The 113,345-nt window shown below is 42.4% G+C and overlaps 1 long non-coding RNA gene across 2 annotated transcripts; it reads left to right on the forward strand.

Moving 5' to 3' along the window:
• Window positions 1-12,658: 12,658 nt before the first annotated feature.
• Window positions 12,659-80,825, forward strand: LOC126354299 (uncharacterized). Of its 2 annotated transcripts, none has more exons than XR_007565291.1 (4): window positions 12,659-12,842; window positions 65,134-65,204; window positions 66,681-66,727; window positions 80,640-80,825. It is a non-coding gene; the product is annotated as an uncharacterized LOC126354299 (long non-coding RNA). The 2 variants fall into 2 exon arrangements; XR_007565290.1 differs by lacking the exon at window positions 12,659-12,842 and adding an exon at window positions 26,960-27,143.
• The last annotated feature ends 32,520 nt before the right edge of the window (window positions 80,826-113,345 follow it).

Consider the following 113,345-nt stretch of genomic DNA (forward strand, 5'->3'; position numbering starts at 1 on the left):
TGCACATGCCTACTGCAGTGGACAGTTGTTAACTGTCAATTTTTGGGGTTTCTCAATCAGTCCTGTGGTTGCGGATGCACGCACGGTAAATTGCTGTTACTAAGTGTCCACTGTGTGCATTTGGAGCCGCAGACTGACTGAAACCAAAGAGGCGACTATTAATAGCTGTCCGCCGCTGTTGACACGTGCACCATGGGGTCACAAGAACATCAGCCACGTTTCTACCAGACCACAATAAGTGCAACGAAGCTCCTCGATGTCCTAGAGGAAACAGCGAAAATTTGTGCACAATTTCCAATGAGGTCAACGAATAGATCGCTCTGTAGACGTAATGCCATTCTACTACTTAGTTTAAGCCTCGGCAAGAGCCTTCTACTTGCTGTATTGGTGTTGACATAACCAACACAGCAGCGAAGCGTCACCCGCACCATTTATCCATGTGCGATTTGTTAGACATCGGGTCACCGTTGTCATGACAACGGCTACCACTATCAGTCAGACAAGGAGGAAAAGAGCTACGCAGTGGGCAATTACAGTTTACTAGTCTCGTAGTAAACAGTGCCAATTTTACTGTGTTGCGAAACACGAGTACGGAAGATAGGAAGCCACGTATGACCTCTCCCAGACGATTACAAGGAAAAGTTCTGGTATTAAGCTGTCCTGACAGCTAATTATTCACTAAGCAGGAAATGTATCCTTCGTTCTGTGCCATGACGAGCAAACAAAATGTCGTCCATTGACGTTGTCTCAAACACGTCACAAGGAAAAGCAACGCTGGTGTTTATCATGACAGGCCTGCATAGAAGATATTGGGCGATTGTAATTAAAATGAAGCTACTCGCAGAGCTCCATTGTGGGCTGTAATTCTCGTATGGTATTGAAACTTGGAGGACGTTCTAATGCGTTAATGCAGAACCGATTTACACTGAAAAAAACTATAGTTCAAATTTGGTCACCAGGTGCAAATCTGGCGCTGTGAATGCAAGAAAGACGTTTAGAAATATTTCCGTATGTAATGGATTCGGAACATGACGTCTGGAGAAAGGCTCAGCCAAGTGAGAACGGCATTATGCTGATTTTATTTTTAACCGCCGCTTATAAAATTTCTTCAATATGAGCACCGAAGAGTCGACAAGATGTAGCATCTCGTAAACAACGTGATCAACAGTTAATCGTAGGAGTTCTGGTGGAGCTGTGTGTTCCTGTGTACGGGCGTTCATATCAGGCAGAGTTCGAACGTGTTCTTTTCGATATCCTCAGAGCCAAAAAACTCATTGATTCAGTTCAGGTGATCTTGCAGACCACGTATTTGGAAAGCCTGTGGAGATAACATGTTCGTGGAAAGCTGCATTAAGCACATCTTTCACTAAGCGAGAGACGTGAGATGTTGCACCATCCTACACGAAAAAACCAGTTTCCGCACGCATGAGATCTTCCAAAGAAGGAATCACATGCTGTATAATGAGGTTTCTACAGGGTACAGACGTCACGGCACACTTGACAGGCCCTCTGGAAGGATTGTCTTCAAACAAGAACGGAGCAGGATAAAGGCGCTTGTGAGTACACACCACAGTCACATACTGCTAGGCCAATGGCTCCTCGAGCACAATAGTATACAAAATTCGGCAGCACTGTGCATCCATTTCATCCTGTAGTGTAAAATGTGGCTCGTTACTGCATAATATATTGCTCCGCTGCATGTCGTCAACTTCGATCAGTGCCAGAAACCGAAGAGCAAATTCAAAACATTGCTAGGGATCAGCTGCTGGACTATCTGGATCTTGTACGAGTACCGGTATAAAACAGACCATAAAACTTTCTGTAATATTGACCATGGGATGGACACCTCACGTGGGACGGCACGAACACTAACAGCACCCGGAGCATGGCCAGTTACAGCAATAGCAACCTCGTTAATAGCTTCTACTGGGCTAGGATGCCTTCTTCTTTCAGGTGTCACGCAAAGTAACTCGTGGTTTAGAAATTCATTACCATTTTCTTTAAAGAATTTAATGTCGTCGTGCCTCACCTTAGACCTTTCAGGCTGGGGATACTGTCTCAATACAGCACTGTTCTTTCTGTCGTTTGCGTAAAAACAGTTTTACTAAAGTCGCACGGTCTCTCTTCTCGATGGTCATACTGCTTACTCACGTTATGGCTTAGCGAATGACAGCGTGGATACCATACCGTCGCACGGTGTAAGGCGCCGGGCTCACACCTGGAAGTATTTTTTTTCCAGCTTTATACACTGAAGAGAAAGAAACTGGTACACCTGTCTAACATCGCATAGAGCCCCCGCGAGCACTCTGAAGTGCCGCAACACGACATGGCATGGCCTCGACTAATGTCTGAGGTAGTGCTGGAGGTTATCTACACCATGAATCCTGCAAGGCTGCACATAAATCCGTAAGAATACGAGACGGTGTAGATCTCTTTTGAACAACACGTTGCAAATCATCCCAGATATGGCCAACAATGTTCATACCTGGGGAGTTTGATTGTCAGCGGAACTGTTCAAATTTAGAAGAGTACTGCTGGAGCCACTCTGTAGTAATTCTGGACTTGTTGGGTGCCGCACTGTCCTGCTGGAATTGCCCGAATCCGACGGAATACAACATGGGCATGAATAAACGCAGGTGATCAGACAGGATGCTTACGTACGTGTCACCTGTCAGAGTCGCATCTGTACGTATCAGGGGTCCCATATCACTCCAACTGCACACGCCCCACATGATTACAGAGCCTCCACCAGCTTGAACATTCCCCTGCTGACATGCAGTGTCCATGGATTCTTGAGGTATTCTCTGCACGCTTATACGTCCATCCGCTCGATACACTTTTGAAACGAGACTCGTCCGTACAGGCAATATGTTTCCAATCATCAATAGTCCAATGTCAGTGCTGACGGGCCCAGGCGAGGCATAAAGCTTTTTGTACTGTGCAGTCATCAAGAGAACATGAATAAGCCTTCAGCTCCTAAAGTCCATGTTGATGATGTTCAGTTCAGTGGTTCGCACATTGATAGCCTAACATTGAAATCTGCAGCAATTTGCGGAAGGGTTGCACTTGTGCCACGTTGAATGATTCTCGTCAGTCTTCGTTGGTCTCGTTCTTGCAGCATCTTTTCCCGGTTTCAGCAATGTCGAAGATTCAATGCTTTGCCGGATTTCTGATATTCATGGTAAACTCGTGAAATGATCGTATGGGAAAATGCCCACTTCATCGCTACCTCGGAGATGCTGTGTCCCATGGCTTGTGAGTCGACTGTAACACCACGTTCCAACTCACTTAAATCTTGACAACCTGCCACTGGAGCAGCAGTAACCGATCTACCAACTCCGCCAGACACTTGTTCTCTTATGCAGGGTGTTACAAAAAGGTATGGCCAACTTTCAGGAAACATTCCTCACACACAAATAAAGAAAAGATGTTATGTGGACATGTGTCCGGAAATGCTTAATTTCCATGTTAGAGCTCATTTTAGTTTCGTCAGTTTGTGATCAAATTGTAAATTTCGACAATCAGCATGTGTGGGCTGACGAGAATCTGCACTCAATTGTGCAATCACGCCATCAACACAGATTTACTGTGAACGTTTGGGCAGGCATTGTTGCATGTCTTGATTAGGCCCCATGTTCTTCCACCTACGCTCAATGGAGCACGTTATCATGATTTCATACGAGATACTCTACCTGTGCTGCTAGAATATGTGCCTTTACAAGTACGACACAACATGTGGCTCATGCACGATGGAGTTCCTGCACATTTCCGTCGAAGTGTTCGTACGCTTCTCAACAACAAATTCGGTGACCGATGGATTGGTAGAGGCGGACCAATTCCATTCTCCTGACCTCAACCCTCTTGACTTTCATTTATGGGGGCATTTGATAGCTCTTGTCTAAGCAAACCCGGTACCAAATGGAGACTCTTCGTGCTCGTATTGTGGACGGCTGTGATACAATACGCCATTCTCCAGGGCTGCGTCAGCACATCAGGGATTCCATGCGACGGCGGGTGGATGCATGTATCCTCGCTAACAGAGGACATTTTGAACATTTCCTGTAACAAAGTGTTTGAAGTCACGCTGGTACGTTCTGTTGCTGTGTGTTTCCATTCCATGATTAATGTGATTTGAAGAGAAGTAATAAAATGAGCTCTAACATGGAAAGTAAGCGTTTCCGGACACATGTCCACATAACATATTTTCTTTCTTTGTGTGTGAAGAATGTTTCCTGAAAGTTTGGCCATACCTTATTGTAACACCCTGTATAGGCGGCGCCAACCGCAGCGCATGCCTATGCCAGTTTGTTCACTGTATATCAGGCCTCTCTGCCACACGGTAAGTAAAGCACTGTGTCAGTATCTGCACACTGATTATAACCACTCCGTAATTCACTTTAGATTGCCATAAACGTGACTATAATTACTTACACAGAGCGCTGGTCTGGCGTGCGACAACACATACATTAGGTACGCAGAACCAAGCAGGCGATGAACCAAGTAAGAGTTTCACGCCTTAACACTGAAGTCGCTATAAATGTGGATATGCTGGAGTGAAGGCTATTGTGGAGAGGGGGGGGGGGTGGCAGGGGCCCGCGGTAGCTCAGCTCACGGAAACATTTTATTTTCCTCTGCCTGCGGCGTTACAGGTGTCCGACGTATGGGCCGCTGCTGGCTGGTTCTGAGGCCGTAGAGAACTCAGGGGGTGAAACAGTGACCCCGCGAACTGCCTGTCGGCTGCAGTAGAATCGTTCTGCAATGAGCTTCAAATTCTAGTTCCATAACTTTTCTCGACAGTGTTCCTCAAAGTAACTTCACCTTCCCTCCAGATATTCCCAGTTGAGTTTCCGAAGCATCTCCATAATACTTTCGTGTTGTTCGAATCTACCGGCAAATAAATCAAGCAGCCCGCCTCTCAATTGCTTTGACGTCTTCCTACAATTCGAACTTGTGCAAATCACAAACGCTCGAGCAGTACTCAGAAATAGGCCGAATTATCGTTTTATATGTGGTCTTCTTTAAAGATGAAACACACTTTTCCGAAATTCTCCAAATAAACTGAAGTCTGTCATTCGCCTTCCCTACCACAAACCTGACATGTTCGTTCCATTTATTCCCACAACGCAGTGTTACGCCAAGATATTAAACCGAATTGACTGTGTCAAGCAGGACACTACTAACGCTAAATCCGAACATTACGGATGCGTTTTCCTACTCGCCCGCATTAACTTCCATTTTTCACATTTAGAAGGAGCTGTCATTCATTACACCTACTACAAATTTCGTCTAAGTCGTCTTGTATTCTCCTAGAGTTACTAAACTTCGACATCTCCCCAAAGAGCACAGCATAATCAGTGAAGACCCGCAGATTACTGCTTACCCTTTCCACTAGATTGTTTGTTTCCATTCAGAAAGCAATAGACGTCCTATCACACTTCTGGACGAAGTTTTTGTTCCAAAAATGAACAGCATAGAGACAGAAATGATGACACTTTCTGCAGGACCTGACCATCATTTTGCAGGACAATGCTCAAGCATGTTCAGTGCAAGATGTTACTGATTTGTTTGACTGATGGGGTTGCTAGGTGCTAAACCACCTACTGCACTCTCCTGACTTACGCCCTCGTAAGTTCAACTCGATTTCTAAACTAAGGAAACAGTTCACGGCATTCACTTCAGAACTGCTATAAATTCGTCGGTCAATAGACTGGCGGTACACCTGGTCTTTCAAGTGTTCCCACAGAAAGAAGTCACAGGGGTTCATGTCTGGCGAATAGGGAGGCCAATCCACGCCGCCTCCTGTACGTTTCGGATAGCCCAAAGCAATCACACGATCAACGAAATATTCATTTAGTAAATTAAAGACGTCGGCCGTGCGAAGTGGCCGGGCACCATCTTGCATAAACCACGAGGTGTTCGCAGTGTCGTCTAAGGCAGTTTCTACCGCCACAAATTCACGAAGAATGTCCAGATAGCGTGATGCAGTAATCGTTTCGGATCTGAAAAATGGGCCAATGATTCCTTCGGAAGAAATGACGGCCCAGACCAGTACTTTTTGAGGATGCAGGGCCGATGGGACTGCAACATGGGGCTTTTTGGGTTCCCCATATGCGCCAGTTTTGTTTATTGACGACGCCGTCCAGGTAAAAATAAGCTTCGTCAGTAAACCAAATGCTGCCCACATGCATATCGCCGTCATCAATCCTGTACACTATATCGTTAGCGAATGTCTCTCGTGCAGCAATGGTAGCGCCGCTAAGGGGTTGCCGCGTTTGAATTTTGTATGGATAGAGGTGTAAACTATGGCGCATGAGACGATACGTGGACGTTGGCGTCATTTGGACCGCAGCTGCAACACGGCGAACGGAAACCCGAGGCCGCTGTTGGATCACCTGCTGCACTAGCTGCGCGTTACCCTCTGTGGTTGCCGTACGCGGTCGCCCTACCTTTCCAGCACGTTCATCCGTCACGTTCCCAGTCCGTTGAAATTTTTCAAACAGATGCTCTATTGTATCGCTTAACGGTCCTTTGGTTACATTAAACCTCCGTTGAAAACTTCGTCTTGTTGCAACAACACTGTGTTCTAGGCGGTGGAATTCCAACACCAGAAAAATTCTCTGTTCTAAGGAATAAACCATGTTGTCCACAGCACACTTGCACGTTGTGAACAGCACACGCTTGCAGCAGAAGGACGACGTACAGAATGGCGCACCCACAGACTGCGTTGTCTTCTATATCTTTCACATCACTTGCAGCGCCATCTGTTGTTGAAAACTGTAACTACTGTAATTTCGAAAGTTTGTCCCCCTGAAAATGTACTATTGTCCCAAGCATATTGCAACAAACGGTATATTTCTATCGCGGCATGTTTAGTTTTTATTGCCGTTTCAAATAAAGCGGTCATTTTTGAAATACCCTGTATATCTACTTTGTACGAGCTGTAAATAAATAGTTGCTACTATTAAAGTTCAAACCCTGTATTACTAATAAACATAGATTTAAATTTCTTCCAATCCTTTATGTAAATATTTACTATCAAAAGCAGTCTTGATCACAATTGTGTGGTACGAAAAACGCATCAATCGTGGCAGTAAAAGATGCTCTGTTTTTAGAGCCATGTTTAACAGAATTTAAGACTGCCGCTATTAGAAAACAGATCACTCAGTTTTGAATGAGCTCACTACCTACGATAACGACCATTAGAAATTTTTCGGAAAGAAGTGAGAGTAGGTTTTTATAGAAAATCTTCAATGATAGTCATGTACAATCCGTGTCGCTAGCATAAATAAAAACGAAAACAAGACGAGATGCGCTTCAGTGGCATGTAACAAACACGTTTCTCAAAAACAGCTCAATGACCTCGCTAACACAAGATATACGAAGGTTTTCCGGGGCTAACATGGTTGGAGATAAGTGGAAGCATATTATAATACCTGACGTAAAGGACAAATATTCAAGGACAGAAGCGTATGTACTAAATTCGGTAGTTGTGACAAAGCATACATTAGTCATTTGTCGCTATCACGTAAGCGACGAATATAGCAACAAGCAGTGTAGTAAGACTGCATACGGTTGAGCCCATCGCCTCCACTGTCCATATCAGCCGTGAGGACTCCCTTAACGAACATCCAAAATTTTTTCATAGTGCCTATTTCGGACATTTCTAAATATTTTCAGTAACAGAATACACTGAGATGGTATCTGTTCGAAGTGTGGTTGGTGTCATGAGACTCTGTCATTCTATCAGCAGCTTGTTGGCTACTATGGTATCCGAACTCTATACCAATAACAACGCGGGCCAATGTCTGCCAGTACGACGTACGACGGCAAACAGTGACGTACCGCCTGCACCACTGACCCCTCTACAGCTACTGCGTGCTGACGTACCACCCTTGCAGTGTGACAGCTGCTGACATCACCTTGGGGAGCCACCTCATCCTCATACCAATGTTCCTTTTGTATGCATCGCCATTCTTATCCCATGTTCTTTCAGACATGACATATCACTTCGGTTTTATATTTAATTAATTCATGCTTTCCTATGGACAGAAGTTTCCCATTGCACTGTATTTTTCTTATGTCATTTAAATAACGTAGGAAACGTATGAACCTCACTTTCGACACAGCATTTTACATTTAATTGCTTTATGGTGACTCCCTGCTAATGAGAAATTTTTCATTGCCTTCCCACCGCTGCCAAATTTGCAGTTTTCACCCATTACTTACCTGTCACGTATATTTTTTATCACCTCACTTCATATATGTTGTCTATGTCAGTGATTTATGAGGTTACAAAACAATTTTTTCCCGTTTCAATGTATTGCTCTGACGTTAATGTGTCTCATATTCTAAAATATTTTTGTATTTTCCTCTTATACATTTGGTGATCACTGTAAATCTGATGCCTGTTATTTTCTCAAATATAATACCAAGGCTGTGAGTTCCACGATTTTGCTAGATATCAAGGTCATTATTTTCTCTAGAGATCAAAGTGACTCATTTCATATAATTACCTATCAGGGCTAGTAAATCTAGCGCGGCTAGTTGTGCCTTTCACTATGACGGTAGCTATATCTTTCTTTCATCGGTGTATGCCCTCATGCTGCGATATCATTGGGCAAATACGTGGAGTGGGAATATTTATGATGTGAGCGTACTGTTCACATGATGCCAGTATGATGTTACTGTTTACGTTATTCACTAAGATCGGAAGTGCAAAATTACCCTTATTTTCGCTGTTGTCACACGTTTATTTATTAGTGATAACGATGGTGATCGATTGTTACTGCTGTTGAAGGCAAAGGGTAAGATAACAAACGTTAATTACAACCATCATCTTGTAGAGGACATTTACCGTGCCAATTAATATTTAAAAGATATATAATGAAGGCACAAATCCTATCGATAAATTTATGGCCATATTCCCCCCTCCCCTCCCCCCCCCCCCCTACACCATCAATCATTTACCTTGGCGTTGGTTGGTTTGCTTGTGTGCCTAAACGATACAGACTGCCATACCGTAGGTGCAACCACAACGGAGGGGTATCTGTTGAGAGGCCAGACAAACGTATGGTTCCTGAAGAGGGGCGGCAGTCTGTTCAGCAGTTGCTGGGGCAACAGTCTGGATGACTGACTGATTTGGCCTTGTAACATCAACCAAAACGGCCTTGCTGTGCTGGTACTGAGAACAACTCAAAGCATTGGGAAATTTTAGCCGTAAGTTTTCCCAAGGCCATGTAGGTCTACCTAATGGTTAAATGATGATAGCAACCTCTTTGTCAGGGAGAGGAGTACTCAGGAGGATGTTTTTGCCAGCAGAAAGAAAACAGGCGTTCTTCGGATCGGAGCGTGGAATGCCAGATACCTTAATTGGGAAGGCGGGCTAGAAATTTTGAAAATGGAAATGGACAAATTGAAGTTAAAAGCAATGGGACTTTTAAGTTCGGTGACAGAAGCAACAAGGCTTCCGGTCAAGTGAACACAAACTCAGGTTTAATAATGAACAAGAAAATAGGAATGAATGCTGTGACAGCGTAGTGAACACGTTATCGCAGCCAAGATAGACATAAACCACGCCCACCACAATAGTACCAGTTTATATGACAACTATCTCCGCAGATAATGAAGAGATTGAAGAAATAGATGACGTGATAAAGGAAATAATTCGGATTGTTAAGGGAAGTGAAAATTTGTTTGTGATGGGAGGCTGGAATCCGATAGTAGGAAAAGGAAGGGTTCAAATGGCTTTGAGCACTATGGGACTTAACATCTTAGGTCATCAGTCCCCTAGACCTTAGAACTATTTAAACCTCACTAACCTAAGGACATCACACACACCCATGCTCGAGGCAGGATGAATCCGATAGTAGGAAAAGGAAGGGTTCAAATGGCTTTGAGCACTATGGGACTTAACATCTTAGGTCATCAGTCCCCTAGACCTTAGAACTATTTAAACCTCACTAACCTAAGGACATCACACACACCCATGCTCGAGGCAGGATGAAAAGGAAGGGAAGGAAAAATAGTAGGTCAACATGGGCTGGCAGAAAGAAATGATAGTGGAAGCCGCATGATAGAATTTTGCTCAGAGCATTATTTAATCGTCTCTAACATTCGTTTCAAGAATTATCAACCACGGCTACATACTCGGAGGACATGTGTAGACACCGGAAGGTTTCAGACTGGTTACACAAACAATAACAAAATTTTCTATCACCCCAGTTCCCAAAACTGTTGACTGTTGATATTGTATCACAGACACAGTCTCTTTAACTGTTCAGAGATTTCAATATACCCGCCCAAAGATGTAACCAAACATGCAATGCAGCGCCTATTAGACGGAGGGGGTCCGACAGCCGATCCGTTCCAGTCATTCAACCAGGAAGGAGGTACACGGCTCGTGTTGTCTGTAGTTCAACCATGCCTAGACGGTCAATACAGAGGTTCGATCGCGTCCGCATTGTTACTTTGTACCAGAAAGGGCTCTCAACAAGGGAAGTGTCCAGGCGTCTCGGAGTGAACCAAAGCGATGTTGCTCTGACATCGAGAAGATAGAGAGATGCAGGAACTGTCGATGACATGCCTCCCTCAGGCCGCCCAATGGCTACTAATAGTGGATGACCGCTACCTACGGATTATGGCACGGAGGAACTTTGACAGCAACTCCACGATGATGAATAATGCTTTTCGTGCAGCCGCAGCACGTCGAGGTACTACTCAAACTGTGCGCAATAGGCTGCATGATGCGAACTTCAATCTCGACGTACATGGTGAGGTTCATCTTTGCAACCACGACACCATGCAGCGTGGTACAGATGGGCCCAACAACATGCCGAATGGACCACTCGGTATTGGCATCACTTTCTCTACAAAGATGAGTGTTGCATATGCCTTCAATCAGACAATCGTCGGACACGTGTTTGGAGGCAACTCGGTAAGGCTGAAGGCCACTGTCCATCGAGTGCAGCAAGGTGGAGGTTCCCTGCTGTTTTGGGGTGGCATTATGTATGGCCGACGTACCCCGCTGGTGGTCATGTAAGGCGCCGTAATGGCTGTACCATACGTGAATGCCATCCTCATAGTGCAACCATATTTGTAGCATATCGACGAGGCATTCTTCATAGTCAACAATTCGGGCCCCCATCGTGCACATCTTGTTAATGACTTCCTTCTTCAGGAGAACGACATCGCTCGACTAGAGTGGCCAGCATGTTCTCCAGACATGAACCGTATCGAACGTCCCAGAGATAGATTGGAAAGGGCTATTTATGGATGATGTGACCCAGCAACCACTCTGAGGGATCTACGCCGAATCGCCGTTGAGGAGTGGGACAATCTGGACCAACAGTGCCTTGATGAACATGTGGATGGTATGCCATCACGAATACAAGCATACATCAATGTAAGAGAAAGTGCTACTGGATATTAGAGGTACCGGTGTGTACAGCTGTCTGGACCACCACCTCTGAGGCTCTCGCTGTATGGTGGTACAACATGCAATGTATGGTTTTCGTGAACATTAAAAGGGACGGAAATTATGTTTAAGTTGAACTTTATCCTATGTTTCTGTACAGGTTCCGAAACTCGCGGAACCGAGGTGATGGAAAACTTTTTATTGATGTGTGTATAATAATTAGACAGAGATTTCGGAACAATATTTTAAATTGTAAGACATTTCCAGGAGCAGATGTGGCTATAACCACAATTTATTGGTTATGACCTGCAGATAAAAATTTAAAAAAATGCAGAAAGGTAGGCAATTAATTAGATAGGTCCTGGATCGATTGACTAGAACAGGGGAAAGGAATGCAGTATAGGAAGAATGAGTAGCTTTGAGAAATAAAACAGTGGAGCCTGTGGAAGGCCGCATCACAATCAATCCTGTATGGAACACAAAAGTACTTTATCATACAAGTAGCTTATTCGCCAGAAATGATTATTCGTATTGTATAATCTCTTTTGCAGCACTCAAGAAACTTTTGAACGTAAATATTTATAGTTGGAACACAAAGGTTTACAATTACATGGTGAAAGAAATTTAGAGTCAGATACCCTAGGTTCTTAATTGCAAAAGAGATCAAACTTGATATTCTTTTATCACAGTTCCATGTACTACGAGTAGAAGACAATGGTTTCAGTAAACCATACGTATTTTTTGGCATAGAATCCAAATATCCAATACCATTTGAGGTTCCCATTAGTACATACCAAGTTAACCGCAACCAAGCAGGGGGTTTCGTTAGTTGGTGGCCAGTTTTGTAGAGACAGGTATGTCCTTTACTAAAACTAACTTTTCACCTAGAACAATATTTTCTAATCTTTCTGCAGGACGCGTTGTTTTCGAGTTATTTTGTTGTCTTAACTTGAAACAAAAGCCCTGTGTATTTGCTACAGAAATTCTGTTCTGCGCTACTGACTGTTCGGTCACCGTATATTCCACGCCTATGGGAAAACTCCACACACGGTAATTCACTCGCTTTCGAGAAAGAGGAAAATGTCAGCTGCTGAATGAGTAGAATTTTTACCGTCAGTTCAGTACGATAACTAAACATTTCATTTCAGTTTTCCTTGTAGACTCGCAGAGGTCATGAGTGCCCTTAAATTTTTCGTACTCTGTTATCTTCCACAATATAAAGAGCGCTGTTGACGAAGAGGTTGATTGACAGCAATGACTCGCGGCGTAGCTGTACTATTGCTCCTCTGCCTGCTGGGTGCTTCCCTTGACAGAGGTTATCAGGGGGTGTCGGCTTACGAAGAAATTCAAACCCTAAACATGGTGGTGATGTTGGACCGCTGCAGAGACGGATATATCGAGGTCCATGATGGTGAATGCAGAAGAGTGGGTATGTTTCCTGATGTGATCAGTCGTTAAACTCTTTGGGTATTGTACAAATACTTCAATTGTGCCCTTAAATATGTCCATCAACTTCTTTGCTTCTGACATATTCTGAAAAATTGGCTAAGATGCTTTTTCGCGGTGGTTTGAATTATTTGTGACAGTGAGCTTGTGTTATATATTCTTGCAACAACTGTGTTACCTGACAGAAACTTCTTCAAAACACACAAATATACAAGTATTAGCCACGGTTGATGGAAATATGGCACACTAACTGGCTCGAAACGTATTCAGGAGCAGAAAAGGAGGTGACAAAAAAAAACTGTAAGCTCCCTATCACACTACGATAAATACAATATTGCAATGCCTGTTTTGCTCATAACTACGATGCAACTGAGACTCATCATCTATGTAATGAAATGACAACAGAGAAAATTTTTACCGGACCGGGACTCGAACCAAGATTTTCTGCTTATGGCGAGTGGTCGCCTTACATTTAGGCTGTCCGAGGACTCTTCACGGCCAGATCGTAACTTCCATTTGTCGTCATCCAGGTGTGTGTAACCTGCACTCGTACGTCCATTAGGTATATTTCGAAGTAGAGGAGACATCTTAACTGAAATTCACTTGCCCGGTGTCGGCTTGTAACTACAATGTAGCAGTACCTATGATGTTTATAAGTACGATGTTCCTTCGGACATGCATACATCTTCGGGTGGTTAGTACTGTTACACAGATTAGCACTAGTGTACATCTCTAGATGTAGCTTGAACGCAGCAAAACCGGTCGTGAATAAATTGGCAAGTGTTTGCGATTTTATTCAAGTTCAGTTTAGCATGAATTTCAACAGCTGCAGGTCCGCATATTATAAAGTTGTATGTGAGAATCCTAAAGAATCTGAGACTGGTCTCTGTATGACCTGACAGATCCCAAGACTTCCCCTGTCAGTTCTGTTCACTTTCGCTCACTTTGTACTCCAGACTGATAAATTTCACGCCATATCGCCTTTGCCGTTTGGTGGTCTCATTTTTCAATGTCACCCAAATAATTGATTGCCAGGGTAGGCATACGTGCCAGTCAACGAATAGTATACTAGACTTTCCAGACTTTTGAAAAAGTCGCTAGGTGGCAGCTGGTGCATGAGAGGAAACTTTGACGTTGTTCTCGTACTAGTATCTCGCTGTGGCTAATGGTACCGTTTTGCCGCAGGGACTCCTGCGGCTTACATGCTGGACTTCCTTCTTCCAACTGCTGACAGTTCCTTTGGGTGTTTCTCAGTGTTCCCGAGCTATTGAGAAGGCCACAGCTTGGTAACAAGTCCATTTCTTTGCAACGTTAATGCTATGGCCTCGATCAAGTTTCTTAGTCGTTCGAGACCCGAAGGCGACCCTCAACTCTCACTGCTGTAACTCGACTCCAGGGTTAAGAAAACAGCTGAGTAGAACCCAACTGTCTACTGCGTCTTCTGCCAGAGTGTCACAGGGTCCGAGCATCTCCTAAGTGGAAAGCTTTTGTTCCGACTGTGGGATTGCGACATTACATATATCACAATATCATTAGTAGTTGTTGTTGTTGTCTTCAGTCCAGAGACAGGTTTGATGCAGCTCTCCATGCTACTCTATCCTGTGCAAGATTCTTCATCTCCTAGTACCTACTGCAACCTACATCCTTCTGAATATGTTTAGTGTATTCATTTCTTGATCACGCTCTACAATTTTTACCCTCCACGCTGCCTCCAAACACTAAATTGGTGATGCCTTGATGCCCCGGAATATGCCTTACCAACCGATCCCTTCTTCTAGTCAAGTTATGCCACAAATTTCTCTTCTCTCCAATTCTATTCAATACCTCATCATTAGTTATGTGATCTACCCATCTAATCTTCAGCATTCTTCTGTAGCACCACATTTCGAAATCTTCTATTCTCTTCTTGTCCATGTTTCACTTCCACACATGGCTACTCTCCATACAAATACTTTCAGAAACGACTTCCTGACACTTAAATCTATACGCCATGTTAACAAATTTCTCTTCTTCAGAAATACTTTCTTTGCCATTGCCAGTCAACAGTTTATATCCTCTCTACTTCGACCATCATCAGTTATTTTGCTCCCTAAATATCAAAACTCATTTACTACTTTAAGTGTCCCATTTATTAATCTAATTCCCTCAGCATCACCCCATTAATTTTGACTACATTCTATTTTTCTCGTTTTGATTTTGTTTATGCTCATCATATCCTCCTTTAAAGACACTGTCCATTCCGTTCTTTGCTGTCTTTGACAGAATTACAATGTCATCGGCGAGCCTCAAAGTTTTTACTTCTTCTCTGTGGATTTTAATTCCTACTCCAATTTTTTCTTTTGTTCCCTTTACAGCTTGCTCAATATACAGATTGAATAACATCGGGGAGAGGCTACAACCCTGTCTCACTCCCTTCCCATCCACTGCTTCTCTTTCATGACCCTAGACTCTTATAACTGCTGTCTGGTTTCTCTACAAATTGTAAATATCCTGTCGCACTCTGTATTTTAACCATTCCCCCTTAGAATTTGAAAGAGAGTATTCCAGCCAACATTGTCAAAAGCTTTCTCTAAGTCTACAAATGCTAGAAACATAGGTTTGCCTTTACTTAATCTTTCTTCTAAGATAAGTCGTAAGGTCAGTATTGACTCACGTGTTCCAACATTTCTATGGAATCCAAACTGATCTTCCCCGAGGTGAGCTTCTACCAGTTTTTCCATTCGTCTGTAAAGAATTCGCGTTAGTATTTTGCAGCTGTGAGTTATTAAACTGATAGTTCGGTAATTTTCGCATCTGTCAACAGTTGCTTTCTTTGGTATTGGAATTATTATATTCTTCTTGAAGTCTGACTATATTTCGCCTGTCTCATACATGTTGCTCACCAGATGGTAGAGTTTTGTCAGAACTGGCTCTCCCAAGGCCGTCTGCATTTCCAATGGAATGTTGTCAACTCCCTGGGCCTTGTTTCGACGTAAGTCTTTCAGTACTCTGTCAAAGTCTTCACGCAGTATCGTATCTCCCATTTCATCTTCATCTAAATCCTCTTCCATTTCCATAATATTGTCCTCAAGTACACCACCCTTGTATAGACCCTCTATATACTTCTTCCACCTTTCTGCTTCCTCTTCTTTGCTTAGAACTGGGTTTCCATCTGAGCTCTTGATATTCATACAAGTGGTTCTCTTTTCTCCAAAGGTCTCTATAATTTTCCTGTAGGCAGTATCTATCTTACCCCTAGTGAGATAAACGTTTACATCCTTACATTTGTCCTGTAGCCATCCCTGCTTACCCATCTTGCACTTCCTGTCGATCTCATTTTTGAGACGGTTGACTCCCTTTTTGCCTGCTGCATTTACTGCATTTTTATATTTTCTCATTTCATCAATTAAGTTCCATATTTATTTTGTTACCGAATGATTTCTACTAGCCCTCGTCTTTCTACCGACTTCATCCTCTGCTGCCTTCACTACTTCATCCCTCAGAGCTACCCCTTCTTCTTCTACTGTATTTCTTTCCCACATTCCTGTCAATTGTTCCCTTATGCTCTCCCTGAAACTCTGTACAACCTGTGGTTTTATCAGTTTATCCAAGTCCCATCTCCTTAAATTCCCACCTGTTTGCAGTTTTTTAGTTTTAACCAATAGATTGTGGTCAGAATCCACATCTGCCCCTGGAAATGTCTTACAATTTAAAACCTGGTTCCTAAATCTCCGTTTTACCATTATATAAACTATCTGATACCTTCTAGTATCTCCAGGATTCTTCCATGTATACAACCTTCTTTTATGATTCTTGAACCAAGTGTTGATTTTCTATTTATAACCCTGTATTCACCTGACCAAAAGTCTTGTTCCTCCTGCCACCGATCTTCACTAATTCCCACTATATCTAACTTTAACCTATTCATTTCCCTTTTTAAATTTTTTAACCTACCTGCCCGATTAAGGGATCTGACATTGCACACTCCGATCCGTAGAACGCCAGTATTCTTTCTCCTGATAACAACGTCCTCTTGAGTAGTCCCTGCCCGGAGACCCGAATGGGGGACTATTTTACCTCCGGAATATTTTACCCAAGAGGACGCCATCATCATTTACTCATGCAGTAAAGCTGCAAGCCCTCGCGAAAAATTACGGCTGTAGTTTCCCCTTGCTTTAAGCCGTTGGCAGTACCAGCACAGCAAGGCCGTTTTGGTTATTGTTACAAGGCCAGATCAGTTAATCATCCAGACTGTTGCCCCTGCAACTACTGACAAGGCTGTTGACCGTCTTCAGGAACCACACGTTTGTCTGGCCTCTCTACAGATACCCCTAAGTTGTGGTTGCACCTACGGTATGGCCATCTGTGTAGCTGAGGCACACGAGGCTCCCCACCAACGGAAAGGTCCATGGTTCATCATTAGTTACACAGGTTAAAACGGTGCTAGCTGTCAATCTCACACAGATCATGTTCTGACGTCTCACTAACGGCCGTTGTTAAGTTTGTTCAATTTAGACCCCTGTGGATCAAAATAGAGTTTATCATCAAACATGGGAATCACATAAGAAGTTATTTACCTAAATGCTACACAAATAGTGTCTCTTAGCTCTTATAAACACAGTAAAACCAGTTACATTGGTGGTGTTATTAATTTTTTGAATTTCCAGGCTCTGACGTGCAGTGTACATTATTCTAACGGAATATCCTTATCTGTTGCAATCAGTGCTGCAACTGCTTATGAGTGGTTACCCTAAGTGTTCAGCATTATTTTCGTCACGCATAGTGTGACCTATTACTCCAGTCTCTGCCCTTATTCTAGCCACCTTTATTTACCAGTACGTACACCCCATGACAAAAGTGTGGCACCTGTAAGATACGGTCAGTTGCCAATGTACCTCATTACACAAACACACCACCGGCGGCTGGTCAAATTATTAGAGGTGCAATTCTCCGTGACCAGAGTGGATTACTGTTGTTCGCGTTTACTATTGTTAACAGGCCTAGTAAGAGATATAAGGGGCGCGGCTAACGTCAGCTGGAATACAAACACCGTGAAGGGTTTGGGGGTACTACTTACTCAGGTGAGACAGCGTAGTCGTACCCTGACATGGGTTTCAAAGGTATTCTGAACAGCCAAATTTAATACACTCAAGATAAATTTCGAACATAAATATGAACCGTTAGCAGACAAAGATATATCATTTACGTCGTGACTGAAATTTAAAATCAAATGCGTCGGTTCTTAATTGCTAAAACAAGAAGACTTGATATTTATCTCTGTTACAGCGCTATCTGCCAAGAAATGGGAAACAATGGCTTGACTAAACCGTGAGTATTTTTTGGCGCAAAATCAGAATATGCAATAAATATGAGGATTCCCTTAGGATAATACCAAGAGGGCGCACACACGCAAGAGGGATGGTTAAGAGGTGATCAGGAGTATCACAGATAAATGCCCCCTGTAATAACTTGAACTAAATTAACAAACATTAACCTTTCACCTTTTTGCACGATGTGTAATTTTCGAGATATTTAGTTGCCTCGAGTCAAAACAAAGATCCTGCATATTGGCTACAGAGGTTCTATTCTGCGCTGCTGACTGATCACTACATGTACATTCCACCACTAAGGGAAAACACCATACGTGGTACTTTACTCGCTCTTGAGAAAGAGGGAGAAAGTCTGTTGCTAACTTAGTGAAACTGTCCCCCTCAGCACGGTGCGATAACCAAGCATTTCATTTCAGTTTTCCTTGTAGACCCTCGCAGGTCATGAGTTTCCTTCTATTCTGTTATCTTTCAGAACATAATAGCTGCTGTCGAGAACGATGGTGCCATATAGTGATGACACACGACGTAGCCATTTTGGTTCTCATCTGCCTGCTAGGGGCTTTCCACGGCAGCATTTATTTGGGGTTGGCTGCTTCCGGACAAGTCAAATTCCACGCGTTAGTGGTGTTGCCGAACCGCTGCCGATGCGGTTGCGCCGAAGTCCATGACAGTGAACGCAGAAGAAGCGCTAATGTTGCGAGGTATTACACAAATATTTCAGCTTTTCCCTTAAAGATGTGGAGCAACTTCTTTGCTCCTTATTTGTTCTAAAAATTGAGTAACGTGCTTTTTGGCAGTGGTTTTACATCTGTTCTGACATTGAGTCTGTGTTAGGCCGTTCAAATGCATTCTTGGAGCAGTTGTACTATGTGCGACATACTAATTCAAAATACAAAAATATACATGTATTCACATGGAAATATGGTACATCATGATTGGCTCGAAACATAGTCACACACACACACACACACACACACACACACACACACACACACAAAGATATGTATATATGCACTAACACACATCGAACATTAATTTTCGTAAGCGTGGTCATAGAAAACATGCGAAAAGTTCGCAAATAATTATGTAGGGAAAGGTACCGACGGTATGGAATGAAGTAAACACTGATAAGAACATGGAGATACCGTGTAATCGTGTCGAACAGCGTTGTCAGCACGTAACAAGGCTCTGAAAGTGGTCTTATTGTGAGCGTTCAATTAACTGTCTAGTCTATTAGTGCAATATAGAGACTTGTGGTTCACGCGGATGTGACGGTTGCCAAATGTTGGCCTATATCAGAACGTAAGGACATGGAAACTCGACGTCAAGATCCCGCGGTTGATTCTGAATTGATGGTTGCTGTATTGTGCAGCAAGCACACTAACCATTTCACATCTGCGCCTGCCGTCCGAACCAAGTCCGAGCTATGGAATGCACAGATTTACGTTAACCCCACCACACGAACGTCGGTGTGCTGGGGTGCTCCCATGGCCGTGAAGCACGAAGTTATACAGTTATCGATCCCCTATTAAAATATCAGTCTAGCAAAAGAAACAGAAAAAAGAACGGCACTGGACGCCATCCTAAGAGCAAAATAAATCTCATGAGTAATTTCAAACTGTAGATTTTCCCTCACTCTGCACGATATCAGAGTTAAGCAACCAATGCTGCACTACTGGCCATCACAAATGCTACACCAAGAAGAAATGTAAATGATAAACGGTATTCATTGGACAAATATATTACACTAGAACTGACGTGTGATTACAGTTTCACGCAGTTTCGGTGCATAGATCCTGAGAAATCAGTATCCACAACAACCACCTCTGGCCATAATAACGGCGTTGATACGCCTGGGCATTGAGTCAAACAGGGCTTGGATGGCGTGTATAGGTACAGCTGCCCATGCAGCTTCAATACGATACCGCAGTTCATCAAGAGTAGTGACTGGCGTATTGTGACGAGCCAGTTGCTCGGCCACCATTGACCAGACGTTTTCAATTGGTAAGAGATGTGGACAATATGCTGGCCAGGGCAGCAGTCGAACATTTTCTGTATCCAGATACGCCTATACAGGACCTGCAACATGCGGTCGTGAATTATCCTTCTGAAATTTAGGGATCGAATGAAGGGTAGAGCCACGGGTCGTAACACATCTGAAATGTAGGGTCCACTGTTCAAAGTGCAGTCAATACGAACATGAGGTGACCGAGACGTGTAACCAGTGGCACCCCATACCATCACGCCGGGTGATACGCCAGTACGGCAATGACGAATACACGCTCCCAATGTGCGTTCACCGCAATGACGCCAAACACGGATGCGACCATCATGATTCTCTAAGCAGAACCTGGATTCATCCGATAAAATGACATTTTGTCATTCGTGCACCTAGGTGCGTCGTTGAGTACACCATCGCAGGCGCTCCTGTCTGTGATGCAGCCTCAAAGGTAACCGCATCCATGGTCTCCGAGCTGACAGTCCATGCTGCTGCAAACGTCGTTGAACTGTTCGTGCAGATGGTTGCAAACGTTGCCATCTGTTGACTCAGGGATCGAGAGGCGGCTGCACGATCCGTTACAGCCATGCGGATAAGATGCCTGTCATTTAGACTGCTAGTGACTCGAGGCCGTTGAGATCCATCACGGCGTCCCGTTTTACGCTCCTGAACCCACCGATTCCATATTCTGCTAATAGTCATTGGATTTCGACCAACGCGAGCAACAATGTCGCGATACGATAAACCACAATCGCGATAGGCTACAATCCAACCTTTATCAAAGTCTGAAACGTGGTAGTACGCATTTCTCGTCCTTACACGAGGCATCACAGCAACGTTCCACCAGGCAACACCGGTCAACTGCTGTTTGTGTATGCGAAATCGGTTGGAAAGTTTCGTGATGTCAGCACGTTGCCGGTGTCGCCACCGGCGCATACCTTGCGTGAATGCTCTGAAAAGCTAATCATTTGCATATCAAAACATCTTCTCCCTGTCGGTTAAATTTCGCTCTGTAGCACGTCATCTTCGTGGTGTAGCAATTTTAATGGCCAGTAGTGTAAATCCGGCCTGTATGATAAAGAGAAAAATTTCTAAACCTGCTTTTAAGATCGAATTCTTTATAGACGAAGCTAAGGATGTTGAACGAGGTGTTTTAAGGAACCAACTTACATGAAGAACCAAAGGACGAAGAAAGCAGCTTGCGCTGCAATTGTCGAACAACAGGCTGCAGACTTTTTAGACCGCTTATGAATGGCGTTGCGTTTCTTGCTAGGTGTGAACTGATTATTTTAACTGACTGCCTATGTGGACTGCAGAAGCTCTCAGTGTCGGAGCTTAGGCTGTGAAATGCTTTGCTTTTGTGAGATTTCATGCGAAACAGTTTAACGAAAAAGTCAATTTCCCTCTGGTTTGGCGCAAAGAAAGGAAATAGTCATTTGCTATCACCTCTGCCACCATTAAAATTTTTTAAGCCAATTTTTTTGTACTACGCAATGGGGACCTGTAAACCGATTTTCTAACTGTTGAGCAACTATACTTTCCCAAAACGTTTGGGGTCTTCACCTTCGATACATTCATTATCTCATCTCTGTTATCGAAGTTTCAGAGAGCAATTGCAGCTATAAGACTTGAAATTATGCAAATCGGATATATTCCTGACATCTGTGAATTATACGAAGTGAATCCAGCGATCGACAGTAGCTACGGTCTCGAATTTCTGCTACGGACGTTCGATGGGTCACTAAGCTGTCAACTAAGATATCTTTAGAGAATGATGAGACAAAACCCTTAAGCTTTTTTCTTTATCGGTATTAACATTAAATGAAGTCTTCATAACATACGAAGTTGGTTCTAAAGGTGGTCGAAAAATAGTACGAACTAGATTCTATCGGAGACATCCTCCTCCGGCACTGTACGACATAATGGCACGTCAAAACATGCGACCTATCAGCGTGGATCCGTAGGCACGGTCGTCGATTTTCCAAGTATCACAAGACATGTCTTCCTCTGAAAAAATTCCACCGGGCATTGGGTAAGGGGGTGTTCAATGCGGTAAGGCCATGGGAATTTGGAATGTTAGTGTAAAGGGAGGTGGCAACAATAGTGACGAGCAGGGCACCATGTGGTAAATGGACAGGAAGTGTGGAGAGTCAGTGGAGGAAGTGATTGGTATCATTTATGTAAGAGGGTGGGTTCTGGGTAATTGGTTGAAGGTGTTGGTCTACGAGAGCAGAGATTGTTTCAGTGGGCGCACAGTAATCAGTCACAATGGGGCGCCCTGGGCAGTCAGGTTTATGGACTTTGGGAAGCATGTAGAAGGTATGAGTGCTGCGTGTGGTAGTGGTGAGTAGAGATATGGACTCTGAGGAGAGGTTCTGGGATGGACCAAGGGATTTGAGTAGTATCTGGATTTCTGATGGGGTCGCTGTGGCAGGACTTGTAGGTGGAAGAATCTGACAGCTGGCGTAGTCCTTTGGCCAGGTAACCCTTGCAGTTCAAAACAACAGTGGTGGAGCCTTTGCCTGCAGGTAGAATTATAAGATTGGGATCAGTTTTTAGATGGTGGACTGTAGTTCTTTCTGTGGATGTAAGATTTGTTTGGATTTGGGGAATAATGGTGAGGCAAGGTTCGAGGTTAAGAAATAATTTTCCAGGGGGTGATCTGGGGGCAGTGGGGATGGATCACGACTGGATGGAGGAGTGAACTGAGTTAGGCAGGGTTCAATATTGGTCTTTGGTTGAGTCTGATTGGTAGGGTTGGTGGCGCAAAAGTGTTTCCACTATAAGGAAAAGGAGAGAAGGTCTCTAACAAGTCATGCGTGATTGAATTTTGGAGTAGGGCAAAAGGTGAGGCATTTGGGAAGGACGTTCCCTGTTTAAGTCAGCCCTGGACGGCGATTTATAACCAAGTGGGCCGGAGCTGCTCTTCTATTTTCGGAGTAGACTTCTGTCAATTGTCGTCTGGTAATTGGCGGATTCTACTTTGCCAGCAGTTGACCGAGGAGATCTCGCTGAAGTGCCGAGTCTCTATGGCACTGGTACCAGCTTGCATCTTTGCACCTGCGCTGCTTTTGCCCTGGCCGTGGCTTGTTCGGTTGACACAGCAGTAGGGAAACTCCTTTCAGAATTTAAATAGCCTACATAAAAATACACATTTCACTCATGAAGACGAAACCAATGATGCAGTACATGTTTTGGACGTGGAGGTAATTAGAGCTGCCTATGTTACACTGGGACACGATGTGTATCGCAGCCAATCCACACACACATCGATACCTGCACGCAGAGAGTCGCCATTACCAAGCTCACAATTCTGTTCTACACACGCTGGCTGCCCGTGGCTACTGGATATCTGATACTAATAACATCAAAGAAGAAATGAAAGAGCAACTCCACAACCCATTCCGTGCGGTTACATCACAACATTACAAGAAGGGCGGCCAAGACCGACCGGGACAAAACCAGAGAAGGAGGCAAGGAAGATAGCTAGTGCACTTTCTGTATGTGAAGGGTGTCTGTGAATGGCAAGGTAACGTCCTCCGCTGGTGACGTCCCAAAAATATTTCCCGCAGCAGCCCAAAAGGATCCACGACATGATAGGCTCCTTCAAGAACCTTAATAGTGCAAGAGTGTATGACCTACTTTCAGAGCGCGGAGCTGCCTACATACGGGGAACAGGGAGGCCAGTCAGCACACCATCAGCGGACATGAACGCTATGTGCGATTAGCACAACACGATTGATCGGCGACAGTTTGACCGTGACTGTGAACAAATTGTAATGTTCTAGGAAACCCGTGTGCTGGCGAAAGAGTCCTGGACGCGCCAGTGCAAAATACCAGAGGTGCCTGGTATTATTAAGCAGCCAGAAAACATTAATAGACAGATTGGCTACAAACTCGCAGCATCCTGGCTGCCGACTAGCTGACTATTCCAGTCTGACAGGCCGCCACTCCAAACAAACTGTTATAGAGGAAACTGGCAGGGAGACCTTCCGGATGATTATCCTGACTCAGACATCCATCCATGATAGAGCAGTATGAACATTTCGTCCTCTTCTCCAAAATCTCAACTCCTTCATTGAGGACAATGGGTGCGTAATAGGATTCGAAGGAGCACGGTACGTCTCCTAGTTCAAACATTCAAGCAGCAAAGATATGTGAGACTCCCCGTCCTAAAAGTCTCTCGGCCTCATGCATTTGGTTTGGAATGTGACGTACTAAACCACGAGTCCAACAAACCTCTATCAGCCCAGAGGGTCAGATCGATCTTTCAGTACTTCCGATCGCGTTTCCCATTTGAATCCATCAACGTGCCCCTCATCGCTCAAAATATTCACTGACGGTTCCAAAACAAGAGAGGACACTGGCTTTGCATAATTCTACGGAGATCCACTATCTTTGCCTATGTTCTACCAAAGTCGAAGTCCCTGCAATCAAGAAAGCTCTTCAATATGCGGTAAACCATTTCAACAACATCCTGATTGTCACGGAAGCGAAAGATGCACTGGAAAACCTGGGAAAGGAGCAATTTGGCTCCAACACTAACCGTCATGAACTCGATGTAATTAAGTTACTCTACCGGTGTGAAAGTCATCATAAAGGTGTCCAGTTATTATGGTCAAGGGACAGAGGTATCTCATGTAACGAGACAGCGGACCACTTGGGAAAACAAAGTGTGACTGATGGCCAACCCTACGACATACAGATTTTGTTGCTAGCGTGAAGTGTTGAGTGCGTGAATGTACGGGCCGAACAATGACATTTACCTGGAATTATCTTAATTTCTAATATGTATGCTGTATATGTGATATAAAAGATCTGTAGTTATTCACTTCTCTGCCTAAGCGGTTAATGACAAAGGCAAAAAAATAATATAAGAAAACTATGCTCTCCAGAAACTAAGCACTGATTTATAGACGTACACTACAAATTTCTGAGAAGCATGTGAAACACAGTGCTTTTAAACAGTATTGCCTGTACCAGCAAAGTAATGAATTTCACAACAGCTGCGCTGCACCTTTCCTCAATTCCATCCGCAAAATCAATCTTCCCTGATGAAGGCAGTTGTGATACAGTCGAAATATTTATGTTTAAAGTATTTTATACAACAACGTGGTACAACACGTAGAATAATGTTAATCGTCATGGCGTAAGTCACGGAAGACTATGTAGTTAAAATACCGGTATGACACATGTCGCAAATAAACGAAAAGCCCCTGTATTTAACCTGTCACAGCCCCAAGCGAAGGTCTACGAACAAATCCGACGCTGCACCATTACTTAACTTCTGCAGTAAATTGGAATATTATTTGTTTTTACTGAAGACAACTAAATATCTCGAAAACGACCCAATGTGCGAAAAATTATGTAGGTGAAAAGTTCATACTAGTAAAGGGAACATCTGTCTGTACTGTAACTGACCACCTCCTAACCACCCCTCCTGCGTCGGCGGGGTCAGTTTTGCACTTTCAAATAGGAACCCCAGTTATTGTTGCATATCCGGATTTTACGCCAAAAAATTGGTAATTGTTACTGAAATCATTCATGGCCGATGGCACTGTAATCGACAAATATCAAGGACGCCTGTTTTTGCAATTGAGAACCGACACATTTTTTTCTACGTTTAATTTAAGAAGTAAATGTAAATCTTCGTGTGCTAACGATTGATACAGATGTTCAAAGGTTAATATAGTGTTTCCAATGTGATTTTGAAGTTCAAATAATATGGCTAGACACTAACATTTCTGACAAATAAGCTACTTATACGGTAACGTAATTTTTTATTTCCTGCGGGATTGATACCGGTGAATCCGTAAACCATTGGAATTTTGATGGCCACCCTCGAACAGCCACACCAGGGTAAAAGGTTTCGGTGTGTGTTCCCACCCAGCCGCCGTAACCCTTGTGCTGGTCGCTACGCGGCTATCGGCAGGATACGAACCACAACCATTGTAACAAGGAAAAGTGTCCGCAGTATGATGGTGAAAGGCGCACCTGGCATGGATACTCACCAAAATCGAGTAACCCTATGGTGAGCAATCACATATCCCGATATAACAGGAAACTATTACATCCACGTTGTTGTTCCTGGATCACGATAAACCAAGTTTCTAACTATACATCGAATCAGCTAATCAAATTGTACTGTACAATCAAATTTGTAACACTCAAGTAAATTTCGAACATACATATCAACTGTTAGAACACCAATGTTTACATTTACATCGCAAATGAAATGTAGAATCAAATACGTCGAGACTCAATTACAAAACAGGCTCACTTGATATTAGCCGATTACAGCACGATCTACCAGTTTGAGTAAACCGAGAGTATTTTTTGGCGTAGAATCCGAACAGGCAATGAAAATGTGTGATCCCCGTTTAGAAATACAAAATTGACCCTGTCCACACAGGAGGGGTAGTTAGGAGGGGGCCAGATGAATCTCAGACAAAGTCTCCTTTATTAACATTATCTTTCCATCTACAACTTTTTTTTTGTCTATATGTCGTTTCCGATACATTTAGTTGACTCAAGTTAAATCAAACACTCTGTATGCTGGCTTCAGAAATTCACCTCTGTGGGAAGTTATCATTCACGGTAATTTAATGGCTTTCGAGAAAGAGGCAAAAGTATGTTACTAACTCAGTGGACTTATTCCCGTCAGCACAGTTCGATAACAAAACATTACATTTCAGTTTTCCTTGTAGACTCTCTGAGGTCATGAGTGGCCTCATATTTTTCATTATCTGTTATCTTCCAGTATATAAAGGCTGCAGTTAAGAACGAGGATAGCAGCAAGTGATGACGCGCTGTGTAGCTGTTTTAGTGCTCCTCTGCCTGCTAGGGGCTTTCCATGACAGTGGTTACCGGGGGATGTCCGCTTCCGGACAGATGAATATACAAACGATAGTGACGTTGCCGAACCGCTGCATGTACGGTTACGTCGAAGTCCATGATGGTGAATGCAGAAGAAGCGGTACGTTTCTTGAAGTAATCAGTTGTTACTATCGTTTGGCATTCTACAAATATTTCAGCTGTTCCCGTAAGGATGTTGAGCAACTTCTTTGACCCTGACAGTTCTAAAATTTCGCTAAGACGTTTTCAGCGAGTGAGTTTTTGTTAGGGCGTTCAAATACGTTCTTGCAACAGTTATTTGAAAACAACTTATTTAATATACTCTAAAAATATACGTGTATTCGCCAAAGTCTGATGGAGATATTGTACACACTACCTGGCTGGCGAAGAACGTATGCGCCGGAAACCGAATGAGAAGAAAAAAATAAAACTGTAAGCTATTTACCACACACGTATTCACACACACACACACACACACACACACTCACACACACACACACACACACACACACACACACACACACACACACACATACCCACGTTACCGAAATGTCGGTCCATGCTCAACGAGTCTTCTTTCATTATATCTTACAATATCGTGTAAAGGTCATTTTGCAGAACATTATCTTAATTGGTATTAAAATATGGTTGTATGGTATTTACTCTCGATGTCACATTACAAATATACAACCGCTCGCTCACCGATAGATCTGTACCTACAGATTGGAAAATTGCGCAGGTCGCACCAGTGTTCAAGAAGGGTAGTAGGAGTAATCCATTTAACTACAGACCTATATCATTGACGTCGGTTTGCAGTAGGGTTTTGGAGCATATACTGTATTCAAACATTATGAATCACCTAGAAGGGAACGATCTATTGACACGTAATCAGCATGGCTTCAGAAAACATCGCTCTTGTGCAACGCAGCTAGCTCTTTATTCGCACGAAGTAATGGCCGCTATCGACAGGGGATCTCAAGTTGATTCCGTATTTCTAGATTTCCGGAAAGCTTTTGACACCGTTCCTCACAAGCGACATCTAATCAAGCTGCGGAGCTATGGGGTATCGTCTCAGTTGTGCGACTGGATTCGTGATTTCCTGTCAGGAAGGTCGCAGTTCGTAGTAATAGACGGCAAATCATCGAGTAAAACTGAAGTGATATCAGGTGTTCCCCAGGGAAGCGTCCTGGGACCTCTACTGTTCCTGATCTATATAAATGACCTGGGTGACAATCTAAGCAGTTCTCTTAGACTGTTCGCAGATGATGCTGTAATTTACCGTCTAGTAAGGTCCTCCGAAGACCAGTATCAGCTGCAAAGCGATTTAGAAAAGATTGCTGTATGGTGTGTCAGGTGGCAGTTGACGCTAAATAACGAAAAGTGTGAGATGATCCACATGAGTTCCAAAAGAAATCCGTTGGAATTCGATTACTCGATAAATAGTACAATTCTCAAGGCTGTCAATTCAACTAAGTACCTGGGTGTTAAAATTACGAACAACTTCAGTTGGAAGGACCACATAGATAATATTGTCGGGAAGGCGAGCCAAAGGTTGCGTTTCATTGGCAGGACACTTAGAAGATGCAACAAGTCCACTAAAGAGACAGCTTACACTACACTCGTTCGTCCTCTGTTAGAATATTGCTGCGCGGTGTGGGATCCTTACCAGGTGGGATTGACGGAGGACATCGAAAGGGTGCAAAAAAGGGCAGCTCGTTTTGTATTATCGCGTTATAGGGGAGAGAGTGTGGCAGATATGATACACGAGTTGGGATGGAAGTCATTACAGCATAGACGTTTTTCGTCGCGGCGAGACCTTTTTACGAAATTTCAGTCACCAACTTTCTCTTCCGAATGCGAAAATATTTTGTTGAGCCCAACCTACATAGGTAGGAATGATCATCAAAATAAAATAAGAGAAATCAGAGCTCGAACAGAAAGGTTTAGGTGTTCGTTTTTCCCGCTCGCTGTTCGGGAGTGGAATGGTAGAGAGATAGTATGATTGTGGTTCGATGAACCCTCTGCCAAGCACTTAAATGTGAATTGCGGAGTAGTCATGTAGATGAAACATTTACTTTAATAACACAAATATTAATTTAACACTTCCCCACATAAGAATTTTCAATCTTCATCAATAAAAATTATTTCTTGAAACATTAGTTGTCCAGGCGGAAAATTTTTCAGGTTAATGTAAGTTTCCTCTCTGGCAGACATTTAATATCACTAGATAACTGATCAAATATTTTTGAAGTGCCATTAATCACACTTTTTATCAACTAAAGCCAATTTAGATTATGGACATTTTTTCTTATAGTATTGTACTTGTGGATGTAATTACTCTTTTTTAGCTGTAATGGATTATTTTTAAAAAAAATGGAAGATGAAAAATGTGTGGTGTGATTACACAATTAAAATATCTAAATCCTCGAACAGCTGCCTACAGAATGATCGAAGCTGATCACCAGTTATCACACTTGTGATACACTTTGGTGTAATGAATACTTTCATTCCCATAAATTAGGAATTCAGTTCCACATCACGTCACTGCGAGATAATAATCAAAGGATGTTAGCTTACTGATTTGTCACTTTGATCGGTTTTGATTATGAAAAATGTAAAAGTGAATGAAGTGGTTTTCTTTGTTCTAAATGAAGTGTTTTATCTAAGAATTATATAATGTTTTTCTTCATATTTAAATTCTCACCAAAACTTCAAAAACTGTGCTTTACTCGCTGATTAATGTTCATGCTTTAAAGTTATAAGTAGTGGTGTACCTGCTGACGTGCAGACGCAAACGCTGAGTTTTCTGAAAGCTGAGTGAGAAATCATTAGCAGAAAACCAGTCATTGATGCTTCTAAACACATAATCTGCACCCATAATGTGCACTTTCTTATCTTTGTACATGTGTGTTTGAACTGACTGTTAGACTTCTGTCATCTGCCAAAAGAGCTAATACTGCTCGATGTGCTATAAACAGAAGGCCATTAGCACATGTAAGATACAACAGAAAAGACTCCGCTATATACTGTTGATGACTGACGAAGTGGTACGTTCTTTGGCGTCTCTTTGTGATACATGAAGTGAGCCATATGTTACCTATGTTATTAATGTCCCAAAACATTTTCTGTGAAACAAATTGTGATTTACAGAGGTAAACTCCTTGGATAAGTCACAGAAGATGCTGACTCATGCTGTTTTGTTAATAATTGTATAATTTTACCAGTGAATGTATAGATAACCTTACTAGTTGAGCAATCCTCTTTTTCTAAGTTGAATTGCTAGGTATATCACTGTTATAGATATGAGACACAATTCGAGAGCATTTCACTTCATGAAACATTTTAGAAATTGGCAGCAGCAGTGAAACAAGTCAGTAATTATTAACATAGTTATTATCACTGTTCTCATAGAGAAGCTTAACTACTGCATTTTTAACATTTCTGGTTTGATGCCTGGATTAACTGAAACATTATATATTTCTGGGAAGATGATTCTTATTTTGTGTCAGCAACATTGGACACACCATGAGCTCCGTGTGAAGTTGTACTTTTGAGAGCGTTTGAATGGTTCAAATGGCTCTTAGCACTATGGGACTTAACTTCTGAGGTCATCAGTCCACTAGAACTTAGAACTACTTAAACCTAACTAACCTAATGACATAACACACATCCATGCCACAGGCACGATTAGAACCTGCGACCGTAGCGGTCGCGCGGTTCCAGACTGTAGCGCCTAGAACCTCTCGGCCACTCCGGCCAGGTGAGAGAGTTTACTTCATTATTTGTTATAGATGAAAAATTGGTTGAGTGTTCTAGGTTACAAAATTTTAAAGAAGTAGGTTTTTAACATTCTCTTTGCTTTTCTGATGAACTCAAGCAATCTATTGTTTATACTAAATTTAAGAAATTAAAGGCACTTGCAATATGTAACTTTTAATTTCTAATCATAATGTTTAAATCGTTAGAAACAATACTGTCTACTCCAGCTGTTGACCCGTCACCTTTCTCACTATATTCCATACATATTTAATTATAAATTATAGAGTGCAGCAATGAGTCGTCATTTTTAGATTTTTTATGCAAATCCAGATGTCGGCTACTAGCTAGCCATTCTCAATGCGCTATTTCTTATTCTCAATGACAGGAAGTTCCTGTTGTTCGGGAGTCAGTCACAGTTCTTTGAATAATATTCAAAGAACTAAAGTAGTCAAAGAACTGTGACTGACGCCCGAACATAAGGAACTTCCATTCAGTGAGAATAAAAAATAGCGCATTGAGAATGGCTAGCTACTAGGCGAAATCTAGATTTACATAACAAAATCTAAAAATGACGACTGATTGCTGCACTCCACAATTTATAAGTCACACATAGAGTCGCTGAATGCATCCACTTTCCGAGTGGAAGGTAACCTGATGAAGATTTAATTATGCTGTCATAATTAATAAATTCAGAATAACAGTTTTAGTTATTGACTTTTTAATAACTTTTCGTAATAATGTGAAGTAATTTTTGTAGTTTAAAAATACAGCACACTCATTACCAGTTAATTTTAAGACATACATTCCCATTACTTTTAAAAATCAGCCAAATCCCATTATTAATTCATAGATATTTATATGGCTCTTAAATGTGCTCCATAATTATTTTAAGATGAAAATGTCAAACATAGATAAAAACTTATCATGGAATACAATAAATCTGACATTAGAATTTTTTCACTATGAACTTCATTCCAAACCACTTTTCTCAAGCGAGTATCTAATGTCAGGGAGTCTATTAAGTATTGAGTATAAATTTATTTGCTTTCTTCGAACGTGTGTAAAGATAGTATCAGTGCTATGTTGATCAAAACGCATTGGATAATTCCTTATTACAATCAGATCACTTGATATGAAATATGTTTATAGGTTATTTTTTTCTCTCACAGTGCTCAATAAAACCTACACCGAAATAACTACACAACATTATTCCTTGTTCTTGTCTCACAGGTAATTTACAATGAATGCAGAAGAGTCTTAGGTAGTTCAAAAATTCGCAGTGGGGATCTGTATACAGCTATTTTTATATTACAGTTTTCTTTAGTGGCCGGTCATCAGTATACACCTCTGTATCCTGATCTCTGTAATGTTTCTAAAATTGTGTGCCACCTGCTTTTGTATATGTGTCAACTCCCTGCTTTTCCTCATTTATGCTACAAGAGAGATGCTAATCCATAACCATTTATCTTTGACTTACCGACCCTTGTGTTCATGCTGAGATCGGACTGGCGCATTTCATCTACCGTTTCATGACTTTCTAAAACTTTCAAATAAACAAGAAGCTTGCCTACTTTATTTCTACTTTATTTTTTAATCCCCTGGTAAAGTGAGCAAATGAATTATGGCTTCTTTTTGACGTTTTGTTACACAATATGTAGTAATCTTTCACCATAAAACTTATTTCAAAATTTCCTGCTTGTATCAAGAGTATATCTTATGAAACCCACTTTATGTGACACAAATTTCGCTACACCCCCTTTCCATTATTATCTTTACCAGGAGCTCAGTTAAATTATCCTTCACTCTGTTATGCAGATGGATATTATGCTTGGTTACCGTTCTTGTGAGTGATCATTATGTTTAATTTATCTGGCCATTCATTGACACAGACGCACTTGAATTTCGTCCTCGGTGTTTTTGAAATGCGAATCAATATTTGGTGCACTGTGTCATAGTTTATTCCTTCCTGGTACGGTTGCATTCTCTGCAAGGTCCCCTGGTCTTCAGGCTTTCCTGCTACCTGACAGAAAGGACACCTCTTCATATGTATTTGTGGAAGGGTCTAGTTTGATCATTGGATGTGTCATTCAGGTGCAACAGTACCACATAGGCTAATTAATATGTGAGATTACTTGTTGCTCATAGTTCGACTTTATGTACAGAAGCTATACGTGAAGCTTTTGGCACCACGTTGTATGACTGTTTACACTTAATGACAAGATGTGTTGTTCGAGAATAGGTATGTCAAGCATAAATCGGTAACCACTGCAGCAAAAATTGTGTATTCATGCAACTGAGATGGACAAAATAAAAATTATCATATTTCCTCAGCGCTGAAAAGTAGTCTCAAATGAGCAACCGTTTGGTTTGTTCTGCATCGTCTACTTTAGGTTTGTTTCGCGTAAGAATGGGAATGGATTAAATAATATGAAGAACCTTCTCTACTGAGTATTTCTGCCTGATAAACACTTTGGGAATAAGAGAACACGGTAATAATGTGACGTATATTAAGCCTCATCTACTACACTTTAGTCGGGTCTGCGTACAGTTCAAGGTAGAATGAAAATTCCCCGGGAAGGTTGTTCGCGAGCACAATGTCAGTACACGGACACCACTTCGAATCGTTGGTTGAAGTGAAAATTACATGGACGATAAAAAAAATTAAATAATATGGATCTAAATCCTCTTACTCTGGGACTTATTCATCATAGCTTAAGCAGTCTTCCGCTTATTGCATATGTTTCTAAAGTCTAGAAAGTAAACTTGCTCATTGAGCAGCTCAGTTGCAATCTACAGAAGTATTAAAGTATAAGGTACTCCAGTACTGAAACAGTATTTGGAGAGAACTTCCTGTTTTGCCCTGTTTCACACAGTTTTAGTGCACTAGATTTTAAGCGGTACATCTGGTTTATTTCTTTCACTCCTTCCAGTTTTCTTCGGTACCTAAAGTACCAATAGTTTCACTGTTTGTACCTGTTGCATTGCTTCTGCTTCCGTTGCTGCTTTCAAGTGTTGCTCCGTTTGTACTTGTTACACTTGTTATAATTGTAACACTGTTTAAGCCTGTTAACATGAGTCTTCTCGCTACACCCCTCCTACTCGTTTCAGTGCACCTAGTCGTGACGCTGCTTGTAGTTGTTGGATTGCTTTCTTTTTTTTCACTACTTCGACATCTTTAACTATTGACTGACGGCTACACGAGAGTGACTATATAAGGAAAATAAATTTTATGACAATATTACAGAAAGAGTGGAGGTCGCAGATGAAGATTAGATAAAAGACACGACACTGTGAGAGTAACTCCAGTGAACACTGAAAGACCTGAATGGAACCAAGGCCCCAGGAGTAGAATACATTCCTTCAGAATGACTGAGATTGTTGTAGTGCCAACTATGACAAGATTGTGTCCGTCCCTCCATCCCCCCCCCCCCCTCGTGTATTTTAGATATATGACACCATCAGACCACAATTTTTCTTTTTTGTCGTCAGTCGTTTGATGCGACCCGCCACGAATTCCTCTCCCGTGCTAACCTCTTCATCTGAGGGGGTGTGGGGTGGGGGGGGGGGGGGGGGGTAGCACTTGCAATCTACGACCTCTATTATTTGTTCGATATATTCCAATCTCTATCTTCCTCTACAATTTATCCTCTCTACAGCACCCTCTAGTACTATGGAAGTCATTCCCTCATGTCTTAACAAATGTCCTATCATCCTGTCCCTTCACTTATCAGTGCCTTCCACATTTTCCTTCCCTCTTCGAATCTTCGTAGAACCACCTCCTTCCTTACTTTATCAGTCCACCTAATTTTCAACATTCGTCTGTGACACCACATCTAAAATGCTTCGACTGTCTTCTGTTCCGGTTTTCCCACAGTCCATGTTTCACTACCATACAATGGTGTACTCCAGATGTACATTCTCAGAAATTTCTACCCGAAATTAAGGCCGATATTTCATATTAGTAGACCTCTTTTGGCCAGGAATGCCTTTTCTGCCTTAGCTAGTCCGCTAGACTACAATATAGCACTGCAAGACACAAGTGGCCCATCGGGACCATTCGACCGCCGTGTCATCCTCAGTTGAGGAGGCGGATAGGAAAGATGTGTGGTCAGTAAACAACACTTCCGGTCGTTATGATGGTTGTCTTTGTACGGAGCCACTACTGTTCGGTCGAGTAGCTCCTCAATTGGCATCACAACGTTGAGTGCATGCCGAAAAATGGCAACAGCGCATGGCGGCCTGGATGGTCACCCATGCAAGTGCTGGGCACGCCCAACATCGCTTAACTTCGGTGATCTCACGGGAACCGGTGTATCCACTGTTGCAAGGCCGTTGCCAGACTACAATATAAGTATAATATTTCCAATTTCAGAGATGGACAGTTCAAATGGTTCAAATGGCTATGAGCACTGTGGGACTTAAATTCTGAGGTCATCAGTCCCCTAGAAGTTAGAACTACTTAAACCTAAGCAACCTAAGGACATCACACACATCCATGCCCGAGGCAGGATTCGAACCTGCGACCGTAGCGGTCGCGCTGTTCCAGACTGAAGCGCCTAGAACCGCTTGGCCACACCGGCCGGCAGATGTAAAGTGCTGACAGATGTAAATACTACTGAACCGCCAGTTGAATAACTCATGGATGTAAAATATTGCCACGAAGATCTTTTTGTGGGTAAAGAAATATAAGAACACGCTAGGCCAGTGCCTCTCTCACAAGGAAAATACGCGCGTGCGAAGCAAGGTGCAGGGTGTTTGCACGGTGCATCGGTCCAACTCGGCGTAATACACCTCAACTCGTCTCGCACGTTGAAACCGCCGTGACACACTGCCGAGTGCGTTAATAGACGGATTATTCGATACTGAAACAGATACGCTTAAGACAGTTAAATAACCGATCAACCTGCTCCGAGGAAAGCGATTTCCTTAAGTCCATTTAAACAGGAGTGGGTACGTTCTTGTTTGTTTGCCAGTTGTGACGATAAAGCCAAACGTTTAATCTGAAAGGAATTATTACGCGCCTGAGAAAATCGTCTATCGGAAGACACTAAAGCAAACAGTATTCAGAAAAGTATAGGGAAGTGATGGGGGTACCCAAGAGAGGACGAGTTGGAGAAGTTGCAAACACTTGCAGAAGATAATTCTGTATCCACAAATGAGGTTTGTACCAGTACACGTTTATTTTAGTTAAAGAACCTGCGAAAGGAAATGAAATTTTCTTACTTTTCTCTAAAATGTGTATTCGTTTCCGTTTTCGCTTGTAGCAATTCGTAACGTTAGCCATGCTTTAGACCGCATGGCTTTCCGGATTTGGAAGGAGCACCTAGTTGCCGGCACGAATCCGCCAGGCGGACATGCGTCAAGGTCCGTTGAAGCGGCCAGTCTGTGGCAGGTTTTTAGGGAGTTTTCCATCTACCTTGGTGAATGCGGGCTGATTCCCCTTATCATCCGAAGTTACACTATGTCGGCAATTGCTGCGCAAACAAGTTCTCCACGTACTTGAGATGTTCTTTGGGGGGCGGGGGGGGGGGGGGGGTGGTCTCCAACCGCACAATAAACCAGAGAGAGTGGTTCGGTTTGGGGCGGCGGAGGGGCGGACTGCGGTAGTCGTGGGACCACTGCGGCAGCAGCGTGGGCGGAGCCTCTCCGTCGTTAGTAGCGCCCCCCCCCCCCCCCCCCCCCCGGTAACGCACAATACAATACAAATTCTTAACATAATCTTTTTCTCTAATTTAGGATGAAGAAGATCAAGAGTGCTGCGAAAGGACTCATATAACTAGTTATAAAGTTGCTCTCCGTTTGGCAAGATCTACGAAACCTTTATGGAATATTTTGTTGGGTGTAGTAGAGAAAATGAACCGCGCGTTAGCTTCCGTTTACAGAACAATACTACTTGCCAGTACGACAATATTTCAGCGAATCAGTGACATTATCAGTAGCTTTCTCTAAATCTACAAATGCTGCAGTTGTAGGTTTGCCTTCCTTCTTAGATACGTCGGAGAGTCACTGTTGTCTAGCCCAGGGCGTATCACAGTGTGTACGGCAGCTCATCGCTCGGCGCAGAACGCAGAAGACGGTTTTGTTATGCTGACGACGGTACAGACCCCCACTCCTCGACTTGGAGCAGTTGCGCTGTCTTCCTGTTTCCTTAAGATTACACCGGTCGCTCCGCATGTCTCGACCTACCCTCAAACATCCTCTTTTCCTTTATCATTGTCAAATGTTCATGGCCAGCTGGCGCAGAGCTTAGTTTGGTGGGACGGGATTACCGGTGCAAAAGAGATTTAAATATAAAAATAAGTTTAAATTCCGTTTCAACAGATAACTATCTATTCTATTTCCTTCTTTTCTGTTTCCAATTATGTCACCGAGATCTGGAACATCAAATCGGCTGACAGCAATTCTAACAGCACTCTTTTAAACTACAGTACCTGTAATCTAGTCTTCGTACAAGCCGAAACATAAGAAAACGTTTCAGGTATGCAACTGAAACCAAATGTAGAAATAATATTCTCTACTTCTCTACGCAGCTTACGAAAGTCTTTCTTCGGCCATTCTGGTAGAATTCGAGCGAATCTATAGGTACTGCAAAATAAATCCTTTCGGTCATCATCGGTTTGCAACTCTATTAGTTAGAAATGTTGATGTGAAGGCGCACTTTCAGATCGAAAAGGGTTTTACAAACATATCAGTTATTGCCTGCAAATTAGTAATTTACTGTTACAAAAACAAAAACAAATGTTAATATACGAAAGTAATGCATAAAGTTGCTTTGAAGCAGTAAAGAGCGATGCACTGTGGACTATTGTGTTAATGTAATGTTATGCTTGTACTTTCTACAAAATCGACTTCATTTTGCTATGACAAGCCAGTACATTATCTACCATCTGTCGCTAAACTGATTTTCAAGGTGTTATAGCACCTCGACTTATTTTTCAAACTGTACCTCTTCCCACACAGACTGTATCAGACAAAACCATAGTAACGTTTTAGATAAAGGACTTTTAACAAACCGGATGCCTTATTAAGATGAAATTTGTACGTCGCTTAAACAGTTCAGGAAAATGATGCGTACTTTTCTCTGAAACATTTTTGAGGAGCTGAGGTTTACATTGGAAAGCTTTTATGTTGCCTGCCATAGGTTGTCTTAATTTCTAAAGTTTCTGACTTGAATCATTTACGAGAGCTGTATTATCTACTGAAATTCTGAATCAACTACTCATTCAGTCATGCAAAAGTAGCTCGGGACGTCTTTTGTTCAGTAAAAACTGAGCCACGGCGTGGCGTAGTAGAAAAACTAAGGAAATTATTTTTCCTTTACTCAGCCAACGTAACTTACCATGGTAGGAGATATCTGGATGCTCTTCTTCAGAAGAAATCAAAAATCCTTTGACCTGATGATGAATGAGTGCATGAGAACAAATATAGTTAACCACTACGTACTTCACTCCTTGAACACCGATAACTTTTGCACAAAGAGCCTCTTGGTGTGCACTACAATGAATGGAAGTTAAATTCGTCTTTTTAGGCTTTTCCCGCAGTAGGCTGATAAACCCTTTTACTTTACGTCACATTGCTGGTGCTCCGCGGACAACTTTTCCCAAGTGAGTCCTATTTCTTCAGATGCAAATTCCACCGCTTCCAAAACATCCGTACCTGCAGCGGTGTCCTTCATCGAAATCATATCCGCTATGTCGTCGTCCACACCAGGCAAAAAGAAGAAGAAGACGAAGGTAAAATGATCCTTGACGCTAGTAAATGTGGCCGTGGATGCATCAAGTCGGATGGTAAGGAAGACTTAAAATGTAGAGAGGCAATACAACGAAAAGCGTTTCTGAAAAGGAGAAATACACTGAAGTGCCAAAGAAACTATTATAGGCAAGCGTATTCAAATACAGAGATATGTGAACAGGCAGAATAAGGCGCTGTGGTCAGCGCAGTTGTTAGATCGGCTACTGTTGCTACAATGGCAGGTTATCAATATTTTAGCGAGATGAACGTTGTGTTATAGAAGCCGCAAGAGCGATGGGACACAGCATCTCCGAGGCAGCGATGAAGTGGGGATTTTCCCGTACGACCATTTCACGAGAGTATCGTTGATATTAGGAATCCGGTAAATCATCAAATCTATGACAACGCTGCGGCCGGAAAAAGTTTCTGTAAGAACGGGACCCAAAACGACTGGGTCTGGGCCCATCAACACCTGTATTGGACTGTTGACGACTCGGAACATGTCGCTTGGTAGGACCAGACTCCTTTCAAATTGTATCGAGCGGATGGACTTGCAGCGTACGGAGACAATCTCATGTATCCATGACACTTCATGTCAGCAGGGGACTGTTCAAGCTGGTGGAGACTCTGTAATGGTGTGGGGCGTGTGCAGCTGGATTCATATACGACCCCTGATACGTCTAGATAAGACTCTGACAGGTGACGTAAGCATCATGTCTGATCGCATCCATTCATTCATGTCCATTGTGCATTCCGACTGATTTGAGCAATTCCAGCAGGACACGTCCAAAATTGCTACAGAGTGTCTCCAGGAACGCTCTTATGACTTTAAACACTTGAGCTGACCACCAAGCTCATCAGACATGAACATTATTGAGCATATCTGGCATGCCTTGCAACGTGCTATTCAGAAGAGGTCCCGCACTCTTACGGATATATGGACAGCCATGTAGGATTCATGGTGTTAGTTCCCTCCAGCAGTGTTTCATACATTAGCCGAGTCCATGACACGTCCTGTCGTTGCCATCGGTGCTCGCGAAAGCTCTACTCGGTATTAGGCAGGTGTGCCACTTTCTTTGGCTCTTCAATTTATATTAACGTCTAATATAAAATTAAAAATTCTATTGGCAGAAGAAATTGTCTGGTGTGTAGCCTTGTGTGGAAGTGAAATGCAGACGGTAGGCAATTTAGACATGGCTGCAAAAAAATGCTAAGATTAGATGTATAAATCGAATAACGAATGATGAGGTATTGATTCAATTTGGAAAACAGTTAAATTTATGGTACAACTTGACTAAAAGAAGGCATTTATAGGATACAGCCTGAGGCATCAAAGAATTGCGACTGCGCTAATGGAAGGAAACATTACGAAGGGGGGAGGCAAAAATGTAATGGACTTAGGTTTGAATATAGCAAGCAGAACCAAACTGTTGAAGTAGCTATGCAGAAATAAGGAGATCAGCAAGTGCTGAGCTAGCGCGGAGAGCTGAGAGCTGCAGTCATCGGACTGAAGACCAAAACAACAGTTACCGTACACTTTGTTGAGAAAGTAGTTATCATTTCTGCTGCAAACATCTTCGATACAAAGACATGGTGGCAAATAACTCTAGTTTTGTACGCTCTAAATTGACCGAGTGTGCAGCGAGCACTATCAAGATCACATTATCAGTTGTTACTGATGTTTCTTAACTTCATATTTTCATTGGACTAAAGTTTCTCTGTACTTCGTTGGTGCATTATGCCTTGTTGATTCTTGTTTTATTACGATGTCTATGCCAAAAGAATCAAGTGTAGAAGCACACTCTGTACACGTTCACCACCATAATTACTCTCTGATACAACGTGTATCAGTGAAATTCGTAAATTTCATTCTCTGCACGGTGACATATTTCAGAAAGTAATTTGCACGGAATTCAAATTAATGATGGTATGACTTCATTCTGGGAACCAAAATTTAGTAAAATGAGGAACCGGTAATGACACTAGCTCGTGTTGGGTGGAAAATGAGAGAAATTCGAAATGAAAGAGCAAAATAAATTTACATTAATTACCACACTTCACAAACCTCATAGAGAAATAAAATCAAGACCGATGTAGGTGGCCGTAGACGTGACTCAGTAATTGGACAGGTAGGGAGTGGAATAACCATTTTATCTAACCACATGACGGTGGCAGTGGATATTTGGTGTGAGTTAGGGGCGACTTTTTCATGTCCTGCTGAGTCTCCTCTGCAGTCACGTGCCTGTTGCTTGACAGCCGGCACCTTTCATCTTGCGTATCGCAGCTTTTGAAGCAGCGCTTAATGCAGTTTAGCCTTTTCCTTATCACACACTTCCGCCTAAGCGTTCTCAAGGTAACACAACTGCCCAGTGGCTGACGCGGTGCTCTAGTCCTCGCTGGGTGAGAAACACACTAGGTACCAACATGATCATGCTGTCTGTTGTCCGCAGTAATCAGCTTACAGAAGCTGTGTCAATATTATGTTTAGATATTGAGCTCAGACGAGGGAACACAGTCGAACGTTTAAATATTTAGGCATTGGATCGACACTGAATGGAACATGAGGATGAGACAAAGTGACAGCAGACACTAGAACAAATGCAAGAATCAGACTCCAAGTCTGAAAACTTAATCAAAATAGACTGACATGTCTCTGAAAAGCAAAGGGAGAATTCGTTATCCAAAATAGCATGCAAATCACATATCACGGTGCACGAGAATACACATAAACGATCTCTTGTCCGATGCTAGAGTTAGGTCAGAAGGGACTTCCAGTCATGTCTCATTCAAAGTTCGAGTGGTAGCTGACTGGATTCACCAAATCATTGAATCACAAAAGGTCCAGATTGATCTTGAATGATCTGATCCATCCCAAGGTTTCTCTACTCCAGGGCGTTAAATTTCCCGCCGTATCTTCTTTATCAGTGTTGTTCCCAGTTTTCAGAGCCATGCAATTAAATATGGTGCTGGGTAACCTCCCCCGCCTGTCTGCAAATAGTGTACTAAACGTGCTTGAATAGTCTCTACGTGGCTGCTAATGCATGACATTGGAAATTTGACGTCGTTTCCGTATCGTACTCCGTTGTGGCACATGATACCGTTCGCTGCTGATACCCTAGGTGCTAACATGCTGAATTTCTTGTGCAACCCGCTGAGAATTCCTTCAGGTATTTTTATGTGTCCCTAGCCACCGAGAAAAAAATGGCTCTGAGCACTATGGGACTTAACATCTATGATCATCAGTCCTCTAGAACTTAGAACTACTTAAACCTGAGTAACCTAAGGACATCACACAACACCCAGTAATCAGCCACCGAGAAGGCTGCAGCTTAACAACATTCCTTGTTGTTAGAAACTATAATGCCATTAAGCTGTTGCTCAAGTGCCTTAGAGGCATGGAGCTCGAGGACGTCCCTGAGCTGTCAGAAATAGCAAAAACATCAGCTGAACACTACCCGCCTGTCTTCTGTGGCTTTTGCTACAGTATCGCAGTGTCCAAGTGGAAACCTTTTGATTTGAGTGTGTAGGGCTGCGAAGTATTATGATATTTATTTACAGGGTGAACATTAATTAAATCGACAAACTGCAGGGATGGATTGATGACTGAAAATGGAGGAAAATAGATCCTATGAACTTGAGGCCGGAAATGTACGTTGTTGCGTGCAACGACAGCATGTGGCACAGAGCTGCATCGCATTTTCGTCGCAACAAATGTTCTAAGTAGCCTCCATGGGATTGCCGATGATAGAGATAGTAGCGGTTGTACGCATAATCGTACTTTGGTTTACATCATGATGGCGGGCAACTTTCCTAGAATCTGAACTACGGTTCGTCTCAATATCCTCGAGGATCCGGTCCTCTAAATCTCGAGTACGCACAGTAGGCCGCCTGACTGCACGTTCGTCTATCTGGAACGATCCGTTACCACACAAACGTCCAAAAAGTGCTTGAAATGTTGTGTGAAGTGGTTGGTGTCTGAGAGAGCCCTTTCTTTGGGATAGTCGCGCTGCCTCTCGACTGTTTCCATCTGCTTGGCCGTACAGGAACGCCGTCGGCTTGCTCCGGATCATTCGTCAGGGCCATCCACCGTTGCAAACGATGCATTGTACGACATGTTCATAGGACCTTTCTTCCTCAGTTTTTCCAGTGAGCAATTCGTACCTACAGTTTGTCGGTTTTATTAATGAACACCCTGTAAGCGATGTCTTTCGGACTTATGATTATGGTGAGGACCAGTGAAGTCGTCAGTGCAGATGCATACCAAACTCGAACTCTTGAGGGGAATTGAAAAAATGCCCCAAGTAATGAGTATAATTGGCAAGGGACTGTACATTATTAGTGTATGGAAAGATGAGAATTTGAGTCTGACGGGAGGCACGATAGGGTAGCCCGTGGAGCTGAAATGACCATTATGTCCGCATGGCTCAGTGGTGCGTCGCCTTTCGGCACGCTAGCGGCACGGACGTCTTGTTTACGTCCTCGCCGCGCAGCTCGCTCGCGGAGTTGTTTACGTGATTCTGCCGTCTTAGCGCGCTATATTTCATTCGACAGAGAATGGCTTATGCCCACCGAAAATCGACACTGAAGATTAGCTTTGCACCTGAATATGCCCGACCAAAAGCACTGGAAATCGAACAGTTTATCAGAGATGAAGTCAAGATTGACTGCAACGATCTTGTTGGCATCCACCTTTCTATAGTGAGCAGTGTGGTATACGTGAAATTGGTCAACGAAGACATATGTGAAAAAATTCTAGATGCAACTCGAAGTGGTCTTAAGTTCCGTCACTCTGATGGACACATCGGTGACGTAACTGTGGAACATGCGGGACTTGGACTGCGCACGATACGTGTTTTTGAACTCCCTTTCGAGGTGCCTTCAGAGGTAGTGGTATCTGCATTCCATCCATATGGAAAAGTGATTAGCCACACAGCTGAGAAGTGGGTCCAGTTCACTACATACCCGGTTCTCAATGGAGTACGGCAGATCCGCATAGAACTAACCAAACATGTGCCGTCCTACTTATATATTGGTGGCTGCCGTGCAATTATTATTTATGATGGACAGCCGAAGACATGCTCGGGATGTGGCAAAGAAGGACACCTCCGTTCTAGCTGTCTGCAGCGCAGAATCACACAGTTACCGCCTGGGGACCTGCCGGCCACGACCGCTCCGACGTCGCTACCGCTGACGTTTGTCGAAGCTCTCCATAGCGACCCCCGACCGCGAACACCACTGGCTCCTACTACTGGTACATCGTCGTCTCCGGTACTGCCTCAGGCTGTTGCGGACGGACCGACGCCCTTGCCTCCTCCTCCCGACGTGTGCAGTGGTGAGCAATCTCAAGGACAGGGGATGGCCCTTGACTCCATGATTGTGCCTACCGATGCTTTTGTGCCTGAACTTCCGGATCCCCAGGCGTCTTCGGACACTGAAGATCACGTGCGCAAGCAACGGTCGCCGAAGAGACGTCGGAAACGGCGGATCGCCCCGTCTGACACCTGCAGGACGCAGTCTCAAGACGATGAAGATCAAAATTATCAAGTTGTTCCCCCGAAGGACGAATCCGTGGTGGAAGCACCAACTTGCACTCCGTCGGACGTACAACCATCCTTGCATGCACCAGGCGCTGTACCTATGGACGTTGAACAACAGCTGAGCCAGGACAACTCTTCCACCACCGACGTGACACTGCCTTCGGACTCTGATGGTACTCCACTGGACGCACACCATCCACGCACCCTTGCGTGGTCTGACGATGTAGCCGACGAAACACCAACTAGTGAGACAGCCGCGAATGCCGCTGCTCCAGCCCACGACTCCTAATCGACAGGGTTACAGGATGGGGATGTGCAGCCTACTGGGACAACATTCTTGTTCGCTGCTGCTCTTCGTGCCTCCATGAGCGTCCCTGTAGTCCCAATTCTACGACAAGCTTACAGGATTGGCTCCATCAATGTCAACACCATTGGCACCCCTGTCAAACTACAATTGCTCCGTGATATGTTGAGGGCGTCGGACCTAGATGTTGCCCTTTTGCAGGAAGTTCGCCTGGCGACGTTTCGTAATGTCTATGGCTATGTTTCCTACCTCACGCCGTGTGCCGACGGTGGCAGTGGGACAGCTATTCTTTTAAAGGAAGGCATTGATGTAGATGACGTGATTTACCTACCATCGGCTAGGGGTCTTGCTGTGACTTTCCACGGTGTTCGAGTCATCAATGTTTACGCTCCCTCGGGCACGGCCAAGCGACGGGAGCGGTCGCGATTCTATTCAGAACAGATCGCTCCTTTGTTTGTCGGACGCTACGACCATATTGTTCTTGGCGGCGACTTCAATTGTGTGTTATCCCAAAAGGACCAACATCCCCATTTCACCACATGCCAGGAACTCAAGCTGCTTGTGCATGAACTGAAACTCACCGATACTTGGGACCGCGTGCATGGCGATCGGCCTGGGTATACGTACGTCACCAGCCATTCAGCAAGTCGTCTTGACCGTGTCTACGTGTCCCCAGGACTCGTAACTGCCACGCTTGACGCTGAGTTATGGCCTACCGCCTTTTCCGACCATATCGCCTACATTTGCATGTTTCGCTCCAGAGGCAGAAGGTGTGGCGCGGTCGAGGCCTGTGGAAGCTGAATGTGGCCCATCTCAAGGATCCGGAATGTAGGCAGGTCGTAGAGACGACGTGGAACAACTGTGTGAGACGCCTTCCAGCGTATCCTTCAACACTTCGGTGGTGGATCGACTGCGCCAAGCCTGCTTTACGTCGTTCTATGATGAATTACGGTCGCGATAAAATGTTATGGCACCGACATACCATGGAATACTATTTCACAATTCTCCGGGAACTCTCAAACCTTGCCCCCTCAGTTCAACGACAGGTTGAAATTCAACGTATTAAGGCGAAGATACTTTCTCTTATGCGTCACCGCCTTGAAGGCACAGTAGTACGCGCAAGATGTCACGAATGTGTACCAGGAGAGCTCCCGTCCATGCATCATGTTATCCGAGAGAAGCAGCGGTGTCGTAGAAAGTTGATCAACGCCCTCGACATGCCAGATGGTCGTCGATTGACGTCCCAGAATGACATCGTAAGAGCCTTTGTGGATCACTACAACGAGTTCTATGCAGCAGAGGACCGGAACGTGGCGGTAATGTCTGATGTCCTCCGTTCCTTGACAGATACCCTGGACGAGTCTGCTGCGGAGATTCTCACGGCGACAATTACGGCTGATGACGTTGCCGATGCTCTTCATAAGGGTGCGGCAAACAAAGCCCCAGGTCCAGATGGGTTCCCGCTGGAGTTTTACCACACATTTCATGACATCATGGGCTCACGCTGGACTGCGATGTATGAAGAACTGATGAACCCTGACTTTCCTCTCCCACCCGAATTCGTAGAAGGCTTGCTTATCCCGGTCCCCAAGCCATCGGGAGGTCGAGGAGTGGAACATTATCGGCCGCTGACCATGTTAAATTGTGACTTCAAGATTTTTACCCGGATTCTTGGCGCTCGCATTAGGCGCGTCGTCCCTCAAGTTATCTCTCTGGATCAAACGTGCTTTGGAGGTGATAGTAACATTCAGACGGCACTCAGCGATTACCGTGACGTTATAGCCCTGACCATGACCTGTCGCAGTCGTGGTGCCTTAGTGACAGTGGACTTCGACCACGCCTTTGATAGAGTGAGTCATGACTTTCTCGAAAACGTACTCCGACGCATGGCCTTTCCCCACAGGTTTATACACCTCGTCTTGCGGCTTCTCCGAGGTGCCACGTCGCGGGTGCTGGTCAATGGCCGTGTGGCGGGCCCTATTGACGTCATGCGGTCGGTCCGTCAAGGATGTCCGCTGTCGATGCTGCTTTTCGCCATTGCCCTTGAGCCACTATTACACGGTTTGAGGAGCCGGTTGACAGGCATAACAATGAGGGGGACTTCTTTCATCTGCCGCGCCTATGCAGATGACTTGGTGTTCTTGGTTCTATCGGAGGATGAAGTGCGAGAGGCACTGGCGTGGATCAACCAGTACGGGGCTGCTGCGGGCAGCCGTGTGAACCTGACGAAATCTAGTGCTATGTCCGTCGGTAGAGGCCTTCCAGCTGAGAGTGTGGCACCATTGCCATTAGTGGACAAGCTCAAATGTTTGGGGATCACCTTCACGCGTGATATACAGCGCACGATCTCATTTAACTACAAACGCCTGCTTCAAGCTATCCGCACGAACGTTCGTGGCAACCTCCTGAGAGCATTGGACATGTTACAAAGGGTGGATTTTGTTAACACTCATCTAGTCTCGCGACTACCCCATTTAGCACAGATTTTACCGATGCCAAAGGCAATGGCACACAGACTTCAGGCGGCGTTCGGCTACTTTGTTAGCGCGGGTCTTATCTTCAAAGTCCGCTACGACACGCTGACACTTCCTCCTCGAGATGGCGGCCTCGGCCTTGTCAACGTCCGAGCGAGAGCAGCTGCCCTTTATGTAAGTACGATGGTTAAATCGTGGATCCGCCGCCGAAACGGATTATCGGGAAGCCTGATTGATGAAGTGGCCCCTCCCTCTCGAGTGGCACCCGTTGCAGTAGCCCATATTTCTTCACCTCTCTCACATATCCGGACCTTTTTCATCGAATACAGTTATGTCCATGCCGACTTGCCTAGTACCAGACCCCCTATGGCACGTGATGTTTACCGAATCATGATGAGAAATCACACTCGGAATGTTGTGGAAAGGCGATATCCTACGATCGCATGGCCCGTGGTATGGCGTTCTGTACACCATGTATACCTAGACACGAGCGCACGTGCGACCTGGTATTTGGTCGTTAATGGAAAATACATGACACAACTTCGTCTACATGCCATAAAAATGACAGATTCGCCGCTGTGTCCTCGCTGTCAAACGCTTGATACGGACGAACATCGACTGATGTGTGGATCTTCTGCAGAGGTGTGGCAGCTGATTCAGAAGATGCTTGCCTTTCTTCTACGTACGGCTCCCCATGCCATTACACCGAAATCTCTTCTGTTCCCAGATGAGACATACTTCCCAAGTACGAAGACCAACGCTGTGATCTGGATAAAAGGTCTCTCGACCTATTATTTGTTCCATGAAGGTGATAAGAGTGTTCTGGATTTTTGGACATTCCTGCAAGATCGCTTTACTTTTCTCATGCACCATCCGCGATACCGTCAGTACTATGCCAATTTTTTGGGTAGTGCCTTCTTCGATCCCCCCTGCAGCTGGGGTGTCCCAGGTATGAGAAGATGACTTCAATGAGAGTGTGTAATACCAGGACTCAGTCCCATGTACCGGAAAATGCAATATTCTTCGTGAAGACGTGCCTGGAACATGCCTGACTGCCTTGGGATTCGGTGTGCGTCTACCCACAAGTTGGCGGGACGCGGATGCTGCTTTGTCTGTTCTGCCAGGAGGGCGTTTTCTTTAATTCCTATAATTCCCTTTCTATTTTATATGTTACTGATGGTAATTCCACATATTTTTTTTTTCGCCTGGAGGGCGTCCTATGTGATATGAACAAATATATGTAAAATAAAAAAAAGAAAAGATGGATAGAGCGTCTGCCATGTAAGCAGGAGATCCAGGGTTCGAGTCCCGGTCGGGGCTCACATTTTCATCTGTCCCCGTTGACGTATGTCAACACTGTAATACGTGAGGGTAGTTTTGGTACAGTACATAAGCGATGTAGTAAATGATAGGATTACCGGTAATATTGGTAGCATTGGTAGGGAAATAAACAAAAATGAATGTGTGAGAGAGGAACTGGGAACCGACGACTTCTCTTAGATTTTTGTTTCTTTGTTTTGGACGTAATTACAACCGCACATCGTTCATCGTTTATCAGTTGTGTATTTTAAATGCTTACAAAACATAAATTGCATTTTATAAGTAAAAATCTAGCTGCTAGAGTAACGCTGAGTTTTTTGTGTCCAAAGCAATTGCTTTTGATACAAGCACAGTTTAAAAAAAAAAAAAAAAGTGAAGTGGTGAGAGTATCTGCTAAATAAGCCGGGGACCCAGCTTCAAATCCAGGTCAGGCACAAATTTTAAACTTGCCCCGCTGATTTCAATCAACTTCCGCTCCTAGCCAATGTCTGTAATTTCCTTATGTCTTAGTATAATATTATTAGTAATAGAGTTTAAACTACGTCTTATCTATATCTGGCACAATCAGACAAATACCTTTATTAAGTTTTGTTCAGTTTAGACTCCTGTCAATCAAAGCCGTCATTTCTTTGACACATATGAATCATATAAGAAATAATGTATTAACCTGGTATATAAATAATGCGATCCATAGTTGCTATAAACACATCATGATCCATTATATTGACGGTATTATTCATTTTATGAATCTCCACAGCCTGACTTCCAATGACGACAAACTTAACATGTAGCAACTAGTTCTGTTAGTATTTTACTTTGTCTGGTGCCTTCTTCTACTTATTTTTCCTTATCGTAATGAAACAGTTCTAGTGTGTTACTTGGAGGTCTGAAACGTTACCCTCATGACTCGGTGATCAAGAAAATTTTCCTAATGCATAAATTTACGCCTTAATGCACTCTCCGTCCCTGTTGTAATTCCTGTATCATGCACACTACCTGGCAAAGAAAGTGAAGCTCTCATAAGACATAGTACGATGCCAATGTAATTTCGTACACGTACACACCGTGGGTGGCTGTGAAAATTATTAGAGTTGCAGTTCTGTGTGACCAGAGTGTATTAGTACTGATCGTGTTTAGTATCGTTAACAGACCTCTTAGGGTACGTAAGGGGCGTAAATAGCTTCATATGTGGAGTAAAACTGTGATACGATGTAGTCTTGTGAGACACGGTTGGGTTTCCATTTAACCGGCTGTTACATTCGCGCCATATTCAGATTTTTGGGCCATGCAGAGGTGACAGCGGCCGATGTGGGACTGTATGGTAAACTGACAGGGATAATCGTTATTAAGATTCCGGCCAACCACTCTGACCACCAGACGTAAGGGTCGCTGTCTTGAGGACCGAGCACATTTCAAAAATTTCATTTCTGCGCGTGCTGTGGATTCTCTGCAACATTGCGTCTCATATTCGCAACGAGCAGCAGCCGGACTACATTCCCTTGCATTTTTTTTCAACGTTCTAAATGATCTGACAAAGCCTGCCACGAATTACGAACGCTCCTGTGCCAACCTTTTCATCTCAGAGTAGCCGTTACATCCTACATCCTCATTTATTTGCTGGATGTATACCAGTCTCTGTGTTCCTCTACTGTTTTCCCTTTATGGCTCCCTCTAGCCCTATGCGAGTTATTCCTCTATATCTCAACATATGTCCTACTATACTGGCCTTTCTTTTTGTCAGTGTTTCTCGTACATACCTTTCTTCGTCGATTCTGTGGAGATCCTCCTGCTTCGTTACGTTTTCAGTCCCCCAGTTGGTAACATTCTTCTGTAGCGCCAAATCTCAAATGCTTCGATACTCTTCTGTTCCGATTTTCCCACAGTCCCTGTTCCACTACCATACTGTGCTCCAAACGTACATTCTCAGAAATTTCTTCCTCAAATTAAGACCTGTTTTTAATACTAGTAGACTTCTCTTGGCCAGGAATCCCCTTTTTGCCAGTGTTAGTCTGCTTTTTAGGTCCTCCTTGCTATGTCCGACATAGGTTATTTTTAGGTCTAGCTAGCAGACTTCCTTATCTTCATCTACTTCCTGATAGCAAATTCTGATGTTAAGATTCTCGTTGTTCTCATTTATGTTACTTCTCATTGCTTTCGTCTTTCTTCGACTTACTTTGAATCCCTATTTTATACTCATTATACTGTTTAGTCCATTCAACAGACCGTGTAAATCTTCTTCTCTTTCACTGAGGATAGCAATGTCCTAAACGAAACGTATCATTGATATCCTTTCACCTTCAATTTCAATCCCACTCTGGAACTTTTCGGCCGATGTTGCGTCAATCACGTGACAATCGATTGCCTGCAATCGAGAGAACAGACGATAGCCAGAGATAGCTACATATCGACGCCACGTGACGTGCGGTAGCGCCCTCTACGATCTCCATATAAGCGGCGACCCAAGCTCCTAGCAGCCAGTCGTCGACTCACCTCGGAAGATGTTCTCCGTCGTTGAGAACGAAACGTCAGGGAGAAGGAGCTCTACAGATCGACCACGGCAATTTAGCCCAGAAGTGTTTACTGATGATTACCTTGATTTTTTCTTTATCTTGTTGCGATTATCAACAGCAACATGATAATTGTCTCACTGGTGCCTTTTCCTTCCCTAAAGCCAAACTGATAGTTATCTAACATACCTTTAATTTTCTTTACCATTCTCTGTATATTATTCTTGTCAGCAACAGGAATGCATAAGTTGTTAAGGTGATTGTGCTATAGTTCACGTACTTGTCAGCTCTTGATATATTCGGAATTCTGTGGGTCGTTTATTTCCAGATGTAAGTTGGTTTGTCGCCTGGCTCATACACGAATTTGAATAGTCATTTTGTTTCCACTTCCCCCAGTGATTTTAGAAATTCCGATGAGTATGTTGCTTGTAACGCCATCACAACGACTGCTTGCTGGGATGCTGCCATCGGCGAGGAGCATGGAGTGCTGGTGAACACTGCTGCCTTACGTTGAGCGATGAGCCACGCTTCTTCGTTAGACCGGATGACCATTGCCGGCGACGTGGCGAGAGGTTCCAGTCTTGAATTGTTTTGCAGAGGGGCAGCGGTGTTACTCCTGGTATCACGGGAGACATCCGATATGATGTCTGGCCATGGCCGGTACTGATTGTGCTAGCTCTGACGCCACAACAGTACCGCTCATGAGACAATATACCATTTTTCCAACCGAACCGTGTTTGTCCACACAGAGCACGAATCTCTATGATCTATCTGCAGACTTTTGAGGTAGTTCCGTGGCCATCAAGATCCCCATAACTGTCACAAATGGAACGCAGCCGGCCGCGGTTGTCTATCGGTTCTAGGCGCTCAGTCCGGAACCGCGCGACTGCTACGGTCGCAGGTTTGAATCCTGCCTCGGGCATGGATGTTTGTGATGTCCTTAGGTTAGTTGGGTTTAAATAGTTCTAAGTTCTAGGGGACTGATGACCACAGATGTTAAGTCCCATAGTGCTCAGAGCCATTTGACCCATTTGGAACGCATCGAGGCCAGTGGGGAGTGCAACAGAAATGAGTTCATACAGTCGAGTTATTTGTACATTTGACTCGATTTTCTAGTAACATCACATACTCTTTCAGTCCGTAACTTTTTTTCATTCTCCCCCTTCTGTTAGCTCGAATATTTTTGTCAAGATGCGCGATTTTAAAGCTGGAATGTCTCTCTAGTGTCACAGAAAAATTAAGAAATGTATGCACACCATTCACCAAGTCTTACTTCAAATATTCTGCACTACGACCCCTGAGATTGGTAGGGCACTAAAGCAACGGATTGCCACGTTGGACGTTTATTAACACCACATTTATGTCGCATTCAGAATTTATAATGGCTTCCAAATATGATCGTATTCTTTATGGCATTAAATAATCAACAGTTTTGTCTTGAAACAAACCACTCATGCCTACAATTACTTCTGGTTCAACCAACTTCCTTTTTCTATACCACGCTCAGTATTAGCGTATATGTAAGAGATTAACTATCGGACCCTTTATCATATACTGTTCTCAATGTACCTGCTATCTCTGTCTATTTCTTCTGCTCGATTGAAAGTTTAATGGGGAATATGCGACTATGAACGTCACAGAATCTGATGCGCCCCTGCCTTAAGTCGTCCATGGGCTCTTGTGGAGCATGATCGGTGTAGGAACAATGCTGCATATATCTAATTAACTTCTCATTCCACGTGCGAGGCTCGTACTCCTCTCATGATCAGTCAAGGATGACCAGCAAATCCAAGCGAGAGCTGCCAATAGTTGCGACGTGAACAGTGATATAGAGCCGGACGCATGTTGAGCGATCGGCAGTAGTATTTCGAATTACCTCCAAATCCCTCAACAAACATGCCTATCGGTCAGTGATCCAGGTACACGAGGAGCTTCGTCACCCATCAATGACTAGCGCACTTACCTTCTGTATAGGATAGGCCGCGCCGAGTTTCCGCAGGGTTTGAAGCGCCATGTCACGGACTGCGCGGCCCCTCCCGCCGGGGTTCGAGTCCTCCCTTCGGCATGGGTGTGTGTGTCTGTCTGTGTGTGTGTGTGTGTGTGTGTGTGTGTGTGTTGTTCTTAGAATAAGTTAGTTAAAGTAAGTCTAGGGACCGATGACATCAGCAGTTTGGTCCCTCAGAAACCATAAACATTTGAACATTTTTGTATAGGATAGGCGGCTTTAGTCCTAACCAGCAGTAGGAACGATCTCATAGGTCTTTTGTTAATGTGCAAGGTGCACCGTTGGGACCAGTAACTGGAATTGAATTCGTTGCCTTGCACTTCCGTATTTCGTCAGTAGTGCTCGACTGCAGGTGACGGACTTTGGATAGGTCTGCCACCGTTCTCTTAGTCGTATGGAACACAATGCACCAGCTCACATTATTATCAAGTGTTGACTGCACTCTACGTAAGACGCTGAACTTCTCAATCTGCAAGCGTGAGTTGCTTCATTTATTTACTTACGGTATTTTATTTTTCCGAGTTCTAAGATTCGGGGATTTAAGTTGTAAACATATTATATGTCCTGTAAGAGCTGCAACTGTAAAAGTCTATGCATATTGTTCCGAGACTGCTAAGAATGAAAACTTACATCGTTAAAATTACAAACAAGAAACGTAGAAAACGAACTCAAGAATCTCTTGATATTGTTTAGTCCATTGGAATTCGTGATTTCCATAGCGTGTGCTAGGTACGCATGTAACTTGGCCGTGTGTCGGTAGCTCCACATCTTTTTATCTGTTACATTATGTAACAACAGTGCAGTTCTGCAGTTCAGTGTACCGAAGGTTGCGAATTTTGTGTCCGACTGTACCTGTAATTGACCGTCCATCTTCTGTGATTACACTTCATACAGATGCCCATTCGTCTTTAAATTAACGGCCTACTACGTTATTCATTACCACAGTAACTTCAAAGCACGTAATCGTTCCCGAAAATTTCAATATCCCACTTCTTTACATACTGATATATCATCTCCTGGGTACACATCACATTCCTGTATGAGATTCCGGATTTTCTAATAAACCACGCCATAATCTCGTATGTTGTGGTACCACATGTTCGAAGTAAATTTGTCCATTTACTTCCTTTATTTGCAGTATTTTCTTTTCTAATAACCTAGTTTAAAATCAGTTAAGAGCATTCATACATCTCTCTCTGTCTGCCTCTCTCTCTCTCTCTCTCTCTCTCTCTCTCCCTCTCTCCCTCTCTCTCCCTCGCTCCTTTCTCTGTCCCTCTGTTGTTAGAAGTGACATTGATAAGAAGTTCAACACTTGTGTAAGAATCTGTATCAGATTTAAATGTACTATTCCGAAGGAGCAAATAAAGGGGTTAGTCGGCTAAATGACTGCGCACTTGGCTACATCATTTCATGACAATAACTAATATTTCTCACCAATTTTACTAGAAGCATTATTCATTCTTTGTTGTTGATACTATCAGATATTTGTGTGGCCAGAAATATTTTGTTATAATTTACTTTACATACCCATTATATATCTTTAATTAAGCTCCTGCATTTCTTATCCACCCAGCGACAGTCAGATATCCAACATTACAAGTTTCAACACCCATAATGTTTCATTTTTACTAGGTTAACAAACTTACTCTAATCTCCACCTTCGACATATGAATTTTGGAAACACACATTACACACATTATGTACATTTAGTGCAGCAATTTGTATTGGCTGCTCAATCTTGAGGTAGAGCCCGGGAGATAGAATGTTTTGTAAAAGACTGCACGCAAAGACAACGGTGACCTTCTAGAATACGTAGGATGAGAAATGTTAAAGTGGAAAGCTTTGCAAACAACATTCTGAACCTCTGCTGGGCGCTGGCATAAGCGATCATAATTTAACATTTCAGTGAATCACACATATCCTGCAGCAACCTCTAAATAGTGCTGCACAGTCTAGAAATGTAAGCTGTCTATATTGTTCATTGCAGTCCTCTTTGTAGAATCGGTGTAAAATATTTGTCAGGGCATGAAGAAGAATACGTCCCACGACTGACACATCGACAAGTGTTATTTGCATCCAAGATTAAATCACATGAACCATTTCAAACCGAATATTTCCTCTCACCACGTACAATATCAAAGTTAAGCAAGCAATATCAATTGCGCCTTCTATGACTAAAAAGTTTCTAAACCAGCCGTTAAAATCGAGTTCGTTACAGACGAAGCTAACGAGTAGATATTCATCTCAAGTGTTTTAAGGAACCAACTTTTGAGCTCAACCAAAGGGGCGAAGAGAACTGCTTTCGTTGCAGGTGGTGTGCAACAGGCAGCAGACTCTTTGGGTTTCTCATCGATGGCGCTGCGTCTTTCGGTCGGTGAGCACTGATTATTTTAACTGACTGCCTGTGTGAAGCGTAACAGTGTTCGATTTTACACCCCACGCTGTGCACTGCAGTTTTACTTTTGTGGGACTTCAAGGAAAAACAGTTTAACAAAAAGAGTAACCTTCCTCTCATTTAACGCATGGAAATGAAATAGTCCTCTGCGATCATCACAGCCGCCATTAGCTTTCTTTGTGATGTCCATTTTCTTGTAAAACACGATACCGATTTGCTGAGAAGTTATATTTTTCTCACAATGTTTAATGCTCTTCAACACTGATACAATCCTTATCTCTGATATTGAAATTTCAATGAACAAATACAGCAATAAGACTGGAGATTCCGTAGTTCGGACGTACTTATCATTCTTTTCTCACATGTTGGTTATAACAGTGTTTACATCAGGCAAAATTCCCTGAACTATATGACTGGAAGCCAGCAATTGACAGTAGTTAGGGTTTAAAATTTCTGTCACGTTGATCACACCATGCGGAGGAAACGGACATTCGTTGGGTGGCTAAGCCGCCGATGACGATATCTTTAGAGAAGGGTGGGAAGAAACGCGTAGCCACTTTTCTTTGTCGGTATTTATATAATTCGAAGTCTGTATAATATACCAAGTTGTGGCTGAACCGAACGGCCTAGGTTCTACCAGAGACCTCTTTCTCTGACGCAATCCAACAGACCAGCACGTTAAAACATGCGACCATATCAGTGTGCATCCGTGGCCACGAGCTTCGATTTTCCAAGTGTCACAGCAGATGCCGTCGTCTGAAGAAAATTTGTACATCGAATTCTCTCGGTCACAAAAGAGCCAGTTAACTAAAACATGCTGCACCGGCAGACTTGCTTGAACCATACTAACGACACATATTCGTAGGCGGAACACGTAAGAGGGAAACCTCAATACACCTTCTGTTACGAATCATTGAAGTTCACAGGAACCTTCTAAGCAACACTGTGAGTGCAAAAGGTTCTCCTAATAAATAATAATAATACATAAATAATGAAACAGTTTTCTAACTGAATTCGGACAATTATGAAAACCCTCTTGTTCAGTCTACACACCTGCAAGTCGAACTGAAGAATGAAGATTAACTTAGCGCGCAACTGATTAAACTCCTAAATCAGTGACTCAATCTCTTCGCAAGTGTCTTTCAAAGTAATCAAAATATCATCCTCATATCTGTTGTACAGGATGATTTCTTCACTAATTCTTCGCTTGATTCTGCGGTGTACAGAAGCAATCGTGTAACTATTCCGTTTCTTGGGTCTTTTTCATCCAACATGGCTGAGCTATTTCCGCATACTAATGTTCATGTTGTTTTTTCGAAGGGCTCTCCCATGCATTACACTCGCCCCCTATCAGGAACTTATTCACTAAGTCAGGTGTCTACAAAAGTAGGAGTACATAATGTTAAACAGAGTATATCGCTCAAACAGGGAGATCTTTCACTGTTAGGTTTAAAGAGCATCTACTGACAAAAGGGTCAGGTGAAAAACTTTCCCCCAGCACCTCAAATCTTCTGGACATCAGCCCCCTGATTTAAAAAAAAAAACTTTAGAATCCTTCAAGTGGTAAACAAATTCTAGAACATGAATTTATTGCAAGATTTTGGAATTTCTAAGCTATTTTTTTTAATCTCCGAATCCAATAAACGAACAAGTCAGCTATAAATATCAAATATTTTTTCATATAAAGACGTGTATCTTTAAATGACGCTTGCCACCTATATTACGTACTGAGTATTTTATTTAAACCTTAAAAAATATCAGGTTACCTTCCTTGCGACTGTGGGTGCGACTGTGATATGATTTATACACTACTGGCCCTTAAAATTGCTACACCACGAGGGTGACGTGGTACAGACGCGAAATTTAAACGACAGGAAGAAGACGCTGTGATATGCAAATGATTAACTTTTCCAACCGATTTCTCATACACAAACAGCAGTTGACCGGCGTTGCCTGGTGAAACGTTGTTGTGATGCCTCGTGTAAGGAGGAGAAATGCGTACCATCACGTTTCCGACTTTGATAAAGGTCGGATTGTAGCCTATCGCGATTGCTGTTCATCGTATCGCGACATTACTGCTCGAATTGGTTGAGATCCAATGACTGTTCGCAGAAAATGGAATCGGTGGGTTCAGGAGGGTAATAAGAAACGCCGTGCTGGATCCCAACGGCCTCGTATCACTAGCAGCCTTGATCATAGGCATCTTATCCGCATGGCTGTAACGGGTCGTACAGCCACGTCTCGATCCCTGAGTCAATAGATGGGGACGTTTGCAAGGCAACAACCATCTGCACGAACAGTTCGACGACGTTTGCAGCAGCATGGCCTATCAGCTCGGAGACCATAGCTGCTGTTACCCTTGACGCTGCATCACAGACAGGAGAGTGTGCAATGGTCTACTCAACGATGAACCTGGGTGCATGAATGGCAAAACGTCATTTTTTCGGATGAATCCAGGTTCTGTTTACAGCATCATGATGATCGGATTCGTGTTTGGCGATATCGCGGTGAACGCACATTGGAAGGGTATATTCGTCATCGCCATAGTGGCGTACCACCCAGCGTGATGGTATGGGGTGCCATTGGTTGCACGTCTCGGTCACCTCTTGTCTGCATTGACGGCACTTTGAACAGTGGACGTTACATTTCAGATGTGTTACGACCCGTGGCTCTACCCTTCATTCGATCCCTGCGAAACCCTACTTTCCGGAAGGGATAATGCACGACCGTATGTTGCAAGTCCTGTACGGGCCTTTCTGGATACAGAAAGAGTTCGACTGCTGCCCTGGCCAGCACATTCTCCAGATCTCTCACCAGTTGAAAACGTCTAGTCAATGGTGGCCGAGCAGCTGGCTCATCAGAAAACGCCAGTCTCTTTTCTTGATTAACTGCGGTATCGTATTGAAGCTGTATGGGCAGCTCTACCTGTACACGCCTTCCAAGTTCTGTTTGACTCAATGCCCAGGCGTATCATGGCCGTTATTAAGGCCAGAGGTAGTTGTTCTGCGTACTGATTTCTCAGGATCTATGCACCCAAATTGCGTGAAAATGTAATCACATGTCAGTACTAGTATAATATATTTATCGAATATCTAACATTCTGCGTGGTGTCTGTTTGCTCTATATCGTGTCTCCCTACCACTTTGGCGCAACGACGCTCTGAGCGTGTTTTTTTTAGGGAATTGACTAGTTTCAACCTGGGACTTGTTGCTGGCAAGGATGCGCCAAACCACACATGACAGGTAGAAATCATAAGAGTTCAGTGAGACTAGCGATGATATAACCAAATACTTAATGATTTCAGCGTCAGCTCCACTGCACTCCCTGTAAAAGAATCTTAATACTAACGAAATTTAGTGGAAGGGTTTCAAGGCTTTCCTATTTTTAGTTAGCTGGTAAAATAACGTAGAAAAAGCAGTTACGTTTACCACTCGAAATTTTATTCTACTCACAATTTTTTTTTATAAATTGGTAAAAGGAAATGTTTTAATACAGGATGGTAAAAACCAACTGCGTTCAACAAACATGTGAACGAATATTCCCTGAGTAGGTTTCCAAGTTCTACAATGGATCGAAGGATGACCTATGCCATATCACATCTATAATATAGGTTTAAATTAAGTTTTACAAGAGAGAAAACTATCAAAATGGTCTACAGTGACCCTCAATTATCTTTAATTACTTATCTAGCTTGTGGTAAAGTACAGTGGCTGATGTGGCTTCTCAATAACTACACAACAGAAAAATCATCGAATTTCAGATTTTTACTTCAAGTGGCAAATGTGAACACCATCTGCTTTAATTGACGATCTACACTAGTATTATGCAAATAGAGGGTGTAACAGATGAGACTCCTGCAATTCTGAGTGAAGCTTTATGCGCTGTTATGCGGCATCGCATGCGTTCATTACCTTGTCGGTGTTCTTCAGGGGGCGGCGGGCAGCACAGCTCCGCTCACCTTGCCGTCTCGGAAGCAACTCTCTCCTAACTTCTATTTCCCACAATTTACCGAAGTTGGTTTAAAAAAACTATCTGGCTGTTTTTTCATCTGATCAATCAGGGTCTCAATGTTAACCTTAAGCTCCGCCTACAAAAATTCTGTCCACCCAATGAGAATCGTTATACTTTTCGTGGTGGGGCATTGTTTTTAAGGTTTGCAACGTAACAGGGACACGAAAAAGTCTCACGCTAAAACTTGCAGCTGTTGTGGTCCTTTTGGTGTTATCGTAAGATCTATACTGTTCTTCTGGAGGGCTCTATCTTTTAACATGGGCTGGGGTGTGGTCCTAGCGTAACAGAGACGCGAAAAAGTCTCACGCTAAAACTTGCAGCTTGGGGGTGGCCCTTTTTGTGTTATCGTAAGATCTATACTGTTCTTCTGGAGGGCTCTAGCTTTTAACATGGGCTAGGGGTGGTCCTGACGTAACAGAGACGTGAAAAAGTCTCACGCTAAAATTTGCAGTTGGGGTGGTCCTAGTGGTTAGCTGACTACTTGGGTGTCTAGTCCGTCCCTTATCGTAGGGCCTTCTAGCTTAATACGGTTCTGCTCTCGGCTTCTTTTCTAGTTTCTCACCTCAGAACTGCGTCTGTCTTACGGTGGGGCGGTGTGACATGCATTTAGGCATTCTTGTGTTAGTCTGTGGTATTCCATTTGCTCGCTCGTTACTCGTATTACTTTGGTTAATTTAATGTCACGATTTATTCGGAGCTATGTGACATACTACTGGATTTGCTTATCATGTCAGGGTTTTCATGGAAGGTGTTGGATTTGCCTGACACCTTACAAATGAATAGCCGTTTATCGTCTGCATTTCTTCTTGTTGTAGCAATTTTAATGGTCAGTAGTGTAAATTATACAGCGCAGCATTCAGTTGTTTTCTTTCTGCAGGTTTTGTTTGGCACCCAGATTTCGGCTAGTGCCTAGTCATTATCAATACACTATTTTCTAGTCTCGATGCATGTCAGTACCCTATTGTTTGGGCGTCAGTCACAGTCCGAAAGAACAGATACCATCTTCATACAGACAAGGGTTACCGGCCAATGATCTTGTTCAGTGCTGATGCACTCGTTGCTCATACTCTTACGGGAGTCAGTAGATTGACTACAGCGAGTAATGAGTATAGCGGACAGGGCCGGCCAGAGTGACCGACCGGTTCTAGACGCTTCAGTCTGGAACCGCGCGACCGTTACGGTCGCAGCTTCGAATCCTGCCTCGGGCATGGATGTGTGTGATGTCCTCAGGTTAGTTTGATTTAAGTAGTTATACGTTCTAGGGGACTGATGACCTTAGATGTTGAGTCCCATAGTGTTCAGAGCCATTTGATTTTATAGTGGACAGGGGAACTACAAATGTTGACAGTATGTTGGAACTGTGGGTCTCACAGGTAACGTGCCAGAGATAGGTACCTGCAGTCGCTCTATCCTCTGTGCCCTCAGTGGCTTGCCAGCACAGCAGCTTAGCATGTTCCGCCAGAGGGTGATCTACCCTCCGTAATAATAAATAAACAAATAAACAAGTAAATAAAAATCTGAGTGAACTGCTCGGCGAAGATCGTCAACGGATGTAATGGAACGTCCGGCCCGAACAAATACAACAAACAGTTTAGAACAAAATGAAATATATAAAGTCTGATAGAGCATATGCCATGTAAGCAGGAGATCCCGGGTCCGAGTCCTGGTCGGGCTACACATTTTCTACTGTCCCTGTTGTTATATATCAACGCCTGTAAGTAGCTAATGGTCTGGATTTCATTGTAATTTCGTTAGGATGGAGGCCGAGGAACCAATACACGTCGTCAGACTCAAGAACACAAGATTAAATGTCGCTTCTGTTATTCTCTAGAATACATCTTGTTGCCGTTTCTTCCTCGGCAGTCCGTGACACCCTAAGCTGGAGTGGAGTCTGCTGAATCCGCGGGTAGACTCAGGGCTGCTGAACATCGCTGCAACAGCCATGGGTGAAGGCCGCTGACTCGGAGTGTGGACGGGTGCCCGTGATTCAGTTAAGAAGAAGCTTTCCTCCGGCTGGTCTGCTACGGATGAGACCGTGACAGCGGCGTGTTTGTGTGTTCGGCTCGCACGCCGTCCTCGGTTTGCTCTGTCCCTCTCAGGTCACTGCCCATGTAGCCCCCTCACATAGACTGCAATGTCGTGTGCCGTGATGTTGTGTAGAATGCTGATCCTGGACTGCTGGTTCGGTATGCTGTCTGACTGATCTGAACTGGAATGGTGTTGGTAGACTTGTGAACTACCATCAGTTGCGGCTAAGGTACTGCATACTGCATCATAATCATCCGTGACTACAGATCAGTGGCAGTACTGGAAGGCTACTGCAGGTATCTCACACCAAATATTGCAAAACAACATTCAGAGAATCGAGTGCGAAAGACACGAACAACTTCGGTCCTACTGATCGACTGCCTCTGGTCCTAATGTCGCTGAGGATCGGCTTTGTTGAATGACGTCATTTGTAATGACGGTATCGGTCTCATTAGGAGTGGTCAGCGGTCTGCAATATTGGCTTAATCAGTTTGTTTAAGTATGGTAACTGCTTCGTCAAATCATTGATGGGCAGTTTTACGTCCTACATAAGGTACTACTTCTTACATATGGTTAAGGGAGTAACAGCGGCAGGGCAGTCTGCACTTATTCTATATTTTTCCGCTGAGCTCACTTGCACTAACACTCATAAGTGTTGACGTCGCAGTTTTAACAACTGACTGTGGTGAACTGTTTACACCTAATGGCTGGTTCCGTTGATACTTTCGTGTGCTCCAGGAATGTCGGGCTGTAGGGACTTAGCAAAATATTACCTGTCTTATTACCATGCCATATTGATGCTTAACAGCAGGGTTGCGTTATGGGAGTGCATTTAGAAAACAACACTTCAGTACTCAGGGACGGCATTCCTTTGCGATCTTGAAAAATCATGTCGCCTAATTATGTTTTTTTTTTTTTAAAATCCACGCGCCTAAGTTAACGAAACAATTTCCTTTCTTGAACGTAGGGTTTTATTCCACCAGTCCAAAAATTCCTTTACATGCCTGTAATGATAATATTGATACGTACAATACACTGAGCACTACATCGGTTTATTTGCAGACAAAGTAAAGGTAAAGTTGGAAATAAAAAAAACAAAAAAGTTCTCCATCTGAACTGGATCCCTCGACCCTCAGGAGTTGTAAAAAAGCTAGCATAAATGGCTCAAGACTCGCCCCACCTGCACCAAAAATACAAATTTTTTTTTCAAGACGCTTAGAAAACTGGAGCTTACATATATGTCTCTTTCATTTCTGTCAAAGCCCTGCCTGTTTCACAAACCTGGACGAAATCGGTAGGATTCAATGTCCTTGTAATTCGAGTTATTCACTTCTTGTTGTTGTTGTGGTCTTCAGTCCTGAGACTGGTTTGATACAGCTCTCCATGCTACTCTATGCTGTGCAAGCTTCTTCATCTCCCAGTACCTACTGCAACCTACATCCTTCCTCTGAATCTGCTTGGTGTATTCAGCTCTTGATCTCCCTCTACGATTTTTACCCTCCACGCTGCCCTCCAATGCTAAATTGGTGATCCCTTGATGCCTCAGGACATGTATTACCAATCGATCCCTTCTTCTAGCCAAGTTGTGCCACAAACTCCTCTTCTCCCCAGTCCTATTGCATATCTCCTCATTAGTTATGTGATCTACCCATCTAATCTTCAGCATTCTTCTGTAGCACCACATTTCGAAAGCTTCTATTCTCTTCTTCTCCAAACCATTTATCGTCCATGTTTCACTTCCATACATGGCTACACTCCATGCAAATACTTTCAGGAACTACTTCCTGACACTTAAATCTATACTCGATGTTAACAAATTTCTCTTCTCCAGAAACGCTTTCCTTGCCATTCCCAGTCTAAATTTTATATCCTCTTTACTTCAACCATCATCAGTTATTTTGCTCCCCATTAGCAAAACTCCTTTACTACTTTAAGTGTCTCATTTCCTTATCTAATACCCTCAGCATCTCCCGACGTAATTCGACTACATTCCATTATCCGCGTTTGCTTTTGTTGATGTTCATCTTAAATCCTCCTTTTTTAAGACGCTATCCATTCCGTTCAACTGCTCTTCCAAGTCCTTTGCTGTATTTGGCAGAATTACAATGTCATCGGCGAACCTCAAGGTTTTTATTTGTTCCCATGGTGTTTTTATACCTACTCCGAACTTTTCTTTTGCTTCCTTCACTGCTTGCTCAATATACAGATTGAATAACATCGGGGAGAGGCTACAACCCTGCCTCACTCCCTTCTCAACCACTGCATCGCTTTTATGTCCCTCGACTCTTATAACTGCCATTTGGTTTCTGTACAAATTGTAAATAGCCTTTCGCTCCCTGTATTTTATCCCTGCCACCTTCAGAATCTGAAACAGAGTATTCCAGTCAACATTGTCAAAAGGTTTCTCTAAGTCTACAAATGCTAGAAACGTAGGTTTGCCATTCATTAATCTAGCTTCCAAGATAAGTCGTAGGGTCAGTTTTGCCTCACGTGTTCCAATATTTCTACGGAATCCAAACTGATCTTCACCGAGGTCGGCTTCTACTAGTTTTTCCATTCGTCTGTAAAGAATTCGCGTTAGTATGTTGCAGCTGTGACTTATTAAACAGATTGTTCAGTAATTCTCACATCTGTCAGCACTTGCTTTCTTTGGGATTTGAATTATTATATTCTTCTTGAAGTCTGAGGTTATTTCGCCTGTCTCATACATCTTGCTCACCAGATGGTAAAGTTTTGTCAGGACTGTCTCTCCCAAGGCTGTCAGTAGTTCTAATGGAATGTTGTCTACTGCCGGGGCCGTTTTTCGACTCAGGTCTTTCAGTGCTCTGTCACGCTCTTCACGCAGTATCATATCTCCCATTTCATGTTCATCTACATCTTCTTCCATTTCCATAATATTGTCCTCAAATACATCGCCCTTGTATAGACCCTCTATATACTCCTTCCAACTTTCTGCTTTCCCTTCTTTGCTTAGGATTGTGTTTCCATCTGAGCTCTTGATATTCATGCAAGTGGTTCTCTTTTTAATGTTCCTGTAGGCAGTATCTATCTTATCCCTAGTGAGTTAAGCCTCTATATCCTTACATTTGTCCTTTAGCCATCCCTGCTTAGCCATTTTGCACTTCCTGTCGACCTCATGTTTGAGACCTTTGTATTCCTTTTTGCCTGCTTCATTTACTGCATTTTTATATGTTCTTCTTTCATCAATTAAATTCAATATTTCTTCTGTTACCAAAGGATTTCTACCAGCCCGCGTCTTTTTACCTACTTCATTCTCTGCTGACTTCACTACTTCATCCCTCATTCACTTAGGGCGTCAATAAATCACTCATAACTGTAGGTCCGGCTACATGCCCTATATGGCAACACTGTACGATCTGTGACAATGATTTATTATTTGGTACTGTAGTGCACCTAAAAAATTTAAAATTAAGTATAAAAAACTCAACAATGTCTGCATCGACCGAGACTGAAAGGATGCCATACTAAATCTGCACAGAACCGATCTGCATGAAGAAAAAAGATGACGAAGAAAGAGACAGAGGAAAAAACCTGGGGTATGCATTGTTCGATGTGGATACCAAGTTTCGAGTTCCATTCCACCCTTTCCTATACTTGCTAAACCGTATTTTGGCTGCCTGCTAAAGGTTTCACACCTTAATAATAATTTGCTTCTCTCTCTAATTCACCAGTAACAGTAAAAGCTTCTACAAATATCCAGAATGAATTTCGCACTGCAGCAGAGTGTGCGCTGATATGAAGCTTCCTGTTTAATTAAAACTGTGTGCGTCTGGCATTAGAACCTAGGAACGTAGGTGATGACGTACCTAGTGGAATAACCAATGGTCGTGAGTCGTGCTCGTGTAGATCAATTGGTACATCACATGCTTTCGAAAGGTGAAAGAAGCTGTTTTGAGTACTGATCCTGCACATAGTTTTAATATGCCTGGATTTTCCATTCCACAAATATTTCCACTAAAAAGCTCGTGATTGTTATAAAATGAGAACACTTTATGCTTCAAAGTTTTCTCTCCCTACAGTGATGTCTGGCGCCGTGCGGTCGGGTGAAGGCAGCATGGTGCGCTTTGGACTCGTTTCTGCTCTCGCTCTGGTAAGCATAATAAAATTCCTTATCATTGTAGTTTGATTTTTGTCGAGAAATAACTTCCATAACCCTTGTGAACACTGTGGAATAACGTGACACTTCACTATCAGTTATAACTTCTTGCCCTCCTACTAATTTAGCCTCTCCTGATGTTCACCGACAACTAATTCTAGATTGGAACAGTGATTGGAAGCTGGTCATAAAATATCCAGAAGACCACACATTCATTACGGGTACAAAGGAGAAGAACCAGGCCATCGTCCTGGATTCCACAAATGTGAAATGAATGTTACTGTTCTGCCGGTGCTCACCGTAAGTAAGATTGTGATGTGCTGAGGTGCACGGTGTTGACATACAGTGGCCTGCGTTGTCTACAAGCGGCAGATACTAATCTTCAACGAAGACAGAACAACATGGAAAAGTCATCGCCGACTGCCGCACGCAGGAGCCCGAATCCGGACCTTAGCCATCAGCAGCAGTTGCGGCCACACCTCTTGATTCGGACCCGAGCTCGCTTTCTAGAATCTCCCCTCAGCGACGCTGCGGTCTTGTACACCGGTCACGTCCTGGTCAGCAAAAGTATGTTTTGCCCCTCTGTCTCGAATTCTCCGCAGATCCGCACGCATCCCAGACATTCATAATCCTTCGAAAACCGCCACAGAGTTAATGAGGAGAGGCACGCATATCACATATGAGGTCCTACTGCCAATCGGCACGTATTGAGCACAGTCGCATTTCTAGCCGTAGCATTGAAGATCCGTAGCAGTGAGTGTTAACTGTAGACAGTAATGAGCCACTTTACAAATCGGAAGTATATCTAAGGCCCCTATAAAAATTAACACCGAAGATGGGAGCGAAACGTTGTGTGTCTTAAGTACATCAACGGATCAGCGCTTGAGTTCCTCAAGAATGTTAATAACAGTAAAAATGTGTCTAAAGATATACGGTTTAAGTAACTGTAACAACTTTCAACCGCCATTCGTCACGTGATGCATCGGCAAAACAAACAAAAGTATTTGAACCCAGTCAAATTACTACTTGACCTAAAAGTATTACAGCAGTTTCAATTTTTTTAAAAAGTTTGAAACTATTTTCCCAAACTTCAATGCTACCGATCAAAAATTTCAAAGGACTTCAGATGTTTAGTAAAAAGGCTAACCCACTGACGACGCTACAGATGTGCTGAACTCAAACAATAAATTGCTATTTACAAAGCAGAGTGAACACGTTTCCACGACAGTTACTGCAAAAACGAGTATTTTTTACTATTAAAAATCAAAGGATTGTCACCAATTACTTCAGAAATGGTACAATTATTTCTACTGTTTTACTTTCTAGTACAGAGATAATAGTTATTGATGATGTAATACGAATACGCGAAAAAAAAGGACAACGCATTATGTATAATAAAGCAAGTTGTTATAATACTCTTTCGCTACACGAGAAAATAACTGACTTTAATGATGTATGTCTTCTTTACAGATTTCGACCGGTATTGGCTTCTACATCCACTCCTAGTCACTTCATTAGTAAGTACCATTATATATAACTGACCCTGATTAACTTAGCGTAACTGCTAAGAGACCTGAGGCAAAATAATATTTTCCAAAGTGGCTCTGAGTACTATGCGACTTAACTTCTGAGGTCTTCAGTCCTAGAACTTAGAACTAATTAAACCGATCTAACCTAAGGACATCACACACATCCATGTCCGAGGCAGGATTCGAGCCTGCGACAATATTTTTCAAAAGGCAAAGAATGACATTGTATTAACTATATTGCTTTAAAACAGTTAGTTCTAAAATGAAAGAAAAACGAGAATAGTATTCCCAGTAACTTAATGCTCTTTTAATATCAAAGTTGTTGGTTGTCTTACAGGGCGTATTTTGTGGTAAGGTAGTAAGAGACTGAACATGTTTATTCGAATTCGAAATGACTGAAATGCGTGAACACTGAAATTTCTGAGTTACCTATGTGCAATGCAAAGGTATGAAAGAGTTGGAGGAAAGATAAAATCCAGTAGTATAAGAGAAGAACTCAATTTTTTGCTTAGTGTCTTAGCATATTACCTGTCATTAACATTAGCAAAAACCAATCCCCTCATTCGTTGAAAAGGCAGACCTATCTTGTATTTAAATTACATTAGTTTTGAAACATCCAGGCTGATTTTAAAAAATAGAAAATGAACACTCATTTACAGAGTGAAAGCCTCGTTCTGGAAACGTTAATTTTACTCCGTCATTGAACTACTTACCCACAGCCAATCAGTGTTATATGTATTGCGTTAGGGACCGTATAACCACAGTGATCTCCAAAGTATGTAATTCCTGAAAATAAAAGCTAACGTATGTCGCTGATGACAGGAAAAGTTTCTAACATAATAAGTGAAGGCACTGTAAAAGCACTGGTTTTTTTCTCTGCAGTATACAGCTAATGAGACCACTGAGTGCACCATCGTGACTTGACGGTCACATTACACACAAGGAAAGTATATAAGATGAACAGAAACAATTGGGGAATAATGGATGCGATGATGATAGCCGCAATTGGGAATTGTCACTGACCAAAGCGACTTTAACAAGTGGTTCATGGCCATGGTCTTGTCCCTGGGGACCATCTCAGGCGAAGCTGGTCGTGTTCCTCAAGTGATCTACATCTATTCTGCTTTTCAAACTTAAGGGCTTGGCAGAGAGTTCATCGATCTACTTCCGAACCATTTCACTACCGTTCTACTGGCTAAAAACACGCGCGAAAAACGAACGCTTAATTCCTTCTGTGTGAGTTCTGATTTCTCTATTTTTACGACAATCACTGATCCCTATACAGGTGTACCCTAACAGGATAGTTTCGCACAGTTCGACCATCTAATCCATAACAGGCTCTCTTCTTTTTCGCGGAAGTTCAAAACGTGCTGCCTATTTTCAAAGTTTTCGATGCCCTCCATAAATTCCATCTGGCAAGCAAAGCATTACTGTAGCAGAGGACAGAGAAACATAGTGCAGGAAATGACTTTTGTAGATATTTTGCGTCTTCTAACTATTTTGCCTGTAAAACGGAACCTTTGTTTGGCCATCCTCATAACATACAAGGGCTGTCCAGAAAGTAAGTTACGATTGATCGCGAAATGAAAACCACAGTGAAAATCAGAAATGTTTCATTTGTAACAGTTAGCTACACCTTTCAGCTACTTCTCTACGTAGTCGCCGTTCTGACTCAGACATTCGTCGTAGCGTTGTACCAACTTTCCAATACCCTCATCATAGAAGGCAGCCGCCAGTGCTTTCCGCCAATTCTCTACGCTGGCCTAAAGCTCGTTGTCTGTGCCAAAATGTTGTCTTCATAGCCGGCGGTTCGCTTGAGCAGAGATGAAATTCAGTGGGAGACAATTACGGGCTGTATTGTGGGTAACCAAACATTTCCAATTGAAACGATGCAGGAACATCTTCATTGCCCCTGCAGAATGAGGCTGAGAATTGTCTTGAAGAAGAAACCGCACGACAGTTATGTAATGTTGGTTGCATAGCTTCAGGGGAAAATTCTCACCAGGCCCTCGTACTTGGCGGGAGACACTATTTACTATAACATTTTTACGCGCTCACTAAGAGCTCAGGAATGAAAAGAGCGACATAATTCCACCTAGAGTCATACTAGAGACACTGCCCAACACTGAAAAGCTTTATCGGATTTTCATAGTCGTTTCATTTTCGCGACCGATCGTAACTTACTTTCTGGACAGCCCTCGTATATGGAAAATAATATAAGGACGGTGAAATCACGAGCAAACGACAAGATGCTGAATGTCCACCTCATGAATGGCACCTGGCTCTAAATATGGACAGTGTATGTTAATGCAGGTCAGTAGGAAGAACAAACCTGTGATTTTTCGATTCAGTTTTACTGTTGTCCTGCTTTTCACAATCAAGTCGTTAAAATACGTTGGCGTAACGTTACGAAGCGACATAAGTGTAACGAGCAAGTGAGAACTGTGGTAGGTAAGGCAAATGGTCAACTTCGGTTTATTCAGAGAGTTCTAGGGAAGAGTCGTTCACCTGTAAAGGAGACCGCGTACAGGACAATGTTGCGACCTGTTCTTGAGTACTTTTCGAGTGTTTGGGATTCGTACCAGTTCGGCCCGACGGAAGACATCGAAACAGTTCAAAGGAGTGCTGCTAGATTTGTTGCCGGTGTATTATAACAGCACGTAAGTGTTATGAAGATTCTCCCTGGACCCAAATGGGAATCCCTGGAGGGAAGGCAGAGTCATTTTCGAAAAAGTTTAGGGAACCGGCATCTGGAGCTGACTGCAGAACGATTCTACTACCACCAACATACATTGCACGTAACGACCACGAAGATAAGATAAGATACCAGAAACTACCGCTCCTTTTTCAGTTATATATATATATATATATATATATATATATATATATATATATATATATATATATATATATATACATATATATATATATATATATATATATATATATATATATATATATATATATATATATATATATAGTCATCAGTCTTCCGACTGGTTTGATGCGACCCGCCATTAACTCCTCACCTGTCCGAACCTCTTCATCTCTGAGTAGCACTTGAAGCCTACGTCCACAACTATTTGCTGGATGTTTTCCAATTTCTCTCTACAGTTTTTGCCCTCTACAGCTTCATGTAGTACCATGGAAGTCATTCGCTAATGTCTTAACAGATGTCCTGTCATCCTGTGCCTTTGTCAGTGTTTTCCGCATTTTGCTTTCCTCTTCGATTCTTTGCGGGACCTGCACGTTCCTTACCTTATCTCTCCTCATATGTAGAAATTGAGACAATCGTTTTTCCCTGTTTGCGATTCAGTAGTGGTGCAGGGTACTTTCCTCCACGCACCACACAGTGGCTTGCAGAGTGTCTATGTAGATGTAGGTTAGAGAATTTGATAGTCGGAGGCTTGCCCGCTCTATAAAGCAGGATAGGCGGCGATCTATGGCAAATGTGAAGAGAGAGAAAAATACTGTTGCAGACACAAGTGTTTCTGAGCGCACCGTCCCGCGCACGTTGCTGAACATAGAACGATCCGTGCCCTTGCGAGTTGCCCCAATAACATTGACAATAACTACTGGATTGTGGACAGAATTTTCGAGACTGGAGCAAAGATCGAGGCACAGATGTCGTATTGTCGGGTGAACCACATTTCATGAATCACGAGGCAGTGGGTCGTGTCGATATAAGCCGTCGTCCAGGTGAACCGCTGGTCAAACATGTAGCGAGTCACGGACAAAGGCTGGTGAGCCCTGTGAAGACACCATGATAGCAGTGTTCTACGTGAACGCTACAGCAGACCACCTTCGTCCCCTCTTGCTTGACATCTTCCATTGCGATAACTGTGCATGCCTTAAAGGCAGATTAGTACAAGCCTGGTTTGACAGGAATGACAATGACCTCACACTGATGTCTTCACTACCAAACCCACATGATCTGAACCCGATGAAACACATACGGGCGCTATCTGGCGCCAGTTCCTCACTCACAAGCAACTGCTGTTAGCATGAGCGACATAAAAGTAGATATCTTAGGTGTTGCGAAACAACTCAAATCACTTAAGAGAGGCAAGTCTTCCCGTCCAGATGGTATACCAATCAGGTTCCTTTCAGAGTATGCAGACACAATAGCGCCTTTCTTAGCAATCATATCCGCGCGGGATTAGCCGACGCAGTCTGGCTTTAGCTGTCGCAGCGGTCGCAAGCCCCACAAGTTTGCTCCGTGAACGTTCAGTGTTTACACCAGTGTTTTCGTGTTTCGTGACCGTTTATTGACGTTTTTGCACGTGAATTAAGCGTTATAACTTGAGCATTTGGTCTTCGTTCGTGTCGTCTTTCTACGTAGTGCCGTTGGGATTTCGGCGTTGTCCGAGAGTTCTTCGGTGCAGAACACCATGGCAAACTCCGTGAGAAAAAACACCGTGATATTCAGTTTCGACAAGTACACCCGTCGAGTACAGCCCTCTGCACTGGATTACCGAGATAATTGGCCTTCATTCTGAATCTGTTCATACCATGCAGCTATACGCTGATGAATACTGCATTTTTGTGAAGTTTAACGATTCCGTGAGTGTAGGCCGCTTCCTGGCAAAATTTGGTTATGAAACGGAATTTATACACCGTGATGGTACTAAAAGTACTGCAAAACTCCGGAATTCCGAGACTGTAATTAGGAATGTTAGGGTTTTGAATATTCCCATCGAAGTAGAAACTCGAAAATTAAAAATGTCCTTTCAAAGTATTGGGTTGTCAGGCAAATAGTCAACGAAAGGTGGGCTTCGCATTTCAATTTGCAGTGCTTTAACGGCATTCGCTCCGTGGAGATGGAAGTGAAGGCAAACATTCCCTCCCACATCTTTGTTGACGGACACAAGGCGCATGATACGTACTCGGGGCAAACCCCTACAAGTCATGTATGTAACGAGTCTGGTCACCTCCGTCAGGACTGCCCTCGACGTGTTTTTGTGCTAACAAATAACCTTGCGTAACGCCGGAAATTAACACTAAACGATTTGTTGCCAGTCAGTAATTCAACAGAGCCGGCGGCTGTCGTTGATCCTGTTACTACCTCTGAAAATGTTGTACTTACTGTTAATGACTTTCCGCCTTTAAAACCTGCATTAACTGCTGAAATTCCGTCCCGTGACAGCGAGATTCCCACTAAAAAGCGTCCTCTAGAGGACACCGAAAAGAAATGTTGATGAGGACTCTTCGTGTGAAACACCCGTTGCCAGGAGGCCAAAGCCAAGCGCTGAAGATCTGTTGGAAGTGGAAAAAGGAGATGAATGCAGGTCGATGTGGCTCCCACTTCCGCACAAGGAATTATACCGCCACGAACAGATAGTGACGCAGCTGGTAGTGACCTTTCACGGAAATGTGACCCTGAGCCTGAGGTCACGGCTGAAATAACCGCATCAAATGCACAGCCCATTCAGTACGAACAGTACGAGGAAGTACCAAGTAAAGAAACTGCTGATTCCGAAGCGCAACGCCGCGCCGAAGGAGGAAATAAACAAGCATCACCGCCTCGCCAGCAAGACAACACAACAGACACCATGCCGGACCCAAATATTGACGACTCGCAAAACACAGCCGTTGCCCCATAGAGCCACCCACGGCGGCAGCGACCGACACTGGGTCTTGCTGTCACGCGTCATCAAGCGAATGCCACACCAGAGAAGCAAGACATCAAGAAAAAGAATATTAAATATGAAGTCATCAGGGCCAACATTGACAAGGAGAAAGAGAAGGGCCACAGTGACTTATAGCCATGCATTGTCAGGAATCAGGATACTTTTCTTCTCAAGCTCTTTGTTTAAACGAAGTGCAAATTTTTCTAGGATGTTAGTACATGTAATGTGCAAACAGCTTGTAAAGATCGTGCCTTGTAGGGAAGCACGTTTCTGCTATAATCATACCGATCCTCATCCCAAATAGCTTCTTCTGGTATGTCTGTGATGCAAGCTTATACCATTAATACTGTTAACATTAATATAATACAGTTACCCTTGAAATTGGGAGCACTAAAAGAATTCTTGTACCAGTCAGGGACAGATATCGCGTTGCTACAAGAAGTTGCGATAACGGAATTTCGGATCCCAGGCTTTTTTGAAATTGGTAATGTTTCTACGGAAGCCAATATTGGTACAAGTCATTCTTATAAGGGAAGGCATTCCGGTGACTGAAATCGAACGACTAGGCATAGGCATAAAAAATTTCGATGTGACCGTGCTTAACCTTTACGCCCCATCAGGAAATTCCCACAAATTGGATCGTGCGAAGTTTTTTCAAGATGAACTTATTTATTTATTGAGGAAAAATCCGTGTTCTCTTATACTAGGTAGAGATTTTAACTGTGTTTTAAAACAGAAAGAACAACAACCCAACTTCAACTACTCGCCACAGTTAAAAAAGTTAGTAAGTGATCTACAACTTAAGGATGTGTGGGAACTTCAACACCCGACGTCAGTCGAGTTCACGTATATAACAAGCCACTCCCGCAGCAGACTAGATAGAATTTACGTGTCACCAAATTTGCAAAATTATTTATTAAACGTTGAAACTACTCCCGTGTATTTTAGCGATCACAGTACACTTTTAAATTGCTTTAATTTAAGTGTACAGCCTACCCGTCGATTCAGGGGCCAATGGAATTTGAATATCTCTGTTTTAACTTACGAAGAACTGGAACAGGAAATACGAATAGCGTGGACTACGTGCCCCGGCACAGCAGACAAGCACCCAACAGTCATTGACTGGTGGACTAGGAGGGCTAAACCGAGGCTGCGGAAAGTTGTCATGGAGTATAGCGCAGCGAGGCACAGGGAGTTGAGGAATACAATGGAGTTTTATTATAAAGTTTTAAGAGACTTATATCAACAGACCCATGATGACGTAATTCGTCTGAATGATGTCAAAAAAATAAAAGCCAAGTTATTAAGCATTAAACGGCAACAGATGGATGGACTCAAAATTAAATCGAAAGCCACATTAGTCGTATCAGATGAGACATCTTCTCTGTATCACTTGGTGCGTCAGGCTAAAAACAGACGTCTAACTTTAATTGATGAAGTCCAGACGCATACTGGCACGAGACTCACATGCCAGAAACAAATACTGGATGAAGTACACAGGTACTATGAAACCTTATATGCCCCTAACACAGTGAAAGATGCAGCTCTCGAGGACTTTCTCACTATTTTAGGTCCACAATTGTCGGGAACAGACAACGCTGACATCCTGTCACCTATTACTAAAGAAGAAGTGCATGAGGCAGTGCGTAACTCACCTCTCAAAAAATCTCCGGGTCTGGATGGCCTCCCTGTGGAGTTTTATGCCCGCTACTGGTCTATAATTGAGGACAAGATCACTTCCATCGCAAATGAGGTCCTGAACGGAAAACCGGTCCCTGCAGGGTTTAAGGAAAGTAAAATAGTACTGATTCGTAAGAGTAGAGGCAAAACCAACTTAAACAATTTCGGCCTCTTTCACTACTAAATTCTGATTACAAAATAATTTCGCGTATTATCAACGAAAGACTGCGTTTTCCAACAAAATATTGAGTCAACATCAATCTTGTTCTCCGACCAGAACGACGTTCGAAAGTCTATTTGCGTACAGAGACGTCATTGCAATTACCTCAGTGACAAGTATAAAATGTGCGTTAATCTTTATAGATTTCAACAAAGCTTTTGACCGCGATAGTCATAGTCTCTGCGACGCTGTCAAGAATGGCTTTCCACCCCCAGATTGTGAACATGCTAAGGAATATTGCAACAGGTATAAATGCGAAAATAGCAATCAATGGCCAAACATCTAAACCCATACCGATAAGGCGAGGGGTTCCACAGGGCAGTCCCTTATGTATGTTTTTATTTTCCGTATTTTTAGAGCCCTTCCTCCGCACTGTGCACGCAAGATTAACAGGCATAACATTGAGTGGTGAGACAACTGTCATACGAGCTTATGCTGATGACGTGGGCGTTGTAATAAGGAATAAGGAGGAGACAGTTACACTGGAAAGAGAAATCCAAAGGTATTGTCTAGCGTCGGGAGCGACAGCAAATGAAAACAAAAGTGAAATATTGAATCTACGGGGCCTAGATCACCTTCGGCTGGCATGGGCAAAACAAGACAACAAACACAAAACTTTGTTAATAACCTTGATGGCATGTCCGATGAGGATGGCTGCTTTTAACTGGACGGAAACTAGGAGGAAAGTTCATGGTGCTGTAATGGAGAACATCCATCGAACTATGGACCTGGTGCAAAAAGTCAGATTCATCAACTCCTGCGTTTTGTCTAAAGCGTATTTCACTGCGCAGGTATTTCCAATCCCTAAAGTAGTAGCGAAAGGCATCATGTCCACTGTTACTAATTATTTATGGCAAGGAGACATATTCAGGATTGGTGCGACTACCGTTATACTGGATGTCAGAAACGGGAGCCTCGGTTTGGTGGATATTCGCTACAAAGCATCTGCTCTGTTCCTCTAACGGACTTCCCATATCCTCAGAGAACTTCCACAATGTATAACGGCAAAGCTCTTTGAGGCTGTAACACCCCATAGCCAGCAAGCACCGATTGATGTGCGAAGGATCAATACCCGTCTGCAGTATGTGAGGAACTTTTTCCTCGAAGCAAGTCATCTTAGTGACGAAATTAGAAGCAACACACGTATCGCAGCGCGCGACATCATACTTGAAAGGAAGGTAAATGAGGGTAGAAACAAAATTGAAACGAAATTCCCAAATTGTGACTAGAAAGCTGTATGGTGGAACATCAACTATGCCGAGCTATCTACAGACGCTATTTCCGTATGGTACAAAACAGTTAATAATGTCATCAGCACCAACGAGAGCCTATATGGGATCGGTTTAAACCAGACACACCTTTGTGGAAAATGCAATCTGGTGGATACACTCAGCCACAGATTCACCTGTGGTGGCACTGTGCATAACTGGAATTGGATCAGGCAACAAATCGCTTTTCTCATCAGATCCTGTACCGAATACATAACGCCATCGCTCCTCCTGATACCAGACATGACATACGTTACGAAATTAAAAACCAAAGCCATTAGCTGGTTACTGGGAAAATATGTTAGTTATGCCATCCACACACTTGGGTCGGACAACGAGATAGAATTCCGCGTTTACATGAAGTGTGAATATGCAAAAATCAGCACGTATCGCAACCACAAGAAGCACTACGGCAACATGCTGAATATCAGTTTTGAAAAAATGGGTGTTGGTTAAATATGTGGAACCACTACAACACCTTGAACGAGAACGAACAGAACTAAATTAAAAGTCACTTGGTTTCTTATTATTATTTACTATTATCTTGCTTCCGGAATTTTTTTTCTTTTTTTCAGGACACTTTGTTCAAAATTACTCGTGTTCGACTTCCAAAGTATTTGTGTGATTCGAAAAGAATTGTTAAGTTTTTTTTATCAGTGTTCAGTTTCTACTCAGAGAAGACGTTTCTTTGTCTTTCTCACATCGGAGAATGGCAATATTTGTGTTAAGATTTCTGCACACTTAGTGCTATGACCCAACAGGGAACATGAAGGAGGGGTGGGAGGGGTTTGGGCCTCGACGCACTGCCAGTGCCGTGAATAGACCCCACTGCTAGTGCGGCGTGTACGGCGCCTTGACCGTCCTAAAAATACAAAGAATACAAAAGTAAATAAAAAATAAAAGTAAAATAAAAGTGGTTAATAAAAAATTGGATTGCTGAAAAAAGGATGGATGGAAAAAAGTGGACAGAGAAAAAAAAGCGGTCTAAGCGCTGCAGTCGTGGACTGCGCGGCAGGTCCCGGCGGAGGTTCGAGTCCTCCCTCGGGCATGGGTGTGTGTGCTTCTCCTTAGGATAATTTATGTTAAGTAGTGTGTAAGCTAAATGGACTAATGACGTTAGCAGGTAAGTCCCATAAGATTTCACACACTTTTTAATTTTTTTTATTATTTCTTTTAGCAATCACAACAACCGATCACTTGACGAAACGTCTGTTCCTAAAGACTGGAAAGCAGCACAGGTCACACGAATATTCAAGAAAGGAAGTAGAAGTAACCCATGTCACTGACCTCTACTTGCAGTAGGATTTTGGAGCATATATTGTACTCTGACATTATGAATCACCTTGAAGAAAGTAACTTATTGATACATAACCAATACGGATTAAGAAAACATTCTTTCTTGTGCAACACGGCTAGCTAGCTCTTTATTCCCATGAAGTAATGAGTGCTGTCGACAAGGGACTTAAGATCGATTCCAATTTCCTAGATTTCCAGAAGGCTTTTGATACCGTTCCTCACAACCGACTATACATTACATTGCATGCATATGGAGTATCGTCTCAGTTGTGTGACTGGATTCATGATTTCTTCTCAGATAGGTCACCGTTCATAGAGACAGACGGTAAACCATCAACAGAAGTAATAGCTGGCGTTCCGCAAGGTAGTGTCATAGGCCCCTCTGCTGTTCCTGATTTACATAATTGATTTGAGTGATAATCTGAGCAGCGCTCTTAGATTGTTTGCAGATGACGCTGTAATTTACTGTCTATTAAAATCATCAGGTCCGCAGCTCGAGGTCTTGCGGTAGCGTTCTCGCTTCCCGGGTACGGGGTCATGGGTTCGAGTCCCGGCGGGGTCTGGGATTTTTCCTGCCTCGAGATGAGTGGGTGTTGTTGTGTTGTCTTCATCATCATTTTTCATCTCCATTACTGTAAGAGGAGGGCAATGGCAAACCACCTCCACTAGGACCTTGCTTAGTACAGCGGTGCGGGTCTCCCGCATCGTCCCCTTACACTCCTCGGAGTATCGGACCTTATCATCATCATCAAAATCATCAGACTGTTAATCCCAATTACAAAGTTATCTAGAGAGAATTTCTATATTGTGCGAAAAGTGGCAAATGGTACTAAACAAAGAAAAGTGCGAGATCAACCCAGTACCTACTACAACCTAAATCCTTTTGAATCTGCTTAGTGTGTTCATCTCCGTATTAAAGGAAATCCGATAAATTTTGGCTATACGATAAATAGTACAAATCTAAGGGCCGTCAATTCGACTATATACCTAGGAATTACAATTACGAGCAGCTAAAATTGGAAAGACCACATAGATAATATCGTGGGGAAGGCGAAACAAAGACTGTGCTTTGTTGGCAGAACACTTACAAGATGCGACAAACTCACTTGTCCGTCCTCTGCTGGAATACTGCTGCACGTTGTGGGATCCTTACCAGGTAGGATTGACGTAGGACACCGAAAAAGTGCAAAGAAGGGCAGCTCGTTTCGTGTTATCGCGCAATAGGGGTGAGAGAGGCACTGTTATGACACACGAGTTGGGGTGGCAGTCACTGAAACAAAGGCGGTTTTCTTTACGGTGAGGTCTATTTATGAAAATTCATTCACCAACTTGTTCTTCCGAATACGAAAATTTTTTGTTGACACCCACCTACGTAGGGAGAAATGATGATCATAATAAAATAAGAGAAATGAGAGCTCGAACGGAAAGATTTAGTTATTCCTTTTTCACGCGCCATTCGAGAGTGGATTTGTAGAGAAGTAGTATGAAAATGGTTCGATTAACCCTCTGCTAGGCCCTTAACTGTGAATTGCAGAGTAACCATGTAGATGTAGATGTAGAAGCGATTGTAATATATGGGAATTGCGCGGTCTCTGCGAAGACATGTGGTGACGCGTGCTTCGAGAAACCTACATCTACATCCACATCTACATGGATACTTTGCAAATCACATTTAAGTGCCTGGCAGAGGGTTTAGCACTTGACGAACCCAAAGGTGGAAAAACACTCTATGAAGCAGCTGGCCAGTATACATTGGCTCACCAGCTTCTGCTATGATGTAACACATCAGTAAACTCCCACGTGTTAACTGGTCCGATATGATAACATAATGAAAGATGATTCAGGCAATCCTCCGAAAAATGTGAATCATTTACTTCGTTTTCCCACATCAAACATCAATATTCATTTGCACTTGAATATCAGATAACTGGATCTGTAGACAGGAAGGTGCTAACACAAACAGCTTCCGAACGTGATACTATCTCACGAAGCTTCCAACTTGTGTTAGTGGTTTGGGGAAATGTTGAACCTGTCTCGTGTACAAGACTTGTCGGAGATGCTATTAGCAAAACGTAATTCCCCTGACGTGTACCAGGCATCCTCATGTATGTACTGGTAGCACCGACTGTAGGGAAAGCTAATACTGCTTTATCCAAGACAAAAATAATTGAATAATACATTATGCAACGAAAAACAACATTTATCTTGTATAGTGTGGCATGATAGTCAGAAGTGAAAGAGCACGAAATATAAATATTCATGAACTAAGAGGCAGTTTTCCAGTTATAAAAACTATGAAATTAATTTTTGAATTACAAAGTATTAGTTTACTAAGTACACACATTACAGTCACAAGGAGGAATCAGAACCCTTCTCCAATGAACCACCCGCCGGTAGCAATGAAGCTAATCGCAAGCAGTTCAGCACCAAGGACAGCAAACTTTCACGTAAATCAGCAAGAAAAACGCTTTCTGCGGACAGAGCTCACTACTGACAGAATATACGACACGGGACATCGAAAAAAAATTTTAATTGTGTTTTGTTTGCAATGCAATATTACTTGTTTTGTAACGTTATTATGAGAGGTAAATAACCAATTCTTAATGGATTTATTCAGAATGAAAACAGATGTTATACAGCTGAAGTTTTAATTTCGATTTTCATTTAGATTTTATGTGGTTGGTGTACATTTTTTATGGCAAATTTTATTGCAAGCAGATTTGTCTTAAGTACTTGTATGTCAGTGCATATATTTATAAGGTAATATTTCGGTTAGCCTGCGGTTAAAATATAAATCCTGTTCCTGAAAAAGTTGTCCTTGGATAGTCTACCTGCCGCACTGGTTACACCAGTTCCCGTGAGATCACCGAAGTTAAGCGTTGTCGGGCGTGGTGGGCACTTGGATGGGTGTCCATCCTGGCCACCTTGCACTGTTGTCATTTTTCGTGGTGCACTCATCCTCGTGATGCCAATTGAGGAGCTACTCGACCGATTAGTAGCGGCTTCGGTCAAGAATACTATCGTAACGACCGGGAGAGCGGTGGGCTGACCCCACGCCCCTCCTATCCGCATCCTCCACTGAGGATGACATGGCAGTGGGATGGTCCCGGTAGGCCACTCGTGGCCTCAAGACGGAGTGGATAGTCTACCATTTTAAAGTGCAGACAATGTAATGGGGTAGTGTGTGTGTGTGAGAGAGAGAGACAGAGATTTTGCGTGCGTGTGTGGCGGAGCAGGGGGGCTAAATGGGGGGAATGAGAATGGAGGGGGTTGTGAAAGACAAGCTGTGATCAACTTTCTGGTGGGTTTGGAACTGTGACAGTCGTGGGCGAGAGGCCCAGTTTTCAGCTTTTGCTCGGTGACCCCCGTTTCCAGGTGACTACCGTGACTGTATTTATGACTTTGATTTCAAGCAAAAAAAAAAAAAAAAAAAAAAAAAAAAAAAAAAAAAAAAAAAAAACTGAAACTGCTTTTCAAGAGATTGCAATTTTCCGATTATCGGTATCTTTTGGACGCAACATCCCAATGAGTTTCCTACTTGTCATATTCAGGGGAAAATTCGTTGAATCGCTTCTTCTACAGGGCAATGCCACTCATCTGATAACTGAGAAGATTTAATCAGTGAAGTATTTTAAGTAGCTGGTAATGTAATACTACGGATGTAATAATTAGAAACATTTCTTTTTACAGCTGTCCCAGGCTCTTTATTCAGAAATTTGTGTTTAGTTTTCAGTTAAGTAGAATTTTATCTATATTATTGTTGAGATGTTAAATTACTAATACGATTACTGTCGTCTTATTTTCAGATGGAATCGAGATTTGGCGAAATATTAAAGCAGCGTACATGGTAATCACTAAATGGATAGTACATTAGCAATATAGGAGCAGATACAGTGTTTCGCATGTAGTTTCTAACGTAGAATCATCCAATAATTCCTATACATTTCAAATATTATGCCAATTCATTTGGGGAAATAAATTTTCGAACATAATTTGTTTTCATGAATCTATACATCGAAATGTCAAAATGAGAAAAGATCTGATTACACTTTGGCATTTATTTTAAACAAAAATTGAATTATCTGTAACTCAGTTTTAGTCAACAGTATATTATGTAACAACTACATAAACATGCAAATCAAAGAAGTACGTTACTCTACTCTCAATTTTAAAAAAAATCCTACGATCGATATTAAATAAAATGTTATGATGCACTCAACTAAAACTGACTTTCCATACTTAAGGTAAATCATCGTTTTATAACACTACCACGAGAATATGATGAGTACGAATCACATTGAAACTTTGCGACAAGACGACGCCACCACTCGGCTGATAACCCGAGAAGAATTTATCAGCGGAATACGCTGAGGAAGACTGAAATCGCTTAGGGCCACCTGTTGGTATTTTTTTTTTATTGTTCCATGACGTTTCGCCCTAGATCAATAATGTGCTGTTCAAATTTGGCGTCATTCTGACCATTGGTTCTCCTATGGTGATTCAATAAACGTTTACAAACAGACATCGCACATCGGGTATACAACGATCACATACAAACCAGAGGTAGCAAAGGCTATCCGGGGATACTAAAAGGGCGTAGCAGTGATTTATTCACATGCTACAAATGGACTCCCACTACAGGAGATGTTCGAAGTTTTATCCAGGTGCATCGAGACACGCCTAACGTCGACGCTGCTTGGACGCACTCTTTCAAAGATATGCGATGATCTCGAAGACATCCCGCTGTAGCAAAAATCCTGACCGCCACGTCTTGCGTCGAAGTAACAGGTGTTTAAGCAAACGATTTGTAATAGTTTCTTGTGTCACAGTGGTGCCAGCTGGGCTCCATTTGCTCCTACAGATGAAGAACGATGCGCAAGAGCCATACTCCTAAAACGATGGTCTTCCCTCTCGACAGTGTCACGAGGCATTACAGAACCTGATCTTCTTGCGACTATATATTCCCGTGACCACCCTACCACAAATCATGTGCTGTGGCTACATTCCTGCCAAGTCTTTCTGCAGTATCGTAGAATGAACATCCGACTCCCTGTAGCTACATTACACGACCTCGTTCAAACGTAGTGAAGTGTTGATAATGCCGTCTTCGTCGCCTTGAAAGCATTCTTGCTTAACATCAATTCACCACGCCCAGTCTTAGAGGTAAATGATGCTCGCGGCCGTATTAACAGCGAGTGGCGCGAAATTTGAATGGACACCATCTTTCAGATGTAGACACAGGTCAACTAACTTTCGCTTACGTGGCTAACTCCTTCTTGGAGTTGCGATTCTTTTTCCTTGATTGTATACATACCAATCTAGCGCACCGCCGTTTTGGTTCCTACACAGTTAACACAGATTAATCGTATCGTGTGTTCATCTTTTGACGATGTCACTATGGCTCCATCTACGTCTACATCTACATCCACATAGATACTCCGCAGGCCACCGTATGGTGCGTGGCAGAGGGTATCCTGTGCGACTACTTGTCATTTCCTTTCCTGTCCCATTCGCTAATAGAGGGAGGGAAAAACGATTGCCTATATGCCTACAAATGAGCCCTAATCTCTAGTATCTTATCTTCGTGGTCCTTACGTGCAGTGTATGTTGGCGGCTGTAGGATCGTTCTGCAGTCAGGTTCAGATGCCGGTTCTCTAAATTTTCTCAATAGTTTTCTTGAAAGGAACGTCGCTTTCCCTCCAGGGATTCCCATTTGAGTTCCCAAAGCATCTCGAACCTACCTATAACAAATCTAGCAGCCCCCGCCTCCGAAATGCTTCGATGTCTTCCTTCAATCCGACCTGGTATGGATCCCAAACATTCCAGCAATACTCAAGAATACGTCGCACCAGCATCCTACATGTGGACTTCTGAACAAGTGAACCACTCTATCCTAAAATTCTCCCAATAAACCGAAGTCGACCATTCTTCTTCCCTACCGCAGTTCACACATGTTCGTTCCATCTCATATCGCTTTGCAACATAACCTCCAGATATTTAAATGAGGTGACTGTGTAAAGCAGGACACTAATAATGTTGTATACGAACATTTGGGGTTTGTTTTTCCTATTTGTCTGCATTAACTTACATTTTTCTATATTTAGAACTAACTTCCATTCATTAAACCAACTAGAAATCATGTCTAAGTCACCTTGTATCCTCCTAAAGTCACTCAACTTCGACACCCTACCGTACACCTCGGCATCATCAGCAAACAACCACAGACCGCATTCCAACCTGTCCGCCAAATCATGTGTCTATTTAGAGAACAACGGTCGTCCTATCACACTTCCCTTATGCACTCCTGACGATACCCTTGTCTCTGATGAACAAATACTATGTTCTATCATTGAAGATGTCTTCGAGCCACGCACATATCTGTGAACTTATTCCATATGCTCGTACCTTTCTTAACAGCCTGCAATGGGTGCAATGGGGCACCTGATCAAATGCTTTACGAAATCGAGAAACGTGGAATCTGCCTGTTGCCCCTTATCCATAGTTCTCAGTATATCATGTGTGAAGAGGGCAAACCGAGTTTCTCCCGATCACGAAACCATACTGATTCGTTGACATACTTACCCATTTAAAATTCGGTATGTTGATGTAATGGGTACCGATCATGCCAGCGCTTGACAAGATAGATATTGCTATGTTTCTTAATATTCTACATTGTCCTCCAAAAATCATTTATTCAAACGCCATTACTACACTGCTCTTCTAGATGCGCATCACTGCCAACAGGTCATTTTTATCTCATACCAGTTGTTACATCCCAAAATTTTAAACTCTTCGACGGCGTGTTTCTAAGTAGATCCTAGAATGTGCTGGTGTTTGTGATAGCAACAACAAACGAGAACTACACAGTTCATAACTGTTGCATTCACATAAATGTGTAGCGTAGCATACACACACAAAAGGAACCACAGCACAAATATAGTCCATGCCTCATACACGACAATAACATAGATGAAGCAAGGAGGCGTAATACCAACGTAACAATATTCCCACTTAATGTGCCGACAATTTTAACATATAAATATGATAAATGTATTGCTTCCCTAGCAAGTGGTTTAGTTAATACAGGGTGTCGATTTCAAAATTGAATATTTCGAAAATTGAGACTGACAGACGAGTCCAAAAAATCGTATTTATTGTGAATAGTGCTCGAATTTTATAAAGAATTTTTGAATTAGCTCGAAGAGCTGCTGATAGATGGCGTTTTAATCGCAATACATAGTGCCCATAAATAGTGCGCCATAGCTCAGAAACGTGAAAGGAGGTTCGCATTAGGAAAAAAGAGGTTTAAGTAATGTATTTCACTGAACAACCTGTTTTTCTTATACTGGAATACCACAAGTTAGAACACAGCTCTACAGAAACAATGCACTGCGTTCAAGCACGATTTAATATTTCAAAAAGTCCCTATGCAAAAAACATTCACAAGCTATTCGTCAAATTCCAACGTACAGGCAGTATGATTGATGATCTAGAGGGGAATGTTCACTCCCAAGAAGCTGTAGTTACTCCTAACCAGGGTTTCAGTAATTATTCAGCGAACTCTAAGGAAAGCCGTCCGAAGAATTACAGCAGAGGCTGGTTTTAAGCGTTCTACCACACATAAAATACTTAGACAGGCAATACGTATGTTTCCATTTAAAATCTAAAACTACAGGGCCATATCTTTATCCGCAGTTTGACAGAGGGCTGGCTTTGCGAACCAGATTCGCAAAATTGTTGGTAATGAGGGATTTGATGTTGGCTACATGTAGTTCGCTGATGAAGCACACTTCCATCTGAATGGAGTCGTAAATAAAGACATCTGGCGATTTTTGGGGTCCGAAAATCACCAGTTGTGTGAAGTAAAACGACTGTGTTTTACCATAGTTATTGTTTTGGCTGCGGCAGGCAGCAGAGGCGTTACTGGTCTTTCTTGATGAGAGAAACTACCACTAGCGAAACATTGTGTAGCAAGTCAGGAACAATATGTCGCCACACAGCTAGTGTTGGAGCACCGACCAGGCACCGACCATTTCATGCAAGATGGGGCAGACCACGTTGCACCGAACGTGCGTTTGACTTTCTTCACGAATACTTCGGAAACAGCGTCATTGCGTTGGATTATTGCAGATTTACTGGCGCAGGGATGGATTGACCCCATATTCCCCCGAACTGACCCGTTGTGACTACTTTTTGTGGGACATATTGCAAGACACTGTCTATCGATAACACCCCACCACCAGGATGTGGACGTCATAGTCGGTAGTTTTTATTACTATTTTGAAATTTAATATCTCTGAAACTTTGATAGGTACTGGAACGTAACCTTAACCAAATAATCAGTGTATTGTGGTCTCTATGTCAAAAAATACATGTTGGAGTAAATACTGATTTGTAACTTATGTCTCGAATTACATGAATGTTAATTTTTACTTTAGGCACTCTGTATTTCCACACCATTGAAAATAAAAGGTCAAAACGAATTTTATTCTTAACTTGTTGAAACCGTAAACCAGGAATATTTGCCAACATTGTGTTCTCTGTATTTAAAAAAAAGTTATTAGAAGCCAGCATTTCTCCTGATAATTTAAGAACATATGAAATGCTCCATCTTAAAATATTTAATCAATTGTAGAATAATGAGTTTCACTGTATGGGCATGTACCATACTGCTATTCACGTGAAATTTTGTTTTTGTAGCTTTAGTATTGGACAATGATACCTAAGTATGAAGAAACCTTCAGTACAGGAAACTGAAACTACAGATTTGCATTTCGTTTTCTTCTCAATGATTAAAATCTCAAAACATTACAGATAGTTAGTATGAAATATTGAATGAAATATCAAAAATAACCTGGAAACTTGACACTACTCATGTGTGTAAGTGTTGTAATCCAGAACAATGCAACTGGTGTGATTATGTATGCGTTATTTGGTAGACTGAGTCGCCAAACTATCTGATAGTATATAAGTGTGTAACTGTACTCTTGACTTCAAACATATTAATTGGAAAACCAAAGCTGTAAATTAAAGAAACGATCCTGTGGAATCCTGTATTTTGCAGTGTAGTGAGAAGTGCTACAGTGCTTGCCGCGACAACACGTGGCTTGCAATTCCAACGCACAAAACTGACCAAATAAAAAGGTTAGATGAAACTACAAAACTAATTTTGAAAGGCTAAGTAACCAAAAGTATTTCCCAAAATAATCCACTGTAATTCTACGTAAGCAACGCACTCATTAGGCTTCCAGACGCTAAGGGATGCACACGAAAATGTAGGACTTACACTGTGAGAATGAGAACATCTGCATAAGAAATGTAATCTGAACTGAACTTCATCTAACCTGTTCCTGATGTTAATTTTGAAAAGCAAAGCTTGACTGTGAATGATTTTACTGTGTCCAGACTATAATTTTAAACTAACGGTATCAAATTCGTGTGGTTTACCTATGACAACGGGAAGTCGGCACTGCTCGAAAATGATGAACGTAAGAAATAGAGCGCAGCAGATAACCTGATAAATAGAAGGAAATTCTTTCTCTGTTCAATGCAAGGACGTGTAATTGTGCTAAAAACACTAAGCTTCGACTCTGCATTTGTGCAACTGTGTTTCACTTAGTGCAGTGCTGTGACACACGGAATCAAAAAATAATGTTGATGAAGAGACGGCGAAGGACATTGCATTTGCTGTATAATGTAAACAGACTAGCATTCAAAAACTACATTGAAACTTTGACACTTTCGTTGAAAACTACTGCTTATTATAAATTTGTCTGCCTTGATATAATTTACTGAAATGGTAAAGGAGTGATAGATCTATACCTTTTCAGTGCAAGCTACGCAAACAGACAACTTTACGTAATCATCTCCGAACAAAGCAAGCAGCTAACGCGAATGAATAAAGAAAAATCCCACTACGAGTTGGCACTTTCCCAATATACATCATTTATTAAGAGCAAGCGAACAATACAACAACAACATTACCTGTAAAATTTTACTCTTCTCAAATTAATTTTTAGCAAATAAACTTATTATGAAACGGATAGCTGCTATTCACAATATGGCGAAGATGCTGAGTCGCAGATAGGTGGAACAGAAATACTGTCACAAAATAAGCTTTTGGCCACCAAGGCCTTTATCAAAAATAGATGACAGACACACGCAGATTCATAGAAACACAACGCTCACACATGACTGCAGTGTCTGTAGTGTGGCCTCAGCTGCCAGAGACTGCAGTCATATTTGTGCGTGTTGCGTTTGCGACTGTGTGTGTGTGTGTGTGTGTGTGTGTGTGTGTGTGTGTGTGTGTGTCTGTCGTCTGTTTCTGAAAAAGGCCTTGTTGACCGAAAGCCTATTTTGTGACTGTCTTCTTGCTGTCCCTATCTGCGACGCAGCATCTCTGCTATATGGTGAGTAGCAACTATCCTTTTCATAATATTGTTACATTCCATCCTGGACATTCCTTCGCTTAATATTTAGCAAATCATTTTCCAAAATTCAACATCCTCTACATTTGTATCTAAGTGCTCTGTTAGCAACTTCCAGACAGCACAGTAGCGTGAACAACACCTAACTTACTCATCGCAGAACGCTGTAGACAAGACAACGCTACTAGCGACTAAAGATCACATTGCTTATACTCTAAACTTCTGTGCCCTAACATACGATTATTAAAAATCTCTGTTTGGGAAGTATCCGATATACAGATATGAAGTATGACAGATCAGATGATAATGTGGAGCTCACATTACTTTTCTAGAACACCAAAAATAATCTAGAAATCGTACTAAAAGTACTGAGGAATAGTGAGACGCCTTCGAAGTTCGGTAAATATGTGGATACGATAATAAGAAAGATCACAGTAGGCAGATATTTTAAAGAGCAGCGGAGGGCTATACAGAGGCAGAGGCAGAGGCAGAGTAATGAAGTAAAAGTCGCCCAATAACAAGAGTATATTTACGTATTTGTAATAACAAGCCATCAACGTTATAATACAAACATAGTTATATAGATAAGGTGGTCGGGACGGCAATGTACAACGTCGCTGATTTTCCACAAACGGCATGTCGCCAGTCTCGTATGTACTACAGTCTAACTTGTTTACTCGTTCGATAGCCAATCCAGCAAATTATTTTAGAAATACCGATATAATTTTACCTATTCGTTCCACCTTATCTGATCTCTAGTCTTCCAACTATCTCTAATTCTGGTTGTAATACTGCATCCCCTGTGTACTCCACACTGATACCAATTTCTTCTTCTCTCAAGTCATCCAGAGGCCTCCAATATAGTATTACCGCTTATTCACTCTATCATTTTCATTTAACAATGCAATTCGAAATTTATTAATGTTACCATCCCTCCTTTTAATTTGGACTTTCGATGATCATTTCTTTTTCGATTTCGTCACATATTTCTTGCACCCATTTCACGTTGGTTGCCCAGCCTTTACTATTTAAACTGAGGCGACAAAAGTCGTCGGATGGCGATATGCACATATACAGATAGCGGTAGTATCTCGTATACAAGGTATACAAGGGCAGTTGTAATGCATACATGCATGTCCTTCACGTGTTTAGGCCAAGAATTACGCACATTTATGCGATCGGGAATGTTCAGTAGCAGCCAGGCTACATGTACATTTGACAATTAAGCGTCACCAAGGAGCATTAGTGATAAAATCATAGGAGGCAATGTTGTGCAACCTTAGTAGGGACAAGGTCCGACTATTCGGGAGTTGGATCTTACAATCTGTGACAGTGTTCCGGGATAAACTTCAGTCAAAATGTCGGCAAACGTGACGTCAGATCCGCCTAGCAGCAGCGATCTGAGCGCCAATTGGCTGAAAGTTTGGATATATATGTAGGAGACGAGCGAAGTATCCTTATTGGCTGAGGGAGAAAGTGAGGGTCTCTCTTGCCTTTCGGAAAGACAGGTCGAGTTAGTAGCGAGGAGCCATTCCAAACGCACGGTCGAATAACCGGGGCGACTCTAAAAGAACGGTCGCGAGTACATACTTCAGCTGTTAAACAAGTTAGAAAGTGAAGTTATTAGTTATCAGAACGTCACGTGTCGTGGGCAGTGTCTATCATTATGTAAAGTTACAAAACTGTGTTAATGTGTTGTAAAGGGTCGAATATAACGGCGTAGTCCAGAGCAGCCATATTGCAACTGCTGCATCTGTCACATGTGTGACAAAGCAATTTCTGTATTAAAACAAGTATAGTACAAACGTTGTCGGCAATTAACAACTGGCATCTCTAAACACTCCAATTCAGCAGGATCACCACCTACATGGAAACTGGCAACTGAGCGCTACCACTGTGCTACGAGGGACTTACCGAAGCAGCAAGACACCAGGTTAGTGATACCGCCCAGAGAAGCACTTCCTCCTGGATACAATGCCAATGAGGGTTTTGTACAGTGCATTGATAAAGTTGTCATGTGTTCTCAGATGACTCATCTGAAAAGATTTCTGATTTGATTATGGCCGCGCGACAGGAATTAACAGATTTTGAAGAGTGTGCCAAGAATACCAGACTTCAGACGTTATCTATCATCACGGACAACGCAGTGGCCAACGGTCTCCACTTAACGATAAAGATCAAAAGCGTAGAGTTGTCAGAGCTAAGAGACAAGCAACACTGGGGGAAATAACTCTAGAAATCAATGTGGGGCGTACAACTAACGTATCCGTTAGGACAGTACGGTAAAACTTGGCGTTAGTGGGATTGGCACCACACGACCGAAGCGAGTGGCCCTTGCTAACAGCACATGAAAGGTGGCCACACTGAGTCACAGCGCCAGAGATTGCGCCAAAGATTATTATTCCGCCGCCTCCACTGGTGCAGTAGTCGTTCAGAGGTTGTCGTGGGCAGTACTTGTTGAGAGGACGTCGAGAGCAGTACTAGTGAGAGGATGTCACGTGCAGTTGTTGTTCTGTTGGGCGAGACAGTGTATGCTGTTCGGTTGGTGTAATGTATAGATGGAAGATGTTGCAGTGATCACAATGTATTTTTCGTCAATATTTTTCGTCAATATATATCGAGGTAAAAAAATTTATTTCACATTTCCTCAATGACAATGTCTCTTGGTCACTGGTTCCGTCAACAAAGCATCTGGCTGGTGTTCATGTATTAGACTTCTAATTCTGGTTTTTATGTGCAATTATAGTATTTCTGGTTTTTCAATTAGTTCATCGTAAATGGTGTCTAAAATATCCTGTCGTATTGAGGAAGAACCGTGCCAAATACATGTACGTTGAATCACACTTCCACACACAGAACAGTTACACTTGTGCTTTGTTGTTTCGTAGCTTTTATAGTTGCAGGGGACTTTAACCAATTGTATTAATGGAAATTTCCTTTCATTCTTTATTGTTATTTTATGCAGTCAGATTGCGTACTAATACTAGTCAGGGCCAACCGGTTACGAGACTTCGTAACCGGACACACAGCTACTAAAATTATTGCATAATAATAAGGCCCCCATGCACACGGCATCGCCTGTAGCGCCTGTCCTGGGCTCGTGACCATCTGCTTGGACCCTTAGGCTTTTGGAAAATCGCGACCTGATCAGATGAGTTCCAATTTGAGTTAGTAAGTGCTCATGGTAGAGTACGAGGGTGGCGTAGACACCAAGAAGCTATGGACGCAGGTTCTCAACAAGACACTGTGCAAGTTAGTGATGGCTCGATAACTGTGTGAGCTGTGTTGACAGGAATGGAATGCATCGTCTGGTCCAAATGAACCGATCATTGTCTGGAAATGGTTATCTACTTGGAGACCATTTGCAGCTACTAATGGACTTCATGGTATCAAACTACTACGAAAATTTTATGGTTGATAATGCACCATGTGGCAGGACTACAGTTATTCGTAATTGGTTTGAGGAACATTATACACAATTCGAGCGAATAATTTGATCACATAGATCGCCGGACATGAATCCCTTCGAACATTTATGGGACATAATCGAGATGCCAGTTCGTGCACAGAATCCTGCACCAGCAACACTTTCGCAATTATGGATGGCTATACAGGCAGCTGGTTAATATTTCTACAAGAGACTTCGAACGACTTGTTGAGTGCGTGCCACGTCAGGTTGCTGCACTACAAAACGAAGTCCGACACGATAATAGGGGTTACCCCACAGCTTTTGTCACCTCCGTGTACTTCACTCCTAAGTGATTTAATTGCTGTAATCCTGCCATACCCTGTAATTTTCTGTACTTCCTTCTTTCGTCGAACAGTTGAAGTATTTTTTATGTTACCCAAGGTTCCTTCGTAATTACATTCTTTGTTTTTACGTTCGACTTTCCAACATCTGTGACTGCCTCTGTATAGCCCTCCGCTGCTCTTTAAAAGATCTGCCTACTGTGATCTTTCTTATTATCGTATCCACATATTTACCGAACTTCGAAGGCGTCTCACTATTCCTCAATACTTTTAGTACGATTTCTAGATTATTTTTGGTGTTCTAGAAAAGTAATGTGAGCTCCACATTATCATCTGATCTGTCATACTTCATATCTGTATATCGGATACTTCCCAAACAGAGATTTTTAATAATCGTATGTTAGGGCACAGAAGTTTAGAGTATAAGCAATGTGATCTTTAGTCGCTAGTAGCGTTGTCTTGTCTACAGCGTTCTGCGATGAGTAAGTTAGGTGTTGTTCACGCTACTGTGCTGTCTGGAAGTTGCTAACAGAGCACTTAGATACAAATGTAGAGGATGTTGAATTTTGGAAAATGATTTGCTAAATATTAAGCAAAGGAATGTCCAGGATGGAATGTAACAATATTATGAAAAGGATAGTTGCTACTCACCATATAGCAGAGATGCTGCGTCGCAGATAGGGACAGCAAGAAGACAGTCACAAAATAGGCTTTCGGTCAACAAGGCCTTTTTCAGAAACAGACGACAGACAGACACACACACACATACACACACACACACACACACACACACACACACACAGTCGCAAACGCAACACGCACAAATATGACTGCAGTCTCTGGCAGCTGAGGCCACACTACAGACACTGCAGTCATGTGTGAGCGTTGTGTTTCTATGAATCTGCGTGTGTCTGTAATCTATTTTTGATAAAGGCCTTGTTGGCCAAAGGCTTATTTTGTGACACTATTTCTGTTGCACCTATCTGCGACTCAGCATCTTCGCCATATTGTGAATAGCAGCTATCCGTTTCATAATAAGGTTATTTGCTAAAGATTAATTTGAGAAGAGTAAAATTTTACAGCTAATGTTGTTGTTGTATTGCTCGCTTGCTCTTAATAAATGATGTATATTGGGAAAGTGCCAACTCGTAGTGGGATTTTTCTTTATTCATTCGCGTTAGCTGCTTGCATTGTTCGGAGATGATTACGTAAAGTTGTCTGTTTGCGTAGCTTGCACTGAAAAGGTATAGATCTGTCACTCCTTTACCATTTCAGTAAATTATATCAAGGCAGACAAATTTATAATAAGCAGTAGTTGTCAACGAAAGTGACAAAGTTTCAATGTAGTTTTTGAATGCTAGTCTGTTTATATTATACAGCAAATGCAATGTCCTTCGCCGTCTCTTCATCAACATTATTTTTTGATTCCGTGTCTCACAGCACTGCACTAAGTGAAACACAGTTGCACAAATACAGAGTCGAAGCATAGTGTTTTTAGCACAATTACACGTCCTTGCATAGAACTGCGAAAGAATTTCCTTCTATTTATCAGGTTTTCTGCTGCGCTCTATTTCTTACGTTCATCATTTTCGAGCAGTGCCGACTTCCCGTTGTCATAGGTAAACCACACGAATTTGATACCGTTAGTTTAAAATTATAGTCTGGACACAGTAAAATCATTCACAGTCACGCTTTGCTTTTCAAAATTAACATCAGGAACGGGTTAGATGAAGTTCAGTTCAGATTACATTTCTTATGCAGATGTTCTCATTCTCACAGTGTAAGTCCTACATTTTCGTGTGCATCCCTTAGCGTCTGGAAGCCTAATGAGTGCGTTGCTTACGTAGAATTACAGTGGATTATTTTGGGAAATACTTTTGGTTACTTAGCCTTTCAAAATTAGTTTTGTAGTTTCATCTAACCTTTTTATTTGGTCAGTTTTGTGCGTTGGAATTGCAAGCCACGTGTTGTCGCGGCATGCACTGTAGCACTTCTCACTGCACTGCAAAATACAGGATTCCACAGGATCGTTTCTTTAATTTACAGCTTTGGTTTTCCAATTAATATGTTTGAAGTCAACAGTACAGTTACACACTTATATACCATCAGATAGTTTGGCGACCCAGTCTACCAAATAACGTATACATAATCACACCAGTTGCATTGTTCTGGATTACAACACTTACACACATGAGTAGTGTAAAGTTTCCAGGTTATTTTTGGTATTTCATTCAATATTTCATACTAACTATCTGTAATGTTTTGAGATTTTAATCATTGAGAAGAAAACGAAATGCAAATCTGTAGTTTCAGTTTCCTGTACTGAAGGTTTCTTCATACTTAGGTATCATTGTCCAATACTAAAGCTACAAAAACAAAATTTGATGTGAATAGCAGTATGGTACATGCCCATACAGTGAAACTCATTATTCTACAATTCATTAAATATTTTAAGATGGAGCATTTCATATGTTCTTAAATTATCAGGAGAAATGCTGGCTTCTAATAACTTTTTTTTTTAATACAGAGAACACAAAGTTGGCAAATATTACTGGTTTACGGTTTCAACAAGTTAAGAATAAAATTCGTTTTGACCTTTTATTTTGAATGGTGTGGAAGTACAGAGTGCCTAAAGTAAAAATTAACATTCATGTAATTCGAGACATAAGTTACAAATCAGTATTTACTCCAACATGTATTTTTTCACATAGAGACCACAATACACTGATTATTTGGTTAAGGTTACGTTCCAGTACCTATCAAAGTTTCAGAGATATTAAATTTCAAAATAGTAATAAAAACTACCGACTATGACGTCCACATCCTGGTGGTGGGGTGTTATCGATAGACAGTGTCTTGCAATATGTCCCACAAAAAGTAGTCACAATGGGTCAGCTCGGGGGAATATGGGGTCAATCCATCCCTGCGCCAGTAAATCTGCAATAATCCAACGCAATGACGCTGTTTCCGAAGTATTCGTGAAGAAAGTCAAACGCCTGTTTGGTGCAACGTGGTCTGCCCCATCTTGCATGAACTGGTCGGTGCCTGGTCGGTGCTCCAACACTAGCTGTGTGGCGACATATTGTTCCTGACTTGCTACACAATGTTTCGCTAGTGGTAGTTTCTCTCATCAAGAAAGACCAGTAACGCTTCTGCTGCCTGCCGCAACCAAAACAATAACTATGGTAAAATACAGTCGTTTTACTTCACACAACTGGTGATTTTCAGACCCCAAAAATCGCCAGATGTCTTTATTTACGACTCCATTCAGATGGAAGTGTGCTTCATCAGCGAACTACATGTAGCCAACATCAAATCCCTCATTACCAATAATTTTGCGAATCTGGTTCGCAAAGCCAGCCCTCTGTCAAACTGCGGATAAAGGTATGGCCCTGTAGTTTTAGATTTTAAATGGAAACATACGTATTGCCTGTCTAAGTATTTTATGTGTGCTAGAACGCTTAAAACTAGCCTCTGCTGTAATTCTTCGGACGGCTTTCCTTAGAGTTCTCTGAATAATTACTGAAACCCTGGTTAGGAGTAACTACAGCTTGTTGGGAGTGAACATTCCCCTCTAGATCATCAATCATACTGCCTGTACGTTGGAATTCGACGAATAGCTTGTGAATGTTTTTTTGCATAGGGTCTTTTTGAAATATTAAATCGTGCTTGAACGCAGTGCATTGTTTCTGTAGAGCTGTGTTCTAACCTGTGGTATTCCAGTATAAGAAAAACAGGTTGTTCAGTGAAATACATTACTTAAACCTCTTTTTTCCTAATGCGAACCTCCTTTCACGTTTCAACGATGGAACTGATCGCTCTGAGCTATGGCGCACTATTTATGGGCACTAAGTATTGCGATTAAAACGCCATCTATCAGCAGCTCTTCGAGCTAATTCAAAAATTCTTTATAAAAGTCGAGCACTATTCACAATAAATACGATTTGTTGGACTCGTCTGTCAGTCTCAATTTTCGAAATATTCAATTTTGAAATCGACACCCTGTATTAACTAAACCACTTGCTAGGGAAGCAACACATTTATCATATTTATATGTTAAAATTGTCGGCACATTAAGTGGGAATATTGTTACGTTGGTATTACGCCTCCTTGCATCATCTATGTTATTGTCGTGTATGAGGCATGGACTATATTTGTGCTGTGGTTCCTTTTGTGTGTGTATGCTACGCTACACATTTATGTGAATGCAACGGTTATGAAGTGTGTAGTTCTTGTTTGTTGTTGCTATCACAAACACCAGCACATTCTAGGCTCTACTTAGAAACACGCCGTCGAAGAGTTTAAAATTTTGGGATGTAACAACTGGTATGAGATAAAAATGACCTGTTGGCAGTGATGCTCATCTAGAAGAGCAGTGTAGTAATGGCGTTTGAATAAATGATTTTTGGAGGACAATGTAGAATATTAAGAAACATAGCAATATCTATCTTGTCAATCGCTGGCATGATCGGTACCCATTACATCAACATACTGAATTTTAAATGGGTAAGTACGTTACGGAGCTTGTATGTCTCTGTTCAAAAATGTATGTATATTGTACAGACATGCGCAGTGGTTAGACAGCGTAAGAGTGTGTGATCACAAACTCTCAAGTCTTTTTTGCTTTTTCTGCAGCTGGTTGTACAAAGTTATAATTCTTCTATGTAAATAAACAACGCACACACACACACACACGCACACATACACACACACACACACACACACACACACACACACACACACACACACAAACACACATACTATTGTAGGACTATTACATCTACTTTAGTATAACATACAAAGTAAATTTAAAATAATATTTGTTGCATCACAAATATTAATGTTTGTTATACAGAAATAAAGCTCTATTTCTATACATCTTTTCTGATATTTCTTATTTTGATTGGATCCTATAATATTGTTTAAATACCTGTTTGTGGCACACTCTGCTTCTGAGGTATACAAACCAGCAGGCACAATGCTATTCTTAGATACTCTGTCTGCAAATTCTGCCATATGGACTTAATATTTATGGGGGCGATCGTAGTAGACTTCGATACTGCACAGATAAAACTGCACACATGAATTAATTAATGCATTTATCTGACTCCTCATGTACAGTACATTCATACAAATAACTCATATCATTGAACAGTGTCTTGATGTATGGTCGCAACTGACTCAGTCTACTGCAACAGGTAATGTATAGGTGGGTATATGTAATGGAAATTCACTAAAATTGAATAATGTAAATAAATACTCTGTGAAGAGTCTTCTAATGTTAACCACAATGTAGGAGTTCTCTACATGTCGGTTATCGATGTTGTGTTGCCGAAGGTACTAACTTATGGAGGGAGATATGATCGTTCACACTCTGTCGTCATTAACCTTTCAATGAAATTAATCTTGTTAAATTGATAAACCCACCCAATAATAGCAAACTGCCCTTAGTATTACATAGAAGCTACTCGATTCTACTGTTGCTTCACAGTCACTGCCTGATACCACATCTACGTTTACTCATTTCGACCACATGGTAACAACATGTATGTGTTGGTACACAGAAGCATTGTGATTTGAACTAGCGTTATGATCGAAGTGGTACAGTTGTTATAGAATCACACAATTCCTTCCCAGGTTGTGGAAGTAGTGGGTGGATCTCGACCATGGAAGGATGGGGGGAGGTGGTGTAGGGGGGTGGTTGTGTGGTGTGAGTAGTACTAGCGGCACTTAGGTGGAAGTAGGTATTGCTACAACTGTGCTGAGCACACTAGGTATCATTATCCAGTAACTTGTTTATGAACTTGTGCGGTTGTGTTGTCTCTTTTATACAGAGGGTTAAATGATGTCAGATGTTTTCTTCTTCTTTATCTTGTGGGGCAGTAACCATTTTAAAAGTCTGTCATGATGTTCCAATGGATCTTTGAAAAGGTACACCTTCCCATGTGTAAGATTCATGTGGTGGACAAAATCGAATTTCAAATTCATTTCCTTTTTCATAGAATTTTGAGCTGACACTACTGTGATTTGCAGTACTAAACTGCAAAAATGCAGTCTATAAAGCATAAATGGGTTTCATATTGTGAAGTTTGTAGGTCTACAGTCAAGATATATACTTAGTTAATTACCGATCTAAGGTGGACTGATGCTCACAAAACCTTAATAAATGATTAAACTGAAATGCACAGAAGTCACATTCTATCCACTGCCCAGTAAAATGACAGATTTCTGTAAACAGGCTTTTCTACATTAGAAAGTATTTTTGAAAAAGATGATTGATTAGCACTATTTTTCACTCTTACAAGTATGACACCCTTAATATTGTTGATAGGATTGTCTACGATAGTGAGCCGGTAGGATATGTTATTGTAATTTCCTACAAATCGGTGAGCTCATTTTACTCAGTTCTATTAAACTTTTACAAACAAATTAGTTGAGTGTATAAATTCCTAGCGTTTTTTCATAACTTGAATTAACTCAAGAAATACACGTAAAAGACATTTTCGTCATCTGTAATATATTCTCAGCCTGCCAACGCTGGGGTAGTTTTCCGATTTCACGATAGTAGAAATCACGTGGTTTCGAGACGAAAAACTCGTCGAGGCATGTTCGGAGTGCATTTCCATTCGGAAAGGAAGTTGTAACACTGAAAACCCAGATAAGATATCTTCCGCAGCATTCGAAATTTTTCACTGTTTAATATCCGTTGAAAACTTGTACTGTACTTCTGATTCTGAATCTGTAAGCTTCATTACAGAAACTAAATTTAATACGTAATCAATGTAATAGTGTATTAATTTTTGATTGTATATAAGTGATTGTAATTCTAATAAAAATATTGTAAATTGCTGGGTAATAGCCAAGGCACTTTATTTAAACGTATCGATAGCAACGACGAAATGGCAGTGGGTGTGTTGTTGTTTACCTTTGCGTATGGAGAGTCTCTGTCGTGTTGCGAGCAGAGAGGAAGCAGAGCAACAGGAGTCATACAAGAGGACAGAAGTGTTTGTTGTTCGCTCCCGCAGACGCGGGTTGCAGCTATGATCGCGCCGTTGTAGGCTCGCTAATTCGTTAAGCCACGAGCACTGATACCACGGTATGAGTGGATAGGCAGAGGAATCTGCAATTCTGACTATTTCCTGTCCCATAATTGTCCCTGGCTCTGGAGACGACTCGGGGTTCTCATTCAACAGCAGCAGAGGCAGTTCAGCATTGTCGTAGGCTACGTTCTTCGTCTTCCGCACAGCTACAACATCATAAGACTGTTAAGTGAAAAATTATAAGCTTACATAGGCATTACCGAGTGACATTTATTTCACGAAGTATGATTAACTTGAGTAATAACCCGCAATAGTTAAAACTCGTAGGGCACTTGTGTTGTCATTGTCCTCAGACGTTATTACTAGACAAGGTCCCTTTCCTTTCCCTGTAATCACCGAGAGTCGTAGGAATATAAAAATTTATTAACTATTTACTGCCAGTTTTGTGTGTTTGCTAATGACCAGTTTCAGTCTAAATTTTCTGCCTGCTAGCTGTTCGTTCTTGTATTGCATAACAGAGGTTTAGATAATTTGCAGTTTTGCTTATTAACTCCATTCGCTTAAAGTAACGTAAAATTTCACTGGCAAAACTAATAACTAGTAAGAGTATCAATTAAGAGAGCACATTTCATTTAGTCTATATTTAGCTTCGCGAGTGACTTCTGCTGGTTTGGTATGTATTTTATTGTTGTTATTTTAAAAGAAAAATCAACTGCTCCTTTGCTTAAACTAAATTCACTTCAATCTTTCAATAATCGAAACTAAATTGCTTGTGTTTTTCTAAATTTTGCATTACGTTACACTGAAGTTACTGAAAGGCATTTTTTACATAACAAAGATCAAGTTAAACCAGCCACTTAATTAACTATCAACTCCATTTAACTTTACTTTCAAAATTTAATATTTCAGAATAAGTAACTGCAAACTTAGTGCTTTCTGATCCATTTATTTTCTCGTGAACTGTTATGTTGTGGAAAAGCATGACAATATTCTGTTGCGATGCCAGTGAGTGTTGCTTAAATGTATTTGCCATTACCTTTCTTAGGATTCTGGAGACCGTTCACTTATTCCCTTTTTAGCTAATCAGTGTTTTCTTTGTATTATCAGTAATTTTTGTGGTAAATATTACATGACACCCTTTCCCCCCTATGTGGTTCGTGAGCGATTGCACTATATTCCACTCATTTCAAAATTATCATCAGTATTTAGCTTAAGTTTCGAATAGATTCTTTCTTCAGAAGAGTCTGTTGTACACTTTCCTCCAACTAACCACTGTTTTTCCCTTCGGTAACAATTGCCTTACTCAAAGTAAAATTTCATTAGACGTGTGCGATCAGTGTCAGTTACATCTCAGTCCGTCAGGCCGATTGGGGAGGAGGTTACAAAGTTCATTCAAGGCTCTTCGATCGACAGAGGAAAATGTGAAAATCTGAAGGCCTAGATGAATGATCCGCAAGCGGAATGACTTCCCAACCAAACTTCTCTACAGCGTTTCTTGTCAGTCCAGCAGAATGAGGGCGAGAGTTATGATGGAGTAGCATCACTTTACGCTATCTTCCTGGTCATTGTTCTTGGGCAGTCTGTAAGACCTCTCAGTTGTTAACAATAAATGTCATCAGTGGTTCAAGGGAGGCCATTCGTAGTACACCACACCGTCACTGTTCCACCAAGTGCGTAACATTATGTTCTGTGGCTGCACGTAGGTCTTTGTATGGGGAGTTGCTTCTTTGTTTGGACTCAACCATTGCTTTCTTTTCGATATGTTAGCATAAAGACACCATTTCTCGTTACCGGTAACGATACAAGACACATAAGGTCGTTGTTGTTCAGTTAATAATAAGGAAACAGAGATGCACATATAGCCATCCACTGATATTTCTGATTTTGGCTTAGAGCATGCGGTACCCATACACCATATTTTTGAACCGTTCCTCATTACATGAAAATGTCGGACAACAGTGGAATGATCGCAGTTCATCACACTAGCAAGTTGTAAAGTACACTGCTGTGGATCATTGTGGATTAGTGCGTTTAAGTGGTCTTCATCAAACCCGAAGGTCTTCCTGAAAGTGGAGGGTGACCAACGTCAATACGCTCCTCCTTAAAACGAGAGACCCCTTTTCTTACCGTCCCCTGTCCAAAAGCATTCTCACTATACACGGCGCAAATGTTTCTTGCTGCGTCTGCTGCTGCCACCCTTCTACTGAACTCAAACCGAAGAATACCTCGGAAATGTTTCGTTTTCTCCCCATTGTACTCCATTTTGTAGCGTCCACATCTCGACTAAGTATCTCCAAATGACAAAGTGACAAGGTTTAAACCGAAACAACGTAGTTCCGTAGTTGTTACACTTCTTGCTGGAGGCATCAGAGGGATTTGTGTTGTCATTCTACATGGTGTTTGACAATCCACGTCTATTAGAAAGGCTGTCACGGAGTACGTATTGCAGCAGAGTTTTAAATATATTCCCTCGGTTGTTGGGCAAGTGAAGAGAATTATATACGCCGCTTCCATGATCACGCTTGACTTGACGTAGATAGGATCAACAAAGTCTCTACTAATGACAGTAAAATGCTTCGATAGACACATTCGATCTGTAGGTAGGGAAGTATCGATTCGTCGTTGAGTCTGCATGATTTGCGTGCTAAACAAGTATGCAATTTTTTGACGTTCGTTAAGGAGGCAAAATAATCCTTTCCGAGTTTTAGATAACACAGTTTTTACACCAAGATGATAAAGATCAATAAGTTCCTAAAAAATGAGGAGCCTTGTGAAGCAGTGACCTTTCAGGGTGGGGGGGGGGCAATATCGATTGTTGTTGTTCATTGGTGATATCCGCAATCTACCAGATGTAGGAGTCCATCTTGACTGAATGCATAAAGGCAACAGATTTCAGAGACTTGCAGGATTGGTTTATCATTCTGGAGTGCATGGATTTCCCGTGTGAGTCATTGGTATTCGGCTATTTTGATCCAGTAACTGTGTGCGTTTGCCAGCTCTACTACTGTAAATTCTCCAGAAAGCTTATCTTTGTGATGAATCTTATGTGTGAAACGAAGGATCCAGCCAGTAATACGAAATAGTCTCCTGTAGGATGTTCCAGATGAAACATTATGCGCATTTTGATGAACATTTTGTGCAATAAAATATATTTAGCCAGTACCGTGGCACCAAATTACTCAAGGTTAAAATGTCAAACATCGTCAAAGTATTACAAATTAAACTTTATTTGAAACGAGGTGGGCAATGAACGATGTTACAGAGGCATATAAAGTGAAACACGTAAGTAACATTAAGGCACTGCAACTTCGAATGACTTGGAGACACATGTAATCCCGTCACAGTTTTCTTGTGTTTGTAATTTTCTGGTAACGAGACTGCAATGAGTAGAGATTCATCTTCCTGAGGTACCAACAAGAACTTAGGCAGTTACATACACTCCACTCTGTCAATGATAGTAAGTCTCGTAATACATGTGAACATAAATTTGCAGATAGGATGGTTAATCTAACTGAAATTGAACTTAAGAGTGGGAAACACTTTGTGTTAAATATGGGTCTACAATACAGTGTTGCTTCCCTCTTAATCAGCTGTCACCTAAGAATGTCATTTCGGAAGCAAAAGTGCTTGCAAAAGGGCTAAACGTCTTAGATTGAAACACACCAACATAGCTGTCAAAGATAATAGAGAACTACACAATGACAAACACCACATGCAAAATCTTTGGTAAGATCTATATAATATCTAAATATTAAACTGCAAATGATTAAGGTCCTACAAAGGCAGGCAACAGGAATGCGACAGTACTTGCTCATAATGGCGACAGTATTTCCAAAGTAGTAAAATGCTTTCATGAGAATGATATTTGTAAAATGAAGAAGAGTCTTTTGCAGAGATTCTAGAGGGATTTAATAGAAAAAACTGCATAATGTGTAAGTAGGCTGTTTAGATTTTAATATTGGTAATGCCACTTAGCGCTCTGTATGAAAATCACTGGCTGCGCTGTGAGCAGTCTGTGGCTGGTTGGCATTGTCGTAATATTCGCTATTGTAGTGTTGTGCAGTTCGCTGTTAACTGCACGTAGCGTTGCGCAGTTGGAGGTGAGCCGCCAGCAGTGGTGGATGTGGGGGGTGAGATGGCGGAGTTTTGAGAGTGGATGATCTGGACGTGTGTCCATCAGAGAGAGTACATTTGTAAGACTGGATGTCATGCTAACTATGCCTATCAGTACTTGTTGACTTCAATAGTTTGAATCTTTTATTTAGCTGGCAGTATTGGCGCTCGCTGTATTGCAGTGGTTCGAGTAAAGAAGATTTTTGTGAGGTAAGTGATTAATGAAAGGTATAGATTATTGTCAGTCAGGGCCATTCTTTTGTAGGGGTTTTTGAAAGTCAGATTGCGTTGCGGTAAAAATATTGTGTGTCAGTTTATTGTTGATCAGAATAGGCAAAGAGCAAAATGCCTGAGTACGTTCAGTTCTGCTCAGCTGTTTGAAAATCAAATAACGTAAGAGGTTTATCAGCACAGTCATTCATAAATTTTTCTAAGGGGCGTTTCAAATGTAGCTTCTTATTTCAAGAAGATAGGGACAAGAAAAGAGGTAGTATAATGAACACACAAATGCCTTCTTTCCAAGTGTAAATAAAATTACATAAATCTACCAGGGAGGTCAGCCAAGCTGTTAATAATTTCCCCAGCTAAAAGTACAACTCGAATGAAATGTGCAACATAATGCATTACGAATTATAAAAATTCAGTAGCAACTTTAGCATCAAAATAGCTATGACCTCACGTGCATCACTAGAAGTATTATAGACCTTGAGGCAGCACCAGATGGAATCATTTGTCACAGTCAACTTACACTCAGAATGTCAATAACTGAGACCCTGGAGATCTTTCACGATAATATGATTAAATGGTGAAAAATGGGACTAGGAGCATTTGTTGTAGTTATGAAACTTATTCAGTTTTCAGCTTTATTTAATTACTTACCATTAATGAAAAGTTATACCAACAAGCAGAAGGCTTCACCATAGACAACAACCTTGGTGTCACAATGGTGAACACATCTCTTAATTTCATTGAAAATAAATTTTTCGGTTCTGGTCCTAAAAACGCTAAAAATCATTTTATAACGTTGATTTGCAAACAATATTGCACTTCTATTTCAGGGAGATGAAAGTGAAATCTACAGTTTTTCTAGCACCTTTAATGCTTTCTATCCATGTATAAAATTCACCATTGAATTTGAGGAGAATATAGAGTTTAATCATGTTGATTTGTCAGTGGAAAACGCAAATAATAAATTAACTGCGAAGAAGTTTAACTGCAAACCAAGATACACTATCATAAACAAATTTTCTTGTCACCCACTCGCATTCTATGCTACATATGTTAGTAAAATTAAACCACAGTCACAATCCATGTGGATATGAACAGGTCAAGAAACATATGCCAACTTCCATTCGATTGTGTCTGCAAGAGCCATAAAAAATTAATATCGATTAATAACTAGAACAAGGGGAAAACGCATGCCTCATATATATGGTGGGGAAAATACAGCTAGGGCCGCGAACAGTAATTATGAACTTTGCTCGCACAATTTTCTGTATTTGGTGTTTCGCTTACCCTGTGTACATTAATTATTGTTGAACAACATTTTTTTTTTTCATTTGACTCTGCAGTTCATGTCATACCAACGTTCACACATGTGTGAATATGATTCAGTAAATATGTATTTGCTTTAAAATATAATGTAGCTTCAACATTATTAAATCTGGAATCTTTGTCAGTTTTATATATATGAATGAATTCGTCCATACTTACGTGGACGAATGCACTACATGAGCAGGAATGTTATTAGGCTCAGGTCGTCCATCTGCAGTACACAGACGGATAGAGGGTTGCTTCAAAACGAGTTGGAACAAACTGTCACAACCGTTCGTTCTCAGACTTCGACGCTCTCCAGCGCCCAACCCTCGCGTATCCGCATGTTACTTCCTTCTTGAAGACCGATAAGTTTGCCTTCCCGCACAACGTACCAAGCGTTGTCGGTGCTTTTGTGGGACACCGTGTAAACATTGGTGTGTATCAGTTACTTACCTGTTTACTCAAAAGGGTTAACGGTTAATTCTGTGTTAACTGTACAGGCTTGAAAACTATGGTGCACCACCTGTCTCTCTGGTAATAACAAGACAAACCAGCAAATTAGGTAGTGCATTGGCCACAACGATTGTAGCCAATAAAACGCTGGTGTGCTCGTAACAACAAGATGTTATTCGTATTGTAACAGGTCTCATGGTGGTGTTAATAATCATGGTTCTTTAAACTGACGGTATCATTCAAACACGGGCTGGCAGATGATATAAATCTTATAGTGCAGTCGATTATTTGACAGGCTGAGTACGCTGGAAGGTGTGTATAGGGTATTTACTGAGAACGTGATAGAAATAGGAGACCCTACTTGGTCATGGAGGCGGGGGCAGCTATCCAGCAGAAAAAACATTTCAACATTTACCAAGTTCTGTCAAACAAGGGCCCTCGAAACATGACCAAGTATTACTTTTTTGTCTATTACTTAACTATTTGTCGTAGTAACAATTCAAAACGACGTTAACGGGCAAAGAGTGCATGAATTCATCAAACTCATCGGCATTGATTGGCTGGGATATTATTTACTGGACGATCTACCTGTGAGGTTATATTGCAAGCAAGATAGGAAACACTTCGTCATGAAGATTTCCAGCCGTCGGGTGCAGTATATCTTCGCCTCTGATTCAGAGACTCCACACAACATGCGGAGAGATGTGGTTCGTTACTTCCACGATTATTTTTTGATCTTTCCACCTTGTTAAAATAGGGCGGAACAGTTTCATACGTTGTGTGCTACGTGATGTATGTGTCCTTTGTGAACAGACGGCGTGTTATTCTCTGCACAGTATAGAGCTGATGTCTGTTTGCTGGATATCTTCTGAATGTAGAAGCATAAATAATAACTCAAGCCCCAAAAATTACCATTATAAGTTTGAGAAATCGCAAAATAATAATTCAAAGAGGACACTGCAGTTAACAACTAAGAACATAATAGATTACTTTATTCTCAATCAACATCCTTCGTATTTCTTTCTTTTTTTAAGAAATCTTCTTCTGCACCTTTCATGACTCTGGATATATAAAAATCAACTAATGATGACGCAGACACCTTTAAAACGTTTTGGATAAAATGGATAAGTGTTTTTCATACTCATTTATATATGTTAAATTGTTCTTAGTGTTGGCTGCTGAATCCGTATCAGAAGTATTTCATGCTGCACAATGTTTTATCTTATAGGAGAGCCAATTTTAGTTTAGTACATTGCGAAGTATTAACTGATATCGATCTTCGGAAAAGAGTAGAAAAAACGATTCTTTATTCATATTTCTGTATAGTAGGTTACATATGTTACGCGTTGCTAACATATTAAATTGCAGATAACTGTAATGTCTCTATGAGATGAGTACAAAAGTGTAAATAGTTTTTTCTCATTTTTTATTTATATCGAGGCTTAGATTCAAGAAAACAAATTGTAGCGACAACACCGTTTAGGACAGGGAAAGTTAGTTTTGTGCAATATTCTGAGCGCAAGTTAGAGCCAGGTGTGGGCCAGATCGCAGTGAGTTACACATACCAACAGTTGCGAAGTAGAACAGAGGCCACAGGGCCGTCAAATTGTTGAACGAGTATATGTAGCGATTTTGCATGTCGCAAACCACAGGCAGAAAGGGCCCACTGGCCAACCTAGCGTGTTATGAGTATGTGACACTGAGTGGCACATATGGCAAAACAGAGGCGCACAGCCACATATAAATAGGTGTGGGTCTCTAACGAGATTCATTCAAGTGTGGCAGCTCTCCTGGACGGCAGGGTGTGTCACACAGCCAGCTGCACGCAGCCACAGATGGGGTGCCAGCATTCCAGTCCACAGCAGCTCGTTGGTTCAATCCTCTGAGGCCGGCCGGTTCCATAGCCAGCCAGTAACAGGCCATTCCACAGCTCCCTATAGCCAGCAGTCGTAGCAGAAGCACCCCGAGGCGAGGGCCGCAGCTTCGGTCGCCGGTTGGAGGGCACTTCTTGATGCCGCTCTCTTAGCCACGCCGGCGAGAAGCATACAGCTGGCCGCCTGCTGCTCACACCAAGCGACGCTGCGTCGGCAGGAACGCTCACTGCTGAGTCAACTGCTGGCATCCTGACGACGACACAACTCTGCTGGCGGACAAGGCTGACACACAGTATGTGCACAGGTAGCTGAGGCAGCCGTTCCACACCCAGCCATTATGTAGACAGTGAAGTGGTGTCCTCAGCATTGTGCGGCCTGGTGATGCAGACCGAGGGGAACACACCACTGTAGTTGGAAACAATAAATCACATGGAGAGCTCAGACGAGTCTTAATATGGCGCCTTCTACCTCTTCGCACTATATATGGTGTCAGAATTGCGGACGTCATCTGTCCAGTACGAGGTTCGAGCCCACTGCCTGCATTACTTACATTCACAAGATTTGGTGACTTTGGACGAGTTTTCTTTTGAGTATTGGACGTTTTCTTGCCTTTTTGTGTTTTGAGTATAGCTCATGGCAGGCCATTTTAGATGTTTTGCATAGGAATTTTCTGTTGTTGTTAGAGTAAGTATTAGTGTATTTGGGGCAGTAAGACTTTTTTGTGGCATTTAATTGATTTTCTGTTGGTTTGAGTATGATGTTACCGAGTATGATGATACTGAGGTGTAGAGAGTTGGGTTATTCTTGTACTTAAATGTTTTGTTTCGGGACTAACTGGGAATGCAAGCATCACAATGGCAGAGTCAGGGACGTGAGGTATGTCAGAACCAGAAGTGGTACAGATTTTGTTGGATAAAGTAGCACAATTGACAGCAGACAGTAAGCAGTTGAGAAATGAATTAACACCTAGAAGTGAGCGGAAAACCGCATCTGCTCAGTCGTTGTTGCCTAGGGTGCAGGAGATTGATCCACCTGCTGCGAGTTTGATTATTCCGTTTTCTGGCAAGGCATCTGAGGACATGCGTTCATTTGTGGAGGACTTGGTGACTTCAGCGGTGATGGTTGGTGTGATGAGCAGTTGTTACATAGAGCCAAGATTAGATTAACGGATGAAGGAAAAACATATGTAAGGTGTTCTGAGGCCTTAAGGAAGGCAGGACAGTTTAAGCAGTTAAAGAAGGGCTTTTACAAAAGTACAAGAAACAGAATAGCGCTCAGTACTTTAGGGAGAGGTTAAGTACAATGACAAAGAGACAGGGGGAGATGGTGGAGAAATTTACCGACAGGATAAGGGAAATTAGTGAGTACACTTACGAGTTGGGTCAGAGCGATGAAGAGAATAGTGTTATGTTGCAGGAGGCCGAGAAAAGGGCATTTTATGCATTTATGAGAGGGTTACCGGCGCATAAGTCACGGAAAGTGCGTGACGGGACTCCGAAAGATTTGTATTTGGCGATTCAGCAGGCAATTCAATGTGAGGAAATAGATGTGGCAACTGGGGTATGGGAGAGGCAAACAGTGTTCACAGCAGGTGTGAAATGTTTCATGTGTGGTCATATGGAAAATGTCCAGAGGCAATGTACCCAGTCACCGAGGAATAAAGAAAGGGGTGGAAATCGGCAGCGGGGAAGATGGAGAAGTGGAGATAGAGATGGACAAGCCTTAAACGGCAGAAGAGCCCCAAGACCCACATAAGGGAGCTCCTGTTTAATTTCAGTGCTACGAATACATATGCAGTGGTGGAATGTTCAGTGGTAGGATCCATCGGAACAAAAAAGTTTGAGATTTTGTTGGACACAGGGGCCCAAGTGTCAGTGGCTAATAGGAATATAATGGGACGTAGGAAGCTAGACCCACCACATTATAGGTTGCCTGAAGTGGGGGATAGGAGGTCACGCCTTTGCGGTCGGTGACAGTTGAATTCGAATTGAGAAAGTCCGATTTAATGCATGCATGTAGGTAGTACCATGGGTAAGCGAGGGCTACGACATGATCCTAGGAGTATATTTTTTGCATCAACATCATGCCAAAATTGACCTTGGACAACGAACTGTAGAACTTGGTGGAATGTTATTTCAGCTGGGGGAAACTGTTGTCAATGCAGAGCTATCGCGAGGGGCATTCAACGAAATGAACAAACCAACTGAACAGCGTATAGTAGCATTAAGGCTTAATTCGCATGAGTGTGTGTGTAGTGGCACCAGGAAGGCGCTCTGCGTAAGTCTGGAGTCAAATCTACCTGCAGGTACAGGGTGTGTTGTTGAACCGTTTTGGGTCCATTGGGTTGTTTTGTGACACCTAGCGTTGTACGCGTCCAGGAGGGGAATGATAGGCGAGTAGTTCCCGCGAACGTGGATAATTTTAGCGCTGTAGAGGCGAATTAGAGGAAAGGAGTTTTAGTAGCAAATATGGATGTGCCAGATGACGAAGACTAGTGTTCAAGAGGAACGCGAAGCGATCAACCACTAACAAAATTAAGCATTTGAAAGGAGGAAAAAGAGAGCTGATGGAAGAATTATTGTGGAAATTTAAGGATCTGTTTTTTCCTCAAAAGCCGGTACCAGCAACTGCATTAGTTCAACATAGAATAGGGAATAGGGAATGAAGCACCTGTTTATAGTAAACCATACAGAATACTGAGGTATATGCAGCCAGTTGTGGAGGATTTCATTGATCAGCAGCTTGCAGAAAGCATTATAGAGCATAGTAATAGTACCTGGGGAGCGGGCATTGTCGTTGTGCCTAAAAAATCTACGGATGGAACTAAGAAATACAGGTTCTGTTGTGACTACCGATGCCTCAAAATAAGACAGTAATGGACGAATACCCCATTCCAAACATATCGGAGACTTTGGATCACTAAGGACACTTCCAGTATTTTCTACGATGGATTTGACCAGTAGTTATCATCAGTTAGAGATGGCTCCAAAGGATCGTCCAAAAATAGCTTTCTCTACTCCCGGAGGCCATTATCAGTACGTACGAATGCCATTCAGTTTGAAAAACGCTCCAGCAACGTTTCACAGATTGCTAGACAGTGTCTTGAGCCGTCTGAAACCACGGCAGTGTCTTCTCTATTTGAATGACATTATAGTGTTTTCAATTAGTATGGAGCAGCGTAGACAATGGTTAAGGGAAGTCTTTATGACGTTAAGAGACTGGATAAGTGTCATTTTTCATTAGAAGAAGTAAAATATTTGGGTCATATTATCAGTAAGGACGGAGTGCGAACAGATCCAATGTTCGTACAGGCTGTAAAGGATTTTCAGAAACCGAAAACAGTTAAGGAAGTGCAATCATTCATCGAAATTTGCAATTTATATCGAAGATTCGTGAAGGGTATTGCAAATTTAGCATAGCCGTTGATGCAATTGTTACATAAGGATGTGAAATTTGAATAGACAGAAAAGTGGCAGTAAACGTTTGACAAACCGAATAAAGTGTTAATGTCAAGTCCGGTTCTTGTGTTTCCAGATTTTGAAAAGGAGTTTATACTAGCATGCGATGCATTGTATCAAGCATTAAGGTGTGTTCTTAGTCAGGAAATTGACGGGAAAGAACATCCTGTAGCCTCTGCATTTAGGCAGTTGCATGCAGTGGAGAGGAATTACTCAACAACTGAGAGGGAGACGCTTATCAAAAAAATGGCTCTGAGCACTATGGGACTTAACTACTGTGGTCATCAGTCCCCTAGAACTTAGAACTACTTAAACCTAACTAACCTAAGGACATTACACACGTCCATGCCCGAGGCAGGATTCGAACCTGCGACCGTAGCAGTCGCGCGGGACGCTTATCATAATCTACAGAATCACATATTTTAATGTTGTTTATATGAGAGAAGATTTTGGCTAGTGACTAATCATGCTGCACTGAAGTGGTTGTTGGGGTTGAAGGATCCATCCACTATACTCGCTACATGGGCTGTGAGGCTTAGGGAATTCTACTACGAGGTGGATGCACTAAGTAGGAAGGTGGCAAAATTAGAAGTCATAGGTTATGACATAACAGTATGGCTAGAATTACAGGGTGTGGACAACGATTGTAAATTGGACACAGCCACAATTTAATATTTAATATGTATGATGGTCGTCTGTGTAGGGAAACGAACTTAGGGCAACGGGTAGTAGTGCCAGTGAAGCTGAGGGATGAGGTGAAGAGGTAGGAAAGTAGATGTGGATCAGCATGTCAAGAAATGTGTACCATGTGCGCAGAGAGCAGTATATATTGGGGTAATGGCTAATTCTGTCCAGCCCCTATAAACAAAAAAGGGAAAACGAAGAAGTTCCTCACAAGGTATCAAGGGCCATCCAAGTTGTTGAAACCACATCCCCCATTAACGTACACATTGGGCGGTTACGGCTATTTAAGGGTTGACCGTGTGTGATTACAGGCGTGTCACAGGAAGGAAAGAGAGAGAGTGAAGACAGGTGCTAAGCACAGAGAAACCCAGGAAGGTAGAGTTCAGCATGAAGTACCATATGCTTTGCGATCCAGAAAGTAGTAGAGTATTTGTAGTTTGTTTTGTTCTTCTGTCATGTATCATTGGGTTTGCATAGAGTAATTAGGTATTGTTTTTTGATATGTTGCATTTATTTTCTAATATAGCCTTTTGCGGACAGCAGTCCTTCTAAAGAGGGAGAAAGGGTGATGGTGATCCCTGTTCTCAGATCACCAAAAGGGGAAACATTGGCAGTGATTCATCTCTTCATCTTTGGGGTGGATGCCTTATGGGTGCAGCACTTGGATGGGGGTGTGCTGTGCTCAAGGCATGAAGATGTGGTGGTATCGAGTCTATAGTGGGCATTAAGGTTGGTATGGAATGCGTAGGAAATGCGGAATGAGGTAAGGAGGGCTGAGGAAGTATTCAGAGAGCTAAGGTAACGTGCAGAGGGCAAGGGAATGCTGAAGGAAGTTGCAGAGGAGTATAAAAAATTGCATGAGGCTTATAAGACGCTATGGAAGCAGGTAGAATGGATGGAGGAAGTGGTGTCATGGGTAAGACGGAAACGAGGATGGCTGAACGCAGGGGAAAAATTTTGATGACAGTTTTTGGAACCGTAGACGAAAGCGATACAAAAGAACTGAACAACATGGTGGAAACGGTGAGACAACTCGCAGAGGAGAGGAGAGCAACGGAAGCTTGGCATGCAACTCAGATAGGGACATTGGAAGGTGAAGTCATGAATAACACACGGTTTCTGCACACGTTAGCAGGGCAGGTAGTGGAATACGTTAAGGAAGACGTAATAAATCGTAACGTGCGATCCCTACAGGGGCATCTAGTGCTAGATAGCACGGTGGTGTTAACCAGCCTTTTGAAGGAGTAGCTGATAGCGTGTGGTATGTTCATGGAGTAATAACGAATCTGGAAGAAGCCCTGCATCATGAATTGCAAGGCCAGACGAGTACTGATTTGTTACTGCCAGACCAATATTTCGACGGGTTGTGCAAGATGCAGAAGGAACTACTCTCAGGGTTGTATTTAATAATGGAGCCCAGCGAGCACAACTTGCCATTCTTCTACCATTTGCATTAACAAGGGTAACAACTGACCATGCACGAGTGTATATTTTCATCCAATACCCGGTTATGGGGAAGAACGAGAGGTTTCAGTGTCACACGGTCCACCCATATCCAGTCAAGTAGGGAGTGTTGAGCAAGTTTGTGGAAGTGAAAACTGAAGAGGTATTGCAGATGTCGGCAGCTTGAAACTGGTATGCCAATATGGCAAGGGAGAAAGTACGAAGCTGCCATAGAAGGAAGGTAATGGTGTGTCGACCCAGGGTGGTAAGTACCAAACTGGACACATGCACGGTGCAGTTAATTTTAGCCAGGGGGAAAAGAATAGACTGTCCAAGAGACATTGTGGAGCCAAACTTGGGGTTGCAATGGGTCAGGATGCATTGGATCTTCTCCACCTACGAGAATTTGGTAGTAGTAGCTAGTTGTTTTGAGTGGGGAGTATTTGCAGAAGAGAAACATATAGAGCTCGAGGGGACCGAAATTTTAATCAGTAGAATTAAGTTTAACATAATAGGACCAACCTTCCACCAGCCAGCGTCAATTTCAGGAGTCATACAATTGAATGGTATGCAGCCACAGCTGACTGGCCAGAAGCCACTTCAGAGGTTTTGGCAAGGCAGAATCTCACCTTGTTAAACCAAACTCTGGAGCCAGGTACGTTAAGATCCGTAAATCAGTTCATTTTAGAGCAAGAGGGGCGCGTATCAGCCGAACAGCTTGTGCAACATGTCACTCAGTATAGGAAAAGGCAACGGCAAATAAGATCATTTTGAGCACCTCTGTGCCACGTAGCATCGCAGCCTTAACATTGTTATGTGCTGTTTTCTTTCATCAGGCAGAGAGCTAATTCCAAGAGGGAACCAAAGGTAGTCCAAGTCCCAGTGGATTAGATATTGAGGGCGTCTTACTAGTAGGTAAGGGGTTGATCGAGTGGTGGTCGTCCAGTATGGAATTTTTACGTTTTGTTTCATGTCATGCTTTTAAGGGGCACTTTTAAGGTTTATAATAGTGAGGAAATATGCCACAGTTGCCGACCCAAACAAGTTAAGAGCTATTTAAGGGTCGACCTGGGAACAGGGTCTTTGCAAGGAGGGGAATAATGTAGTGGCACCACCGTTTAGGATAGGGAAAGTTAGTTTTGTGCAATATTCTGAGCACAAGTTACAGCCAGGTGCGGGCCAGACTGCAGTGACTTACACATGCCAACAGTTGCGAAGAAGGATAGTGGCAACAGGGCCGTCAACTTACTGAAAGAGTATATGTAGCAGTTTTGCATGTCGCAAATCACAGGCAGGAGGGGCAACCTAGCATGTTATGAGTACGTGACGTGGAGTGGCGCTTACGGCAAAACAGAGGGGCACAGCCACATATAAATAGGTGCTGGTTTCTAGCGAGATTCATTCAAGTGTGACAGCTCTCTTGGATGGCGGGGAGTATCACACCACCAGCTACATGCAGCAGCAGATGGGGCCCCATTATTCCAGTCCACGGTGGGTCGGTGGTTCGACCCTCTGAGGCCGACGCGGCGTCCTTAGCCAGCCAGTGGCGTGCCACTCCACAGCTCGCTACCTCATGCAGTCATCTTGGCTTCACCCACATGCCAGAGGCAACCTGAGGCGAGGGCCGCAGATTCGGACGCCGGATGGTGGGTGCTCGTTCTCGCCGCAATCTTAGGCATGCCAGTGAGAAGCACGCAGCTGGCCGCCTTCGGGACACACCAAGCGGCAATGAGT

The sequence above is a fragment of the Schistocerca gregaria genome, chromosome 3 (genome assembly GCF_023897955.1).
Source record: "Schistocerca gregaria isolate iqSchGreg1 chromosome 3, iqSchGreg1.2, whole genome shotgun sequence".
In the NCBI taxonomy this organism is placed as follows: Eukaryota; Metazoa; Arthropoda; class Insecta; order Orthoptera; family Acrididae; genus Schistocerca; species Schistocerca gregaria.